This window comes from Calonectris borealis, chromosome 13 (genome assembly GCF_964195595.1).
Source record: "Calonectris borealis chromosome 13, bCalBor7.hap1.2, whole genome shotgun sequence".
Lineage (NCBI taxonomy): Eukaryota > Metazoa > Chordata > Aves > Procellariiformes > Procellariidae > Calonectris > Calonectris borealis.
Genome location: NC_134324.1, coordinates 9981139 through 10125317, shown reverse-complemented (window position 1 = coordinate 10125317; position 144179 = coordinate 9981139). Strand labels below are relative to the sequence as shown.

The 144179-nt window shown below is 41.3% G+C and overlaps 1 protein-coding gene across 17 annotated transcripts; it reads right to left on the bottom strand.

Moving 5' to 3' along the window:
- Positions 1–34915: 34915 nt before the first annotated feature.
- On the bottom strand, positions 34916–125113 carry KLHL13 (kelch like family member 13). Of its 17 annotated transcripts, XM_075162088.1 has the most exons (11): positions 113637–113667; positions 110102–110218; positions 106254–106312; positions 102679–102724; positions 97182–97253; positions 58163–58304; positions 54970–55102; positions 54520–54716; positions 46174–46969; positions 38500–38613; positions 34916–36470 (listed from the first exon to the last, which is right to left on the bottom strand). In XM_075162088.1, the coding sequence occupies exons 5-11, from the start codon at positions 97229–97231 to the stop codon at positions 35983–35985; spliced, it is 1920 nt and encodes a 639-aa protein (XP_075018189.1). In that variant the 5' UTR covers positions 97232–97253; positions 102679–102724; positions 106254–106312; positions 110102–110218; positions 113637–113667; the 3' UTR covers positions 34916–35982. The 17 variants fall into 17 exon arrangements, with proteins under 17 accessions (XP_075018189.1, XP_075018178.1, XP_075018179.1 ...); XM_075162077.1 differs by lacking the exons at positions 102679–102724; positions 110102–110218; positions 113637–113667 and adding exons at positions 114550–114637; positions 125010–125113; XM_075162078.1 differs by lacking the exon at positions 102679–102724.
- Between the last annotated feature and the right edge of the window lie 19066 nt (positions 125114–144179).

The window sequence follows — 144179 nt, the reverse complement described above, 5'->3', positions numbered from 1 at the left end:
AGTTACTCAGCTCGTCAAATTTGAAGGAGATTTTACACTGGACAAGCAAAATATCGTATAGGAGCCTTACCTCTGCTGATTCTGCAAAATTAGGCATTAAATTCTCCTTCAACTTTGTCCATAGGTGGGGATTTGCTCGGATTCATTTAGTCATCTTTGTTGCTTGCAGGATAGAGCAAGGAGCACCAGTTCATCTTTTTATAGATGTCACTGAGTTTATCGCCCCATGAAACTGCTCTCAGCAGGCAAGGCAAATGAAGCAAATATTATGTCTCCATTTGCTAAGAAATCAGATTCACACTAAAAAGTAATAAAACTATCATGATTTCTTTACTGGTTCCCTTTTTAATAGAAAAAAAGTTACTACAGTGAACTCTGTTCCTGATGAATGACAAACTTATTGGGAGAATAATGTGTCCGCTGATAAGATTTTAAGAAAAGGGACATGGCTTTTTTGTTAACTGATGCTTTTGAAAATGTCAGCCTTTTGCTCACTGCATTAATGAGTTTAGGTCCCCACCAAAAAGCAAACTTTAATCCAGCATAACACTCCAAACCTGGAGCAGAGCCAAAGACGCCTGCAATTACAGGACAGCAATATGCCTCTATCCTAGAGTTCCCGCACTGCAGTACATACAAAACATTTCAGACAGCATAATTCAGATAATATTTCAGATAGCATAATTAATAACAATTGTTTTAATTAACCCTTGTCAAACAACACAGAACAATGCACCGTAATACCAACACACCAAGGCTGGTGCAGATTTTTTAAGATTTGTTCAAGCAGGTTGTCATCAACAGCTCTGTCCTGGCAGGAAATTCAACGAGAAGAAGGTAACTGGAACATTTATGCAGAGACAAATGAGCTTGCAACCATTAAATGCAAATGTAGCAAAGAACTTACTAGAAGGGGCAACAGAGGTTCAAATTAGAATTAGCCCTTATTGCCAACTGAGAACAGTTCTTCAATGGTTTCTCTGTGCCTACTGAACATCTGTCTTCAGCCCTTCTCTAAATATATTCCATGTCATCTTGGGAGAAATATTAGAAAGGAAAAAAGACCTTCAGTACTTGTACTCTTTCTTGTGAAAGGGCTGCTACCACCTCCGCCCCCCTTCTTAGATCTGTTACACAAACTGGGTCTGCTGAGGGGTTTTGCATAGCAAAACTTCTTAAGATGATGATGCCAGAGCACGGAGCGCAGCAAGCGCACCCCTGGCCTTCACTTGGTAGAGCTAGAGAAAACAAGGTGCCTTCAGCTTTTGAAGTCTTCTTTTAAGCAAGTTGGTTCATCTGATCAGAGGCAGGCTGGCTACTCGGAAGTAGATTTTGTAGGAGATTATAATGGCAAAGAAATAAAATTTAAATACCCCATTTCAATTTAATTAATTGACTTGCAATTATTCAGCATAATTCATCTGCAGTTCTGCTAGGATGGGACAGGGTGTACATTGGCACACCAGAGACAGACACACATGGCCTCAGGAGGGCCCACACTGGCCCCAGTCAGCCCCAGCAACTGAACTGGGACCCAGTCCTGTCAGAACACAAACCTTGGAGAAATGCAAAAATCCTCATTGTGGCTCCTTTCCAGCATTTGAACACTGCAGGCCATTCACAAGGGGTGTGCATGGTCAGGTCGGGTCCTACAGCCCATCTCTGACCTCTGGCAATGCACCAAATCACTCCACTCACACAGATGAATGAGTCAAGCCAGGGGTTGCCATATGTGAAGATGATGTCTGAAGGTACCTTTGAACCAGAAAAGGTGTTACAATGCAAAAATACCATGTTCCGTTGCACACCATTGCCCCAGTCCCCTGCCAAGTCCTCGGATCACGGCTGCATTATCAGGCTCCAGCTGTACTTTGCTCTTTTCTAGCAGTGGCTCAATAGTTTGTGTTCCCTTCAAGGTGAGCTCTTCCTTCAATTTTAATTTGACCGTGTCGGCATGTTTTTGTGCTCACATTCAAGTGAAGCTAATTTTACATGGCAGTATGCCAGTTCAGGAAACCAATACGCAAATTCATAATTATTCATGCATAATTCAGGAATTATTTGCATACAGTAAACAGGCCATCATCCTGATGAAGTGTCAAATGATATAAAGTGCTAATGAAAGAAAGGAGAATAGACAAGAAGAGATCATGAGACCAAGAGAGAGAGAAAGTGGGAGTGGAAATATATCCTCTAATGAACTTTCGAAAGTGTCTCCAGGCTCTTGTGCATGTCAAGAAACACCCAAAACACCTTTAAGCACAGCCCCAGGAGCCATCCCCTCTCCCACATTTGTGTCCAGGACAGTACAAATATTCCCAGCGAGCAAAGATACGTTTTCAGTCTGGCTCAGGGTTTATCTGGGTATAAATTAGATCTTTCAAATGAAACCAGAAATTATTTCTTCCAAGACCTAGTAATTCAAAAGACTCATCATTGTCAGAGGTGAAGTGTTTCATTATTAAAGGGTTCCTCAGCTGTCTCAGGAGGGTACCTACACTCTTATTATGTATTATGTATGGTGAGAATATTCTAATCATTTCACTGCAAGAGCAAACATTTCCTAGCCTCATTCAAGTCTCTCTTTCGCTCTTATCCTGGGGTCTATGAGTGAGACAGTGTCCCCACCTCCAGCAGCTGCGAAAATACTCTATATTACTAGGAGTGCTTGTTAGCAACATGTTATTCACTGAGGAAAAAAGGGAGAAATGGATTCACACTCTGATACTCTGGCATTGGATTCATTGACATTGTTTTACAGTGAGTGTTACATCCAGTAGAGAAACCCAACTCTTACTATGCTATTCGCAAGGAAAAACAATCAAAGGTTTTCGCTGACAGTAAATTCTTCCTTTCTAAATACGCAGATGACATTATTATTACCTTGAGCTTTAAAATGTAAATATTTCAGAAAAGGGCTTTTAGCTTTCAAGATTCAGAATAAACATGCCTTGTTTTTCATGTGTTTTTATGTAGATAAATATCTCTACCAAACTGTAGGTCTAAGTAGTTTCAATATTCATCTTAATAAAAAACTCAGAGAAAAATGTTGAAAATTGTTGAGAAGTATGCTTTTTAAAGTCATTTTTCAGTGTTTAATTTCAAAAACTTAGTTTTTTAATTATAATTGCTAATGAAAAATTTGGCAGAGCAAGGAACAGTGCAAAAACAAATTAGAAAGCACAGTTCCTGACCTGATTTACAGTGTATGACCCTATTGCTGTGTGCACATTATAACTGGCATAAAATTAAATAGAAGTGATAATGTACTAGACCTGGTAGTAACTCCTGCTAGACTGAACAAAGTCCCACCAGACTGTTTTAGGCTTACGGGGGTTATTGGAGTTTCTAGCACTTTTCGTGCGTATTGGGTGGTTTATCATTGATTAGGTGTCGTAAAAGACCTGACTTTGCTATCCACTTCCATTGAAGTGGAAATCAGTAGTATCTACCCAGACTTGCTATAGATTTATTATACTTCCACTGAACTGAAAACATACCTATTATTAACGGAGGGGCAGTCGACATTGTCACTAAATACAGGTACCAAAACATTCATTATCTCTAAGCGTTTTGATTATATTACGGTTTGCTCATTTCTACTCTCACATCAAGAGCAGCAAGGCTGCATTCAGAGGACGAAAGGAGAGACAGGCTTTCTTTGTGTGCATTTTTGTTTGTTTGCTTGCTTTTTAAGCAGATAAGATGTTGCCTCTCTGCAAAACCTATTTACAATCAAGGCTTCAGTCTTGCTTTCTTCTCGTTTTTTTTTTTTCCCCCTGTGAATAGACTGTCAGGGGGAGCAGAGATTGGGAAATAAATACATTGGCTGCAGTAACTCTTGAGAAGAGCTGACGATCGGCGTGGCTCTCTCTTTTCTGCTGCTGTATGCATGATAAAAAGGATCTTTTCTGGTGAAGATACTCTAGGAGAAAATGCTCTAAACACGATGCACAGCGGAGAGAGAAGGAAGGAGACAAAGTCTGGAAAAGAAGGCAGGAGCACTTTGTGCCGTAAGAAAAGATTTAAGCTTGTCAGAACGAAAGACAGGCATTTTCAAAGTGCATAATTTCCAGAGAATTACATGGGGTGTGGGTGGCTTCAAGGCTATAGCTCCTGCTCTGCCACAGATAGGTTTCAAGGTCAGAGTCTAATTTTATCCTGTGATATAACAGTCTGTATTATGAAGCTGCTGAGGCATGCCTGAACGTCTGTTGCTCAAAGTGATCAGCGCCTCGGTTTCCTTGTTTCTCTGAAGCTGCGGACAGCACGAGAAGGGGGCAATTTGGGATCGCTCCGTGACTGTTCACACGTCGGCCTCGTGAAATGCACGAGTGACACCGTCGCAGCCACAAACACCGCTCCAAGCAGCAGCACAACCACCATTGGCGGCTTTTAAGATGAGCTGAAGGTGATGAAGGGGAAGGAATGAAGGCAGAAATTCCTGCGGTGGACACAAGTTATGGAAGATGCCATTTTTTTCCCCAGTTATCCCACAGAAGCCTCAGCTTGAAACTTAACCACTTGAGTGCAGGAACTAGAAGTGCAAGGCAGGGAGATATCATTAGCAGTGATTTTGTGCTCATGAATTCAAGAGTTAGTCTCAAATGAGCTTGACATCGCCCTGGGAGAAGCAATGGGGTGAAATTTGATTCCAAGCAAACTTAGCCAAAAAAAGAAAGCAAAGAAAAAGCAAATTAAATGCCAACGAGACAGACCTTGAGAAGCTGACAAGGATGAACACTTTCTGATGTCTGTTCCTCATAGAGGAAAGGAGGGTTTGATAGGACCACAGGGCTGGATGGTTGTGACTTCTGGAAATTGGTCCATCGGGGTTCCTGGGATGGGGTCCCTGAGATCAGGACAGGCAGAAATCTTCACGTAAGTGGTTCCTGCCTTGGAGCAAGCACAGGACAAAATGACTTTCTGCATTCCCTGCCAGCCCTGCTATTCAATCATTTCTTAATATCCATGAATTCCCTTTAATTTCTCTGTTGGCAGCTGCAATGCATCCCAAAGAGACACAAGGAGCCCTGTGAAAGAAACAGTTTTTTTGGTGCTTAGAAGGCTTTGTCTGATGCTCTGGAGTATCTCACAAGATAAATCATGTTATTGTTAGCGTGGTTTCTAACAATGCATTGGCAATTCCTTGGGAAATACTGGTCCTGTCAGCCCTCAGAATTTAAAAAAAAACAAACACAAAAATATCTTGATTCTGGGAGACTTACTGAACACCAGCAGAGAGATCAGCAAGGGGCTTGTGTTCATACACGTTATGGATAAACCTAACTGAAAAGAAACAATCAATAATCCCCTTTACTCATATAAAAATGACTGCTATCAGCACACGAGCTAGGAGAGCTGTGTGGAGCAATTAGAAAAAAAAAAAGAAAAAAAGAAGAAAAATAAGAAATAACTTCTCCCTTTGTTACTTTTCCTATAAATAACAGAGACACATGCCAAAAATTAACACAATTTTTTTCTTTTATTTTTTTCACAAAAATAAACCTACAGATCACAGGACTTTGCAGAAAATACTGGAAAGCTGAATACATTCCTGCAGCCCAGGGCCGCTGCTCTGCTCTGCAATTGTCAGACAGAAAATATCAGGTTGTGCTGTCACCACCACATTCCAGGGCCAGCTCAAAACATGGTTAAACAGAAAGGCAAATTCTGGAAGGGTGGTCCTTTCCCAGTGAAAAGCAGCTCATCGGGTGTGTGAGCACCCTCGGAGGGGTCTGCTCTGAGCACCCGTAGGCGCCTGCTCAGCCCTGTGCTCACAGCCTCCAGACACACACGGGTTTTTTTACACCTTGCAAGCCCTTTCTCTCCTGTGAGCTTACCTGTAGCAACAGTAAAGCGGTCTCCTAATGAGAAGCTCAGGGACAGATTTTTCCTTGCCTATGCAAGATCACTGCCAATTCCACCCACCAAAACTATGGACCGCCACTGGGATGGGGTCATGCCTGGAGCAGCGAGACAACGGAGAGCTGCAAATTGTAAAAGACAAATTAAGTCTCCATTGACAGTTCTGAGCACTAGCACAAAGAGAGCTTTTCCTCCCAGCGTAAGGCTTTGTAAGACTTTGCTAGATTGAAAAGAAAAACAACACATGGTGACAACGACCTTTGGGCAAAGGAAGAGCCAAGGATGAAGCTGTTACATCTGTAACGGCCGGAGAAGGTGCAGGATGATGCTGTGGGAGCACCAATGGTGCCAAGAGCTGCGTGGCCACCTCTCACTTCTGCAGCACGGAGGACAGAGATCAGCTCAGTTTTCTGGCTCTAGCCGAGCTGACACCAGCCACCAGGCCCCCAGGTTAGAGACCCAGGGCCATTGCAAACACTAAAGCATCTGGCAACTGTAAACCATAAATTCTCCTCTGAAACACTCTGTTAAAGCAAAAACTTCATTATCTTTCCAACATAGCCTACATTTATTTTGCCTTGTACCTCACCTTGTATTTAGCTGTATTAAAATCAGCTTATTCTACACCAGTCCAGTGCTGACTATAAATTATGCTGCTGATGATTATAAATTCTTCATGTTGTTATTTTCAAAGCAGGAAAGATTTGCAAGGTGGGAGAGTCTCTCCTATAATCCTTTTACCTTAATCAACCAAGCTTGTAAACTTATTATAAAGAAAACAATCAGAAAACCAGTATCAAATTTGTCTGACAAGGTTATCTTGCCCTCCTTTAATATTTTACTGGTTATGAAGTAGGATTTAAAATAAAGATGCCTTCAAGGTACCTTCATCTCTAGCAGATGGCAGAAGTCGCAAGGCAAGAGCTGTAATTGAGAAATCAATAGCAGGCTCATCATTTGCTGCCTCCTACATCAGTGCTGAAAAGAAAAAGAGGGGTGTCTGTTTGCTGATGTTGAGGTACCCGTTTTCCAGTTTGATGCTCCTTGCCCATGGCTTCCGCGGGGGATGGCCGCATCCCACTGCAGTTGTTTTGGAAATCTCCAAACTCCTCAGTTGTTTCCAGGACCGAAGCCAGGGGAAGATATGTCACTTTGCCTGCTAATAAGTCCCCAGTTGCTTTTCTTCAATGCCTTTGGAGCCAATTCATGAGGCTTGGCAGGGGAAGGGCACTCACGCTGGGACTGTGTCTTTTCCATCCCCCTGAGAAGTGACCAGGCTCAGCCCAGAATTTCCCTAACACTTGCGCTCCAAGAAATGCTCCATCTGCGTATGGGTTAGACCAATTTCAATTACATGCTTTCACATTATTTTTCTCTCCCAGATTCCCAGACTCATGCAGGACTTGCAGGACATGCTGCAGGGCTGGCTCATGATCTACACATTTAGAAGGAGCTGTATTCGTAAACCATAAGGATAAGGTCAAACCTGAATCCTCCAGGCCTGCTTCCTAAAGCATCAAATCCTTAGCAACAACATGGAAAGCTAAGGAATGAGTAGCACCTTGCCAAGCTTTTCAGCAAGAGCTGAGACCAGCTGGCCTGGCTCAAAAAAGATGCAGAAGCATGCGAAACACTGGCTGTGCTTTGGCTGCAGCGTTGCCCCCAGCCACAGGATCCTGTATCTCTTGCTTTTTGCTTTTTGCAACCAAGGCTGGAGGGGTGGGAAACCAGCCCCAGAAAAGAGGTACCAGCAAGCAAAGAGAGTATCATGTGGAAGGTAACAGGGCAAATGGTGCAGGGGTACAGGCAGCGTTCACTCAGGAGCAATTCTGGAAACATTCCACAGAGTAAATAAATGCCAGGGAAGAGCATTTTCCTTTAATGGTCCTTTCATTTCTCTTTTATTGCATCTGAAGTATGCAATAAAAGGAAACACATTTGAAGCCATAAACAGCCACAAAGAAACAGCCTGGCATCTCCTGAAATACTGTGCAGGGTTGGATCCATGCAATTTCAGGAGGGAGCAGGGTGTTGGTACAAAAGAGTAGTATTGATGGGCTCATGATAGGGGAAACCTCATCCTTCCCCGAGACGTGCATCTGAATGAAAATCCCACACTGTCTACTCCTCATCAGTTGTTCTGCTCCAGGACACTTGCCTGCAGGCTCCATGGTCATCACTTGGGACCACGATGCTACCTGGGGAGGCGGAGCTGGTGGATAGACACAGGGGTGCCTGCAGTGGGACAGCCCTGCAGCAGCACCACGTGTTGCAGGTCCCAGAGATGTGCCAAGAAGAGATGATCCAGGATAAGGCCTGTGTCACCGCACCGCAGCATAAGGAATCAAACCAGCAAAATTCCACCCCCATGAAGAGTAATAATGCAATAATTTCGGAGCATCCCTAACTGAAGTGCACCTCACTGGCAAAATCTTGGCCCTACATCTGAAATACCAAGGAAAATTGTTCGGGTTTTTTTTTTTTTTTTAGCAACTAATAAGGTACCAAAACCCCAGACTGTGCAGGATGCTACGGAGCCCATCTAAGGGGGTTAGGATACCTGCTCCAAGCAGTACCTGGAACAGAGCTGCAGGATGGGAGCACTCTGTGCTGCAGATACTACAGCACAGCACCCCTAAGGCTCAGTGGGATCAGAAAGCTCCAAAAGTGAAAAGGTTTCAGATGAGTGTCTCAGTTTCAGAAAGAGACCGTGCTGAGCTCACTAGCTACTTGCAAGAACCTCATTTATAGGAAAGACATAATAAGCAATTTCTCTGCCTATACATGTGGGTCACTGCTGCGTGTAAGGCATACCTGTTCTCTCCAGCTCAAGCAGATACACCTTCTGCAGAGATCATACACACTGCAGAGCTATAAAAGGCATTTGATTTTGGGAAATTAAAGCCTGGCTCTGCTGTGCTAATGAGCAGTCATTACTGGAAGATGCTAGCATCAAAGTCAAGGGAGACAGATCCTGGAGCAGGGTGAAAACACAAACGGGTGTCGGGGAGAACCCTTCAGAAGGGGGAGTGCTCTCACCCAAAGTATATCCTGAAAAGCAGCTAAAATGAAAGAAGTGACCAGAGAAGGTAATGAGGAAGTGGCTGAGCTGGAGATGGAGCAGTTACAACCCAGCGCTTCCAATTCCGTGGCTCAGCTCTGCCTCGAGCATGGAAGATGCTCTCTGGCTCCATGAAGGGGGAGCAGCTGCAGCCGGCTTGACTGAGTACGGGGATTTGATTGGGGTGTCCCTGGTGCTGTGAAGTTTGATCTTCTCCCTCCTTTCATCTGCACTGTCTCCTCAGCTAGTCTGTGTAGGTTCTTGCTGCCACATTTTCCCCTTCCAGCAGCACTTTCAACAACAGGTAAATACCTGTTACCAAAAATTCCTTCTCCTTCCTACCCTTTATGCCAGGGGCTAGGGAAATCACAAGAAAATCAACCTGCAGTGAGCCAAAATGGAGTTGAAAACCCTGGTGAGAGGCAGGGGCTCTGTGCCAGGTGCTCGGGTGGGATAGCCTCCAGCTCTTGCTCAAGCAAAGCAAGCGAGCAAGGGAAGGCAGGAGCAGGAGAGCCCTGCCCGGGGGGCAGGGAGGCAGCAGGAGGGGTGGAAGAGCATGGAGGGGGTTGAGGAGGAGGTGGGCACCTATACCAGGGATGGCTGTGGAGAGGGCAGGTTACTCACTGGGGCTTTCTTGGAAGAGCCCATCCACCCAGGTTATTCAATCCTACTGATTTTTGCTGTTAAAAGAGCTTCATAAATCCAAGAAGGGAGCGAATAACATAATTAGCAAGTAAATTACACATCACAACATGATGAAGAGTGAATAGGGGAGAGGTAACTCATTGAGATCTATCTACAAATAAGTCTCCCGTTGGAGCAGGCTACATAAACAATTTCTCAGAAACTTATTACATCTGCATGAGTCAGAATTGGCTTGAAAGCAGGAAAAAAAGGTAAAAGTTCAGTGAATCCTAGTTAGCAACACACATTAGATCAGCCTCAGAACTAGTATCATAACTACAGTGATATAAACAACGCTGGCTTTCCTATAAAGTGTGTAGAAAAATGTTATATAACATCTACTGCTGTTTTTAATTTAGCTGGTTGCTGTAAAATAATGCCAAAATGGGGGGGGGGGGGGGGGGGGAACCAACACCAAAAAACAAAACAACCCAAAAGACCAATTTCCAGTAACCAAGTGTCTGTAACCAAGGACATGAGAGGGTTTAATAATAATGTTTAGTGTAGACATGCATTATGCTATTGGTTGTCCAGCCAGCAACACCTAATTGAACGAAAATTATTCACTCTGCATATCTAATCAGAAGGCACAATCTCAAGGCTGTGATATAATCAGTCACTCAATGTCAGGCTTTTATATGAGAGACAGCTGATGACACTCACTTGTGCATGACACGGAGGAAATGCCAGTGCTGGAATCGCAGCTTTCATTTCCAGCAGATATTACTGTTTATGATAGCCTTGATCTTTTTGTCATAAATTTACAGATTCTACTGCTGTGCACAGATATCACACACTAAATCTATCAGAAAACATTACCCAGTATAGCTCTTGGCAACACCAACTCCGCTATGTCGACCAGCCAAAACAGGGCTCTAAATGAGGAGAACAACTTGGATCATATGTTTTGCTAATTATGCACAAGAAGACGACGTAAACAAGCTCCATTAAGATTATGATGCATGAGTTCATGTTTTTGCACAATTCACAAATTACCTATAACTGCTCTTCTCAGATAAATAATGTTGGAACAATAAAGCTGACATTTTGTGCTGAAGACTATGACTTTATTGTGGCTTTCAGAGAAATTACCCTTAGATTTACGGTCTTATTAACCCATGACCCTGAAAAATGTCTGATGAGACTTGTTTATCATCCTAGCCTGGTGGCTGAAAACAGTCCTTTTCTTGATCCAGATGACTCAGTGCAGAAGCAGTATGGCTCTGAACTGAATCCTTAACAAGGTGGTCTGAAAAAAAAACAGCCCCAACTGTGTACAAGCATGGATGTCCCTGTTTTGCCTAGGGGAAAAGCTGTCTCAGGAGGATGAACATGTAGGATATCTTTCCTTTTCTTATTAAAATTAACCTTATACAAAATGGGAATGCTAAAAAAGACAAAACATTTGTCCAGCAGTATCCCCGGATCACACCAAGCTTGTGATGCTCCTGCAGAGCAATGCATGGAGAGTCTGTGCGGTCGGGACAAAGACAGGGAGCTCCTGCAAGCAGCATCTCCATGTCCTGCACAGACACAGGTCCAAATGCATAAAGCCGTGGCCTCTCCCTTGGGGCTTAGATTACAATGAGCATGTTGCTTTGCGATATCATTCCTTTTTTAAAGCTCCCCATCGCCAGTGTTTCTGGCTTCACTCCTAACTGCATGCTTGTTTGGGGTTTTCTGTTGAAAAATGTCGGAAAGTGACTGCACTCAATTTCTCAGTGCCTTTGTATTTTTTAACAGTGCGTAATCAAATCAGGGCAGACTTGCGACTTTTTTAATTAAATGTATTATTATTTTGATACTATATTCTGGACTGTTAGATAACAGGAACACCTTTCTAACCCCATGTTACTCTGCAAATTGCTTTAATTTGTACGTACTAAGCACTGGCCAACTGTCCAACACTAGGAAGGATAAATTTGACATGAAGAGATTGCTTGTTTTTCTACCGTATCTCCTGGCAGAGCTAGAAGAAGGGAAGTACATCCCTGAGATGAGAGTAATAACACAGGACAAGTACATTGTTTCAGTCAGCACTGCAGACGGTTTTCTTGGAGGAGAGCAGTGGTCAGCAGGCTTCTTCCCTTGACTGGGCTTGTACATGTGCAGGAAGCCTTAACTAGCATTTGTTAGATTTGTAAATCCCTAAATGACCTTCATGTGTTTCCTTAAAATAGTTTTGAAGTGCTGCCAGGTTCACCAACCTTGCACCATTTCCAAATTGATACTGAGAGCCTTTTCTTAAATTGGGAGTGGGGAGCACCTTGTCCCAGCTGCTCTCTTCACACCTGAAGGGCTTTAAAAAGATAATTTGAGGATTTCTGCAGAAATCTCATCCATCTTCCAAAACTGGCCATCACAAGGGACTCAACTGCTGTAATACTGAGTGCCCAAGTATACTGGAAGACAGAGCAAAAGCCCAGATGGTCCCAACAAGACCTGGGTGTTAGCCCAAAACTAACCCACGCCTCCACGAGCTGCAGCTGCCGTCAAGTCAGAACAAGCGTGTGCTTTCCTATGGATGTGTTCAGGCATTTGACTTTCAAATTCAGCTCGCTCAGGGGCTCCTGCTCTATGTAAAACTGCTTCCAGACCCTGAACATAATGTTTGCTAGTGGCATCCCTGTCCTCCTTGACTATGACATTCATAGCCTTTAACTACAGGTATTTTAGAATTATATTAACGTCTCCTATATTATGTAAGGCAGATTAGAGTTCTGTTCCATTTAATCTTGCTCATCCATCATTTATTTAACTTTGCACATTGTCATTCAAAGCAAGTATTTTAAAATCAAGGCTCCATTAAACCTATTCAATTATCTGTTGTTCTGGGTAACTGTTATCACTGGGTGCAATAGCTTTTAATAACTGAAATAGAACACTATGAAAATAAAAATATGATTGTTAACCTTGGAGTATCCCCAGGCCCTCTTTTTAAAGCAGCTCAGGCATTAATAAATAAACTATTATTTAAAAAATACTATGAAAAGTTGTAGAAACAGACAACTAAGCAATGTCTTCCATCATTGATTTTGCTTTTTTAAGCAGGTAGGTCTTTTTTCCATGCAGCACACAGAATGGCTTTGATGTTTTATGTAATGCTGTCACTCTCTGAAAGGCAACTTGGAGTTCAGCATAAAATTCAGACTGCACAGAGAGTCTAACCTTGCAGCTCCTGCACTCCTATTTATGAAATGTTTTATATTTAAGAGTATTAATACTGCTTGAAAGCTATGTTCAGAAGAGACACAATTGTGGTGACTCAGTCTTAATAATTTTGTAATTAGATGTGGGTTTAGTAACTTCAAAGTAAGGGGAAATATTGGTCTATTTCCGTACTATTCCTACTCTATGTCATGCTTGTAAAATCTTCAAAGTGTTTAAAAAACCAGTCTGATTTCATACATAATTAGTTATGGAACTGATACTTCCAGACAGAAGCTTAAGACAATGGCAACCCACTTTCTAGCATTTGGCAAGGAACAAAACAAGGCAGAGACAACAGCAAGAATTAGCTGATACCAGAAATCACCTCCCTGCTTTCCAGAGTGGGAAAGCTTGGGATCAGACAAACCACGTGGGCTGCGCATCTTCAGGCTTCTCATTTTTGCCAGAAAGTTAGCAAGGAAATCTTTAGGACTGAAACATATGAAATGGTCAGAGATAGGTGGCTAGATCCAGAAACACGTTTCAAAGGGAGAGGTGCAGAAAAGTAACACGCTGTAAGGGGAGACGCTCTCAGCCCAACTCTCCAGAGGCCAAGAGTACAGCATCACACAAAGTAGCTAATAACAAGGCAGAATTGCAAGACTGACTGTGAAATTTCATGATGCTTAGATACAGTCGTTAGCTTTTGTCATGAATGAGTGGTTTGGAGGTTGCTTAAAGAATCACCATCAAAGGTATTTACAAAAAGTGATTTTAATAGAAATTTATAAAATCGCGACTTAACAGAATTCGATGGCAAGGTTCACTCTATTACTTATTACATGCGTGAAGTATACACAGGGAAAATTGTGTTCGAATTGAGGTGGAATGGTTTATACAGAGACCGAGGACAAAAAGGGTAAGGAGACCCTCCCGTTGAGCCACAACCCCCTTGCTTTCTAAACTCCTTCTCAGAGAGGAGTCTAGGTGCGGCTGGAGCTACCCCTAGTCTCAGACTTGGTCAACGGCTTATGTCTGAGGGATTAGATGTGTCTAGCAGCAATCTAAAATACATTCATAGTTTTAAGGTGGGTCATAAGATTTTAGCAGCACTTAATCATAGATTAATTTAACATTTACAAAGTGAGTTAGTAGGGTCTACTACAATCACTACAGTGACTTAATTACAGATTATGCTTACTATTGGTTTTCTAAATCAATTCACACACACGCGCACACAAGGGCCCAAAGCTAGATAAAGGTACCTGTTAAAAATTTCCCTTGAGTCTCGCGAAACACTCACGTTAAATGTCTTGGCATTTCTCAATAGGTGAAGGGTTGAGCCCTGAGGAGTGTCTTGGCCGAGGAGTGTTTCAGCCCAGGTCCCGACAGTCCCCCGAATATTGCAAACTCGAGAGTTTGCAAACTCTGAGAGGCGTCGCACTCAGGGAGATTCTGGGTGAGCCCACTGCGGTCCAGGAGAGCTCAAAGGGTCTCACCTAGGACCACTGTTTAGAGGTTCACAAGATGATTGGCTTTAGTCAGACGTCAAAATTCTTAAGATTTCAGCAATAACGGTACCATTCCACTTGAGTTACAACTCAGATCAGGGTGTCAGGGGATGGCGAATTATCACCACTTTCATCCCCGGCCTGGGCCAGGCAGCAGGAGTTGCTGGTACAGGCAGTTCCCCCACCTCAGCCATGCAAGAGTTCTGGGTATGGTCAAGGGACGCTTCACTGCCCCACTCATTACACAAAGGCGAAAATTTCTCAGGGGTTTCTGAGATCATAGAGTGGCCAGGAGAGGGGGAAGGAATGCACCACCACAGCTTTATCCGGGGAGAAGTGTTAATCCAGGCCTCCTTGTTATCCTTCCTTTTCCTAACGCTGGCCAATACCACATCACCCAAATAGCCCAAACCACTCTTCCATGGAGAGCAGTGCTTACACGGCACAGCCTACCACCACCTCTGGTGCAAGAATCAACGCAAACTGCTATTAAGGCATTTTTTTTCCTGTTGTTCCTCCATCACAGTGCAAGGAACCACAAAAACACCTTTGAAAAGATGTACATATGAGATTAGATGAATTACAGGCAATATGAACAAGAGACGTACGTGGGTATTGACTAACCTTCTCACTCAAAGTAATTATTGCAGGCTACAGCGAGGAAGCTGCAGTCTCCCAAATATCTTCAATCATATCTCTTTGGCCTCCAGCCAGATCAGCCTGCAAGAACCTTTTCTATCACATGATCCTCTAAAAACCAATTTGGTTTCATGATGGTTATGAATCTGTCCTCTGACTACCCTTATTATTTGCTTGCTTGCTTTGAGAAAACCCAGATTAGACAGCTTCAGATTTTTCCTTGCATTTGCAGTGTTTTGTTAATCACTCTATCGCTTTATCGATGTTCCCATATTGAACAATTACCTCCACCTGAAGAACACTTGCTAATTGTCAATACTTGGGAGGCTGGGCATTTGTGATAAATCTAATTAGGTGGACAGCATTTCTGTTGTTCTATCAGAATGTAATAATCAGCTGTAAGACAACAGGATAAAAACAAGTGGAAAGCAGAATAAAATGCCATGTGTTCTCATCCGTGAGAAATCACGCCAGAACAATAGCACATTCATTCCTTATAAGAAAACTACCTTGGTGGACTGGAGAAACACACTTGTCCTCACCTATCCAGAGCGTGGCAGCCAGTGAAATCTCCATGTGTGAGCTACTGCTCGGAGGTGGAGCGGTTGGGAATTCACAGCAGGAACCAGCTCCTTGGGGATTGCCAGCAGGCTGTGCTGAAATGGGACTTCTCAGAGCAAAGACATTATCAGCGATGACAGTCCTGTTCATGGTGGTCATTAAAGATCCTGGTCTATGAAGCAGCTGTGATGTTCAAGGAACATGCCAGGCTCACGTTCAAGGCAATAGCTGTCTTACAGAGGAAGATGTAGCGTCAAACCTCTCTAAAACTGCACTGTACTACCAGGGTTTTCTTTTCCTTTTTTTTAAACCTTGAAACAGTCAGCCTGAGAGTCAGAGAAAAGGTGGTGATATCAGAGGGACTAATACAGCTAAAGAGCAGAGAGCGCTGCAGACACGGCTCGCCTCTGCTCCGCATTGGGCTGGTAATTACTGCCCCAGGCCCCTGGGAAGGGAAGCAATAAGAAACGTGTTTCAGCTGCTGAAGAATCAAAATCTGAACAAAAAAAAAAAAAAAAAAAGTAATCAACAGTGCAATTTGCTTCTAATTCAGAAACTTTCGAGGTCTGCTGCTGTGAAATAGTTTATAATGAAGCAATTTCTACCACCATGCTGAAGAGGAGAGAGGTATGGGCCAGGAACAAATCGAAAGCCACTCCACCAGAATCAACCCTCTTGAAGAGCCATCAGTATTCCTGCTGAAGTGTCTTCAGTGCACGTGGCTTATCATTCATTACCCACACTGACGCCATCCTAACCAGCCCCGCACGCGTCAGTGTATCGCTGGCTCATCTCTGCTGTCTGTGCTGCGCTGGGCCTGGGGGCCCAGATGCCATTTGAGCTCCTCTGTGCAAGGAGATGTGCGGGTCACCGAGTATGAGATGCTCCCATTTGTCTCCCAGAAAAACTTCACATCTAGTTGAAGAAAAAGGGGTTTTACAACGTCAGCTGCTGAAGCCTATGTCTGCAAGCCTCTGTCCCATAGGGAGCACCAGCAAAGGCTCAGCTCGTGCAAAGGGTTTAGTCCACACAGGGGTGACAGCAGCTCCTGCACCAAGTCAGGAGGCCTTGTGGTGACCTGCCCATGGTCACCAAACCCTTGGAGACTTGCAGGACTTCCTCAGCTCAGCCAGGACCATCAGGGCACAGGGGCGAGCAGGGGCAGCGGCACAGCCAGCTGCCAAGACGGGCACCCAGGTCTGAGGCTGCCGGTCCTGCCCCAGCACGGGGAAGGCTCAGCTGGGGCAGCTTCTGAACCACAGCATCGTGAGGCAAGCGTAGCACTCACCCCAATGAGCTACCAATTACATCAACAAACTGCATTAATTTTAATGCTCTCCCATTTATGCCAGAGTCATTATGCTTTTGCACTCCATTTACCTGATGGTGTCCGCTGAGACAAACAGCGTCTTATTATTAAAACAGTAGCATCTCCATCCCCGCCATGAGCCCCAGGCTGGAGGACCAAAGCTCAGGCAGGAGCTCACTGAGACCCAGATGTAGTGGGAGGGGATGCAGGGGAGGGTGGACAGGCACCCTGCTCGCTGCTGCTGGATTTCCCCAAGGCAGGATCAGTGCTTGGCTGAGGGGAAGCGATGCTTTTGCATCCAAAAACATCCCAATCCCTCTGCAACCGCAAGGCAGCTGATGGATCTGAGCAGGATCCCAAGCAGCACCGTGCTGGGGCTGGGCACAGAGGCAGCCCTGGGCTTTCCCATGAGCCACCCAGCCCCTCTCATCGAAGCACACTCTGGTAGAGGATGTCTGCTCATCAGAAACTGCAGTTTTCACAGGAAAAAAAAACAGGTGGCATTTTTCACTCCTTCCCATTGAATTTTTAAACTGAAAATACCACAATTTTCAAAGAAGGCCAAAAAGAAAAAAAAAATATTACAAGACAGTGCATAAACAGAAATTAATAGAAGTATTTCCACAGAATTTTTAAGCATAAAAAAGCTTTTATAAATATCTATGGAAAAAATTACTGCTATTTTGGATCAGCTGTGGAGTCAGCATCGAGCAACAGATTTTGCTGAGCATCCGCTCCTCTAGAAACGCTTCCCAGGATAGAAAGCAAAACACCCAGACTTCTCAGTACACTCAATTTGCTAATTTTGACCAAACTGATCCCTTCATGTTTTAGAGGGAGCGGTCCCAAGGAAGACTAACAGCACTGCAGACACTTTGGTCACCAATCAGCCTTTCCCGAGGCTGCACCATGGTGTATATACGTACAGTATGTACAGTACATATGTACAGTACGTACAACACAGTGTACATACAATACAATGTATGTACAATATGGTGTACATGGCCTGATCAGGGTGTGCCAGAGCCTTTCCCTTGCCAAATACACATTTTTAACCATTTTAATGCTGATCCTCCCTGCAGCCCCTAACTGCAACACGGGCAAAGCATGGAGGTAGCGAGGAAGCCATTCACAAGGTGTTGGGGAGCACTAACGCTCCCCAAGAGCCCCGGTGGGAGCTGAGCTCCTCCTTGGAACAAACGACAGGAGTCAAACAGAGGGGGAGAAGTTTGGAGAACTTCTTCCAGCTGCCCAGAGGTGTTCAGCATTGCAGGCAGCTGCTCTGAACTGGGGCTATCCTCAAAGTAAATCCAACAGAGAGCACGGACAACAAGACCCTTGAGAGAGGGTGGAACAAACTGCACGGCCACGGCTGTTGACTAACGAAGGGCGGCTTATTATCTAACTAATGATCAATTAGTGTTAAAGCACAAGGCCCATCCCATTCCATCAGCCAGCGGCAGCACCATCTCCCTTCGGATCCCATGGCACCTGGGTGCACATGAAAAGGCCTTTCCTAGTGGGAATTACTAGCAAAAACAGCAACCTCTCCCATGCAGACAGAATAATAATTTTAAATAGTGGAACTATCGTGATTTGACCACATGTTTGGGTTTTTCTCCTCCTCTGGATAAAGCCCTTATATTATCATTTATTTATTAACGGAAGCCCTTATTGTAATTGGGATTAACCTCCTGCTTTGCACTGCTGGGAGCTGAACAGAGAGAGGGGACAGAGGTTCAGCACAGGGGACTCATGTCCAAAGGTACCCAGGATTTTGTGCAGGCTGGGCACTGGAAGCATTACCAAAATAGCACTACTGGTCACTGGGAGGAAAACGGCATCAGCAGTGTCCATGGATGGTGCTGGAGAGGTGCTGGCAGCCGCGTTTTCACCCCCAGGTTGGTGCTGCATCTTCTGGCTGAAGTGCTGCTCCCCCGAGTGGGGCATGACGCATCGGGATCAGCCAGCATTTGTCCTGAGCAGCTCCTCCAGGCTCGTCATCGCCCACACATTCACCCACATTTTCTGCCTCTACCACAATTGAAAACAACTGCACTGCTGAGACACGTCACCACATCATCCACATGCAGATGTGAACGCAGGGAAGAGAGCAACTTCCAAAACGACTGCAGATTTTGGGCATAAAAACAATTTTGGGGTAGAGTAAATCAGTATACAGAGACAAATCTCCCCCTCTACTGATGAAGTTTCTTTCCTGACACCATGCAGTATAGCAGAGCAGCATTCACTCTTAGTAATTCCAGTTAAATCAATGGAAATACCCGGAAAATAATTTAGTCCCAAGAGTTAGTTCATATTCAGCCAGATGGGACAAATGACAGTGTGGTTCCTCACTCGTTTGGTTGGTTTTTAACAAATCTATTGTCTGGACTTGAGTAATAATCTACTATCTGGACTCTCAGTAGAGTATTGATGCATTTTTGGTCCAACCCTAAATCTGCGCAAGACAGAAGGACCATTTTTACTGACTTTGGAAGGTGTTGGTCAGGGCTCACCTCCTGGAGGCTGTGCTGCCAGGCACAAGGCACAGGGAAGGGGCTTTGGTGCTTGTCTGCACGCCTGCCTGGACTGAAGCCAGCACCCACGGGCTCCAGCTATTGCTCTGCAGAGCAAGAGCTCCATTAAAAAACCAATTGATTAAGGATTATACAAGCATACTTTTATTTTTTTTATGTTTTAATTTAACTCTGTAAACTGTCGATGCTGCAGCAGAGCTCTGCAAGGCAGGATATTTGCAAGGCTATTTTAAAGATCTTAAAAATTAGGAAAATGAGTAAAAAAAAAAAAATTTCTAGCTGAAAACTTTAAAGCCAGTTCAGCAGCTAAACAATGCAAGGAAAACAAAAAATGTTTAAAAATAAAATTAGCAGGCCTTTAATACTACATTTATCAGACAAGCTAAATATAGCAGCTAATATAGCAGCATTAGACTAAAACACTGTCTTTAGCAGGCTTAAGTTTCGACAATTCATTTACTATTTAGCATCTACATGAAATCACTCAGCACCTTGATTTTTTGAAAAAAAGACAAATAGTAAATTTTTGTCTGTTTAAAGAAGCCCACATCATGGTGGGCTAAACATAGAAAAGGAGAGCGATACTGGAGAATGATGTAAAACCTAATTAAAGACCTTTGGCTGTCACAGAATTGAAAACCAATTAAAAACCTCTTTTTGCCTAGAAAAGTCCCAGAAGAAATTCCTAAATCTTAATTTGCTTCTGTCCTTATCTCCGTTGTGACAGGTCCCAAGCCTCCTCTGCCAAGCCAGGAAGATAAGAGAGAAGCGGGCAGCGGTGCACAGGGTCTGCCTCCCCCTCCGCAGGCAGAGCCAGCTGGACCGCGATCTTTAAATATGGAGCATGATCGGATGCTCCATTAGAGAAAGGGCTTTTAAAACCCTATTTAAAATTTGATATGCAAGACTCAATACCTTGCTGCTAAGTATAGCCCTCGCAGAAAATGATGCTCAGCCCAGGCCGTGCCTCAAACCCACCTACTCCTGCCAGCGGTTTCAGCTGCTCCCAGCTCGAGCCACTCTGGGTACATCAAGGAGGCAAACCGAAATTTTCAAGTTTATTAAAAAAAAAAAAAAGACATTATAAGAATCAGCACATTTCTGTCCTGCTGTTTGGGGGTAGTGCCTCAGCACTTTGCCAGACACTTGATACCATTTTGTTTTATTACTGCAGAGAATATCAAGGAGACAGGCTGGGAACACTCAGAAAGCCTTTTTACAGGTTTATATTTAATTTAAGAATCTAATCTAATTCCTTAGTAGCCTTTCCTTTTTGTTAAATTAACGCTTAATTCCTTCCTTGCTATTTGAATGAATTCATATCTGTGGTCAGCCAGAGAAGATGAAATTGGAAATTACAGTTCTGGGGGTGTCATGCTGCATATGAGTAATGAGAACTATGGTTTTTTTACATGGATTTTGACATTTATTAATTTTCTTCAACACCACTTTTTGTTCTGTATGACAGTCTCATTGCAACCTGGGGTTTGAGATTCACAACCACGGCAAGCACAGAGACCAGAGGTAACCAGAGGGCTCAGCTCTGCTCCCAGTTCCACCACTGGGAAGACGCAGCCTGCCCACCGTGTGCCCCCGAGCACAGCAGTTGTCCTCCCGAGCATCGCCACCACACGGATCAAAAATCCCAGGCCATCGAGACCCTCCGAAGCGTTGATCTGGGAGCTGGTGCCGTGCCAGAGGAGGAGCACCCGAGGGCAGAGAGGACGCGGTGCCAGGTGGGCCGGGGACCCGATGCACCCTTGGAGTGATACAGAAGCACCTTTTCTCCTGCACATCTTCCCCTTTTATTGAATGCTCCCTTACTCCTGTTACTGCACTCCTTTTCCCCCTCACTTTTTTAGACCTCTAACATATTCTGTATTTTCCTTCCCACCAAGCCAGACTCAATCTTCCCTACCTCTGCGGAGCCACGCAGCCGGGTCAGCTCCCCCCACCACGGGCAGCCGGTGACCCAGCTCACACCGACCCTCTCAGGAGCTCTAGGCTTCTCACCTGGAGGAGGGGAATTAAAATATTCTTAGCAAAACCCTACAAGGTGATGGATGACTGACCATTGCACTTTCCCCCTGGAGATCCCACAGGCATCGCTTGAGCTGGCAGCTTGCTGGGATTTTCTTGGTTTAGTGTGTACCCATGAGCTTCCCAAAGAGCAGCTTGGGCAGTGCAAGTCCTTTCATTATTTTTCCTACTGAAGCCCCAGGCTCCATCCAAGTCACCAGCTGCAGAGAAGCAGCCTGTTCAGACACAAGGAAATATTTACCAGCAATTATGTAAAGCCAACTTTCACCTTGAGAACATATTGACGTTATTTAAAACTTGTGCTCCTGCTGACTTTGCTCCCTTTGCTTGTGCACGTCATGATGGCGGCTGCAGCGGATTGCTGCCTTGAGTGTGCCATGCCAGCGGGGCTCAGTTTTCTTTTCGCTCCCAACCCCGGGGCCCTTGCTCCCCACAGACAGGGCTGGGTCCTCTCCCCTCCACCCTTTACGTCTGCAGCTCCCGAAACAACTTACGCTATTTGGTCGCTCAGCTCAAAACCCTCAAAAAGAGCCACTTTCTCCCATACGGGCACAACCTGCTGGGCCATGCTGGGCACGATCCTGCTGGAAACACCCCCTTTTGCACAGGTGCCTTCCCCACATCCAGGTTTTGCAGTGCAGGAAGGAGCCGTCGGGGACTGCTTCGCCAGCGCCCGCCAAAGCAATGCCCGCACGGCCTCAGTGCAGGGTAAATGGCCCCTGGGTTTCCTGCAAGCTGCTGCCCAGAGAATCATAGAATCCTTAAGGTTGGAAAAGACCTCTAAGATCATCGAGTCCAACCGTCAACCCAACACCACCATGCCCACTACACCATGTCCCCAAGCGCCTCATCTACACGTCTTTTAAATACCTCCAGGGATGGTGACTCCACCACTTCCCTGGGCAGCCTGTTCCAAGGCCTGACCACTCTTTCAGTAAAGAAATTTCTCCTGATGTCCAATCTAAACCTCCCTTGGCGCAACTTGAGGCCATTTCCTCTCGTCCTATCGCTGGTTACTTGGGAGAAGAGACCAACACCCACCTCGCTACAACCTCCTTTCAGGTAGTTGTAGAGCGCGATGAGGTCTCCCCTCAGCCTCCTCTTCTCCAGGCTAAACAACCCCAGTTTCTTCAGCTGCTCCTCACAAGACTTGTGCTCCAGGCCCTTCACCAGCTTCATTGCCCTTCTCTGGACACGCTCCAGCACCTCAATGTCCTTCTTGTAGCGAGGGGCCCAAAACTGAACACAGTATTCGAGGTGCGGCCTCACCAGTGCCGAGTACAGGGGCACGATCACCTCCCTGCTCCTGCTGGCCACACTGTTTCTGATACAGGCCAGGATGCCATTGGCCTTCTTGGCCACCTGGGCACACTGCTGGCTCATGTTCAGCCGGCTGTCAACCAGCACCCCCAGGTCCTTTTCCTCTGGGCAGCTTTCCAGCCACTCTTCCCCAAGCCTGCAGCGTTGCCTGGGGTTGTTGTGGCCGAAGTGCAGGACCCGGCACTTGGCCTTGTTGAACCTCATACAAGGGAAGGGAAACAAAGGGAAACTTCTCCCTTAGCAGGAGGGGACGGCAGCTGTAACACGGGGGGGCACAGGGGAAGATGAGCAGCAGGGCCCAAAGGCCACAGAGACATGTATCCCATCTGGAGCAGCTAAAAATCTCTGCAGAGAACCAGGTACCAAGCGGGGCTCTTCCCCTGCGCACAAGGAAGAGGGTTTTCTGCTCACGCAGAGGTTCACAGTCCCTGCCGCCGTTGGGGATACGGACGCAGGGCTCGCCCTGCACGGGGACCTCACTGCACATGCGAGCTCAGAGACACGGTGCCACTGCAAGGGTGCAGGCTGGGGCCCCTCCACACAGAGGCCAGGCAGCTGCAAGTATTTACTGCGCAGGTGCTGCTGTCTCAGAGCCCAATTACTGAGCCAGAGGCAGCGATGTGTTGGCCATCAGCAACTCTCTTGCTCACTCATAGGTGTTATGCAGAGAGATGAGTGATGAGAGCTGGAAAACCTACCTGCCCCAGGGGCCAGCTTTAATTGCAGCATCTTCCCCCCAGGACGGCGGCCTTGGAGGGCAAAGCCTTTCCTCCCTAGGGACCAGCTGTGATCCTGAGCTCTCACCCTCTGGCATGCTGGGCAACGTGCTCCAGGGCTCCGGTGGTCCTTTTGCTTTAGGTGGGTGCACTTATCATTGCTTAGCATTTGCAACCAGCCCTCAAGGATGATTTCCATGAACCAGGGCGACGAGTCATCTGATCAGTTTGCTTACCATGCCAGTGAGTTTTGCTGCTGCACTCCTTACATGAAAAAGGCAGGTTGGATTTAGGGAAGGCAGTTTTTATCCTGCTGGAGGAGAAAAGCCATCAGGAGATCCTTTAGTGCAGTTCGGCAGGAGCTCTGCGTGCCAGCTCTCATGCCATCAGACACTTAGTAAGAGGCAACTCCAACTGGGAATTAACCCATTTTGCAGTTACTGCTAGACCTCTGGGTTTAATTATTTTAAACAAAGTATTTTAATCCCCATTGCTGGTCTTTCCCAGAGACCTCCCAGCCTTCCAGCAGGTTCCTTTCTACAACAGCAACTTCTGGACCTTCCCTAAGGTAGGTTGGATCCAGAGCTCAAGGGGCCCCAGGCCATCAGACCCATCCAGGTATCCCAAGACCATCAGCCTCAAGGGCTTTTCTACATATAGAAATAGGCTTTATTTTTTTCCCCTCTCCCTCCATTGGTACAGCTAAAGTTTATTTTTCTTTATGCCAAACCTTTGTTCCTGAACAACAGACTGCCCTGAGAGAAGGATGGAGAGGGACTGTCTAGAGGTTTGTGTATTGTAAGGTCACAGCAGGCTTTCCCTGGCATAAGTCACCAATAGCATGGCTAGGCACACTAAATGACATAAAAGTCTAGAGTGAACAATAAATTTCAAAGTGATAGTTACCCTATTTGGAAAAAGCACTGGATTTACATTATCTAATCCTTTGCAAAATGTGTGTATATTAAATAGCAATATTTAATGTGACCACGTACCCTCTTGGTGGTCTCGTTAGTCTATCTTCCTGCTAAAAATACTCTTGGTTTATCTCTGGGAAATCAGTAATCCTCATTAGCAATTCATGGTTAGTCTTATCTCATACAACAGCACAGACTAATATACTAAAAAAAAAAAGTGTGGTTACTAAAAGAAACCAAAGTTACTTTTACTGAATAAGTAAACTGTAAAGCTTTCTTGTGTGCCTGCGGAATGTATTTTCTCTTATGTTGTCTGTGATTATATTACCAGAGTCCTCCTATTATGCAAACCTGGTAAATGAAGCACAAAAATATCAGACAATTTGAAAGGTCTGAATTGGACAAATGTTGCTGGCAAAATGGCTGGTGGGGCTGTATAGTTTCTAAGAACAAGCTGCCACTAAACTACCGCACCTCTTTCCAGTGTCTTAATGATGGAAAGCAAAAGTGGGAGCTTGTTGAGAAGTGGTAAAGCACTTCTAACAGGCAATGAGAAGGAGCAGGTCTGAAGCTGCCAGGTATTTGCCGCTGTAGTGCACATTTTTACAACCAAATGTTGATGTCTAAACCATCATCCACCATCTATGATGGAACAAGCACTAAAAATGGAAGAAAGAATATTTAGCTGCTATAGCCACTCAAGTTTTTTATTTAGCCATTCAAGGTGGTTTGATTTTTTGCCCCCTTTTTTTTTATTAAAAAAAATTCATCCCACTCCACCCTGACAGCTTGTTTACAATTTGTTTCTAGCCACAGACAGCTGACAGATGTGATGTGATTAGCAAGACAAGACAGCCTAAACACAGAGCAGGCAGCACAGCAGAAGACACACAGCGGGACTGCGAGCTACTTTGCACACTTCAACATACCTGCAAGTTTTAATCTGAAAGTAGAGATGGGCATTAACCCCTGCAATTCCTGGCAAGGTTAGGTTTCAAAACTGACTGCATTTAGGAGCTGACTCAGTTTGTGTTGAATTATAGAGAAAAAGTAGGTGGCTTTCTGTGGCTCGACTCTTTCAGACAAGAACATTTTCAGCTCAGTTCCACTATCGTTAGCAGAGTTACTAAAATAAGTATTGCAGTTCAGCTTGTGCACTGCTGACCTTCTCCTTGATGCCACCTCCGCAGTGCCATGGTAACAGGAGCCCGCGCCACAGGCACTGCAGAGTGCCACAACTGCTCTGACCTGCAGGAGCAGAGCTGCCTGTGGGGGAACACTCCCCTCCAATATTCTGAGTTGTCAGACGTGAAGTCATCTGTGTATTTTCCAAGCAAAGGGGTAGGGACCAGCAGGAAGAGGAAAAACACAGAAATCACCTAATAAACCCAGATGAGTATCTCTAGTGGTAGTAAATTCAGATACCTGGAGCCTCCCTTGCTAGGGTTTTGACATCGCATGCTTTGGCTTCTCAAAAAACCCCAGGTAGTACATCCAGAGAAGAAGCCACTTTGCAGTCTTTTGACTGGGCCCTTCCAAAACATCACTCTCCAGTTTTGAACGGCACACGAAGCTGTCCGATATTCATACCTCAGAGTAACGCATCTGAGAACGTGCTGTCCAGGGTCTGCAGACGAGGTCACAGGCCTGGTCAGACTGCTTCACTTACTAGTCTGGTTGAGTAATTTTACTGAAGACTGTCAAATCACATGGATAAAGTCTTCAGTTAGTGAGTAGACACCGGCCGCTGAGCAAGGGGCATACCACCTTCTGCAAGAGCAGCACAGGTACTTTCAGGGGCTGATGGTTCACATCACACAGCAGCAATGCGCAGCATTTTGGCAGAGGCATTAACCAACAGGGACGAGTATCTCTTGGCTCAGCCTGCAGCTGGCTGAGGTGCCACTGCATTTTTTTAAGCGGTTACTCATCTGGAAGATGGGGAAGCCCTCTCACCCTGCGTGTGGCAGTGCTATTTCAGCATGGCAACCCAGCCAGGTTGCAGCCACCTCCCACACTTTAGCAGGGATAGTTCAGAGCCAGGAGGAGCAGCCTGTACCACATTAGACATTTAATCTGTATCACACCAGGCTTTCAATTACTCCTGCAACGAGCCCAGTTACTTGCAGCAATTCAAGAACTGTTTTTGTAAAACAGCCAGTGCTTCTTCATGAGCTTCTCCTATGCCTTCCATGTGTGGTCAATACAGCTACTTGACAGTGTAGTCTTTGCTGTTGGCATCAAAAAAGCTCTGAACCTGACCCATCTTCTACCTTCAGGCAGATCACAAGATGCTAGGGCTTTTGAGGAAAAAAAAAAAAAAATCAATAAACAGTCAGAGAAAACAAGTACTTCAAACCTTAGATGATAACCAACATCAGAAGAGTGTGATAAATTATTTGTTCCCATTTCATGCATAAGGGAACACAGACTTTCCAGGTGGCTTAGAAAAGGAACAGGAAAGAGAAATGTCTTCTTTTAGCAAACAGGAGAATCAGGAAAATAAAGATGTATCACATCCTCCTACCAAGTCCCAGTCCCTGAACTCCGCTCATGGACAGCCAGGGCCAAGGATGTCCCTCCAAGACCCTCGTCCTGCTCTCCCCAACAGCTTGTTCCCGTAAGCTGAAGCACCACACTGTTGGGGGGTCACGTACCGCTGGAGAGTCACGATGCTCCTCTCAGGGCACTGCTTTTGCCCACCAGTAGCAACATTTGGGGTTTCTTCCAGCAGGTCCCTCCCTCCACTCTCAGTGAATATTGTGCCAGTAAGATTTAGTAATATAGAGGTGTCTTTTGCCTATCAGCTCTCATATTTGCATCTTACACATCAAGCATGCCTCTGCTTAATTTTAAGCCATTTCCAATGGCCGAGTGGTAAGATGATCACAGGGTTTAATGGCTTGATACCGCAAAGTCAGCTCTGTGTGGGGCATGAGGAGGAGAAGACTCAGAGCAGGGGTTTCTGTAAAAAGAAACTCCTGTAATTTTTAATTTGTTTGCTAACTGATAGGCTTATTTTGTACTGCTCAAAACAGTAACTGCTATTTCCCTTCAGCCAGTGGACTGTTGATGAAGCTGGAATTTGTCCCAGCGACCATACGGCACACGTCATCTCTATCAAGTTATCTAAATTCCAGAAAGTCCACATTTATAACTGTATAAAAATGAAATGTGATTCCTTAAGAAGTGCATTTTCCGGAGTAGCCCTAAGCTGCTAGATGCAGCTGTTTATTGAATGGCATGGTTTCTCATGCCACATGGTGTTAACAGAAGACTAAAAAAATTCATCTTAATTTCAAATAGACAACAAAACCGAGGAGTGACATGTAGAATGTGCGACATCTTTTAAAACTCCCAGATCTAATACCTGATCTAATGCAAATGCATATTTACAAATACGATGGGTTTTCTTTGGGGAGGCAGTAAGGAGGGGGAGAGAAAACAGTGCTTTTTTTCTCATCAGCATCGCTAAGTACAGGACATATGCTTGGTGACATAAGGAGGTCACAGTCACATTCCTAACTGCTTAGCCTCTGCATGCCCCAACTTGCCTAGAATAAGAAACAAAATGTGTGAGAAATATTTAAGCACTAAGCAGAAAATGGGGGGGGGAAAACCCCACCCTCTCCAAAATCAGTGGCTGACAAGTGCGGTCTCATCTAGGCATCATACAGTGACCTCTACACACAATGATTGCAGCTCAAGTCTGCCCTACACTTTGGAGAGCCAAGATTCAAATTATTCCTATGAACAATCAAGGATTAAAAAAAAAAAAATCCTTCTTCCATGCTGTCGGATGAAGATACTTTCAGGGCTCCGCTGTCTACACAGGAGCCACGCTATAAGCCTTGCTCGTCCCTGCTCCGACAGGCACAGCCAGCACCCTGCCTTCACGAACTCACACCCCTCCACTGACCTCCAGCTTCCCAGCGCCACGGGCTGGAGCCCCAGCTGGGGCAGAGGCGGCCGCGTGATGGCCCTCGGCTTTGGGTGGCCGCTCTCACTGCGGGGAGCGGACCCGTCCCGCAGGCAGGAGCACGGAAATGGGATTCGAGGCTTGCTGCCGCGGTGCAGATGAGCGTGTGCTGTTATTCCGCGGCATATGACAAAAGTCACAGCTCGGGGAGTAACACAAAGATGTTCGATTTTTTCCTTTCCCAGCACTGTGTCACTGCAGGCCAAATGGAAGTCTCCTGGGTTATTAAACAAGATAAATTTGACAGGACTGTAAATCATAAAATTGTCCCAAATTGCAGAGGTGCTGACAGCATACACTATAATCTGGTTGGCATCTGATGTTTCCTTTTCTTTGTTTCTTCTTGCCACAGGAAGAAACATCCCCTCCTTAAATCTCTACAGTGAAAAGCAGCAGCAGCAGCAGCAACGCCAAAAAACCAAAATGATGAACCAAAACCTGACATTTCATGTTGTCTTTGCCAGGTTCAAGTAAATGCAATAATGCTGTAATAGTTAGATACAGAAAATAGCTTTAAAAAAAAGGTTTTAAAAAACCCCAAAAGTATATCTTCTAATATTCTATATAATTTTTAAACATTCAGAATTGACTATAAAGAACACACCCTGACTTATGGGAACTAGGGCATCATTCGTGTGATTACAGCAGCGAAGTGAGACACTTGTTATATATAAGCACTTGAGACATCCCATATACACACCCAGTCAAATGTTAATAGTGTTGCATAACAACAGAAGCAATCTGTCTCTGTTTTGGGGACAGACCGGGGGATTTCCTCAATTGTCTTTATTTACAGCAACAATCCTTTCATTGTTAATACCCTGAACTCCCAACAAAACATGCCTAAGGGATAGCAACTCTCCCTCCCCCTTCTAGAAACGCGTTGACTTTTCTTTCTTAACCGCAATTAAGAAGCTGCTTTGATTTTCCATCCAAGTTCAGTTCTCCTGTCCCTGGTGCAGGTTCTTCAGTTACACAAGGTTGTTCCTTTGAAGCTGGGAGAGCATCGCTCTCAACGAGCCTTTGTGGGCAGAAAGGGAGCCTTGCAGGCAGGGGCTGAGTAAACCTCTCAAGCCAGTGCTCTACCCACCTATTAGCGAGGAATACACACTCTCTATAAAAAAGCTACAGAGGCACTATTTGCAAAAAAGTATCTGAGAGTAAAATATTCAAAACTGAAGTTAACAAGCACAGGCCAAAATAATCTGTATTTAAATGTCTGATCCAGGGCAGGTCTGCTCTCCAAAGCAAATTATTTTTTCAGATTTATTCCATTGTTAAGAAAAGGGATGACCCCTCTTTACCACACCTAACGATGCAGCACAGGAGCCTGTGCCCATTAGCAGGAGTTATATGACTTTGTAATATTTATTAACAGCTGCCAAAGGCTTGGATAAAAAATATGGAAAGATACACTGGCAGGCACTGCATAAGAAACATGGGGAGGGGACTCAGGTGATCAGTGGTGTATTTATTTCGGTGCATAAAACATGTTAAGGAAAATTATTTCTACACTTTAAGAAAAGGTTACAAGCAATGAAAAACAAATGGAAAAGAAACCAAGCAATTTTTTTTTTTTTACAATGATGTTGAACAAGGGAGGTAAAGGCAAAGTTGTTAATGCAACAGAGGCCATTTGGAACAATACTGGATATGGGGGACATGTCAAAATGGACCAATTTTAATTCTTTCCTTCATTAATTGATACTGTTCCATGAGTTAATGTTTAAAATTTGAAGTGTTCCTACAGGTCTTTTTCCCACGGCGGTGTGCAGACAGATGAGAGTAAACAAGCTTGCTCTCTACTGAGGTCTGGAAAGCCTGACCAAACCCTGACGCTCCCTCCTGCAGCTCCCATATGGGCACAGAAGAAAGGGCAGAAGCAATGGCCAAGAAAGAAGTATTGCATACCAAAGAGTTACAGTATTTACCCCCTTCCAGAGGACTCAGCAGCTCTGGTACACAATCCTTAAAAAGAGGATGAGGAGATTCTGGCAGTCTTTAGATGCCAGGGTAACTAAAATTTTAGGTTAACCTTAAGAGATTTACCTCCCGCACACAGATTTTTAGCTGGGTTTGAGAAAATTTGCTTGCAGGGCAGCAAGGGGCTGGCTCATTCCACAGCTCCACATAATCTTCAGCAGGCCAGAGCCACAACGTACTTTAGATGTAAGAATCAAAGCTCAGATTTATTTTGGAACTCAATCAACAGGCAGTATGGAAGACAGGAGAGGTGCTTTTACACTTACCCAGAGATAACAGACCCCAGCCAGTGCAGAATGCTGTGGTCTAAGAGAGAATACCTAATGCCCACACACTGACAGGCCAGCCAAGAGTCTAAGCAGGTAGGAACAACTGAGCTCTGGTTCACCTAAGCCAACTATAAATTATTTAAAAAAAAAAAAAAACCCAAAAAAAGAATCACTCCAGACAGTCTGTGGGTGCTCAATGTCCAAATGAACCTCTGAACCATGCCAAACTAAAAAAATGCTTTTTTTCCTGCCTAGAATTATAATTTTACTCTGCAAATTTAGTAGCTTTGTGTGTTTCCAGTCCCAAACACATTTTCATCTGAGATCTTTTCACGTTGCAAACTGAATTCTTCTAAACGCTTAGGGAACAGAGCCCCAAATAGAAAACTTTTTAATGAATATGTGGATAGCCTGACAGCACGTAGCTCAGAAAGAACCAACTGAACCTTTCACTCCCACTACAAATTCAGAGACGCATTACTCATTTCATGAATAAAAAGTGAAAAACCCAAACAGCAGCAATAAACACTCCCAAAAATGAGGGGAAAAAACAGCATTCAAGAGCCAAAATAATACCCAGAGGAGGAGGCAATCCCCATTCCAGATCATCCCTTCTGGAATGTCAACCATGCAGGGCTCCTGCTGTAGCACCACTCCCAGGTTATCTGGGCTGCATCTTCTACAAATCACCTGGTCATTAAATAACTCTGGAGGACTCCTGTGTATCACTGATGCTGGAATTCCTGACAAAAACTAGCCATGTTGTTTTACTGAGCAAGATAGGTTGTGGAACAAATCCCACCACATTTTCCCCAGAATAGGTAATCAGCAGGTCCAGAGCTGGACATCAAAAGGTAGAGCCTCCAGACTGAGAAAAGAAGTTCACTTAATGATGTGTAAAAGACTGGCAGCAAGAACATGCAAACCAGTGCCAGTCAGTAAAGTCATCCTAATTCCCTCGCTTGTTCCCAAAACTGTTATCACCTTTTCACAGCTGAATGGACCCTGCAATACTCATGGGACCAAAACCTTTATGATTAAGCAAAGTATACATAACTCTGCATTTTAAGACTTTTTCCTGACCACAAAGAACAATCATTCACATTTTAACTAAAACACAAAAGAAAAAAAAATCTGAGAAGCTACATGTGATGTGCAAGTAAAGAACACTTTCACAGAGCATGGAAAGCATAAAGTGCTATGTGAGAACTTGACTCACCCTTCAGATCTCTGGGTAACCTATCACTATGCACAGCCTAAAACACCAGGTAAGGTGCAAACCAGGAGGAAATGGGACACACGTTGCTCCTTCAACACACACATACCTTTTACTAGATTAAAATTGCTTATATATTTCCAACTATGCACAAGCAGAATTACAATTACCTTTACCAAAAGTATGTTACATACCAGCAGTGGGCTATTTTCTCCTTTGACATGAGGACCATGCCACTAGAAAAAACTTCAGCTTTATCGACTCTGATTAGGAGCAGAGGAAGTAACAAAGATGCCAGCTACAAAAAAGAAGAATTAATAACTAGCAACCAGCAGAGTCAGACACCAATGCAAAGATGAGGTAATTACCAGCTGGAGGGTAAATTAAGAAGTAACGACAATTCCAGTAGGTAGAGTGAACTTTGCAAAAAAAAGTGCTCTGATCTTTCCAGATCAGATAATCCCCAAATCTTTGGCTATAAACTTCTCCAGATGTTTGTATTGCACTTATTCCTGTGGCATCAAATTATTTTTTGATGTCTGACCAGCCCATCAGATTAAGACTGTAAGCCTTTGGGAAGAATTTTATTTATCTGTATGCAAACAGCCCTAATCCAAGATTTCCATTATTCCACTGAAAGAATCAGACTATTGGTTTGAGCTTCTGACTGTTACTAAAATGCTGTTCTTTGAAGATTCCCCCCCTCAGAAAGAGAATAGGCAATTTAAAAACAGCATTGCTATGAGAAACAACTCATTTTTGTCCTGGGAACAGGTTAAGACTCACAGTGATTCTTCAGCACAAGGGAACTCTAAGAGCAGCAAGTCAGGGCACCAGGCAGCTGCCTTCTGCTGCTCCGGTTCTCACCCCTTCATGACAACTCCATTATCCCAAGAATGCAAGACTGCAAATGCCCCAGGATAGGTTGGGTCCTGCCATGAATTGCTTTCCCTGGGCCAGACTCTCAGACTTTATACAACTTTCTAAGGAAAGGGGAACCACGGCAAACCGGACATCTGCAGATGATCAGCTCTTTGATGTGAACAGGGCAAAGAAACTTCAAATAACCTGGGGTTTCCCAGGTTTTCTTCCCCATTGTTGTTCTCCTATTTCAAAATGCAGCACAAGGGAAATGTCATCCCAGATGTCATTCAGAGTGCTGTGTTTCTTTGCAGGGATTTCAGCCGGGCCTTTTGACGAGTTGTATATGGAAGTGAGCACTTTTGGCATTTGCTGCTAATTGGGCACCAAAAAAAGCAAAGTCCAAATGAATTCTGAGATTGCAGTGTGGGTCTGCTATCATCAGGAGAGGGCAGCCAGCTCCAGCGGCTCTCCCTGCTAGCACACTAATGTAGTCTTATTCGCATTCAAGTCAAATATCTACTAATTGCTTTTTATCCAGACGCTTTTCTAATTCAGGTACTATAACTGCAAAAATGAAAGTATTCAAGATTTATGAAAAAAGACGGCTGCTTATCATCTGGACACTGATGGCTCTATTTACTATGACAGGCTTACTCTTCATAAAAGCAGCCTTACTGAAAATGGAGACTGAATATCTGCTATATCTATATGTGCACCTACAGCTGTGGATTCAGAGATGGAAAGGGGTTGTAATGCTATGGTTAAGAAAGATGTAATAAGCATCAAGTCATTTTACACTGCATTACAGAAGAAAATAGTTTGCAGTTTTTGGCAAATCTTTGATGTTTGCTTTTCAATCCTGGTGAGCAGATGTTAACTGATGTCATTATGAACACTAATCCAGAGGGAGATATAAGAAAAAACCTCAAAGATTAATTTGATTGAAGCACTACATTTAATCCACTATGCTATGTCCAACACTGATGACAAAATGACATTCAAAAAGAATTCTTCCACTTTAAGTAGAATAGATAATGAGTCACTAAAAAAATAAATCTCTACATTGTGGCTATATACCAGCTCCTGGGCTATTCTCAAGGCTTAGACACAAAACTTTAACATCCTGACTTCTAACTGTCTAGAACCCACCCTAAGCTGCTTCTGAATGGAGAATACCAGTGAAGATACCCACTTTTAAACAGTGCATCTTCTCATTCCCAGCATACAGACAGCAGGATATATTTACATGATCCAAAAGGAATTGCAACTACTTCAACTACTTCTTAGTTTAATAAATAAAATAAAATGGAATATGGATTTCAAGGGATTTAAACTCAAGCAGGCTCTAAAACGTGATCTCTGAGCTGGAAAAAAAAAAATTAGTAGCATGTGACTCTTAAGTGACTGACACATACTTAAACAACAGAGCAACATTTTCCCATCTGTGCTTTGCACAGCATCAGAAGAGTACTCTTAAGGTGATGAGTCAATTCATCTTGACTGGCTACTTTCTAAGAGTATCCACTGGTGCCACTATTGACACCTGTAACAACCTTGCACAGCTACGCAGAATTAAGATTATTATTTTTCTAAAGAAAACTATTGCTTTTGATTTTAACCAAAACAATTATAAAACCTAAAGCTTACACATACATTTTGGTAGTGATCATTACTAATAAACTGCATAAAGAATAAATATCAGTACTTCCAAAATTGACACCATAATAATACTGCTGCTTGATGCATCAATCAGGGACAAAATACAAATAGCATACTCCCAACAAAAGTCTGTTAAGCTTTACATGGTTATTGGTAATAGGTAGCACAATAAAATAAGCTAACTGATTTAAACAGTTTTCCCCAGATGCCCCTCTGACTGTGTTCATTAGCAAAACCCCTTGTAACATACGATGGGAAGTTCAGAACAAGCACGATGGTATTAGCCTTCTACAAGCATTCAGAGCTGCAATTTGTCAGCAGTGCACTGTATTTTGGAGCAGATAAAGACTTCTGTAAATTTGCATGGCTGCACACATAAGCAGTAGTTCTCCAAGGAAAAAAAAATTAAGACACACTGTTCTTTTGTCAGTCCTTAGCAACAAAATGAACACATCAGGCCAAAATAGTTTCTTAAAAGTAGGTCAAAAATACCCAATTCATGATCACTTCTGCATTGGTTTCCTAGCACATTAATCTACCCACACAGATATACGTAATGCGTATCCTGGAGACAGTGAGGCAGAGGAAGAAAACCAAATACATTAATGAGGTAGCTTAGACTGAATAACTGCAGTTAAAAGTTTTATTGAACAAAAGAAGGTAAAATGTGGTAGTCCAAGTTCACTGAGCAAAAGCAGCTCTCTCGCTGAAGCTGCACTTTGTGCTAAATAACCTTATTAACTGAGACTATACAGAGGACACATTATGCAAGTTATCTCAACAGCAAAGGAGAAAAGGTAGATTAAATTTGATCTGATGGAACGATTTGGTCAAATTCAGTGGCTTAAGTTAATGTTTCTAGCCCTTATCTACCTATATTCAGTACAGGCATACAACAGAATATACAACTGCACTGAATTCCCATTTGTTAATAGTGTGTGCTCCCATGCAAGTGGAAGCCAATTCCTGAAAAAACCCAAATTAAAAAACCCAAACATTTTAAATCTTTTGTTTGAAGCATCACTCAACCGACTCAGGAAAAACACTCGATATATGTCATAAAAAAACTCCCGGCCTCTAGAAGGTCCGCTTCCTGTATAGTGCTAATATTGTAAAATTATTTTATTTCTCTCCTCTGCCTAAGAAACTTCATATGCTCTCAAAGCACCCACAAAGTCAGGTGGGTAAACAGATATGTCAAAAATACTCTGTGAAAAGAGGGAGGTAGCTCAGGTCCCTTGGCAACCTTCTGTCATAGTTCACATTGATGTGGTCTACCTCCCCTTGTAATCGGCAGTCAAAAATGAAAGGAAAAAGGATTTCAACTATGAAATTTAGTGAAAGAATGTGTTCAATACAAAGTCTTCAAATTTGACTCATTGGGCTTCCAAATGTAAGCTATAAGGTACCTCACACCCAATACACAACATGAATAACGTACCTAGTTCATACATTTTATAGACAGTATCTTCTCATTTGTTAAACATTTGGCTCGGGTGAGTACATCTTTTTTTGTTAACCACTTGACAAACATTCTAGGCCAAACAAACAGCACAAATAATGTCAAAGTCTTTTTTTTCCAGTAATTGTACGAAATGCTGTAGGCTACGCCTAACAGAAACTACTGAAGAAAAATAATAGACTCCATGATGCAGTGCAAAGGTGTTACTACAACATCATAAGTCAAGGGATGTTTCTAAGGTGCTGAAAGAGGAGATTCTCTAGACGGTGACCCTGTATTGTCCTCCGGTGGGAAAACAGTAAGAGTGCAGGCTCGAATGCCACCAAGTGATTCTGGAAGGTCAAATACTTTATGCCACTCATCTTTTTCTGGATCATATTTCTGAACTATTTCCACCATACACCGATTATTCCAAGAATATCCTCCAACAACATAGATTTTATTTTCAAAGACAGCAACCCCAACATCACTTTGCCCACGTAACATGGCAGCAATTGGAGTCCACTGGTCTAGAGTTGGTGAGTAATATTCACAGCTTAGAACATCATCATAATCACTCGTTCCTCTAAAGTGATTTCCACCAATAACATATAGCTTGTCTCCTACAGTACACATGCAATGCAGACCTCTGACTGTTGTCATCGGAGCTTTCTGAGTCCATTTGTCTGTGTCAGGGTCAAAACACATAAGTTCCTTTTGGAAAGTATCATGGGTAATTCCCCCTAGAGAAATAAAACACATGTTAGAGCAGTGCTCAGCCTAATAAGCAATAAATAGCAGAAACATATATTTTCATGAATGAATTCATCCTTCCCTAAAACTTTTTCACATTTTATAGCTTAGATTACTATAACATATGTGCTCCATTTCAAATGACATTTTTAATGCACCTTGTTCCTTTAAATCTGAATATGGAAAGAAGCCATGTCTCATATAGTACTTCATTACATAAGATGATACCGGCAGATTAAAAGAACAAAAAATTGTTACCTATGCTTCATTTTGGCAAAATTATTTCTTTCCTTACATTTGTTCAGTGTGCTAGTTTTGTTTCTCACTGTCAAGAAAACAGGAATCCATTTGCCTTTCAAATTTTGATACTACGCTATTTTAAGTGGTCCTATCTCATAGCAAAATATTCTTCAGAAAACTTTTTTCATCAACTTGAACTGAAGAGAGAGAGGACACAGATTTCAAATATTCTTCTGTTAAGAGATGCCTATGGTTCTCTCTATATTCACCTTCTCCATGGCTCCCTGCAAAAGCAGTTGGAGAGGCTTCAGGGGAAATCACAGGACGATTTCCCATCAGTGGATGAAATGTCCCACCTTTCCGCAAGGTCACTAGGCAGGTCAGAAAGCAGTCACACCAATTTCAGACACTGTAGGCTTATTAGCTATGGTTTAAGACCATAAGGCAACTATATTTGAGGTGCTAAAAAATACGCAGAGAAAACACTGCTACTGAACAATCTCCTGCTGGGCTAACCATTCAACATTGAATTATCACGCTTGGCTTATTAGCGGGCAGAGATGGCACGGTGTCTACAGGAGTTATGCAAGAAAGTACTTAATTCTTCAGTTGGACAGTAAGAATTAAATACAGAAAAAATAGGACGACTGTCCAGCCCTGACACTTAATGACAGCCATAGCAGTGGCAGTGCTGGGGAGCCTGTCAGAGAGAAGAGGCTTTAATGACAAAGGAACCAATCTTCACATTTTCAACCCCAAAAGTATCTAGACTTACAGGGATATCTGAGAAGACAGGAAGAAAAGAAAAATCTGTGGGAAATACACGGCATCTACATGAAAAAAACACAGCAGGGAGCATATACATGTGCCACCTGCAGTAAAACAAGCAAAATGGGCAAAAGCATACAAATAGCAGCACAATTACTAGAAGCTAGCTTAATGGACTTGCTCATAGAAAAATAAGAAGCTGTACCTTATGGTAAATTTTGAAACAAATCCCTCCTAGTCTACTGGCACACGGCCCCCTGATTCTAAATACCCTGAGGATCAATCTGCTCCAGTGCATCTCCCCCCCAGTTCTTTACAGCTAAGCAACCTTGTCGCACCTCCTGCCCTGAATTTCAGCTTAATTCTTAGAGGACATCCCTTAAAAACGCAGTAGGAGAACATCTCTGTAGACATCATTGACAGACAGATTGAATCTTCTTTAAAAATTCAGCAGATACCAGATTTTTAGAAAACCTATTGCCCCCAGTTTGGAAAAAAACAGAATGAAACTCTAACCTCACTGACATATAGGACTGAGCATATTACAGATGAAAGACCAGCAAAAGTACAGATATCATTCGTATATTGTGATTAACATGAAAACTTATCCTTTCCATTAGCTCAATGAAGGCAGATGTTCTTCTTTAAAGTATTAGAATTTCCAATACTTTCCAAAATATATCAAATAGGATGTGTTTAATGGTTATTGCTATATAAATGTATATATGTGGTGTTGCCACAGAAAAATATATTCTGACAGTTAAAGTAATAACTGCTTTGGAATTCAGAAATGTAATTTACTACGTAAATGCATAATATTATCTAAAATAATCTTCTCGGACTCTGCAGTATATATGCTATTTGACTGGCTTCATATGAAATTGCATCACTGCTTATACCATGGCAAACCTACTGCAACCAGAGACTAATTTTTATTGTCTCCCACTGAAACAGGAAAAGTTAGATAAGTAATTGTTTCATAAAGATTACATGATCATAGGAATTATTTACCTGAAATATACATTAATCCCCCATACACGGTTCCAGCATGACCATAGTGGGGTTCATTCATTTTTGCGACATAGCTCCATTCGTTCATTCTGGGATTGTAACATTCCACAGTGGCTGTTTAAAACAAATGAGAATATTAAAATGTTGAAGCTAGCATGGCAGTTTGGTTTTGAGTACAGTCACAGTGGCAGTAATATAGTCATGAACAGAGGAAGTATCAATGAGAAACATTGTTCATCTGAGAAAGTGTCAAGGGAATTATTCAGTACTATGTCGAGAGACAATACAGGAAAACCTCAAGCTTCGTCCCAGATGAACAAAAAGGAAGAAACCCTCTTGCATTCTTGCCTTCCACTTGTCTCATTCCCATTCCTCCTTGACACACAACCTGCCCCAGCTCATGAACCCTGCCAGAGGTACAGCTGTGGGACGTCAGAGAAAATGGCAATGAAGCTGGGTGAATTCAGCTTTTCTACCCTTTCCTCTTGTACAACTCCCTTCAGAGTCTGCTGTAGAGAGAGAGGGAATAAACTCAAAACCTATCTCAAAGAGGATCAATACATCTGCAACCAGAACAGACCCACATCTTCAGCAACATCCCACCCACGCAGAAAATCAGGCTAGGTATTGGTATTTTCCATTGAAATGGTCCTATGCCCTCATAAGGGGGCAGTGACTATTGACTAATTTTCTATTGTCTTGCAATGTTTTATTAACATACAGCACAGCATATGCAAGTCACTAATTCAAACAGTTTACAAAAGCCAAGCTTTAAAAAAATACAAGATGAAACATCATTGAATCTCAAATGGAGAGAAGCAGTGCCTGTGTCGATACACAGCTCCATTTGTGCAGTTTTCTTTGTGAATTAGAATGTTAAAATGATCAAAGGATTTACCAAATCAGAAATCACAGAGGTTAGTACTAAGTTAAAAAGAAACCCAGAGCCCAGGTGTCCTTGCAGAAAGCATTTCTGAGAAAGAATCCTCTCTTCAAAGTGGGATGGAAGAGATGTGGGGTTGCAGGAAAAGGGCTATGCAATAAGCACAGAGAATAGAAATAGAAAACAGGTTTAATAATGGATCTGAGCAAGCTGTAGAGATTGGCAGCTTGAATAGTACAATATGACCAGAGGGGCAAGAGATTATGAAAAACCCTGTAATACAGTGACCTTACGATGCACAAAGCAATTATCAATAATTGTGTTATCTTAAAGACAAATTAAATCTCATTTTAAAGAATTAAAATTAAGAATTAGATTCTAATGCTTGTTATACAATGCTTAATCTCTGAAGAGAGATGTTTATGAACTATGCGTACAAAATTGAATGTCTTTGAAAGTGGCATTTTACTTGCTCTAGAACAAGCTTTTTATTCAATCAAGGGTAAAATCTGAGCCAGCTCTATGGAATCAGTGATGGTGACTTACAGTCCAGCATTAAACATCAACTAAAAGAGACAAAAAAAAATTTAAAAGCTGAGAAATTTGCCATTTTAAAGGCAGAAACTATTTAGTGTTAGCATAAGCCTGCAGAATTAGCAGTACTGGCCAGGCCAGTAAAGTACATCCATCGGTAACACTCATACAGTGACTATCTGGTACCTCACCCTAACTCCAAACCTGTCTTAAAAAAAAAAAAGTCCTTTGGAGCATTTTGGAAGAGTAAGGTATAGCTATGGTCTCAGACTACCACCAAAAAATCCCTAGTCATGGAAAAATTTAGCAGAGAGCATATTACAGTGACCTTCTGAATTATCGTTCAGCTGCTGTAAAATGCACAATCTCCTTATTGTTGTGAAACAGGACGGTATTTTGTAATTCCATGCAATTAGCATCTCAAGTAGACACATTCAAAATAGAAGCTTCCAATGCCAGTGTCAGGAATACTGTTTGACAACCAGTTCAGCATCATCTGAGGTTAAAAATAAAAATAATAAAAAATAAAAAACTATATTGCACATAAGAATTGCTAAATTGTTACAGCACACTGGATTTTCTTCAGCTTTTCCCCACCCCGGAGCTGAAATTTAAATTTAAGAAATACAGAAAAGTGCTGGTCCAGAACATTAAGTTCATGATACAAGGCAAAACACACTAAATTCCTGTTTCTTTCAAAACAAATTATATACATTGATTCGCAGGTATGAAATTATTAATTTCATATTCTGGAAACTGTTTAAAAATAGTAATGAAAGCCTGAAAAGCTTCTGGTTTTGCAAGAATGCCTTGCAGATGGACTCCCAGTTATGCCAGCCATCTCAGGCCTTTGTAAGATGGACAAAAAATAAAAAAACCCTGCAAAGTAACTGAAGTCAACTGTGTCTATACACTACTGTTGACATGCCAAATTTGTGATTTAAAAAACCTGCCCAATATGAGCAAGTTCCCAAGTTTACTCTAAGAGATCAGTCCTTCACTAACACTTTTCCTACAATCTAGCTTTCTTGTTACCGCATTTCCTACCTCAGCCATTTGAAATGAGCCTCGAGCTGCCTTTCACATTACACAAATGTACAGGTAGATAAAAGTCTGCATAAGGAAAGGTACAAAAAGACATTCAAGCATTCTTCTACAATGAAAATTTTTAAAGTCAGGCTTGATTTTTTTAAAATTTTTTTAATAAAGTCAAAAATCTCTTCTTAAAAAATTCTGGTGTTTTTCCCATTTGATATCCTGCAGACTTTGTATATCCATCAAGGACTTAACACAGCCATAAAAGCCAGTGAATGCTGGAGACAGCCTCTTGCCCAAATAAAGGTATAGGCACAAAGAACTGATTCCACAAATGACACCTAAAATTAAATTGATGAGTTGTGTTTCTGTGTACTGCCATCTTGACACCACATGCGGTATTTGCCCCATCCCCAGATAAACCCATGTTCTTTCTTCTATAAACGTATTCATCCATTCCAATATTCTTTTCTAAAAAGGAAAGCTCCTTTCTACTCCGCTCTCTTTAGCAATCAGAAGAAAACAAAGATGTGCAGAAATTTCAAGAACAGAGAAAAACAGATTTGACATGCAAGTAATTATAGCTGTCCCAGTTCTACCCTGACAGCAGACCCTTCCGACCTGCTGTTCACGGCTATGCTGCATCAAAATCATCATTCTACTTGCTTTCATAAAAATAAAGGCATTCTCTTTCCCATAGTACTTCCACTCTGTGCTGAGGTGAGGAACTTAAATTTCTAACACACTATAAGGACAGGAAGAGCAAAGTATGTGCAAAGCAATCGCAAAGCCAGCAGCAACCAGATTAACATGACAGTCAACGCTGGACAACGGTTTATCTCACTCTGCACTACGGATTGCATTTAAGAGAGAAACCACAGCCAAAAGATCACTTTAGCAAGAGAAAATAAAACGTGCAGAAATTGGTATACATTACTACCATCACTATCACCACGTTGTAAAGACAGTTATCAGAGAAAGGATGCTGTTGAATCCAAGATCCCTCACTTTGATGTGGCTTCAAAATTCTCTTGAACATTACCAGTAGAACTAAAGTACTGTTTGACAGTATTTCAGACAAATCATTCCATCTCAAATCTCAAATCTACCATGCTTTAAAACAAAACTAATTACTTCCCAGCTGAAAAAACCCTACTGTTCTGTTTGGTTGTTCTGCATAGCTGTTTCCCTGTTTCCTTGCAAGGTCATTCCACTTCTCTGTCTTAACAAGATCTCTCTCTGCACTGAAAAGGAAAAAAAAATATACAAAATTTCAGCTATTAAAGGTGCCCGTTAATTTAAGAGAGGCATCGGGGTGTTCTATACATCATCTCCAGACAGAGCATCACCCACAGAACACTCAAAAGAACTGCTACTTTACTGAACCTAAGTATATATTCTATGTAGCATGAGACTGATGGATTCATTCTCCCAACAGCATGAATGATTCAAATCAGGCTTTATTTATGTTTAACAGTGGAACTTCTGATCTGTTCATTACCATAATCCAGGGAAGACAGGCCTCATTTTAATAGAGTTAAGCAATCTCAAAAAGACACAAAGCTTTGGCAGTCCCAAGGGATGCTCAGTCTGCACTCATTTTATAGTGCCATCTGTGATGCTATTTGAGGAGTATACAGATATTTACCACTTCTCTGTCAGTAGCTTCTAATGAGTCTTGAGGTTTATTACGGCAGGACTTGCAACCGTGTGTGATGTCCCAAAATCCAGGATCTTCATTTTGTTATATTATTTCTATAACACAGCTTGTTGCTGTAGAACTCAAAACTGATTTGAACCCTTAATGAAACAGAGCTCTGAGTAATTTTGTCCCTAGGATAGCAAGGAGCCACTTCAAAATAAGGTCCTATGCAAGAGGTCCTCCAGTTGACACTTTGGTTTGATATTCACAGTACTACACAGACAGCAAACAGCCCAACATTTTATATATATATATATATTTTACAGACTTACAAGAGAAGTTTTTACATGAACAAGGAGTTGTTTGAATTGAGGGTTAAGCATCATAGAGGGCACCTGGAAAATAAACGCCTTCCCACTTGTTGGGCAGGGGGTCAAAAGAACACATAACTGTCCGGCCCTGGACTAGAAGTCTTCTCTTTCTGTCTTTATCGCAGCATGATGATGAAGGTATCAATCAATCTGTGGTTTAGTCACAACCCAATATCCCCTAAAATGCTTAGGAAAAGCCCATATATAAAAATCTCAAGCTCCGCTCAAGCCTATCAACAGCAGATCCTGAAGTATCTGGAAAGTACCTAACTGCACAAGTTTTCTAATACTTAAAGGCACATCACCAAACACCACAACTCTTTCAAAAAGAGCTACAAAAATCTACTTGTCTGAGAATAGAAAACAGTATCCAGTGCTCTGCACAACGGCACAGCTGCAAATTGCCGACGAGCTCTGCTTCATGAGTATCTCTGAACCACACCTGGTCTTCCCTTTGTCTCCTTTTCCAAAAAGTCTTGCCTTTTGCACACCTGCCTGCTCCAGACTGGTCTCCTCCTCGTGCCGGAGTGCTGTTCTCCCTGCCTTCTGGGAATATCTTTGGCAGGTGCCTGCTTTGACATTTAAAAAGAACCAACTAGAATTATGCACAATCCTTCCAGGAGCGGTGCATGCTTCTGCACAGCCCTAAGTTGTCACAAGGTTGAAAAATCTGAATTATAATTTCATAATTCAGTACGTTTCAAAGATACATTTACCATATTCCAATGCATGTACTACATACACGCAAATTCACCTGTCCTTACCAATGAACCAAACTTTTCTCAGTGGCATGCACTGTTAAAACAGTAGCTGTTTATTTCTGCTAAAGCACATACTACTAAGGTAGAAAGTGGTATTTACAAAGTCCTCAGAAGATTAAACATTTGAAAACTATTTTGGGAAGGCTTGATAGAGAGCCTTAAAAAAGTATAATTTTTATGCCAGTGAATGTCAGGAGAAAAAATAATAAAGAAATTCATTTTAGTAACTTTAATCCTTTAACCCTTTTCCATAAGAGCTGATCTTCTGGAAAGCTGAATTCAGGTTTTGGGAATTTTTCCTCTCTAACAATAGATTGAAATTAGTTTGAACCCAAGGGCAACTTCTTTAATACCTGTCCAACACACATTTGACCTTCTCTTCCATGAAAAGCTTGAGAGTTTCTCTCATCTGAAGAAAATGGGAAGTTTAAGCTGGATTTCATCTTTCAGCTGTCAAGGTTTATGAAAGAAACATGAAAAGTGACTTGCCTCACAATTAATAAGAAAAACTGAAGCCCCAAATCAAAGCATCAGACAGCTACAATATTTAGCATTTATAGAGTGCTCTTCCCGCAGAATGATCCAATGACTTTTTTCAGGTCTGTGTGGAAATCGTTGCAGCATTTTAATGATATCTTTACAGAAGAATTTTAGACAGGTGATAGATTTTGTATTTTAATTAAAGCTGTAGAAAAGTTGAGGTCAGCAGAACGATACTGCTTGATCTAATTTAAGAAAAACACTGAGCTTAAAGCCTGCTGCACACACAGATTGCACTGGCTTAGTGACAGTATTGTTTCATATTGATTTTGTTAGACTTGCAACTTTTTCACTGACATTCTTATAACCCTACTCTGTTTAGATGGTACAGTACACAAGGACAGCAATCTGATTATCCGCCATTAATTCATATCATTAGAAAATAGCTCAGTGAAAGTCAGATTTTCTGATACTCAAGACAAAGATCAATGCACGTTAGTTTGTACATTTGGTCTTTTACAGGGCATTAAGATTGCTTTTAGAACGTATTTTCAGGTACATAAAGTGACATTTAAGAAAAACTCTGAAAACCTCTGGATCTGCATCAGAAAATGGCTGTCCTGGTAAAACAAGTTATTGCAAAACAGTTTCCCATGTTTTCTGGAAACAGGAGGCAATTAAAAAATGTCTCATTTCATCGAACATTAGAATGGATTTTAAGCTTCTAGCAAAACCAGCCCAGTTTTGTGTAGCAGAAGCAATGTACTATATGTTTCCTAAGAAAGTCTGCAATATGATCATGAAACAAAGTGTCTATGTGAATGACTGAGATGCATTAATTAAAAAATCACAGATGCTGCAGCACAAATTAGGTTTTGTATTGTTTCAGTTAAACATGTTTCTCACTGCACGTAGAGCTATCAGTGCATCTCTAAAGAGCAAATCTTAGGAGCAAGAGGTACTGCCACAAAGACTTGACAAAACACAGTCAAGTATTGGGCTGAAAACAGCAAACAAAATAATGAAATGTTACATTTGGTTTAGATATAATATTATGCTAAAATTCCAAGCATAATCACTGTAACATTTCAATTTTAAAGCACAGACGAATTTACAGTTGAGTGTACACTCCCAGACTTGACTGCCAATGCTAACCACTATGGCTTTGGAAAATGCAGTGGATTAATACAGGCCATCCTCTACAGACTTTTGTTAAATTAAAGGTTACCATGTTTATTCTTATTTCCCTGAAATTGAATTTTTTTTTTCCTTTTTTGTCAAAAATGAATCATCATTTGCAAGGGGGGGGGAGAGGAGGCAACAGGACAGGTTCATTCATATAAATAAGATAACTGTGTAGTCACAAGATCACAGACAAAATATAGCATTTTTAGTAATTAGAAAGACCAGAATGTCAGGCAATCTGAATCTCACTGATCTGTGAAACAAACCACTCAGTCATTACCCTACCTTAAAAAAAAAAAGTCACCAAAAACCCCCAAAAAACAGACTAGCATTTCAAAATTACTATTCCAGAAAACTTGTGTTTTTTAAAATGCAACCTTCACTCAACAGTAAGTTTCAGTTAGAAAGTCATGTATCCCTTAAGAGTGAAAAGAGTAGGTTTGGTTTCTCAGCTTAAGTAATGTTTTTTTGTGTATAGTTGTGTTTATATATACACACACACTCTTATACAGGTAGACACACATGCTTACTTCACGTTTGATGATAAAGGTGAACACATTGCATATTATGCATCAATACACCAGATACGTGTATTTGGAAATTTTTTTGTGGAAGCCCTTCTAAAATTAACTGCTTATAGTATCCAGACAAATTCCTCTATGCATCTGCAGTATTTCAGAAAGAAGCTGCAGGCCAACAACTTCAACTTGTTTCCTCTCCACCCATTCACAGGGCAGCACAGTATTCCAAGGCAAGCAGCCATGCCTCAGGAGCAGCACTCACCTAGCTCACCCGCTGCATTTCGACCACCGACTGCGTACAAATGTCCTTTGAGGGCACTTAGGTGGAAGAAGGTGCGCTTCTCATTTAAAGACGCGACTTGCATCCACTTGTTGTAGCGAGGATCAAACCTAAAGACCGTGTCAACCGCCGTCTTTCCTTTCGTGTCGTAATTGCTCTGGCCCCCGACTACGTAAAGAAAGTTTCCGATCACGGCGATGCCGTGCTGGTACCTTGGTGCATCCATGGGAGCTAAGGATTTCCATTCGTGGGCCTTTTCATCGTACATCCGTAACTCCTTGCTGACAACCAGCTGCTGCCTCAGCACTCCCCCCAACGTCACCAAGTGAGTACTGTCCGATCGAATGGCAGTTCTCTCCGACTGCATAACCGGTTGCATGTATGGCATCATTTGGTAATTGCTGGCTTCCAGAAGCAAGTTTACACAGGTATTGTCAGTTCTCATGAAGTCCACTGTCTGAACATAGTTAATAAGATCCTGGGGCGTCATCAGTGGAAACCTGATGTTCTTCATTAGCTTTGCAGCGTACTCCATCCGAGGCTCCTCGTACCGTAGCCAGCGACAAGCCGCCTTGAAGAGTTCAAGTTCAGTGCAGTGCTTAAGGCTATTACTTGAAAGCACAAAGGCAAGACGTTCAAAGGGAAGTTTCACAAATTCACCAGTACTTAATAATGCAGGGAAGTTCTTCAGGATGAAATTATTAACATATTTATCCACTTCTGTGAGATTGTATGTGTTGGCAATTCGCCCAACCTCAACACAGTTTTCCAACGAAACCTATTAAGTAAACAGAAAGAGGAATCAAAACACTTTCTTAATTTGGTGTCTAAATGATAATGTAGAACTTAATGAATACTATAGAATCAGCAATATTTCATCATTTTGCAATGCTCAAGGTGATTTACACATGAACAAATAAATATTCAATGCAATATATATATTCATGACTGCAAGGGGAGACCCAATGCATTCCTTATTTTGAAGAAAGAAATGAGACAAGTAACGAGCAGATGGCATATATTAATTATGTCAAATACATTATACAATGATGATACATAGCAATTATACAGCACTTCATCTTTGAAAAGCTCTGCAAACATCTTTGTAAGAAAGAAATGTGGAAAATACAGTTACGGGAGAGGTGATCAGCCCAAGGTTACAGAGAATAATGCAAAAGTAGGTCTCGCTATTAGACATTTTCTAACATTATCAAAATTGTATTATCATAATGCAGCCAACGAGAATGGCACAGCTACTTCACCAATGCCACGTATTTCATATAACTTATTTACAGTGTTCAATCCCATGAATACATTCCTTAGAAACGAACAAAATTGCATCTTTAGTAAATCAAGGTGGTACTCTTAAGGAATATATTCAAAGTTAAATACACGTCATTGTCAAAAATAAGACAAAGGTAGTGATTTTTTTAAAATATATATATCTACACACATACACACACACTTTTTTAAAAAATAATGAATCTAGGAGGATTTCTCTTAGAAATACCCAGCACATGAAATGCTTTTGCAGTATGGATCATACCCTAATTTCATTCAATACTTGAGTGACCATATCTTGGTAGCCACATCTTTTACGTTGTTGCTGCATCTATCTTTCTTACATCTTTGGCTCCTAAATTTCTGAGGTCACTTGGGATCCAAGGCAGAGGGAGGAAGAAAGATGGGAGGGGTGGCACATAACTTAAAGCGGGTCTCCAGTGAACCAGGCCAATTCATTTCAGCAAGCTCCTCGGTATATATGCAAAGCAAGTCAATTTTCAGATGCTTCTTGCTGAGAATTGCAGCTTTTTTGCATTCAATCCTTATTCTAACCCAAGCTTCATTTACACATGCTTTCTCGTCTCTGTGCATGTCAGTCCTATTCAATGTCGACAATTTCCACAACTTTGTGATTCTCATTATATCTGTAATGCCAAAAGAATTTAAGCTTCTGAATCTCATGGTTATTTTTAAAAAGATTATATAAAGATGGAGGATTATGACCTAATTGCAGCCGAAGATTTAAAAAACCTTCAAATGACCTTCTGGTCATGACAGAGATTACAAGATTTTAATACTGTATAACTCAGTCTGATCATCGCCCTTTAATACTAGACAATTCAAAAGTCTAATGAGTATGGGAATAGGAGATTTTTTTTAATTCACTAGAAACTGATCTAACTTGCCCTAAAGTTAAGATCTGCAGTCACCAAAAGTCTTCATTCACACATCCTGAGACGCCTTCATACAGTGAAAGGTTCCAAATCTTGCTCTTCATCTCCAGGAACACTAATCCTGTAATCAGGTCCTATCTATAAGATGAAGGTGTGGCAGACTGTCAGGAGTCCTATTATAAAAATATCCATGCAATATATACGTGGAAATTATTTTTGTATTACAAGACAGACCACGTTGTTTATATCAAAATATAATCACATCAGCTAGCAATGACCTATAAAACATTCTCTGATGCTTAAGAAACATTTTTTCTTCTTTTGACTGTTTGAGTCAGTATCAAACTAATTTCTGTACATCTCCTTTTAGGATTTTTAATTTACATAAATTAATTGCATAATGGAAGTAACAGCATACCTCAAATTAAGTAAATGAAACAGGACATTCTTACTTCTAAATTTCTTTCAAGCTGTATAATAAAAATAAAGCAATGGAAAAATCATTCCTTAACAAACAGCTGACTTACAGTATGCCACAAATCTTAACTCTTCCTATACAGTTATTGTATTTAAAAATCACTTTGAAATACATTTACTGGTACCAAACTACAGAGATGCAGCAATTTCTCCGTATCAAGGTAAGCAGACAGAAAGCTATTATTGCATACAGAAAAGCATGCTTGAAGTCAAAAGATCAAAGCAAAAAAGGTACAGATTATGTACCATTGGTACATTGTGTTCAGGTTGCAATGACGCATTTAGACCTATTACAGAATGCATGCCAGTTATCAAGTGCCCAGCATGCATCCAGTTGATGTATCATCATAACTATGTTACACTGTAAATCTATGCAATTGAATATATTCCTGGAATACTTATTTGAGAAATTTATTGACACGTTACCCACTGTTAATGACAGATGAACATGACATCAACAGTTTCCAGTCACTCTCTAATTCTAAGTATAAGGAAAATTTACCTTATACTGCCTTAATTAATCCACTGGAATTGTATTGCACTCAGGGTTTTATTTCATATTATGACTGCAAGTACTCCCCATTATGCTTATGAAATTGTGCATTTTGTTTGGCTTACTAACAAATTCCACCACTCACCTCAAATCAGGGTACCACGTTAAATATTTTCTTAAAGGTTACTTTCCTTGCCAAAAGTACTACTACCAATTTTACTGTGCTCTAAGATAACAATCAATGTACCAGGCTAAATTATATTGCAAAGATTTCACAGTCATAAAAATGTATACTCTAGAGATTCTTAAGTCCTGAGCCAAAAAATAATCCTTCAACAGAATGAAATGCAATAGTTACTTCTAATGGTTACTTAAATATTCAAAACTGGATGGCATTAAAGTACAATAATGCTATTTAAACACTTAAGTACTTAAGTTACTCCAGTGTTGATTTTCAAAAAACCAGTCTGACTTATGCTATGGTACTTATGAGAGGTGTGGAAACTGCTCTCTATGGAAGGCAGTCCGTCAGGAGCTCATCAACAGAAGGAACTGCTACTTCCAGAAATCCCACTGAAGTGAATGGGAGGAATGGAAACATCAGACAAAAATACACGACTCATTGTACAGTGAATCCACTAACTAGTAAAGATACTCATGCAGAACCAGATAAAAGCCATAACTGGACAAACAGCTAAGCAACTTTGTAAGTCGTCAAAATTTTTAGATAAACACTATTTTACTTGGGCTTTAACTACTGCAGAGCTGGTCATTCACATTACTTATTGTAATTGCTCATTACAAAGCAGAAGTAAAAGTTCCAGAAAATACTAAAAAGCTTTTAAAAAAATAAAGGTCAAGCACAGCACAATGTTATTACAGTCTGGAAAACCAAATGCAAAAGCCAAAGTACTTTCAAAGAATTAAATCAACTGCTTTCCTGAGAAATTTTGAAGCAATCACCCAAGCTCTGGTAAAAAACTTAACTGACTATAAAATACTACAAAACAGGACACAGAGCAAAATGATCGCAAGTATAAGAACCCTGGAGAACAACTCACGAAAAATAACATGCACAGAAAATCAAGTCCTCAAGCCCAGTACCACAAAATACTTAGGCGTCCGACTTCTTGTTTCAACGACTGTTAGACACTGAAGTACTTAACATGGTGTTTCAAAGGGTCTAAGTTTAAAAGAGCTTACATTCCATCGAAATCCTCAATTTTTTTGTGGGTTCCCATATACAAAGGTCCAGAAATAACAGCCCAGAAATTTGACCAGCTCAGAAAACAGAATTAATCATACCCCCATGTTAGAAAAGATGGATTTTGGGTGGCTGGCAGAGTTGGCCCTAGCATTAGATCCCACACAACTGAGACCATCTTGCTCCATCCTCCATTAACCAAGTTCTTGTGATGAGACAGACTTCCAAATATTGAGACCTCTATATTTGACAATTTGCTAGTTGTTACAAACATGTAAAGCACAGAATTATAGAAGGAATAAAATTTTCTTATGCAGCTATATGAAAGGTACAACCATGACATTAATTTTCAGTGTTTTGGAATGTTTTCTTTAATTACAGTATAACATCCCCTTCCCCATTACACTGTGATTTTCCCCTCAGTGCTGTAGTTTACTTGGATAGGTTTCTCATCCTTCTCCATTTTGTACACTGCTGCTACTTTTGCAAAAAAAAACCCAACATTATCTTCTGTTCTCTAGCACTCACTACTCTGAAAACATTTCCATGGCATTTTTATTAATTTTAATTACATTATGGCTCAGATGTGAACCTGGGAGTAGTCCTAGTCTATCGTATAGCCATAAATATTTAAAACCAATACTAAAAGTAAGACTGAAAACATCTTAGGAAGTATTCCAGTGTTTCTCTGGAGTCTGTTCGGCTGCAGAGCAAAGATTATCACAGCAATGGGCTACTCGACAGGAGGGGTGTAAACACAGAACACATAAAAGAACACTTACAAGTCAGCTACAACATACACGATTCTTCGGAGGTCTCGCTATTTTTTACACAAAGTGTTACCTTAAGCTTATGTTTTTCTTTGTAAATATTTCCAATAACCTTTTATGAAGTAACACAGTTACATTATGTTTTACATAAACTGACTTCTATACCCTCTTTAATAATGGACTCCCTAGACAATGTAAAGACAATTAAGTATTCGTCTGGGAATGGTTACATGAGCTCTCAGATGCTGCTCTCAGCTAATTTCAGTAGAAATAAGATCAAGACTTGCTCAGAGAACTCATTTAAATTACAGAATTGCTACTTCAAGAATGGAGCGAAACTAGTATCATCTCTGTAAAGCTAAGATATGGTAATTAAAAAAGCAAAACCCACCAAGTTTGCTCACCAACTCTTGTTCCTGTTCAAACAAATTCCAAGAAGTTCCTTTAAAAATTCTTTATACACGGATGCTGAGAACATAACTAGGCTAACAGCACAAACTTTCTCTACAGTTATTCAACGAATGAGATGTCCCCTTAGACATCAATATACAGGAAAATATTTAAGAAAAGAGAATCAACAAAATTAAGAGAATGAATAGTCTTCCTGATTCTGAACCTCACCCCTTTCAAAACATAGCATCAAACAAGATGTTTCTTATTTGAACCAAAACAGTGACTGAGTGAACATCGTAAGTGAAGGAACCTTCAGAAAACAAGCATTTCAAACAATGAAAAAAATTCTTCCAAATAACACAATGTGAGATGAAAGAAGCTCTTTCCCTAAGAAAGGAAAATAAGCAAGCAGCTGCCCTACCTTGAAAGGGGAAAGGGCAACATGGTGTCCCTGGGGCTCACCTCCCAAAGGGAGGTCGCTCCAAATCCCTGATTCAAAAGAACACCAAGACCTTATTCCAAGTTGGCATTTATAGCAACATCAACCCTGGAGAGGCAGACTGCATCATTTTGGAAGGTAAAACAAACCTGAGCAACGTAAGATAGGTGGTGTAGGATTTAAGAGCATTGAGATTAATGAAACGTTATCACAACATTCTCAGAGAATTGGCCAGTTACAAAATATGCCAAAATTAAAAGCAAACCAGTAGCATTATAGAGCCTAAATGCTTCTAACACTTTCCTTATGAAACAGATTGCTGTTATTAGCAGCTTGGAGTCCTCTTGTTTGGATAAATCCCACTACATGTCTTCATAGGGAGGTCACATTTCTGAGCCTGTACTCTGAGGAGCAATGGGAATACCTGCTTCTTTATTTCTCATTACAGACTATCAGAAAGCTGAATTCCAAATAATATTGTAATTCATGTAGAACACACCAGTTTCCCTGTTACAGGTAAAGTGAGATTTCTAGTAAGGTATATAAGCAATTAACAGGAACATCAGAAAACCTCCAGGAAACATTAGAAATAATGCCAAAAGTGTCTCTCTAGGCAGAACTTCCTTGACAGCACAGCTCTTGCAGCTCTCTCATTCTGCAACCCCACAAAGTGGGTGCTCCTTATTGTTGGCAGGACAAAGAGTTTATTAATACAAGACAGCAGGGCAAGAACTAGGAAAGGTACTGAAGCATCATATATTGGCATTGCTTATATACTGTGCTTTGAGTGAGAAAACAGATAACTGCACCAATATTCTAAGACTGCATTGTTTTAACTATAGAAATAAAGTGAACATAACCAAAGCATACAAAATGCATGCAGTAAGTTGACTGTAATGCTAAAATGAGTGCAGTTATGCAGCGAGACCCTGAAACTTCTGATATCTGAGATTTAAGAAGTAAAGGATGTTCAAAAATGTTGAAAATGTTCAACATTTCAAATGTTCAAAAATGTTCAAAAGGATGTTTAAGAAGAAAAGGATGTTCAAAAAATAAAACCTCTGAAAGACAACCCAAGTATGTGAGTTATGCTTAATAAACAACAAGATTAAATAGAGGGGTATAAATCCAACGCTTTTAACAAAAGGTTGGAGCCAGATAAATGAAGGGAGTGTTTTCCTTACGTGCCTCTTTGCACCCAGGAAGACAGAAAAAGCTTACAAGAGGAGAAGCCGGTTACCACTTAACAAGCTGAATCCTTAACAGCTCTCTTGCTTTTGCAAATACAGAAGTTTGTTTTTAATACAGAGAAAATTGCAAAACTGTTTGACATTCAACTTGAAGGGAGCATGGCATTCTCCAAAGCCCAGCCTCAAAACAAAACAGGACACCAACTCTGAAAGAGGAAGGGAAGGAGGAGGAAAAAAAGGTTGTTATCACAGATCCCCCTCCCCCCAGAGTGAGTTCAGGACCCAAGATTTTAATCTCTATAATAAATAAAAATCAGCAGGGCAACTCTAAAGCATTGGAACTACAGTGTACTGCTTTGCAGGGCAAACTTATTTGTTCCAACTGCACAAAAGCAACCGTGCTACAAGCCACGTACGTATTATTCCTTTTACTAACCATTATTAATAGAAGAGGAGAGGGTTGCTACTTTGGGGCCTGTCCCCTGCTTACAAAAGCACTCATTTTGGTCATTGTTAAAAAATACTTTCCAGTAGGAGTAGGCATTCAAGGCCATTTTCAGTTCTAGCAAAATATGGCAATCAACGTAAAATCTTTGTAGCTATTTTTCTCACATAATCAACATTTCTGTAATGTCCCTATTAGTAATCCCTTTAGAGAATATATTATTCTAAAGGACGGTGACCAAGTTCACTGGTTTACAAAGAAGATGTAATGGTCTCTGATGATCACTACAATTATGGGCTTTATTCCTCAAAACAAAAAGGTTTCAAGAAAGTATGTTCACAGACAGCAACAGCAGCTCACTCTTCTATTATTTTTTTCAGTTTAACTCAGCAAGTAGATTTCTTATGGAAGGATATAGTCTATAAGGGCATGAACTAAGAAATCCAGTACGGAATCTGGGAATTATGATTACCATTGCTGCTGTCACCACTGCAATACGCTTAGGAATTAGAAGAATTTTAATGTGGTATAACATTAATATCAAACTCACACTGTACATAATACTCAGAAGAAAAAAGACTTTCAAGAAAATTACAAAGCAAACTTGTTCTCTGTGAATCCAAATTACGAATAATGGCAAGTTTTAGACTTAACTGACTATTACATAGTCATTGTTCTTATTAAAAAAAACCAAACCAAGGCCTTAATATTTGTAAATGTGAAACAATAGTAAGTCTTACCCCAGAGATAAGAAACACTTTACAGAAGTCCAAAACAGGTAAAATCTGCAAAAAACTGGCAGCTTCCAGAGTGTCCTGAAGGTTGTCCATGTTAAGGGAAAGTTTTGCAGTATAAATGAAATCAATGATCTTCTTTAGGCCTATTTTGTTCACACCATGAAGCTTAATGCACATTAAATCCTGTTCCTTCATTCCTCCTGAAAAAGACACGTAGGTAAGTTTATATGATCATTTTAATTGGGTCGAAATAATTTCACAAACTTATACAAAATTAAAGTATAATTTTAAAGTTCAATTTAAAAACCCATATGGAACACTAGAGAAAGTACAACGACATAGAGTTGTTTGCAGTCCTGGGCTGATTCACACACAACACTGAACATGTGTCTGAGTGCCCAAACAATGGCAATTTGGAGATAGCAGTATGCATTATTTTAACAAAAGCACCACCTGTGAACATAGCCTTGAAGTAATCACTTGCAGAAGCCATCATTGCTCTGTGAACAGGAAACACTTCGTCACCATCTCCTGGAACAAGCGTCACATCACAAAGCAAACCTTCCACTCGCAGTTGGTCAAAACCCTGCAAGAAGAGCATAATGCAAAGCATCCAGTTGATTTGGGAGGAGAGTAGGAATCTCGTTTTCCTTACTTACTTTTATATACATATGTACTGTAGTTCCAAAAAGTCACTAAGAAATAATTTGTCATCTTACAACCATTACCTCTAATATATTCAATGATAATTATTCATTGGAAAACAAGCAGAGTAATTATTATTTTCCAGAAATGGCTGAAGAATGCAAAGTACACGGGCCTTAGAAAGTAGCTTTATTCCACTAATCAAGAAGAGTTTGTTTTGTAAGCTTGCACTCCAGCAATTGTTTCAGGTAGGGACTGATATCTTTTTTGGACCTACCCTTCCTAAACACATATGTATTCTAGATATGTTACTGTTCCACACCAGTTTAAGTGCTTTGCAATCTAAGAGGCTGAAAGGAAAGCTGTCACCTGGTTCTATGATTAGCAAATTTATTACATAGCAAAAACTCCAAAATAAGCTCACATTATCTTTTCCGAATTACTTATAATGGCTAAATGTAATAAAAAAGAAAGTCAACTACAACAGCATCCTAGAGTAAGATTTTCCTCTAAAGATATGCCCAGTTGGGAATACTGGAGGATGGGTGGAACACTTGCCTCCTTCACGCACTGCAGAACAGAACCTCAAACATAAAACAATTTCCTTCAATTGGGCATGTTTGATGTTTTTCTAGTACTAACAAGAATGTAAATATCGCCTTTACAGATTTAACACTTACAGAAGTCTTGGCATCAGCCCGCATGGTTTAAAATTTAATATATCTTAAAGCAAAGCTGTATTTTTAAAACTACAAAGGTAAGTAGAAATGAACATTCAAATTTGTTGCACAGAAAAGAACAGAGTGCAAATGAAAAAAATACTATTAGCTCCAATAAATCAGAAGTCAAACACGGGATTATATAAAACTAACATATTTCAATGACTCAAACAACTTGCCTGTAGTTCCTACAAACAAGGCTTTACAACTATCAGTTATCCATTTGCTCAAATTTTGAAGAAAAAAATTGAATGAAGAGGAAGTAAGCTCTGAGCACTTTGCCCAGTGTTCAAATGAGGGACAGCTGTGCACAGACACCCAAGCCTTAGAAACTAAAACAAAAGAATCATTAGCTCCTCTGAATTTTTTTTTTTAAAAAAGAGTCAAATTTTTGTCCCAAAACTTAGGCAATCTATTTAGGCAGCTGTGTTGGGTTTGCATGGCATGGTTTTGGTAGCGGGGCAGGCTACAGGGGTGGCTTCTGCGAGAAGCTACTAGAAGCTTCCCCTATGTCCAATAGAGCCAATGCCAGTCGGCTCCAGGATGGACCCGCCGCTGGCCAAGGCCGAGCCCATCAGCTATGGCGGTAGTGCCTCCGGGATAACATATTCAAGAAGGTGGAAAAAAACCTGTGCAACCACCTGCAGCTGGAGAGAGGAGTGAGAACATGTGAGAGAAACAGCTCTGCAGACACCCAGGTCAGTGAAGAAGGAGGGGAGGAGGTGCTCCAGGCGCCAGAGCAGAGATTCCCCTGCAGCCCATGGCGAAGACCATGGTGAAGCAGGCTGTCCCCCTGTAGCCCACGGAGGTCCACGGTGGAGCAGATACCCACCTGCAGCCCCTGGAGGACCCCACACCAGAGCAGGGGGGTGCGCCCAAAGGAGGCTGTGACCCCTTGGAGAGCCCACGCTGGAGTAGGCTCCTGGCAGGACCTGTGGACCCGTGGAGAGAGGAGCCCAGGCTGGAGCAGGTTTGCTGGCAGGACTTGTGACCCCGTGGGGGACCCACGCTGGAGCAGCCTGTTCCTGAAGGACTGCACCCCGTGGAAGGGACCCACGTTGGAGAAGTTCATGAAGAACTGCAGCCTGTGGGAGGGACTCACATTGGAGAGGTTCGTGGAGGACTGTCTCCCGTGGGAGGGACCCCACGCTGGAGCAGGGGAAGAGTGTGAGGAGTCCTCCCCCCGAGGAGGAAGGAGCGGCAGAGACAACGTGTGATGAACTGACCACATTCCCGTCCCCCTGCGCCACTCGGGGGGAGGAGGTAGAGAATTTGGGAGTGAAGTTGAGCCCGGGAAGAAAGGAGGGGTGGGGGGAAGGTGTTTTTAAGATTTAGTTTTTATTTCTCATTACCCTAGTCTGATTTGATTGGTAATAAATTAAAATAATTTCCCCAAGTCAAGTCTGTTTTGCCTGTGACGGTGGTTGGTGAATGATCTCTCCCTGCCCTTATCTCGACCCACGAGTTTTTCATATTTTCTCTCCCCTGTCCAGCTGAGGAGGGGAGGGATAGAGCAGCTTTGGTGGGCACCTGGCGTCCAGCCAGGGTCAACCCACCACAACAGCAAATTGAAAAAATAAGCGGCAGTTCTCCAAGGAGTCATGCCATACAGAAGTCGTCTGCACGCCTGAGAAAGACTGCACTGAAAAGTAGCAAGAGCTATGCAAGCTGTAAGCTTGACTCTCCGGCATGTAAAAGCTCCAGCAGAAATGAGAAGATAAAATTACTTTACTTGTAAATTCTTAAAGCTTCAGAGAGGATAACGTTTTTATCCGTTCTACCATATGGTAGTGCCATACACTCAGAGCCAGCACAGGGCGTTACACCAAACCCAGCAGTGCTCTGCCATCTTAGGGACGTGAAGGAGGAGCATGGAGCTCTCCTCACTCACATCCCCAAGGCAGCTTTCACAGAGGAGATGGTACAAGTGTTTGCCTGACATAATTACATCACTATATTCAAGTGAGCTTCTTTGATACAGCTGTCACTTCATAGTTTAAACGATATTACCTCTTCGAAATTGAGAGCGGACAGGGATACAACCCAAGGAAAAGGCCAGGGTTTTTTTTTCCAAGCTGTTGCTAAAAGTCGACCCTTTACCTCACAGGAAAATAAGTTACAATGCTTGCTTGTGGGCATTGTCAGCACGGCACACTAACATGCATTTTTTTGAGGCTTTTTAGGAATTACTAGTCTGATAATATCTACTGAGTGAAGGCATTGTTTAGAGCAGCCAAAATTCTCAGTACAGATCAATACTGACACAAGAATATTTAAATTACCTGTAATACCACAGAACTGTGAGTATTGCTGGTGAAAAATCTTGTGGTCCCTGTCTTAGAAGACTGTAGATGGGCAGAGATGCCCATATCGCTGCTACCAAGAGATACTTTCATATGAGGATCCTCCTCTTCCACCAGAGATCTAAGAAGATTAGAACAAAGAAACCTTAAGACCAAACTCATTTTCACTCAGTGCTCTTGCGTATTAAAACCAGTCTCCTGGGATGAAACGTAACAGCATAGAGGCTATAGGTCAAAAATCAGCAGGTGACAGAATCAGTGCTTAGTGGTCCCCTTCAGCTAATCTAAGAAAGTGAAGCGTTAACAGTCTCTAAAACAGCGTAACTTCAAAAACTTAATTTTCTGCTAATAAATTTTTCCTTTTCCTTCCACCCCCACCTCCCTGATTAAGACACTTGCACACTGTTTTATTTCTACGTGTGCTTCCAGTGTTGTAGGATGCTTGCAGGGGTTTCATCCAGTTTTCAAAATCAAGTATCTTACCAGACTGCCAAGGAAAGCTAAGAGATTGAAACTAAGAGTAATATTAAAGTTCAGTAATTTCATTCTTATGGCTTGCATTACCTTGCTCAGGTATGAACATAATAATAGAAAATATACATAGTGGAGTTTCAAGCTGTAACTTTAAGCTACCTTTAGAAACACACAACTAGAGAGAACTCCTTTAGGACATGATATCCAGTATTTTGCTACTGCAGGCAACCACTTCATAATTTTAATTTAAGATTTGTTAGTGTGAAGTCAATACTTATGTTTTTAATTCCAAGTAATTACTGTCCAAATCTAGATAGGAAGGTCTAATTTTAGGTAGAAGTGTTAAAGAATTACTGCACTATTATTAGCCTTCCATTTTAATCTTGAGATGTAAATTAGGTTTACATAAAGAGATATGCATATGAGATTCTAACTACCCTAACCTGTAATTATTATAAAATGTAAATAAATTTCATCTCCAGAAATATTAACAATAACTAGTTCCTGTAATTTCCATGATCTAATGTACTACTTATTAGCATGCATAGAGGTGTAATGCATATATACACAATATTAATTAGCAAACATAAGCTGTAAATCCACAGATGAGGGCATCTTCATTACTAATAAAGACTTTATGTTTCAGAAAAGATTCATAGCAGTTTGACATAATTGCTGCAAATCTCAGATACAAAAAGTTTTTCAAATTTTAAATGTGCAGGTTAAAACATTGGCCTCCAAGCTAGTTTCAGAAATTACTTTAAATAAGTGACAAGAATGTGCTTAAAAATCCCATCCCCCTCGCCAAATTTTGACTGTGATCACTATGTAAGGACAAATCTGGAATTTGCAGATGAAAAATAATTTTCACAAATTTTCTTCCCCTAAAAAAATTTTATTTCTTTTTTAAAAAAATATTTACCCCTATCTTCCTTGGGTAAATGGACTGCAGAGCAGTTTCTGAAACTCACACATTACCCTGAGAGCACTCATGTGCCTTGTTCAAACCCATGCGTACATAAGGTCAGCTATGAAAACATATTCAAAACAAATTCACTATTCAACAGTGTACATGGGTTTGAAATAGTGAGATTTTATGCACACAGACATAACATTGTAGGAACAAGGGTACATCTAAATAGCTTTGACTTCTAATGTAGCAACCCAATACTCGAACATCTGAAAAACTTAATAAATGTGGATGTACTGCAGCATGCAAGAATTGTGTCGTTTTTGAAACAATTATCTCTATTTTATAAAATAAATCCAGAGTGTAATTTAAATAAAGTTTTACAGGGTGTGACTTAGAAAAGTGCTCTCCAAACTATCTTTGGCATCCAACAAATGCATACAACGATGTAACACAGCAGCAAAGCAGTTGCTAGCTCATGACCCAAAATATTTTTGTTCACTTTGTTCTAGGGTGTTTTGGGTTTTTGGCAGGGCAGTGTGGGGGGTGTGGTTTTTTGTTTGGTTGGTTTAGTTTTAATACAATCACATCAAGGAAAGCAAGGAAAGAGTCTAACATAATTTCAAAGGACACCCAGTCTCTAAATTTATACATGTCTTCCTAAGAAGAAATATAAAATAATGTGGAGAGACTTGTAAGCGTGGGTGGGAAAGAACTGCAGATTCAACTAGCATGAACCTGACTGTATTTGCTCTTGAAAGATCTTCCCTGAAAGATCTGACACGTCAGATCAGATAGCCATTATATGAAGGGGCTTTTAAAAGCCTTTTTCTAAACTCAGAAGAAAACAGAAGATGTACACAGCCGTGAAAATCATTAGGAAAAGAAACATACAAGTAAACCAACTTTCTTGGCTGTTCGGAGTGAGCTTTTTACCATGTTTGCCACATACACCATGCTACTTTATTTCCCAACAGCCAGGATACTTCATAAGTTTTACAAATGAAGGCAATGACCTTGACCATGATTCATTTATTCCAAGAACGGCAGTGATAATGGAAGCATTCTTCTGAACAGGCCACATCACATACAACTTCCCAAGCTTTGTCCTAAGAGGTCCTCTATAGCATGTGATGTCCTGCTACAACTGCACAGCCAACAGAGAGGATACAATATATTTCAAAATACTTGCAATACTTAAAAGTATGCATTTGACATGCCAAGTGTGGCTATAAGCCGTTATTTCCCCTACCTGATTTTAATGCATAATGGGCAGTTGTCTCATACCTATATCACACATATAAGCTCAGCAGCTCACAACTTGATGCTCTTCTGCAGAAGAGATTTTCACTATTTCTCTTCCACATTTGCTATTATGTATGTACAGGAACTTGTGTATGCGAATTAGACATTAAAAATTGCAAACTTCCACACTATAAAAATCCACCAGAAAATAAATGTTACAGTTTTAGTCTCAAACATTAACTTGACCGCTTGTGACTCCACAAGAATGAACTGATTTAAAGATAACCAAATTATATTATTCCTATACTGGTTTTTGCTTTATTTCTAAACAACTATGACAAATTAAAAAAAATTTTTAAATACACCACCTTTTTCACCTACAGCTTAACAGTGTAGGAAGGCAGGGTACCGCTCCCATCATGCAGAAAGTGACATTCAGGAGCTGGTTTTGGCAGAAGTTACAATGCAAGTCAGCATTAAGACCTGGCGTCAGCGCACTGATCCCCTGAATCCCAGCCTTGTGACATTCACCAAGAGGAAAAGAGCACTCCCAGAGCGACCAGAAATTATGAGTTTGTCCTTGGCTTTGTACCAGTTTCAACATTTATCTTCACGCAACAAGAGAAACCCATCTTTGAAAGACAAAGTGAAAATGTAACAGCTCTTACACACTGTGTTGATACCAATACACAAAGAAACAGCAAAACCCAAGCACTATATCATATCCAACGAGAGTAATTTCAAACTGCCCTGCCAAGAAATTTTAAACTATTCAGAATATAACTTCTGTTTGGGGGGGCTGTAAAGTCAATATTCAGAAATAACTCCCAGAAGAGACGGGTAACATGCTTTATATCCAACCAAATTCCCAACAAAAACACAGTAAGTACATCTGTCTTGTCTGGACACTTACCAAAGGCATTATTTACATTCATTAACATAGGTCTGCTAAGCACTATAAATAATTAGATACGACCAAATGTAAACATATCGATTTTTTACTTTATTGTAAGTACAGTATATCACAATTAAGCATACTACCAAAGAAGAAAGCTAATTCATTTTCTAATTAATTTTACTGTTCTGATCAATAGAAATCATTAAACAAGAAGTGCAGCCAGTAGCATTTTTAAGCAGGGTTAAAAAAAAAGTTGGAGGAGACAGCTAAAATGACAATAACATGTAGTGATAATTCACAAGTTGCTCTAAAGGTGAATATTAACACCACTTGCATTGCATGCACTTGGTGTGGAGGGGGTTGAACGTGATAGTGTTAAGAACAAGGGAATGGTGGGGTTTAATGTGAAATGAATATTAACATGGCAACAGGAAGGCAGAGGAGCCGCCCGAGTCTTTTGTAACCTCTGGGAAGCAGTGGCTCCCAGTTCAGAGAAAGGCACCGGCGGTTAATCAGTTGCTATCACAGAATAAGCTGTCACTCAGAATTTTCTTTCTAACCTTATGTTGATTCTTTCAAGTACAGCAGTTTTTTCCTAGCTAGAAAACCAAACGTGCTTTTCTCATGACTCTAAGTTAATCCTCCAAGTACTTCCAACCAGTATTTTTGTAGCAATGAAATATGGAGTGTGCATTATACGGATATTATTTATATATCTTAATTTCCTAACTTCCTGTCAATTTTGAAGGAATATAGTTTTGCTTTTTACCATTAAAAAAAGACATAAGTTTTCTTTCTGCAGATGATTGCCACTAGGTTTGCTTTCATTTATCTTCTCTCTAAAGGTACTATTTTTAATCTTATTCATCTACTAAAAGGTACCTGAACACCCTCTTTGACAATCTGTGCAATTAGCAATTACTTTAGAACTAGAAAGATGACCGTAAGCCAAATGTTGAGCTATGAAAAAAAAAAATACTACAATAGTTCAAGAGTCTTTCCAAGCTAATGTGAAGAAGCTACACTAAATTTTTGGGTTTGCGTTTGTGTTCTGGTTTTTTTTTTTTTCTTCCATAGTGCAGGCAAAGGAAAACCGCAGCTAAGCCCCACCCTAGTAGAGAAAAAGTTCAAATGGAACAATTCAGTAGTCTTATTTAATATTTCATTGATTTGAAAGATACAAGTTCAGTGGCTTTTAAGTACTAGTCAGGTATGTAATTCCCTAAATCTTGTCACAACACAGGACAAAATATAGTGGGGTAACAACAAGAACACCTGACTTCTGTTAATGAAAGGACAACTGGAAAGTGAAAATCTTCTCAACAAGTCTTCATGAGTTTCTAGGTTTAATTACTAGCACCTGCACGTAGAGAAGTGGCTTGAGTAAATACCTAGACTGGCCACAAACATTAGGGAGCTTAGTATTTCAGAAGAACACAAAATATGCAATTTGAAAACACACAGACTGACCAAAGTGTTTACAGGACTTCCATCCGTTGCTGCTCCCGATTCTGTATGCAATCTCTCTAGATTAAACGCAGTGAATCATGGAAACTGTGAACGGACTTTAAACAGAAATACGTATACAGCAGAAGAGCCACTAACCCCGTGACCAGGGACAGGATACGAGACCCTGTAGCTGGACCCAGAACATGAACCTTATTCACTCAATCCTTAGCCGAAGGCTTGCTGACAAACACAGCTGTCCACACCTCTAGCATAACTGGGATTTGTACCTTCCTTCAAAACATGCTTTAAGTAATGGAACTTTCCAGCAAATACTGACGAATATTTTTGAACTGGCTGGAGTTACAACATGATTCAGGGAGGCAAATTGCTTTCTAAAGCACTTAGCAAATATTAACCTGTTAAAACAGTTCAGAGGCATCCAGGTGACCCATGAAAGCAGGGATCTGTGGAAACTAAGACAAGGTTTACTGTTGACTAAAATATCCAAATACGGCATTGCCACTTTGTATAGCACTCAGTGGCAGGAATGAAATAAAACAATATTCTGTTATGATGTTTTCTTCAGAAATTAAACTCATTCTGATGCAACAGAAACAAGGCAACTATGAATATTATCGGGGATTTGTTCGTTTACATCAGTAAACCATTGACCTGTTTGAAATTGTCAGAGCATAGTGCAGTGTCTTTGAAAACAAAGTAAGGAGCTCAGCCTACAGCTACAGATATTTCAGAGTGCATGTTCTCCCATTTATTTAAAACCCACAGTCTTTACATAACTCAGCAAAAGCTTGCCAAAGCCATATTGGCCAGACAGTGAATTCTTAATTTGGTGAAGCTCAATAGCTTGTTTTTGAAAGGATTATAACCTTATTTTCTCTGTCAAATTACTGTCCAATGAACCATGACTGCAAGCGTTCTGGTCACTGGTAAATGGCATCTTCAGCAATCACTCCTGGCATGTGCCAGTACTCTGGTATTTATCAGCAAAGTAAGAACCAGATTCCAATTTCATATAAAGATATTATTACAAGACAAATCTCTACTATTTCATGATCTATCAAAAAAATCTGGTATATTACAGCTATGCATGTATTTTGCTAATGAACCTATTAATGAAAAGGCTAGTGAAATACAATGAATCTTTCATTTACTGTTAGATATAGAGTAATTCTTTACTTTGTATGCATAATCTGCCAAAAAGTATTTTAGTATGCTTAGTCTGCCAAAAAATAATTTAAGTATTGACCATCTTACTGTCTTCCCATTATGAACAGATGTTCCAGCTTCGTGAGTAATGAATTTAGGAATTCCCCAAATTACATGGCCACCTAGGAGCTCAATAAGCATAACTGATATGGCAGCATTGTATAAAAGAAAATCTCATAATGCTTCTATTAAGAAATTCAAATATTAATATAATGTAGATGAACAAATTACAGACTCATGGTATTTCACGTTTCTTCCATTCTGTATCTTCTACCCATACAATTTCAGAAAATCCTTTATTCTGACAAAGAAGTTACTTTTACACTTGTCCTCCTCTAAAATAACATCTCATCCTTTTATTACTATTTTTTCAACAGGAGTTTCTAACTTAATTCCTTTGTAGTATCAGTAACCCAGTAAAACTAGCCAGTTTTATAATTTGTTAATGGTTTCTTATACAGCAAAAGTTTCTATAGAAATGCAAGTTTACATTTTAAATTAGATACATAACTCCAGCTAGAAAAGAAAACAAGACAAAAGGTCATTTTTGTTCCGATAGGTTGACAGAGCAAGTTAACACCTCTCGCAAAAGACCAACCATCATGTTCAGCAAACTTCAGTTCTTGCTTTGGGGGCATACAGGTACTGACACAGGCTGCTGCTAAAGATCTGAAAGTAGGATGAACACAAGAACAGCCATAGAAGGCAGGACCAAAATGACCTGTGGTACACACAAAGCATTAGGAGTACCAATAATGGCTTTTTTTTCTTTCTTATTATGACCACTAGTTCCATGCCGTCAGCTTCAGATGTCACTGTTTGTACTGAGCAGTTTAAAGGCTGTATTTTTAATAGATGAACTAGAGGCGGATAACATAACTAGAAACACTTTGTATTTATCAGGTTACTGCATTGCTTAAAAATGCTGTTTTAATGCTGTTTACTTGAAAGGGGCCACCACAACCCAAGTTTGCAAACCTTTACCTCAATTGAATTAGCACTGCATTTTAACTACTGTGGGTGCGATTTTCAAAAGCAGCTACAGCAGCTAGTGCAGAATAATGCTCACCTTGGGCAATGCTCTGATGTTTATATTTTAATATCTCTTTTTTTACACGACCCTGTTTATAGATTAGGACAGCAGTATCAGCAGAACATTTAAACATTTGTTCAGTAACCTGATTTTGAGCTTTTCTAAATCTCCACTCCAGGAGAAAGGCATAAAATAAAGCTTACTGGTTTTTAAATTAAAAAACAAATAGATGTTCCTATATCCATTTTCCACCTTTCCTCTTAACTAAGGGTGTTCTGTAAAAGGAGAACATATAGCAGAGCAGAGCAAACCAGTGAGAAGTGGCATTTTACTTTCACAAGGCTCTAGCCAAGGGCAGCAGCAGAGGAGGATATAGGGCTTCCAAACCCCCAAACCCAAGAAGGACAAAGATCATTTCTGGACACATGCTGATGGGCAGCAAGCAGAGGCAGGCAGGTCTCCAACTTTAACTGCTGTTTGGACACAGTTACAGCATGAGATGCTCATTGCAATGACCAGCTTAAGAAGGTGTCCGAAGGGGAAATTAAGTACTGAAGCAATGTAGCCTGAGCTGCTCTGCAAGCACAATCACCAAAGGTAGCAAGGCCACGAGGGGAACAACAACATCCTCAAACCAACTTGAAGGACAGGGACACCGAACCTTGTTCCAACCGCCGTCAGGCTCAGGGTAACCTACTCAAGCTATTCTAGAGGCAAAGTTTTGGAAACCAGTGCATAAGTCAAGCCCTTAACCTTTCTCTTTTACTTTTTTGTGAAAATACAGTCAAGTCTCTTTGGATTTCAACACACAATCACCAGCTTGACAAAAAGTTTCTGCCCAAACACACAAGCCCATGATGTCAACAGCAGCAAAGCAAGCTACTAGAAACACTCAGATTGAAGACACGATTGCTGTTCCAAACACCAATGGATCTGGATGGAAAGGAGGACAACACAGAAACAAGGATATTCCCAACATCACTTGAACCTTTTTGTATCACTTCAAAGTAAGGCCACACTGTGACCAAAGCCAGCATAAAATTAGTCCCACAAAGCCATCAGAAGAGGACTGAGCAACATCATCAACTGTTTCGGTGTGATTTCCCAAGGATACACCCACAGAAAATAGTCTCCTCAAAATTCCTTCTTAAACAACTAAACTATCAGAGGTCTCAAGCTGTTTGCAGCATAATTACAGCCTGCTGGTTAATTCAAATTTGTTTTCCACAGAAACAAAGCAATATTTGGCTCAGTCACTGCTATAAAGCTTTTGTTCCTAACAGTATTTAGTCTCTCTGGGAGCCTTAGTATCACATCCACATTTATCTATTTGACAAAGGGTTTACATTCACTGAGCCATTGGTAGCTTAAATTTGCAGACTCAGATTGTTTAATGATGCTAAATTAGAAACAGTTCTCTAATGACTTTTTGCCAAAGTTGGTGTTAGTCTATTGATTCCTGCTATTAAAAACAGAGAAAGCAAAGCAAATACACATGCTTTGTAGCTTTTCTACAGAAGCAGAACTACTTTATTTCCTTGATGTTCAAAAAGGTAAAATACGACAGTCACTCAGAGGTTTCACCGTTTAGGTTGGACTGACACTGCACATCCTATTCTCTGCCCTTTATATTTCATCTTCAGTGTTCAAAAGGCCAGCCATAATTTTAGCTAGGCAGCTTAATACTTCCTGTGCATTACAAAACGCCTAAGAAAAACATTTTGCATGCACCAGCAGATTACAGTTCTACCTGATGCGTCTTTAAATTTAGTTTTCATACACATAGAAATTGTTCAGTTTACAGAATGGTTCCTTAGAGACAAAAACCTATATATGTCTAAGGTGGCATCTGCACATTCAAGATTTGGTCATAGAATATACATCCTACTGTATTCCTGTAACAGATTTAGGAACAACTCCCTTCCAGAGTGTGGCCTTTTTTTTCCCTATATATTGTACAGAATAATTTCGATAGCTTAAAAGCCAGCAAAAAAAGTAAACAAGATTCTGACATTAGGGTTTGGTAATTAACCCCTGCTCTTTCTGCTGCTTAGGTCTGCTCTACCATTCCTCTTGCTTTGTTACTTCTCACAGTTGTTTTAGCATTCCTTTGTTACAATCTCCTGGGAAGAATGTAGGGGGGCATGAATTACTTTAAATCGTAAAATATTTTCCTCCTACATGATAAAGACTTTAAATTTAAGCATGTCAGATAACAAGTGTGGGTAACTTGTCCATCCCATGAAAAAAACACATTTTTGCAACTTAGATGTTGCAACAATCTCAGTCACTGCTGGACAAAATATTACAGCAGTAATATAATGTGCGCTTCCACTTTAGAGTTGTAGCTACACATTATTACACTACAATTCCCACTACTGCCATTTAGAACAAGTGACTATTATTTTAAAACACCAATATTCACCAATTTCACTTCATGAAAATCCACAGGTATCCCCATCCAAACTTCAACAGAAAATACTACATAACGCTAGAAAAGCCAATGAGTAGAAAGTGATTGCACAAGATTTTTCCACAATAACAAGGAAATAATGGCAAAAATGACAAACTGGCAGAACTGACATTCTGGCAGAATAGGATGAGTAACATATTCAAGATAATTCAATAAGGATGCTTTAGCATGTCACAACATAATGCCAATATTGCAACATCACACTGTATAAGGAGAATATGATTTTGAAGACCTGTAAGCCACAGCATCACCTATAAAGGTCTGCCCAGAAAAATCACTAGCACTAGAAAACTTCATGACAACCAGGTTTGTTGTTTGGGGTTTTTTTTTCCGCCTTGTTTTTGCCAGTTTATTACTGCAATGAAATTTCACGTTTCGAACTTACAATAATCTACTGAAATACCTATTATTTAAAAAGCAAAAGTAAGATAAACAAGCACAAATGAGAACTCTATATACAAAATCGCTGCGATTAAAAGCAGTCTTCTATTTATAAGATATGAGCCCTTTCTACTCCCCACCCAATTCATCTGTTTGCAGGCATTGTCAGATTAGTTTCAAAAACTGATGTCAACCCGCACATTGACTTTCAACATGTTGAAATTTGAAGTATCTAGGAAGTAATTGCTTAAAATGGAAATGTTGCCAAAGACAGGCGAGTCTGTTTTGGTGTGAATATCCTGTAATCTGTCAAATGCTCAAGAGCCCAATAAAAGGGTTTATTTACTAAAAATGACCAACGAAGACTGTAGAGACACATAGGGTGTCTCACAGAAGAGAACTGCCTAATCCAGATGTCTGATGAATTACGCATACACACCTTTCCCATTTAAGCATATATCATTGTACAGAATAAATTCAAAGAGCTCATTGTAGATCAAATCAGAGATTTGAAAGAAGACACAAAAGTGTTAACCTGTATAACCTATATGAGCTGCTAAAACTAACATTGATTACTCCAGAGTATTAAGAATTTATTCTATTTTTCTGCACAGTAACTGATTTCCATGACTGCAAAGCATTTCCTATCGGACAAATTTCACAACCACATGACTCAGGATAGACGAGACTGCTGCAAACCCTTTGATAGCAATATATTTGGAATATTGCATTTGTTGATTTCTCCTAACATTAGTCAGTTATTTATGAACACATGCAGAGGATAGTTTCCATTTTAAATATCAACACACTGTTCCATGTAAAAGGAAAGAAGGCACTAAGTTTACAAATGGATTATTCTGCATTAAGATTTTTTTTTTTATTTTTTATTTTACTTATTTCTAACATGGCATGTTGGGGATGAAAAACACTTAACTGAACATTTAACTTTTCAGAAAACAGCTAACAAACATTCTCACATGACATAGGATTATAGAATAATTCTAATCCTATGTCATAGTATTTTTGAAAATAGTATTTTTGCATTATTGAATTATTTGTAGATGTCGATCATAGTACTTTAATCTCCAGAGTTTCCACAAACATTTCTTCCATTCATGTTAATGGAAGATGTGCACAATTTTGGAAAACAAGATAAATGACGCTGCTAGTGTGAGTAAGAAAGAATTCTCCTCTTAGTTCTTAATGTATGACATGACGTGGCCCATGAACAATAATTGGGACACATATTCCTTTACACCTCAAAGCTGTTATACATAACCAAATTCTGAACTGTTCCTCACCCTCTCTGAAGTAGTGCTTCAATTCTTAACTCCTGCTTTTGTCAGTCACTGGTTTTTGTTTGTTTTTAACGTGTGGCCATCAATACATAGCTACAATGCCAAGGAATACCATTTTTCCGACTCGGTATTATTCACTTTGTCCTTTCCTCCGATTCACTTGCTGAAACTGCTCGCCTGCCCACATAATATATGAAGTCACCCAGGTCTGTCCCCACATAGTCAACACAGCCGCAAATACGAGTACGATTTCACTAGCGGAGCATAAACTTGCTCTAACAGCTTTCACACTCATTTTGACATAATGAATCTATATCCTAAACCCCAACGCCACAAGTGTCATGAAAGAAAATGTAAAGCAGCTTGACAAAGGCATGCACACGCACACATAGCTGCACACTCCTAACTCGCGCACTGAGCCAGGCTGCATTACACCTACATATATTGGTCACATGCCAGTGCTTCAGTTCTAATACTATCTAATTTTCCTTACACAATGTCACTGCATCTCTCCATCAACCTGGGGGAAAGCTCAAGCTACTCTGGACCAGTTCCACCAGAAGCCAGGGGATGTCTGCATTTCCCTTCACAGGGACCCTTCGTCTTCTGTGTAACATGAAGAGTTACCTCTTGCACTCTGGATATCCCGAAAATATCCCTAACAAGTAACTGGTGGGAAACAAAACCACCAGGATTCACTGCTGCTCCTTCCCCGTTGCCAGGAAAGCAGTACCAGACCCAGCAAAACCAGCAGACTTCCCAGTAACACAACCACGTCCTCACCTACAAAGTCACCAGCTCAACTTCAGCAGGTCCTTTATTTCATGTACTACCCGGCCACCAGTTTCCCGCAGCAGAGGACTCTCTGGGACGAGCTCTTCGTACTCAGTTCCCCACCTCGGGAACTACCACAAACTTTTCAAGCAGAGACAGGAGCTAAACCGCCCCAGCTGCACAGCCTGCAGGACAGGTAACTGGTTTATGGTGGTACTTTGTACATCGATGCCTGCTTCATCCAAGAAGCCAAACGTGCTCGTAACCTCCAGTCTTGGCATTTCGATACAGGGAAACTAAGGGAGAGTTCAGGTACCGGGTACACAGACCAAATAAAACACTAATAAAATCTATGTGTCCTGACAATCAGATTAACCTCTAGATAAGTTACTTGTAAATCATAAGCAGGATGAAGCTTTCAAAGTTAAGGACAACTTTACTAGAAAAACCTGAAAAATTGGAATTTCATTTTAAGTATCCAAAAAAAGTTACCTTTAAGACCTCCCTACATTACATTCCAAATTACACTACAAACCTACTTTATAACATTAAGATGTCAAGTATTAAAGGGATTAAAAGCTCAATTATACCTTTGTATACTCTAGATCCAAAATATCAAGTATAGAAGTGTTCATCTGGAATTCAAGAGTTTTATGGTCATTTATTTTACATCAATATATGTTCCGTTTCACACACCACTTATTCCCGAATCTCAAAACATAAGCCTTTTGCCAGTATGCAGAGTACTACTTATGAAAGAAAACTTACAAATACGAACGTGAAAAACAGCAGATCACATAAAACAGTAGCAAATTTACTGTAATCTCTGCAATGAAGATAATCAATTCCATCACCTATTTTACTGGTCAACCTAAATTATGAGGTTTTTTTATCAGTTGATATATACTGCCTAATCAAATAAATGCCATTTTGTAATGTTTCTCATTCTTTATAATAAAATACAAATAACTTTAACGTTAGATTTAAGAGTCCTGCTAGTGTCAGGACTGTGTGCCAGTGAAGAAATGTCTCTATAAACATTGGGATAAACTGACTCATTATAAAAAGATGATTAAGGCTGCTGATCACATATTTCTCATGCTCCAGATAAGCTCAGCATCATATAGTTAAGCATGATCACTAAACCTGTTCACATACTTTCAACACACTGAGATAATCAGCTACACGATCCCCATCATAAAAGCCAGGGCATACACAGAGCTAGATTCGCAATTTAAAGGCAACACACAAAAGAAATGCTCGGTTTCAGCAGCAGATAGATCAGACTAGACTATTTCTGATTTTTCTTGCATTTAATAAGTACTGTAGTTTAAGAAACAAAAACATAACATAAAACACTAAAGACAGTGTTTCCCTGAAATAGGTTCAAAAGCCTCACAACTCTTTTTTTATCATTATACTTTCTTTGTATTCAGTTATATTTTTTAAAAAGTCATATTAAGTAGCAATTTATTGGAAACAGCTTATTTCTGGAGGCCTTAAACATATTTGATGCATTCGGTGAGTGAAAAGGCTGAAGCACTTCCATGAAAATTAATCTAAAATTGGAGCGTGCACAGCACAGGTTCTATACAGCCAGGTTAGCTCCTTGAACCCCAGCCTTTCTGACCGAGTACAATAGTGACCACACATACGGTGTTGTATTGTTTCAGCTCCACTGCTTATCAATGCAATTCCCAGCAACAACCGGAAAAAAAAAAAAAAAAGACATTTAGAGGATCTGTAAATACCTATTTCTTACAGCATGTCCCTACAGCAGCTGGAGTAAAAGCCTATCTACAAAAAGACAATACAAGCTTAAAAGTACTAATGTTGTAGATATTAGGCTGGAATACTATTGGAAAGTAATAGTCTTTACAGTAATTTCCAGATAGGGAAGTCATCTACACTGCTACTCGTGCATTTTAAAGCAACTCTTCCTCATTTTCAAGAGCTGCTTCCTTAAATAAAGGCAGAAGCAGTACCCTATGCTTAGTTTTATTCCACAGAAGGAAAAAAAAGCCACCTGTATATGCTAACACAGAACTCACAGCAACAAAAGGTGAACAAAAGCTCCATTAAGATTTGGCAAGACAAAGGCGTATTGTTTCCATGTGTATTGAAATACTCCTCTATGTGAAGCTACTTTACATGGATAAACTGCATAACTACAGAAGTATTCAGATACAAATTATTTATATTTATGTTTCAAGCTTTTATCGTAACTTTGTAAAAAGATATTCAATTTGTATTAAGGCTAAGACTTTCAAGAATAAAACAAGACCAAAGCAGGATGATTTCTTTTATACAAGAACTTACACGAACAAAAGTGCAGTACAATACAGCAGGTGATTCCATGTTTAAATTCCAAGTGTAATAGTTAGGAGGAGGAAATGTTAGCATATACACTACAAAGCCTGCCTCAAAGCTTAACTTGTCAATTCAAGATCAGCACTACAAATTAACAGCAACACGAACTTTTCAAATGAACATACACGATATTATTATGAACATGGCTTAATCTGCACAATTTCTCTACGTTTCAACAAAGAGGGAAAGACTCGACACAACATCCATCATGAGACATCCAGGATAAAATCTGGGGGGTCTACATAGAAAACAAGGTAAAATTCTGAGTGCCAATGTCATTTAATGTATAACAGGGTATTTTGCCAGGGTAGTCTCACAAAAGCAATCCCACCTTATTATCCTCATTTCTCTCACTTACATGTATGCTGGAGAAAGTGGCGATGACCTGGATGTTTTAAGCACAGGAACTGGGAATTTCCAGATAGCAGGAGAGCTCGTTTTCCATTTCAATGGCATGTTGTCACCACGGTACTACAATAACAGTAAACAGCGTTTCCATAACAGACTACCAACTAGGACTTCCATTCCACACACTACTGACACAGCAGTGGCTGCTGCTAAGAGCAAGGAAATGATTCTGCCAATGCCCTTAAACCGATGCTTCCAATCTGTAAAACAGGGCTGCAAGGCATCTCCTTTTAAATCCTGCTGTCCCCTAAAGCAATATGATGATTCTATCCTTCTAACTCAACAATAGTGCCACCTCGTTAGGGAAGCGCTGACTGCAGTATATGTTTAAAAAAAAAAGACTGCACTGTGCACACCAGCACAATGCAGCTTTATTTAATAAAAGCAGCTAATTTTTAAAGAACTGTTTCTGATGCCATTGTTCTACCTTAACAGGGACACTGCAGCACTGTACTATATTCTCTTCCTATTAACCTCATTTCTAACCAATGGAAGCAGAAAAAAAAAAATGGGTTTCATATGAAAATGAAACAACATACCTACTCAGAATACACTTGTCATCCTCTGAACATTCTTCTTTTGAGCTGCAACAATACAAATGGGATATAAATCTCAGCATAGCCTTAGGCCACGGCTAATAGAGATCAGTGACTAAATTCAGCAGCCTGTTTTCCTCCTGTGCAAGCTCTGACCAAACAATACAAGAATGCCATTATGGAAAAAGCCCATTGCAAAAATCAGTCCTTCTAATCCATAGCTAGGAAGACAAAATAAAGCACAAATCGCTGCAGGTTTCTGCATGCTCTTCTAATAGCTTCTGGTTCAGGATGCTCTCATTTTCCTATTCTCATTTCCAAGGAGGATGAGCAAAATCTCATGCATTTTACAACATGCTATGGGAACACAAATACCACTGTCTTCTGCAGTAGAGAAGCAGAGAGTAGCATGCTGTTAATAGCAGTCCTTGTAGGGACGCTATCAACAATCTAATTCTGAACGCCCCCCCCAGCAGCTCACAAATTGCCTGAAGAACTGACGAAGCAGACGGGCACGCAGGTGTCCATCAGGGACCACTCTGCAACTCTGTGCTCTGCTGGGTGACCTCCCGGGGCTGATGACAGCGGGGAGTTTAGAAGGCAAGCTATTAAAAAGGGAACGGAGAATTTAATAGCATATTGTGCATAAGCAGAGCAGGTTTCTAGGGAAAAATAAGGTAGAGCTTCAACTATATTGACTCGCTTACAAAAAAAAAAATTTAAAAAATCACTTTTAATCTATTACCACCGTAGACCAGAATAACACCGTTTAAGATGTTCATTCTACAGATTTCAGAATAGTCTTTGTACAGCATGACAATTTTTCTGTTCATCAGAACAGCTTAATCCTATCACAAAAAAGCCAACACCCTGTCACGCTACTCAGCAATAAAGAACAGAACCAGGAGCAGAATTTCTATAACTTTAAACATTTTAATAACATTTAATAACACTCTGATAGGTTTTTTTGTAATGGTGAAACCTACATTGTTAAGTCTATTTTTGGGATGAAATCACCAGGGAATAATTGCTGCTTGTGATCATTATTATTGAAAATATTTGCCCAAAATAGTTTTGGGCATTTGAAGCTGTTACCATAACCACAGGCAAGGAACTAAAATAACCCAGGATGATCAGAGCTGAGGACTAATTCAAAACTAGATGCACCTATTTGACAATTGAGGAGCTCTCTCCGACTTCTTTGAGGAAGTTCTAAATTACACATGAGCAGCATTAACGCAGGCAACAAATTTCACAGAAACTGCGACTTGAATTCCGAACAGACATTTGCTGTGTAGGACAACAGTGCTTATATGCTATAAATATTAAGAAACAGTAGCCCTGCAGAGAGCAAGTATGCAGTTTTAGCATAAAGAAGTCTTGCTTTTAGTAAAAGAATTCATGCATTTACATGCCATGCTTGTCTGCACGCATTGTAAATACTGCGTGCAACAGCCTCCTACATACACATACACCAGACTACCAGATCATGCCTTCTCTGCACTGAAGGCCTAAAAGATAAGTTGAAAGAGATGTTAGGTAGCAGCTATTATAACCACAAACAAAAATATCACTATTTTGAATTCATACACTTAATTTTGCTTTTGCATTTGCCATCATACAGAAACTGTCTGAAAATACAATAAGCAAGTGCTGTTACTCCCTTCCTCACGTTGAGTGCCCAGCCAGTGCAACCAACTGGTAACCGCTTTTGAAGTCTGTATCTCCCTGCTCTGCCAACCCCGCGGAGCTGATTACACATTTTATTTATTAACAGCAGCATTACTAATATAAAAGAATGAGGCTAAGGACAATCAGTGGGCCACTTTTTCAAAAGTAACTCTCAAAATACCCTTTCAACCAGTAAAATAAAAGCCAACTCAAGCCACAGAGTCATTCCCAAGCATTGACTGGTATTTAAGTCAATCGATGCACATCCAGAAAGCAGAGTTACTTCCCACTTCTGACCCCAACAAGATCATTCAGCATAGAGGGCAGCATTAGTGCTCAAGTACCTACTCTCCTTTGGGTGCTTCTATTCCCATTTATTTTTCATTTAATTTACAAGCAACCTAATTAAAACCTTTGCAGAAAACCCAGTAGCAGTAAACTTAACATTTTTTTTTAAAGTGTATGAATCCCAAGCACTGCCCAACTTCATCTCCTAATGTCCAGCACACACACAAACAGCCAAGGCACAAAATACAGAATTGAAGGAAGTACCAGTGCCAGGTACTCTAAAAATATGCTTTTCACTTGCAAAAGAAGAACCACATGAGAAATGAATCACCTATCTGCACATAAGGAGAAAAAAATAAATTAAATACCATTTTTGTCCTGACAGTCATGAATCGGTTGCGTATTCCCAGGGAAAAGATTACCTAAATGTATTCTATGCTTTACATAAACTATTCCTAAGACAACAGAAAAATCACAGTACATTATTCTGTTATTTTAATTAAGACTTCAAAATAACAATTTAGTCACACATTTAAAAATATGGGAAAAATAACCTGATCTCCTGGAGTGCATTGTGCCCACTGAATATACTACATTTTCTGTTCTCACATTACATTGCTTTGCCACTCGTCCCCAAATTAACTGGCACTGAAGGCCAAAAGCAGCACTACAGATCTGTGCAGAATCCTACTTGCCGAGGAAATAGCTATTCCTAGAGAAGTGCTACAAAAACACACCAAACTGGAGATCTGCTTTTCTTCAAGTTTACAACTCTTAAATGCTGAAGACCCACGATAACTACGCGGATTCAACAGCTCCCTGGGACCATGCAAGAGGCTGGTTTCCTGCATTTTTCTCACAAGCAAGTTCACATTCAAGATTAAAAGCATCTACCATTTATAACTTGTGTAAGGTTATATTCTACTTATTATCCGAGTCTCTTACATATCTTCTATTCTGTATATAAGAGATGAGAAAGAGGAAGTCTTTAGGTTTTAAGCAATCACTTCCACACCGGTATTTCCAAAGCTGCACTGAGCACCCTGACAGCAAAATAACTGACAGGGTATCAAGCACTTCTGCAGAAAACTCCTCCATAAAGTAACTGAACAGGTGGCATAAGAAGAAAAAAAAGAAAATAAAAAGACCAAAGGCAAGATCCGAAGCCGCCATTTTACAGACCGGAGTTGTTAGCTATTGATTGGGGCTGTACAGCAGTGCAGCTCCGATCCCACAAAAAGAAGGTACATAGAAGAGTGTTTAAAGGAGCAAGGCATTTCCTCCCCCTCCTCCTCCCCCCCCACCCCAAATCCTTCCTCACTATTGACCAACAAGGAGGATTTGGCCCCAAATGAGGGCAGCAGGCACACAGCACCGTACTGCACAAGCACATGAACAAACCACACAGAACCACCCCTTGCGAACATGCTGATCACAGCATCTTTCCCCCTGCAAGCTCTCCCTGATCTTCAGGGTAGGAATGCGGCTAAAACAGCTTCCCTTGCGATTCTCTTCTTTTTCTTGTGAGAGCCTCTTGCCTTTGTACAGCTTGAACACCAAGCTGCTACCACGTTGTTTTGTACATACCGACTGTCAATACATGTGCCTTTGCTGCCTTTTACCTTCATTATAAAACACAAGTTCTCCTCTTACAACCCAGTATGCTTAAATTTCTGGGGCGTGTATACTTCCAACAAAACTTTTAAACCATCTCTGCATTTCCCATAAGACTTCCCCTCATGGTTGTTCAAAGAAAAAGTCACAGGCAGAAAGATGTATCAGAGCCCAGTAGCATAAAACTATACTAGTCTGAAAATATTTATCCTTAGCCTTCAAATGCCAATGAATTCTAGAGTAAAAGTTAACTTCTAGACATGCCACTGGATTTTCATCAGTTTGCATAGATCGAGTTTAACTTCTATTTTCAGCCCTTAAACTGTCAAAAAAAAACCCCACCACCACGAAAAATATTTCCTCAGTCAAGTGATTTGCTGCAGTTAAAAGGTTTGCTGTTCCGCTCTAACAAGCTGCTTACCTCCCTCCTTTTATTCATCTACTAAGTATCGGAGGAACCGAAATCACTAGGTGGAAATAGGGTTATGATATATGGAAACATTCTCAAGCCTTGCAAACCCTTTCTAGTGTGACCTAAAGAGTCTTCTGCACTTCCAGAACCCCAGGCTTATTTTAGTCTTACAGAAAAATGTTCAAAGTTACAGCGACTGTGTGATTTACATCTCCCATTTTCATCTAGAAATGTAAACAGAACGGTCTAAATATGTGTCACAAATACTGTGTTTTCTAACATTATACTATTTTTCTACTGATAGAGTATTTGTTCATATAGAAAAGATGCCAACAACAAAAACAGGTTAAAATGGTGGTGTTAAGACCAGTAAACATCTTCAGACTTTTGAGATTTTTTCCCAACACCTATGTTGTAAAAATTCATTGATTCAAAGCCATGTTTTTTCCATTTTAAAATGGGTATGTTATTATATGATGAAACCTCTATTATATGATACTAGCGCTAACAAAGCTCGCTCCAAACTGAAGGCAGAAACTCAGTTTCACATTGGAATTGCTCTGGTCTTCTGCGTATCTTACAACTACCAACCCACTGAGCTGATGCATACTACTACGCAAGACCATTTTGATATAGAAGAAAATAAAACACAACGCCCAAAATCCAGTAAAATATTCACATCAAAGCCACGGAGCGCAAATGCAATAATCATTTCAACATCAAATCATTTCAGCGTTTTAAATATGGCTCTAAAGGCACAAGCCTAGAAACTGAATAGGAGCACATAAGGATGCGTAACACTTTTCTTCAGGTTCCCTAAAAAATTGACAGTGTGATAGTTTGTCTTCCTTATTTCAGCTCTTTCCCCTTCACATAGATGCTTCTCATGCCTCTACCTCTAGCTTTTCAATCTATTAAACTGCAGCTGTTCCAATTACTAGAAGAGAATAATTAAAAGATGGTGTTGACAGTACTGCCCTATACAAGTCAGTTAATTAATACAATTTCTTTGACTATATATCGTGAAAATATTCATACCAAAATTCATATAAAGGGAAAGCAAATCTCTGCCTAAAGAGGCATCCAAAGGAAACCAGTGCAGTTATGCCTGCAATCCCCTCACAGTGACACTGTAGCATTCCCCAAATATTGAAGTACAGAAAAAAATTCGCAATATGTACCTGGCAACACTTTTATTGAAACTACTACTTTTCTAGAAACCTCAGAGATCTATCTTACAAAGAAGAAGCCTTTCAATTAAATTAAGTAAATTAAGAAATAAGCTTTAAAATAGCTGAAGACAGTTCCAAGAATTACACGTGTACTTTTACTTACTATCCACTATGTTGTCTCAAAGAAATTTTTTTTTAACTGGGGGTGGGGAAAAGCCATCAGACACCAGATATAAGTTACAGCATCTTTTGGAAGCAATTGCACTGTAGACATCAAGATGCACATGGCCTCATAAATGGAACAGAGATGCTTACAAAAATAGTTACTATCAAATTCATTTAATTCTTTTAAATTGGGCTGACTGCTCAAGGAACAAGGAATAATCACAAATTGTAAACCACAAAGGAGTGAGATAAACTATGTTTGTAGCCAACCCCTCCTGCAGTCAAAATGCTGTAAGCAGTACGGGTTCCTGTCTCTATAGCAATATGTGTAGGGCTATTTTTAAAATAGGAAAAAAATCCCCAAATCTTTAAATATTAAGTTAAGCAGTCAGGGCATGTACCACATGTTTAACAAGAAGTACTGCAGTTTGCCATTCACCCACTCAGCATTTTTTCCTGTATAAATTAGGAAATTGCTGCAGTAACATTTTAGGATGCATGATTTCAGTGAAAATTATTTTTATATATAAATATACATATGCATACTATATATATGCATGTCTTCGTGTATATAGCATGTGTATATATATACACACACGCTATATATATGCACTGTATGTATATAAACACACACCCACCTTTTTTTATATATATATGACAATTATATATTACCCTGCATCTGACACAGCACTTCCCCTTCCCTCCCAGACACCTCAGTTAGGAAAGATTCGAGTTCTCACATGAGTTTCAGACTACCAAAATGTATGTTCTTCAACAAACCAAAAAGGTAGTAGCAGCTGGCTGACTCAGAAGTAATCACGTTGAGTAATGAGTTTCTCCATTACGTACATTCTTCAAAAACCCACAGCCCTGGTCCTTGCAAGTATCATTCATTATCAAGAAAAATATCTTGATAGCCTAAGTATGAAATTTCTGAAATTATTCAGCAACAGTAAACAGTTAAAAAACCCACGCCATTTCCTATCAGGTCACAATCAGATATTATAAAAACAATTTTAAAAAACATAACTTAGGCTAAATCTTAAGTCAGCTTCCCAGAAACTCGCAGGAAAAGGGGGACACACAAGAAACAAACAAACCAACCTAATCCCTGTAGTATTCATACTTCTAATATTTAGAAGGGTTAATTTATTAAAATATTAAATTCAGTTTTAGATATATTTTGTAACTACACAGAGTCTCAGAAATATCTCAAATCTATTCCTAACACAGTAAGTGTGTGTTTCTGGACATGAAAATAGTTTTTATTTTATGCCATTTTATGCATTTTCTTGTATATATTCTTGAAGAGGGCTTTGCTTTAAGATTGAGGTAAGGTTTCTAGCACTAGACTTCTAGGTGCACTGTTAACTTAATGACAAGCTACAGGTTATAATATGGAAAAAAAAAAAAAAATTCAGCTTTGCTTGGGCAAACTACTCTTACATAAAAGGCATTAGGTAAAATAAGGTCTTAAAACACTTAGTAGGAGGTAAAACCAAAGTGAGTTAATGAAGGTTTCCAACTTTTGATCTAAGCCCATGTACTCTGCTGACAAGAAGAAATGCTTTTGAACTAAAACCATTTTATTCAGAGAACTGTGCTCATCTTCCCCAGGTGATTATATTTAATAAAGCACCACAGAATTCTAAATGCGCAGCCATAGCAGCCAGTCTGACCCTACTGAAAGTAAATGGTCTGAAGCAACAGTTATTTTTATTAGGTCAAACTGTGAACTACAAAGAATTTATTTCTAAACAACTTCCCCACAGCTGTTATGGACAGTTGGCTGCGCAATTTATTTCAGTAAAGTATGCCTAAACACATTTACACATCTGACTCATATGATGCAAATATATTAAACAATTTGGTAATTAAAAGAAGGCTAGGATTGAGCACCAGCCACTAACAACTTCAGTATCTCCTGCGCCACAGACAGCAAACTGCAAATTACATTAGTCATGTGTTGATTAAAGTATTTGGAAAATATTCTTAAAATAAAAGTTTACAGGCTTTTTCTTTCATTCTTCCATTATTTACATGGAATCTGTTAGTCATTTTGCATTCCCTAAACCTTACTGTCTTTATCCACTGGCGCGAGTTTTTGTGGTCCTGCACACCTCCGCAGAGCAGTCCCTACTGAAAAGAGCAGGCATGGGGAGGCAAGAACAAAGCACATTGATCACTGCTCTTATTGTGTGTTTCTGTAATGACTCAATTTCTTTAAAAGACAAAAAGATTTTTCTGAGCACAGGAATTCCCACTGCTTTGTCACCTTTGATGGATCTAGTCTACTAACCCACAATCCACAAAATTTCCAATGTGGGCAGTCTGACGTCTTTATCTAAAGGCGAGTCCCTCGGGGAAGATTGACAGAGAACGAGATTGAAGAGGTTTTGAGAAAGATGCTGATGCTTCAAGTCGAGGTTGTCAGAAATTGCTGTGTGCAACCTGGGAGCCAACAAACAGCAGGAATGCGTCTTCTAGGAGAAGACTTGAAGCTGCTGCACCATGCTGCCCAGGGTCACTGCACTGCTGCTGGCTGGATTCCTTTAAGGAGTCACAAAAAATTTGACACTTACATAGATTCAATCAATTTAATTATCTGCCACCAGTTAGTCTTAAGCATGTTAGATACAAGTTTTTATGAAATAGCAACTTGAACTTAAAGTTCAGCTTGCCTTCACACACAAAGGCATGTGAAAGGCTTACCCAGCAAAAAAGTTCAGTTTCCAGTTTATTGCTAATGTTAGTATTTCCACCATTCAGTTTAAAAAAAAAGGACAATTTCTCTACACTAGAAAAGGAGTTTCAAGTCCGCAGATCATTCCAACTAAATGCCATGAGAACAGGTGGAATTAGTACCAAAGCTGGAACAGCTGAATGGGCCACGTGGGACAAAGGGAGTCCTGTACTAAACCCCCATACTTTACATCTCTTCAATTTTTTTTTTTGCCCATAAGCCAGAGGCAATCATCAGGAACCAACTCCTCCTGTCTGACAAAGGTAGTCCAAAGACTCCTTCCCAAAAGACAACATGGGGGAACTCCCCGGTTGGTTTGCTCAGGATCCTCCCTTCCTCAGCAAATCAAGCCGGTGATAACCTCCACACTACCTGTTCCCAAAAGGAAAGCAAAACCCAGTAACTGGGTCTCTTGTTTTGATGTTCTTCCATTCCCAACAGCAGCAGTGAAAATTGACAAAAATGGATACTTTTCTGGGGTTCTTTCCCCCCCTGGGAGGGGGCAAGGACCAAAGACACTGAAGATGTGTGTTTACAGCTCAAGGAAGATTTACACCTCAGTATCTGCAGTCCTAAGTGCATGAACAGCTTTAATTGCAAGATTTCTGCAGAGTTGGATACTTCCTCTTCAGAAGATATCTAGTCATCTTCTATGGCAAAAAGAGGTTTTCTGTAAATTCCCACTGTTGAGTGTTGTTATACAAAGGACCCAAAAGGCACAGCCTTTAACATTCAGCCGAATGGGGCGTAGGGAGGGTGTACAATCAACGAGTATGTTCATGCCACAGAATTAGCACAATCTTAGTTGTTGTTAACACTAAAAAGAGACTTTCAAAATGTATACCTTGCTTACATTTAGATTTTTCCAGAAGATAAAAAAAGAATGTTCACAAAAATGACACTTCATATTAAACAGTTCCGTTTCTCTGAAATACATCGTTATATTCTATTTCTAATTTGCCAAATGTCAAAATTCCTGTGTAATAATTACATTATAGAAAGAAAGTTACAAACTGCTTTCTTCTCTAGCATTTATGAGAATATAAATGTAAAGAAAACTGTACATTTCCTAGCCAAAGTTTCAAAAGATGCAAGTTATTTACTTCATTCAAGTTTGTTATGGTGGGCAAACGTAAAGCTATGAATTCATTTCCAAAGCTGATTTAAAGTGACAGTTTTAAGATATTCACTTAGTGGACTGGAACAACTTTGCAGTTACAACACCCCCATCAGTGACAACGTAACTATCTGGATAATTTAGGATCAAATCAGGACATACTGCTTCGCATAAAAAAATTGCACATAGCAGGAAAAGTCTGAGCACAAGCTGTTTTTAGAAAGGCCCGTAGAAGAGTGCTCATCTTATCTGGATTTTTAGAAACTATGAAATATTTAAACCAAATAGTTTAAAGTCTCCTGATTATAAACCTTTATTTCATAAAATTTTTAGGACTATTTTATAACACAGAGGACTGCCACACTGAACTTCAAACATCTGACTCCTAATGAAAATTGAGGTTCAGTGCTTTCAGAAACGTCCATGTAGTGGGTTATACAGGTCCCACCGCGCTACCGTACACTCTAGGCAGTTTTCTACATCTTTATAGTGTTGTATATGTGACTGTATCACTTCACCCTGGCAAACCGTCCTTCGGAAACATAGAACTGAAAAAAATTGGTGAAGCTCTAGGAAGGAGAGGACTGCATGGAGGTGGGTCGAAGGGCTCAGCCCAGGTGACAGCTACCAACAGCAGAGCTGCACCACTTCCCTTCCACCCACCCTCAGTCAGCTAAGAAAAAAAGGGTCCAACAATTTCGCAAATAACACTAGACTTCTATGCAAAACAGTCACATCGCTCTCATCTGTGCTGCTCTAGTGAATCACAGCAGGCTCAGGAGAGACCGCATTACAGAAAAAAAAAAAAAATCAATAGATGAGCATGGTGTAGCGGTCCTTGGGGTGAAACAGCATTGCACAGCTGTGATGCACAAAAGGACTGTACAAAAAGTCAGCTAAACAAGAAATACCTTCTGCAGCTGCAGTCATCTACTTTTCTACAGCTGAAAAATCTCTTTTTGATGCATACATATACAACACCAAACAACTGTGATAACTTTGAGCTGGGACAAGCTTCCTCTGAAATGAGTTTAAAATAAAACAGCTGTAATTCAGGTGTTTGCCTGCCAGAGGGAGCTGAAGGAAAGAAAAAAAAAAATCCCATATATCTCAATGCTTCAAAAGTTTTGGTTCTGTCCTACACCAATTAATTTAACTGTTCAGACAAAAAAAGGTTTTAATGCAAAATCAACTCCAGCTGTGTCTGGCACAGGGCAGTCACAGCCTCATCCCACACAGGGCACCCCTGCACCAACACCCCCGCTACTAAAACCTTGCCAATTATGCCCGATACAGTCGCTCTACGAATAAGTCTCCCTGGATCTTTGAAAGGAAACAATACCTACTTTTAAGGTATATTTAAATACTTTTTGATCCACACCATAGTGGAGATGACTGACCCAGAGATAGGCTTCTCCAATAAGGAAAGCATCACGAGGTGGTATCTAATGCCTTATTCCATCAACTTGTCATTAAATGCATGGCAACACTGCGCAAAGACTAAGTTTCCAGTTTGCCAGAACGAAATACATACTATGCTGAAAACAGATTTTCATTTAAATGCTTATCGGTCTTTTTTGCACACTCTTTCCACTTACTGCTTCTAACACTTAACATTGGTACACCTGTAAATCTGCAGGTGGTTAGAGTTGCTACAGCATAAAACTATAATTTATAAATTACCATCTTAATTATTTATTCTTGCATAGCACCAGCTAACCTGAAGAGCTTAAAACAGGCAGGAATTGGTCTCATTTTGCAAACTGGTAAAGCAAGATATCTAAACAATGTGTTCATGGGAAACCAGGATTCTGTAAAACAGCTCAGGAAATAATTCCACTGCACACACGTGCTGGGTTTGGCGGGGATAGAGTTAATTTTCTTTATAGTAGCTAGTATGGGGCTATGTTTTGGATTTGTGCTGGAAACAGTGTTGATAACAGTTAGTTCCTGCTGAGCAACGCCTACACAGAGTCAAGGCCTTTTCTGCTCCTCACCCCACCCCATCAGCGAGGAGGCTGGGGGGGCACAAGGAGTTGGGAGGGGACACAGCGGGGACAGCTGACCCCAACTGACTGAAGGGATATTCCATACCATATGACGTCATGCTCAGCATATAAAGCTGGGGGAAGAAGAAGGAAGGGGGGGACTTTCGGAGTGATGGCGTTTGTCTTCCCAAGTCACCGTTACGTGTGATGGAGCCCTGCGTTCCTGGAGGTGGCTGAACACCTGCCTGTCGATGGGAAGTGGTGAATGAATTCCTTTTTTTGCTTTGCTTGTGCGCGCGGCTTTTGCTTTACCTATTAAACTGTCTTTATCTCAACCCATGAGTTTTCTCACTTTTTACTCTTCTGAATCTCTTCCCCATCCCTCTGGGGAGAGAGCGAGCTGCTGGGTGGTGCTTAGTTGCTGACTAGGGTTAAACTATGACAACACATGATGGACAACCCCTTCTTTCCATCCTGCACTTCAGTTAAACTACTTCCAACTTCAAAAACTTTAGATATAAAAGCCAGCATGAATCCCACCAGAGTTTTCACATTTTGAAGAAGAGCAGAATGAGTATGCCTTTAAATAGCTCCCTTAAATATTTAAGAGCTAAACTGATTCAACTTTCCTTAGATCAAAATTTGATCAACAGCTTTAAAATACGCTTAGTAGCATCCTGTGTATGTCTTACAATCAAAACACTTTTAGGAAAATCAGTTATGCCACCTTCTGGTGTCCATAAGAACTGCTCTACAAGACAAATACTCATTTTCATAAATTCCCATTTTAAATGGGAAAAAAGGCAGCATAACCAGAAAACTTACTTCATATAAGACACTGACGCAAAATATGGCTTTTTTTTAAGCTTTGATTGATTCGTACAACATCATTAGCTTGGACTAGCTTGTGCCCAGCCTTGAAATTCCTAAGCCAGTATTACCTGCTGACAAAGGCAGCATCATTTCCCCATGTTACCTGGTTTGAGATATGAGCTATTCTGCTCTTTGCCCCATCTCACCAGCTATAGCAATGGAACTGGAAAAGGCAGAGAGAGAAAAGAATGAGCAAACTTGTGAAATGGCTTCTGCACAAGGAACAACTTGTAGATTGGACTTAACAGCATGGAAGGCAGATAGGCGAGAAGAAATACATTAAGGGTCTATAGTGTCACAAAAAGCACGGTAAAGGTGAACAGGGAGTCATTCACCAGCTCTCCAACACAATAAAGAGAAGGCTTCAAATGAAACTAGCAGATGTCTGGTGAAAAAAACAGAGGAAACTTCATGTAATATGCTTCATCTATCACACCATCAGCTTTTCAGTAACCATTTCTTCTCATGACAGATTCACAGAAGCAACTGTGAAAAGTCATAAAAAAAAGTGGTTTGTACTGAGAGGCTCTGCTTGAGTCACACACAAGGCCAGCAATCAAACTTCTTCACTTTACCTCCCACTACCAAAGCATCATTAATACTATAGTAGGACAGTAATACTATAGTAGGACAAACGTATGGATATGTAAGAACAACTATAAACACCCTTCCTTCTGTATTATACCCAGATCTATGCAATATAATCTGTACTGCTAAGCACACAAGGAAGGATGAATTTAAGCTATGACTCCATTTCAAGAAATTTTTGATTGCTTCCAAGCTAAGCCTTCAATATAAAACTTTCCTAGACATCAAAGTTCCACAGATAATTTCTCAGGCAGAGAAATCTTCAGTAAAGGAAGAAAGACGGTATGGAATTAGGTACAAAATAACATTAAAAAAGAGTATGTGGATAACTGACTCCAAGTGTGTCAAGTCTGAAGCTCCACTGTTTCTTACAAGACATGCATATCTACCGATTCTCCAAGCTTAGTCAAACTTTGACCTACAAATTCAGTATTTCTGGCCATAATTTTCCACTGTAACTTTGAACAACACAAGTTTAATTACATGAATTTAAAATGTAATTAGGAAGTTTGGTGTAGGTATCAGACAAACCCAAGACCATGCTCAGGTACTTATATGCGCAAGTAGCAGAACCAACATAAGACACAGCTGAAATACAGGGACATCTATAAGCAACCCCACTTGCTCATGACACCTTCCCACAAGCCTTTCCATATTCTTTCAGCTATATATATTCAGCTCTTTGCACTATGTGTCTCATTGTATAATCATTTTCTGATCTCTAAACAACGCAAATCTTAGAGCTTTGCTCTAACGTGTTCTTACAATTAAGGTTTTTTTATTCATTCTTAAATTCAGCATTTTGGTTTCTGGAGATGCTGTAATTATCATTTTGGCCACACAAGGCAGAATGATAATATGCAGAAGATCAACCACACATCATGAGAAGTACAAAACATTACTTTCATCACAAATAACATCAGAAGTCACACTGCAACACCACTTTATTCGCTTGAAAGATTTTCCAAGAACGTCAGAAATAACTAATGTAACACCAAAGTTGTACAATAATACCTCAGAAGAATCATGATATTACTATCATGCCTCAGACGAGGCATAATATGACTGTGGCCACCTGAACAAAGTCTTGCTGCATATTGCACAAAGTATTGCCTGGAAAATGCAATGCTATCATCCCACATAATGAAATGTTAAAATAATCAAATTTAAAAAAAAAAAAAAAAAGTCAAGCACTGACATCAGTCATGCCTGAGCTGTTCCTGCCTGCCCATCTATTTACAGACACTTATAACTGCCACTGAATAGATTTTTGCAGTTTAGCAAACCTTAAACTGAAAACAGTGTTGGTGTCTGGCGATTCAAAGGCAATCTCAGATTAACTCAGTATTTTCATGACACTAAAATCCTTGAAAGCTGAAGCTCTTTAGGCCTTTGAAAAGCATATACTAGAAACATGAAAAGGCAAGATTAATTCTGGGGGCACCTGGGAAATCTCTGCCAAGCCAGCCATACGCTACTCCAAATCCAAAAGCACAGGATACAGCAGTCGGATTAGGAAGGGAGGAAGGCAGGGCAATAAGCCAGATATTTATTCAGTAGGGTCAGCACTGAACTTGAAGCGAAATGCAGTTGGTGGCTTGAGATAAGATGAACATTTGCCACAAGAGCCTCTGTAAACACTGAAATAAAAACTGCCCAGTGAAAAATAAACCTATACAGGGAAACCAACAGTTACAGCAACTACTGGACCACAGGAGTTTTACATAAACACTATTACAGAAAAGTGTTCTTTCTTTAGTGCTTCTCATCAAATTTCTGCAAACTTATGTTCTCGCTCATATCCTGAATCAAGCAACAACATGCACAGACATACCTTTTTCTGTTTGATTCTTTAACTGAAGTAGAAACATAAGTAAACTACCACCAACTTGCTGAATAAAAAGCAGCTGCTGGGGAGAAATTTTTTTTTTTTTTTAAAAACATGACAACATTTTCCTGGGTCTTGAAATGCACTTTCAGAGATTTGGGGGGGGAACAATGGCAGAACCCAATTTAAGCACAAAAAACTGATTTATTAAAAAGAAAAGACCTCTTTGAAGACTACCAGGGATGTTAACCCTTTCTTGAATGTAAGTATTTAAGAAGTTGTTCAGGATTCTTAGCCATTGTATCAAGCACCTCAATGTAAAATAACTGAATTCTAGTATTTGCAGATAAGCAACCTATTTAAGATTATCTTTTATCAACACCCCAGAACAATGCACAAGGCATGGTGTGACTAAGCTTTTACTTCATTGCTGTAATCTGATGAAAGCATACAGAATCTAAAGGGCACATATTCCATTTGGAAAAAGTAAAATTAAGTACAATTATTGAGCCTTAGCTTTCAGTTGTTGAATGCACATAATAAATTCTTTTTAACAGCAAATTCCAGTAATGTGATTCAGTTCGTTTACCCTCCTTCTCCCTCCCTTTTCTCCTAAGTTCTGCATTGTAAATGGTCTTATAACCCAGCACGTTAACTGTCCAGAGAACAAGGCCAGTCCTGTTCTTAAACAACACTCCTCATTACTCCTAAATCATGCATAGCAGACAGATGGCTAGTCTAACTTCAGATCAAGCCAGCATGCATCACGTAATTACTCCTCATCAGCCAACGTCTTTGTCACACCCCACTAAATAGCAGCAATGAAAAGGATGTCCGGTTTACAATGACAGACCAGTGATGTCCTGGCAAAGCCCCTGAGCAAAACCCAAGACAGACTACTATGTATTTGACTATATGGGCCCAGCTCTAATTATCTGAAAACAGAACTGAACAGTCACATTGGTGCTCTAATTACTGGGGAGACAGAACAAGAGAGGAGAAAATCTCACTGTGAGAGTAAAGAGGAACCCAGACAACAGCCAAAGATGCTGCTCTAGCCAGGAGAGAACAGCTTTACAAAGCCTGCAAACCCCTCTGCTTTAGTTCTCATGTTCTGCTTTACTCCCACATTGCTCTGACTCACTCAAGTCACATCGATCCACATTGAAGCAACTGCAAAGACGGCTTTGCTATCCTTCTCCAGCTGGGTACTGGGAACTTGCTGACTTGTTGATACACGGCCTCTGCTCTTGGGACAACAGAAGTCAATTGAGAGCGTCTGAAGATTTAACACATTCACTTCAAGTTAAGTTTCCTTCCAGATCCTTGGCTACACCTCCACCTACCTGGTTGTCAGCTTTGATTCAACTAGCCTGTAATAGGTGAGCTGGAGCAGAAGAATTAAACTAGAAGTCTGGAATTTGGAACAGGGCAGTTGCGTGCTGAAAACGTTTGGAATCCAACGTGATGGAGCTGGATGTGATGACATAGCTTGGGAAGATGGAAGGAGATTAGCAAGATGCTCAGGTTTCAGAGATGTCATAGGAAGGTCAGGCATAAATATACACACAATATTGTAACGAGGCAGAACAGTAGCAGTTATAGCTGAAGGTTTTCTGTGACGGACATACTTCTAGATTTTAACAGTGCACTGTTATCTTCGGTTGTTAAATTTACTATTCCCTGCAGGAATCATACTGATATCTGGATTTCAGATTTCAGTGGGCCTCTATTTATGAGATTGGTAGTCACCAGGCTGTAGAAGAATACAGTGTCTGAAAAATTGAGTTGTTTTGCTCAACAGCCTTCACTGGTCCTGCAGGATACTTCTATAATACCTCTGAAGATCATGTGAAAACTTAATAGTTGCTTCAACTTTCACTGTCCAGGGCAGGACACTACTGCAAATATGACCTAGCACTTCTCATTTGTACAAGATGTCCTTAACAACATTAGCAAGCTTGAAGTGCAGCTCATTAAAACAAATCAGTTTCAGATGCAAAAACCTACTGATCTCCCCATACAGCAAACACCCAAGCCAGACTGGGTATCCTGTTTTTCCAGCATAGCCTCCACCACTGTGCAATTACTTTTTAAGATATTCCTGATTTTGCATCCAAGTGAACTAAAACCTGAATCACAGACACATCCCAGATGTCCAGAGACAACGGAATCATCAGAAATGTATTGCCAAGCTGCACACATGAACATACACACGCAGAACACCTCTAGCATTAAAAAAATGGAATATATAAGTGGGGTTTTTTTGGATTGGTTGGGTTTTATAATGCAAGTTTTTTTGGTGTTCAGCTGTGGGGGTTTTTTCCCTTCAAGTAAGGCACAAATATACACATCCTTCAGTTGTTTTGGGGGTTTTTTTGTGTGTTTTTAAATGTAGGAAGTACCAACAAACTATTTAGCAGCCACAAAGAAAGGTATACATCCCTTTTCAAAATTAGGTGAATTCTTTTCTTATCAGCAAAATGAAATAAAACCAATCAGATGTACCCACAGAAAAGTTTTATGTTTTCTTCCCCTTCCCTTTATGAATAAAGAACAATGTAATTCTTCCATATTTGGAAGAATTGGGACTATATGGGAGGACATTGGTTATAGCTGAATGTTAGCACCAAAAGTATTTTTTGGGAGTAAGGAATTTAAAGATAGCATTTTTGATTTTCAAGCTGACAACTTTTATTTCAGAAGTGTTTATTTAGATGATCAGCTGCTAGCTAAGGCAGATTAAGCTGCATATTCAAACAATTCATTTTTTAAACAACAGGAGTTATTTAAGTTTTTGAATGTTTCACAGAATCATAGAATAGTTTGGGTTGGAAGAGACCTTTAAAGGTCATCTAGTCCAACCCCCCTGCCATGAACAGGGATGTCTTCAACTAGATCAGGTTGCTCAGAGCCCTGTCCAACCTGACCTTGAATGTTCCCAGGGATGGGGCATCTACCACCTCTCTGGGCAACCTGTGCCAGTGTTTCACCACCCTCATTGTAAAAAATTTCTTCCTTGTATCTGGTCTGAATCTACCCTCTTTTAGTTTAAACCATTCCCCCTTGTCCTGTCCCAACAGGCCCTGCTAAAAAGTCTGTCCCCATCTTTCTTATAAGCCCCCTTTAAGTACTGAAAGGCTGCAGCAAGGTCTCCCCGAAGCCTTCTCTTCTCCAGGCTGAACAACCCCCAACTCTCTCAGCCTTTCTTCATCGGAGAGGCGTTCCATCCCCCTGATCATTTTTGTGGCCTCCTCTGGACCCGCTCCAACAGGTCCATGTCTGTCTGGTGCTGAGGGCTCCAGAGCTGGACGCAGGACTGCAGGTGGGGCCTCACCAGAGTGGAGTAGAGGGGCAGAATCCCCTCCCTCGACCTGCTGGCCACGTTGCTTGTGATGCAGCCCAGGATATGGTTGGCCTTCTGGGCTGCAAGCGCACATGGCCGGCTGATACCCAGCTTTTCATCCACCAGTACCCCCAAGTCCTTCTTGGCAGGGCTGCTCTCCATCCCTTCATCCCCCAGCCTGTATTAATACCAGGGGTTGCCCCGACCCAGGTGCAGGACCTTGCACTTGGCCTTGTTGAACCTCATGAGGTTCACACAGGCCCACTTCTCGAGCTTGTCCAGGTCCCTCTGGATGGCATCCCGTCCCTCAGGTGTGTCAACTGCACCACTCAGCTGGGTGTCATCTGCAAACAGACTGAAGGTGCACTCGATCCCACTGTCTATGGCATTGATGAAGATATTAAACAGCACCGGTCCCGATACGGACCCCTGCGGGACACCACTCGTAACCGATCTCTGTCTGGACATTGAGCCGTTGACCACTACCCTCTGGATGCGTTCGTCCAACCAATTCCTCACCCACTGGACAGTCCACCCATCAAATCCATACCTCTCCAGTTTAGAGAGAAGGATGTTGTGGGGGACTGTGTCAAAGGCGTTAGAGAGGTCCAGACAGACAACATCCATAGCCCTTCCCATGTCCACTGATGTAGTCAACTCCATTGTAGAAGGCCACTAGGTTGGTCAGGCAGGACTTGACCTTGGTGAAGCCTTACTGGCTGTCTCGAATCACCTCCCTGTCCTCCATGTGGCTTAGCATAGCTTCCAGGAGGATCTGTTCCATGAACTTCCCAGGCACAGAGGTGAGACTGACTGGCCTGTAGTTCCCCAGGTCTTCCTTTTTTCCCTTTTTAAAAATGGGGGTTATGTTTCCCCTTTTCCAGTCAGCAGGAACTTCACCGGACTGCCACAACTTCTCAAATACGATGGATAGTGGCTTAGCAACTTCACCTGCTGGCTCCTTCAGGATCCGCGGATGGATCTCATTGGGTCCCATGGACTTGTGCACTTTCAGATTCCTTAGGTGGTCTCGAACCTGATCTTCTCCTACAGTGGGTGGCTCTTCATTCTCCCAGTCCCCGTCTTTGCCTTCTGCGGCTTGGGTGGTGAGGCTCAAGCACTTGCTGATGAAGACTGAGGCAAAAAAGTTATTGAGTACCTCCGCCTTCTCCATATCCCGGGTAACCAGGTCTCCCATTTCATTCTGGAGAGGGCCCACGTTTTCCCTAGTCTTCCTTTTATCCCCGACATACCTATAGAAGCTTTTCTTGTTGCCCTTGACGTCCCTGGCCAGATTTAATTCTATCAGAGCTTTAGCTTTCCTAACCTGATCCCTGGCCGTTCGGACAATTTCTCTGTATTCCTCCCAGGCTACCTGTCCTTGCTTCCACCCTCTATAGGCTTCCTTTTTGTGTTTGAGGGTGTCCAGGAGCTCCTTGTTCATCCATGCAGGCCTCCTGGCATTTTTGCCCGATTTCCTCTTTGTTGGGATGCATCGCTCCTGAGCTTGGAGGAGGTGATCCTTGAATATTAACCAGCTTTCTTGGGCCCCTCTTCCCTCCAGGGCTTTGTCCCATGGCACTCTACTAAGCAGATCCCTGAAGAGGCCAAAGTCTCCTCTCCTGAAGTCCAGGGTAGTGAGCTTGCTATGTGCCCTCCTCAGTGCCCTAAGGATCTTGAACTCCACCATTTCATGGTCACTGCAGCCAACGCTGCCCTTGAGCTTCACATCCTCCACCAGCCCCTCCTTGTTGGTGAGAATAAGGTCCAGCATAGCACCTCTCCTCGTTGGCTCCTCTACCACTTGGAGAAGGAAGTTATCATCGACGCATTCCAGGAACCTCCTGAATTGCTTACACCCTGCCGTGTTGTCCTTCCAACAGATAATTGGGGTGGTTGAAGTTCCCCATGAGGACCAGGGTTTGTGAACGTGAGGCTGCTCCTGTCTGTCTATAGAGGGCCTCGTCTGCTCGGTCTTCCTGGTCAGGTGGCCTGTAGCAGACCCCCACCGTAATGTCATCTGCCCCTGCCCTCCCTTTAATCCTGACCCATAAGCTCTCAGTCAGCTCCTCATCCATCCCCAGGTGGAGCTCCATGCACTCCAGCTGGTCATTGACATAGAGAGCAACACCCCCTCCTCGTCTCCCCTGCCTGTCCTTCCTAAAGAGTCTGTATCCCTCTATGTTCTGTGCATTATCAATTTAAGAACTATGCCAGTCTGTACCCAAAAGTGATACACCCAGTTTAAATATAGAGTCTCAATGGATAAATTATATGCAGAAAAACAAATCCCATACTCCCTCAAAGGGAGAATGCTATACACGCTATTTGAGTAGATTATTTTAGATTTAGGACTCTAAGCCACCTTACCATAAGCATAAAGTCACTTTGGATAAAGCCCCTCTTTTTAACTTGATGCATTCAAATAAACACCAAACTGAGCAGGGAAACAATTATTCCTAACACTACTCCCACCACTTGCCATCAAGAGAACAGTTATAACCCATACACATCCACCCAAGTGACAGAAGACAGAAATGGAAACAAAAGGGAAAATGACAATCAGCATGAGATTACATTACACTGCTAACACATGTCACCAGTTGGAGAACTTTCCAGAGTTTTATCTTTTCAGCAAAACCAGCTCACGCAGTATTGAGCACAGCACAAACCAGCCAGATTTTCCAAGCAGCTAGCCCAGTTTGCAGGCTTACCCATCCCATTAAAAGCAGTAGCCTCGCTTCTTTCAGGGAGAAAATAAACTATTTTAGATCCACACCTTTTTGCTGCTCACATCAAGATCAAGTTGCAAACATTTCATGTGTCAAAGGCACTGTATTACAAAAAATATACTAAAACTACATTTGGACAGATGTTAGGATCCAGAAGCCATGTATAGGGGGAGTTTAATTGCAATTAACCTGGAAACGTACCTGTACAAAACCAAAAACCAGCTTTTAAATATTGCAAGAGGGTGTTACTACTTTGAACCACCGTTCCTTTCCTCATGCAAAAACACTTTTTAACAGTTAAATGCTACCAATTTATTCATCAAGCCTGCACATAAATTTCTAGTCATACAAGAGCAACTTTTGCTTTTTTATCAAATACTCCATCATCACAAAGAAAACATTATTTTTACCTAGCCAATATTGAAAAAAACTCCAGATATTTTATTTAAATGCAAGTCAACACTAAAGCTGTGAGTTTTTACTTTGTTAATCCTTAAGTCATTTGGAGTGGTTGGTTAAAAAAAAAAAGTAATTCAGAAAGCTAAAAGCATTTATTGGAGAAACAAACTTTTGACTATATGGGAGATGAGGTTAATTGATCCAATAGATCCCTGTCATGTCCTCAGAAAAAAAAAAATCGAAGAGGTTAATTCTTCCACTGAGGTTAAATTATTTCCTCCTAAACAAGCACAAACACTGTCATACAGACCATACTGAGACCAGATGTGACCAACACAAGCGTCCAATAAATAAGATAGAAACTTGTCATTTCCTCAAAAAAAATCCACTGGATTTTTTCCAGTTCTTTATTTTCTAACTTTAGGTCTTATATGAATACATTCAAAAAGCTTTATAGGAAAATGCCAACATTCCCATTTCAAATGAAAACATACTTGTTCCAAAATATTCAAGTGTACGTGCCTAAGAATGAAGGATGTAAATGCATGGACCTCATGAGAAGGAGAGAAAATACAGGTAATGTCACTGCTACGGGCAGAGAGAGGCACGACTGCTAAATAAAATCAAGTACAACAGACTAACTAGAGGGAAACAGGATGGAGTAAAGAGGTACTGTTTGGGATTACTAGAGACTGGAAGCTTTTGAAGATGGAGAGAACACATACATCGTAACCCTGCTCTAAGGAAAGCTTTTATAATTTTTTTCTTCAAGTTTCACAGCATTATTCATTAAACAGCCATTCTTCGTGCTAAGCAGAAATGTGACTGACCAAAACACTGCTAAAAGGCTGTATGCATTCACTGAGTGACAGCAGTATACAAGAATTTCACTCAAAACTTGAGACTGAATATGCTCAAATACGCATCCAGCAGACAAAAGGCACTTGTGTGCCTGTTTTGGGAAGAAAAAAAAAAAAAAGGGCAGAAAATCTGTTGCTTCTAACCCAAGATCAAACATGTAGTGAAAAATCCCCCCTGGAAGCTGAGAGCCGCATGCTGATGAGTTTGATCATTCCTCAAGAATGATTTAGCTACTGCCAAAACATAACTTCAATAATTTAAACTGTTGTCCCACGAATTACCTGTTTAGACTGAGATCAAAGCACACAAGATCAGTCAATGAAACTACAGAAACAGCTCTATTAGATTTCTTTAGTCTAAACTTGCTAAAAAATAAGGTTGCTTAATGTCAATGCAGCCTTTTGAACAGAAATAATTGAGCAGTTATTCTTAAGAAGAATGCTCAAAACAGTTTTAAATATATTAATCTAGTTGAATGAAAGGTTTAAATGTCATTAACAATCAAAATGAAGTCTTAAATGGCATTAACAGAAAATTGCTAGTCATGAACGATGCCATTTGATGCAGCAATATTTTCAACCACCCACAAGTGAAAACAAATCCTACCAACAGTGTTTCCCTACTGAAACACCCTTATTCATGCTGCTGTATTTCTTACAGCAGTACAGAAAAGCACCCAATAGATCCCTGTCACATCCTCAGAAGAAAAATCAAATCAAAACTAACATTCTTGGCACTATGAAGCTCCTTTACAAAGAAACTTCTGTACCAGCAGCTATTTCATTATAAACTTAAGGCATCTAAGCTTACATTTTCTTTTTCATTAAAGCTTACGTTTTCTTTTTCATGAAAGCATAAAGTTCCTAAATCAACTACAAAAAGTATGAAAACTAACAAAGATACAGCATACATCTTAAAAGATTTTCTACAGAAAGATACTGCACTAGAAACATACTGATTTGTCTAGTTTCTTTGAAAGAATGAAACCAGTCACTCCAACAAATTAATTGGATCAGACAAAACTACCATTACAAGTATGCAAAGTACAGCACAAGATAAAACTGTAAACAATTTTATAGCCTCCTGAAATCAGGTTTAGTTAGTTAAAACATAAGTTCCTTTATTAAGGACTTTATTTCAAGAATGGAGGACACTGAAATAAGGTTGCTGGAATTTCTTCTGGGACAAGGTGATCATCTCTACTCCTGCCCTAAATCTGTGGGTTTTCTTTCTAAAAAAAGAATAAGCACAAAAAGATTAAATAGGAGGTAGAATGTAATCAAGACAGACAGAATGGCTGATTTCAGTATATTTTAAGACAGAAATCCCTTTCCAGCGATATCAAGAATGTTTTTAGCACACTGAAAGGTTTGGTAAGTAACTGTTATTGCCTCCTTGTTCTAAAATTGGTCTTTGGATACCTAAAAGCAGATGCAAGGGCAGCTGGATCAACTAAATCGGCAAAATCCACAGAAATCTTGGATTAGAGAACCATTAAGATTAAGCTGGGTTTTTTTCTGCTTTGTTTGAAAATCACAGTGCATTATTTGAGGAACAAATTTGCTTAAAACTTACTAACTAGGTCCTTTCATTTCTTAAAGTCATTTGCTAATTAGCTCTTCCAGAATTCCTCAGGTTTCCAGATGGGGAAAAAAGGCTTCCAGGCTGCCATCCTGAAAAAACCCCACTGACATCTCTGCGGGAATTCAGGCACTTGGAACATACCTGTCATGAAGCACTGCCGACACCTCCCCTCTGCGCACAGAGTGATCCATGCCGCCCAGGTTAGTAACTCCCCTGTTGACCAAAGGAGATAAAATGTAATATGTAATTTTAGATGATATAGCCACACTGAAGTGTGCTTAACATGGTGGAACACATGAAGTTGCAGCAAACAGCTGCCAAAGATCTGAGGAGTCCATCTTTTGTTCTTGATAAGAAAAATTAGGGTTTTTGTTTGAAGAAATAAAAATGAGTCGCAGAAAGCCACAAAGCAGATGAGCCACATTTAAAATCTATTCAGGCACAACAGTATCTGCGTGCTGTCCACCTCCATACTACTTTTTGAGGTTTTTACAGAAATATGTCAAAGCTATCAACAGCAGAAGAAAGAAGAGTGACTCAAGAATAAATCCCATCAACTGAAAAAAACGATGTTAAAAAAAGAAAAAAAAATTGTGGCAATATAAAGAGTGCCAATCTTAATGAAAAGCCTTTATCCCAATCCTCCCCAAACCTAGTGCACACAAACTCTTTCTGCATGAATTTACCATCTACTGCTCAGCGGTGTTGCCTGTATTTCTGCTACTCCCTTGACTACCATAAACTTCAATTAGTCTTCTTTTGGCTTGCAAAGACAGGATCTAATCTAGGATGCTAATTTCTAATTAACTTGTCTTGTATTCATGTGCGCTTTATGAACACAAGGAGAACATCTAGGAGGAAATATAATCATAGTATTGTGTTTCAATGCAAGGACTAAAGCTTTGGTGCACCAAAGCTTCGCTGCTCCTCAACTGTTAAAAGTCTGAACAGAAGTGATAGCAGACTTGGGCCTAATTTGAAGCACAAACAGCAAATGAAATGAGAATCTTATTTAAGTACTCATCTTTGTTCAACTTAGAGAAAAGGTTGAGAAGGTTCTAATCACAGGTTTCCGATACCTAAAATGTAGTTGTAGAGAAGATGGAGGTACTCCCTTCGCAAGGATGCACTTGTTTTTTCCTTTTTTTTTTTCCATTAAAAATCTGTCTTGAAAATGTGTTACGAACTCAATTACTTTCCAATGAAAATCAACGTTAAGTCACTTTTGTCACCACAAAGCATTCCAGACAATGAAAATATTCTGTGTTAAAAAAACATAAAAATCACTGAACTTTACTAGTTGTTCTCTTTGCCAACAAAGCATTAAGAATGAAAATGAAATTCGAGAGTTGAACTAAGTCTTCAGACATTTCAATATTATGTAGCCTTGGGTAAATGTGACAATATTTATATCAAAATAATCTTTTCATTTCTTCTTTTCTACCTACGTACTACTACAAGTCTTTGGACAGATCGACATTTATGCTTTTCATCTTGCCTGCAGTACTACATCATTAGGGATGTGCAATTTTGCCTGACTGGTAATTTGTTTGCTAGGGGGGAGTAAAGAAAGAGGGTTTTGTTTGCAGGATCTTTTCCCTTGGCAAGAGATTGAAGATATAGGAAACATGAAGGGTGCTGTTTCTCTAAAGAACTTGCACATTCAGGCTAGCAAGAGCCTTAAACAAATGCAGTTACATTGATAAATTACTTTTATCAATTTATGTCATCAAATCAATTAGGATAAACTGTGAAAAAAGTCATCTTTCACAAGTGTATGCTGCCTGTATAAAGAATTACTGTCAAATACATAACAATTTTTTCCAGACCCATTTCTCCAACATCTTCAAGATGCAATCTTTTCTCCCTTGTTTTCTACTCAGGTAAAATCCATCTTTCACAAAATTAAATTATTCTGGTTTCAGAAAAACTCCACATTTCTTAAACCTTTGAAATTTCTGAAATGTCTTCCTGCCTTATCCCTTCAACCACGTTAATTTACTACAGCACATCCATCCAATGTTCCTGCTTCTCTCACCACATCGAGCATGAAAAGCTGCTTTCTAATGCCCTTCAGGGCTCAGCTTTGCTGTTCTTACAACATTTGCTCCCCTTAATTAGATCAACCTTTGGCAACCCATCTAACAAGCACCTCTGTGTTTTCTTTCATGTGACCCCTTACGCACAAAGGTGCCTTAAAAAAAAAAGCAGCGGTAAGTTCTCCTTCAAAATAACCACCAAGTCGGCAATGACACATGGCACTTGCCCTTGGTTGGAGCGCTGAGACATTGCAACTATTTCTTCTTAGTCACTCGGTTTGATTTTCTATAGAGCCCCGTCTGCACCTGCTCTCTTTTTGCACTCCGAGTTACAAGCATTTTGGATGAAAGATATTTTGTTTTACCTTTGTATACCAGCATTGCTTGTCAGGTGAGTATTCAAATAATAAATTACCTAAGGAGAGTTTCTGAAAACTAGATATTGAGCTGTACGTTTCACTGCAGTTTCACATACACACAAAATTAAGTAAAAGCATAGGCTCATTAAATTGAAAAGAAAAAAGATCTAAACTTGTTGCAGAATCAGTCGTTCATCTAGATGAAGTAAAAAATGAGCAATCTGCTTCATAGGAAAGTTCATACTTTTCTTCAATTTTTAAATTTTTATTTTTTTAATTTAAAACACGAGACTGCATCCAGTAAGGTAGACTGCCTGTAAGCCCCTGCAGCAAGAACCAGGAGCTCAAGACTGACATAGCACAGGTAAGCATTACAAGTGCAAGCAAGCAGCAATTGTTAAGGTAGCACTTTGCCTTTTGCAAACCCAGTACAAAAAGCTGATTATCTCTGCTCAAAAGCCATCAAAACGAAACATGACAGGAGAAGCAAGCTGATTGCTGAGAACTCTGCTAGCACGGTAACAGCAGAGACTCAGGCCTTTCCATCAGAGGCTATTCTGATCCAGCTGCAAACACCCAGATACAACATCTGTTGAGTCAGCATTGCTTAGGAGCAAGTGTTAAAGAGGGCATCAGACAAACATTTTAAAAAAGATTCCCCATGGATTTTTCTCTTTAATTGAAAAGACACTACGACAGTGTTCCTTACTATGTTTTTAAAAAAAATAAATCAACATACATTTTCCAAAGCTATTCAGTTTTGGCTCCTTGGTAAAAACAAAAGTTGTGTGAAACTGTCCAAAGTCTAAAATTTAAGGAAGCGTCTGTTACTAAAAAAAAAAAAACCCCACACTTCATATAGGACTTCATTAAAATTCAGCAGTAGGCATATGCTGGATCAGTTCAGACTTCCTGAAATGCCATTTACAAGCACTGTAATTTCAGGTAAGCCGCATATACTAAAAAGGAAGTGAGACTGTTTAATAGAACAGGATCCACTACACTGAACTCCATAATACAAAACCATATTTAAAATCAGTGCAAGTAATTCTTGTTTTATGTAAACCATTGTACTGCAAAACTAGCTTGTACAGCACACAACAGAGCATTATTAAAGCAATGTAAACATCTGGCTTGTGAAAAATACACTCTAACATGCAGAATGCGAGCTGGCAATGGAAATACAACCAATCTGCAGAGTGTAAAGCTCCAGAAGATCTACTGCCTTGCCCTCATCATCCTAAAACATGTCCCAAAATTGTTCGGAAGGGTGCCTGCACCAAATCAGAATACAAACTGTTTCACTACATAGCTACAGCAACCTTTAATAAGACATTGTACAGACAGCAAAATAAGCCTCTAGAGCCATTACATGGGGAAAGAAAAACCTTTATACAAGTCTTAATGCAATCAAACCTATAATCTCAAAACCATTCAGCAATTTCAAGCTCTGCATAGCATTTGCAGGAGCACAATCATGCTTCTGTGCTCCCGAGCTAAAACAGGATTATTTCATTGCCTAAGTACTCCGGCATCTCTGCCCTAACGGATCTTGGCTCTCAAGTCAATCCGTGTTTTGACAGTTATGGGCTTCCTAATTTGAACTCTAAGAGTGACAAGTCTGACAATACCAGAGTCATTGTTAAATTTCAAAGCAAATACAGAGTGGCATTTTATATAAAGATTTATGTAACTAAAGTTTAAAAACAAACCTGTCTGCTTATACGCTCGTTAAGTGACACGCAGGATAAAAGCTGCACTTAAAAAAGCTCGGAGCACTCAAACTTCAATCCACTAGTTTGTGATTTGTGGGGCCACAAGTCATCATCAGAGGTCCCTCCTCTCTTTGTACATTATTTCTACAGTTTATCTGAAGCAAATCAACTACTCTTTCCACACCAATGACCTTGAAGATGACACTGCCTCCAACCTATACCCCTGTGTCTAGACTAACCCCTCAGCCTATCTGCTAAGGGTTTGGGGCTGACAGCCTCATCAAGAGCAGAGACAGACAGCTCTTTCCCACCAATACTTCACATCCAGTAGACCCCACAGACACGGCTCTCCAGACTGTAGTGGACGGGGCACCTCTTTGCACATCCACCATTTCAGGCCGTATTTCAGGTTTTGGACAGTAAGTTGTGAAGAATAAGGCTGGTGAGTCCCATGCACCTAACACGCATTACAGGTGGCAGAAGGGTTCTCCCTTGCCCCCTTCCCTTCTTCAATGCCCTTATTTTACTGCCTGCAAAGTTAGCTTTTACCTGAAGATTTCCAAGGATGAAAAAACTACCTTGTTACACGACATAACATCTTTCCCAAGAATGGGGCAGGGACCTGAAACCCACCCGTTCCCACAAGCAGCTGCACGTGACACCAGGTCAGGGCACTGTGCAAGGACAGTCTCAACCCACTGCAATGAAAGTAAAGTAGCAGAAAGCAGAATTTTTTACAACACTGAGATGCGTCTGTTAAAGCATTGTTTTAAACAAAATATTCTTTTGAATTTTAAGTTAGCTGATCAACTGTTTCATGCCTGGATTTGCACAATGAATGTAAACTCTCACATAATCATGGCAAGATTAATCAAAATTTTATCAAGCTTATTAGTTGGCCCAAAAATATTCAATTGATTTGATGTAAAAGCATTCTTAAAATGTTTAAGTCCTTACAGATTTACCACATCTTCAGTGTTCAGTAAAGGACTTGCATTTCACCTGCATTTTTCATCCCTCATAAACCCTTTCTCCAATATAAGTCACTTATGGCTACAACTTCAGCATATTAAAGCTCATTCATCACCACCTACACTTAATAAATCCATGCTGGTGAAACTGATTCCACCACCAGAAGTTTGATTAGATGAGCACTGCATTTAAAAAAAAAAAAAAAAGCACACAAAAGCAATCCAGCAAATACAAGTAAAAGATAAACCTGTATTATCTCCGGTAAGACAACAGGACTCATGACATTTGGATCCCACTTTCTCCTCAGTCGCAGTGAAAAAAATCCTGGTAAGAAACCAGCTGCTGACTGTCAGTTATTTTAAGAGCATAAAGCTTTATGTGGTTACTAAGATCAGGGAAGGCCAATGGAACATATTAGTCCATTCACGAGGAAACTGAATAGCTTAGATACAGCATGTCCCTTCGGTGTCCAACTTGTCACATACGCCCCTAATCTACTGATTACCAAGGGCACAGCTCAAGTACCTATTACTATTGTACAAATTAGACTTACTCAGACACGGGCAGATGTCAAGTAGAACAAGGCACCCTCATTCAGCCTGTCAGGGAAAAAAATCAGCATAGGGAATGGGTGTGCATCTCCGTGTTTTGGTTGAAGTACATTATTTCCACAGTTTTAAGTTAAATATTATCCAATATACTTACGAATTAATATTTAAGTTTATAAATGTAGGAGTCAATACTACTAGGTGAAAAAGCTTTATTGTACATTCTCACTTTATTAACAAAGCCACGTTTTAACTTAATGGACTAAGTTGCAGTATATTTTAAACCCTTTAAAGCTTGCTACTTGAGTAAAAGTGAAACATTTTTCCACTTTAACCAGAAATCCTGTACATTTAAAACTGCGCAGTAATAAACCATGATAAAAACTATAACAGGTAAACAGCAATTTCAATTATCCGTCCCATAAACTTTATATAACTGTATAAATACCACTCACAGAAAGAGATATTACAGCACAGAGGTTAAAGCCAAGGTTATGATCACGTAGAACTGGGAAAAGAAACCAGTTCCTGCACCTCCACCCTGCAACAAGGACTAAACTATTCAATTCACAAGCTGTCCCATTATATCTTACCCATATTCACCGTTGCAATATCCCGTAAGAACTAACAGAACTAGCCAGATAGATATTACCTGTTATTGCAGCTACTAATGCTGACACAGAGGAGTCTTAATGTAGGCAAATCCAGAAACACTGTTCACGGTGGGTGTCATTGGCTGTAAGCCTTATCCGCTCTCTTAAGTATCTGAGCACAACCTGTCCCAGCCATATGCTGAAGACCGTGAAAAGCTGACTGCTATGCAACTAAAAGGTCCTTAACAGCAACCATCTGTACAAATTAAGTGCTAGCTCCACAAAATAACTGTTACGTATTTTTCACAGAGCCTTTTCTGAAAATTACCAGACTAAAATATAGTCAACATCTGTAAATACACTCAAAGAAAAATGTATGTATTATCATTAACTGTGGCATCACTATGAAAATATTTTAAGGTATGTAGACTGATACTTAGAACATTTATACCTAAACTATATTTCTTGTAAAAAAAAAAAGAACAATCAAGTTCCAATTTTATTAAGCTAATAACAAAGATATCTTATTAAAAAAATAATGAAGTTATTTCTCAACTGCAAATTTTTCTAAGCTTTCCAAATTTTTCCAAGAGTGATACCCAGCTGGCAAGTAAATACAACTGTACTTGTCTAACACACTGTACCTGTCTAAATCACATCAAACTTATGCAAGCCTGTACATACCAGACATTCACACGACTTCTACTTCCTTCATGCACCCTTATACCTTCTAGAAAGCTACAGCAAGAGTTTAAAGAACTTTTTTTTTTAAAGAGTAAAGATTTTTAGTTATGAAAAAGCTCCTTTGCCCTAAGGAAGCAGCCTAGAAAGTTGAAACAAAAGAATCTGAACCAGACCAAGTCTTTGGTGATAACCCCTCACCTCATTGCTAACAGCAGAAATCTCTGTTGTTGAGTTTGGAGAATTTAAACAGGGACACTTTTAAGAACGAAGCAAGCATAAGGAAGTAGTAGACCCCCTGAGCAAGTCCTACCTGACTTACTCAGGGTCAGAGGTGGGACTGCCAAAAGATGACAGGGGCAGACCAGAGCAGTTCAAGGAGCTGCTGTGCCCACGAGATCTAATCCAGGGACTCTGCTTGAGCCCTGACCAAAATCTGAAAACAAGGAGAACAACGTGGGCCACGACCAAGGAATCAAATACTCCACTATAGTTATCCGTAAAAGGCATCACAGAACATAATATTTTTATTTAAAATATTAATTATTATTCTTAAAAGTTATATTATTAAATAATATTCCATATTATCACTACTACTCAGCCAACTGTGACAAAGCCTTCATGGACTTTGGCCACAAGAGAGTCATCTCAATGTCACAGAGTAAATCAAATCAACACTGTATTTCCTGGATAAGTCAGCTGGATCAGCACAAGGATTTCTCCTGCTGCTTCATAAAGAATCCAGCACCTGGCCAGGACACCGTTACAAAGAAATGATCCCGCAGCCTTCCTGAACTGGCAAGCAGAGCCTGGAAGAAGCCAAGGAAAAGATGACTACAAGCCAATATTATCTTGAAGCAGATTTTCTCTTGACTGAAAGCAGTACCAGCCACTATTTGCAGATGCCGAACCTCATCCCAGAATAAGGAAATTAAGCATTAATGACAATTTTTTTGAAGTAGTTATTAAACTACAAATCACAAAACCATATCTATGAAAATATGCAAAGGGTTCCAGGACGAGGGAAGCCTAAAAACCATTTAAAAACCTTTTTCTTAGATCTAGGTAACAAAAAAAGGCAAATCCCATGTAAGAATCCAAACTGGTTCCTACCTAGGAGTTTAAGCAATTACTAGTCTATTATAATAAAAGGATATTTTTCAATTTAAAAAATCAAAATTTTCAGAGTAGCATCAACACTACAAATGCAATAGAATTTAGAAATTGAGGTGCCTGAGGTGACAGCAGTTCTTCTAACTCAAGCTCTTTAGTGCCAAGAAAAGCACTGAAGTTGTCCACAAAGGTACCGTTCTCCTAAATAATTATCATTAGAACAAAGCAGTAGCTCCAGAGTATCAAAACTTATGCTGTAAAAGAAAGCACTCAAGACCACATTACTCATATTATACTTAAAACAAACAAAAAAAAGCACAAAGACTATCATGGAAAATCCTAAAATAACATGCTGCTTTAATTCTCAACTGTTACTGGAAATTTGGCAAAAAAAGGAAACACTGGGACTAATCGCCCCAAAGGAAAGAGCTGGCTGATGAGTCTACAGCACTAGAAACATAGCGTATTTATGGAGTCCAGCTGACAAATAAGACATTGCATCACTTAATTGTGATCATAAAAGTGACCTTGTTTCCACAAAAGTAAATCCTTTAAGTACTTATTTAGGTACAGTTATATTCTGACATAGAGGTTCTTCCTTTCCTGTAATATTTTGGGAGCGCAGTTTAACTGCATGCTCCCAGAATATTGTTGTCTTCCAGCAGACAGGAACTGAAACTTTCAGGAAAGCTTCTATTGACTGCTACTATTCCCATCTTCTTTATGGCAAATATATCAGACTTCCAATCAAAATTAGACAAGGACAATAAAGTGTTAATAACCTGTCATGTAGAATAGGTAGCACCCGTAAGCTTGACAGAACAGCTTCTGTAAGTACCACGTTAACCCTACTGAAGGTTACCCACCCCATGTCAGGGGTTTTTACTGATGTCTAGAACACATTCAGCAGTCAACAGTAAAAGCCTTTGGTAAACTGCTCACTGAAGAAAAGTTAAGCGTCATGGTTAATCATTTATGAAACCATATGTATTCTATTGCTCTGTCTTCCAGCTCTTTATTTCAACAATCAGCTTTGTCTGTGGTTTCCATGAAGGGCTCTATGTTCACAGCTTTCCAGAACCAAGTGAAACTGTTAGGCAAATGGCACAGATAGAATCTAAGTTAGGGAAAAAAAATAGTAATTGCCACATTAGCATTTTGGGCTTTTTAGAAAACACACATCAGTTACTCACAAAGTGTCTCTCCACATCATCTCTGATAAGCAGAAATATCTCCTCTGTCCTTCACGCACCTGTAGTCAAACAGAAAAGAATTGAAGCAGAGTCACAGACAGACATCCCGCAATAGCATCTGCCTCTCAGATCCCATGGATTTTCACAAAACAAATCAAGATTCGTTCTAAACATTCACACACAATATGACTTTTCCCCCCTTTCACTAACTTTCTCCAGTAAAATTACAGAGATAAAGGAGCACAAAAGAAAGAAAACTGCTTCTTGTTTGCATGTATTACACTGCTCTTTGCTGTGGAAGCAAGGATGAATTATGAAAACTAATCAAGTGAAGAGAGAGAGCACATGCCCTAGATTTTTCAAATAATCTCTTGGTTTAACCCAGTTGTTCCTGAGCCTGCCTATCCCATGAACAATTTACTAAAATGGAAGCTGTGACTCATTAAAGCCACCTTTTATTTTAAGAGGGAGAGAAACAGCTCAAATTATTTATGTGCAGAAGAGGCCAAAGTTTTAATGAGTTCCATTTTTAAGATCTAATATAGTTGATCAAAAACTCCTTGTTCAATTTTTTTTATGTCTCAAGAGCATGATATCTTACAGCCATTAACCAAAATGAAAGACTACAGACTATATTCAAGTTTGTGAACTCGTGATTCTACTTGAAGGGACAGTAAAAAAGTTGTAACATTTCAATTTGCTGACATCATTTAGCAGTAAGCGTTGCAAAATATAAACTATGCAATACCCCTGAAAAAAGCCACACTTCGGATTTTTGGTCTTTTATATATTTTACATTGATAAACATAAGTGAATGATAAAAAATTAGTAGCTGTATGAATTAGATATTTCTTTAAAGCAATTTACTATTAATTCACAGCCCAAAGCAGAGATTTCTATTTCTTAATTAATACTTTTAACATACAAAAGTAAATTAGTATTTTTAGATATGGTCACAAAACAGTAAATCTATGTAACAGATTTGAAGTAACAGGCCAGTTTTTATATAACAGAAAACAGAAACTTCTGCAAATCTTCTCCCCTCCAATTGCTCTGTACCATTATGAATAAAATTCTGACTTCAGAGAGTAGGTCACAAGCAAAGCTAATTCAGAAGCCTGTCTAAAATTTTATTTTGTTCAAGCAGACTTAGACATTTAGTGGAAGGAAATCGCACACAACATTTGTAAGCATGAATTATAAATTCAGTGTGTGCTTTGCAATACTTTAAACGTGCCATAACGGAGACAGCATCAAACAGAATTGCTTAACAGCATCTAACTTGCCCACTCCCTCCCACTGATGCTAGAGCAGCTGGTAAAATAAGGTGGTTCTTAACTCCTGGTGTTGCTGCACCTCGGGACATCCTCTTGTTTCAAATAAACTTCAGGTTTACCTCTATTAAAGAAGTCTGCTGAGTAAACAGGATATGTTTTATCTATCCTCCATCATAAAACGAACATGTTCAAGAAGTACCATGTACATCTGAACTGCTTTCCTACCACCATACTCGGTTATTTGCAAAGTCCTACGTGATGTGCAGTGTGGTTAATGTAATTAGGATGGATGCTGCAGTCTCACTCCTTGTTTTACCATCCTGTGGGCATTGCACAGGCTTCTCTGATGGGGCAAATACACTACACAACGGTATGAAGGGATGAAAAGACAGGTGGCCCCCAACTTCGCAAAACTCTAAGATTGGGATTAAATTAACTCTAAGAAATAAATTAAGTTGGCAACCTCTTGGCCAAGCATACATTACAGATGGGTTTGTGTATATAGTTAAGCATCTTCTTTCCATACACCTGCTTGGTGAGGTCAAAACCATGCTCCTTTGATATGGTCTTTAACAGGGTTGCTTATCTGTACGTATCAACTACACTGCTCACTCCAGATTGCTTAAAGATTGGGAAGAGAACCTGACCTTTCATTATTAACTACAAATAAAAGTAACTTTTTTAATCCTTCCGTTTTACATAATTTCCCTAAACAGGTCACAGTAAGTCAACTTAGCTGCAATTTTGTTAAAGTTTTTGGAGAAATAAGTGTTAATAAAAAGCACACAGTAAATTTGTGCTGTACCCAACAAAACTAGACCTGAACTCCTGAAAAGATCAGTTCCACCTTCTTCCAAAGATGTTTAACACATGAGACTGACCAAACTATTTACATACAGTCAGTACTACTTCTAATAACTTTAACCTTGTTGCCCAGTTTCAAATAAAAAGCTATTAGAGTGACTTCAAAAATGAAATCCCTTCTGTCTGTATATCTCCTCCCCTCACCTGGAGGTTTCTCTGGGGTGAGGTTTTAGCAGAACAGCTTATGTTATCCACTCACAGTACTCTGCTTATGAAAGAAAGCTGAGCCAATTATACTGCAAGGTGAAAGCCAAATTTTTCTTTTTTTAAAATATGGGGCTTTTTTTTTTTTAAAATCACTGCTGATGGGACAAAAGAAACTACCTCTCTGGAGCTGCATGGGTGGCTTGCAGTAGAAAATCATAAGAAATGCTACAGGTAAAACGAATAGTGCAGGATGGGCAAGCTGACCCACACAAGTTCTAAAACTGGCCACTGACAGGTTTTCTTCCAATAAAGTACAAAATTCAGCAAGTGCATGAGGAATGTTTACCAAGTCTCATTACCACAGAAATTCAGATAATTCAAATTCCATGTTAAAAATAAAATTTTTCATACTCAGAAAAGTTTTTGTTAACTTTCAACTTTAACGATAGAGCTGCTATCAACTTTTCCATCCTCACCATTGATTCTACACGCCCAACACACAAATATGAGAGACTCACACCTCTGCTTACAACTTTACAGCTACTCACTATGTCCACAGAAAGGACAAATCTGATCACCAGCACCAACCTGCCTCCCCCTGCCAGGAGCTGGGGGCTGAATTTCTGACTGCTGTGCAAGTTCCTCAGATCTCTTTGGTTTGTGGTGTTTGCTCTTGTTGCTGCTGTTATATTCATCTTCTATCAGAAAGCTCTAGATTTTTCAGAGTTAACAGATGATGCACATGGCTTATGTAGGTTACTTGTACAGTCAGCTCTTCAGAAACAACAGCAAATTAGTGACACAAGACATGGCAAAGAGCGTACAATAAAGTGTGCGGGGCACAGTCTAGGAAGCCATTAAATGAACAAGCCCTCAGTGGCAAACATATGAGCAGACAGTGAACGTGAAAAATACACTCATCGGATCAGAGGACCGACCTCAGCAAACACGTCATTTCTACAGAAGGCAAGCTGTTTTCAAATGATGCTCAGAAATCACAAAGACGAAGATGCTGTGATTTAGCCTGACCTACAATGTTAACGCAGTCCTTTCTCTAGCAGAGTAGCCAACGAAAATTAAAACCATAACAAAACAGAACTGCTGAAAAACAGACTGTTGACTAAATCCACAGGGAGCAAGAGGCTAAATTCTAGCCTAGGAACATTAATGAAGCACACGGTTCCACATTACACTTAGTCTGACCTAACTACCACTTGCCTACCTTGTGCTGAACCTAACACACCAACCAGCTGCATAATTCAACAGAAAACGGCAGTCAGAGGGCAAGCAGTGCCCAGCATCGCCAACGCTGCCTCCCATCAGACAAGCAAGGTGTCTCACTCATCCCACTCACCCCATGGCAGCCGAACACCCCCGGCACCCACTGAGCAACCGTGCAAAGAGCAGAAGAAAGCTGCAAGCCCCTTTTAGCAGCAGCTGATTAAATGTGACATTGAACTATACTCTTAAAAGAACTGCTTTAATCTATAAATAAGAAGTAATAAGAAGAGACTCTCTCTCTGAATGCAGAGAAGTATATGCCTAAAAAGGCATTTTTACCATAAAAGTAGGATGCAGAATAGCCTGATGTAGGCATCTTCAGCTTGAACTTTGTGCACGTTTCTGGACCTTAGCATAGCCTCCCATTTTTTATAATAGGCATCAGAGTTGCATTACCTGAGAGCAGCATTAACATATATCAAGTATCACCTGATAATCAATGATTAACAAGTAGAAGCATTACTATTTTCCACCTACAAACTAGAAATACATAAGTATTTAAACATTTTCAATAAAAACAAGTCCATGCACAAAAGAAACCCCGTATCTTAGACTACAGAAGATACAACTGAAGCTACCAATTTGCTTCAGTCAGCCAAGGTACTGCATTTTGAAAAACACAGTGTCACAGAGGAAGCCAATAAGCTGTTGAAATACAACTCTAGGTAGCAGAACAGATCTTATCCTAATGGAAATTTAGTAATTGTATTAAGTGAAGAAGTTTTAATCATCAAAAGCAATGCTACCATGCTCGTTACATAATGTCCTTTGTTAATGTACTTCAAAAATACATTCAATAAAAATTTTATTAACCTATTTTAGGAAGACAAAGTAAACTAAGCTTCAGCATGTTCACACAAACTTAGAAGTCTTCAGTAATATTTTATATATTAAAAAAAAGCTTCTCATTAGTATAGCATTTCATTCACACCGCAAGAGAAAACAGTTCTCTGAAGAAGATCAACCCATTAATACGCTGCTTATAAATCACATCCAAGTAAAATATCTACAGTTTATAATGGCACCATAGGCAGCAGGGAGATGCTATGCCATATTGGATGCCCCTATGTTATGCTCTCAAAATCAGAAGCTTCAGCAATTACAGCACAGAACAATCCAACCCCAGGGAATGGGCTTTTCTCCAATTAGGCTGAGCCCTAACGAGACACAGCAATCCTAGCCTGGGACCAAAGGAGAGGGGGACAAGGAGGCAGCTGCAGATGACACACCACAGTGACCAGGAGTTTCAGGTGACAGCACAGGGAGGGGACAAGGAGGCAGCAGGGACCAGTGTCCCAAAACACCGGACAGCACAAGTGAGACAAGCCACCTCCCAGAGCCATGCAGACCTGACAGGGTAGTAACTGTCCTGGGTTCACATCAGCTTTGTGGCTTGGACAGCAGCACTGCTCTGTCTCTTCTGCCCTTGGCCCAAACTTCTGCACCATCTCTTCATCCACAGCTGCAGCTCCAAACATCGTTCACAGCTGTGCATGGCACCCAGATGGTCTGGCAGTGGCAGTTGCCTAAAATGCTGTTGTCCTCCTACTGCTGTCACTACACCCACAACCCGGAGCAGGTCCCTACCGATGATGATGCCCATACTCCTGTCTGTGGGTGTCCAAACTACAAAGCAAGCATCTTCCATGCCACTCCTCTACTAAAGGCAATGTGGGCTTCTGCCTCCATGGTTATGACTGGAGGAAGGTTTTCAGTCATTATCTCTCAAGAGCCCTGAAACTACAGCTATGACTCTTAGCCTACATGGATTGCTGCCGTTTGCCAGGAGCTCAGTTCTGGGCAGTGTATGCCACAGATTTAGAGGTATCAACTAAATGCTGCTCTGGAAGGGTTAATGAAAAGGCCAGTTCACACCAGACTGAAAACAAGTGATAACAACAGGAGGTGAAATCCTGTGAAGCTTCCTAGTAAAACAATGCACACTTCAGTAGACTAAAATCTTCCAGTCTTCAAAAGTGACTTTTGGATAGCCAGCATACATTATCTGACAATAAAAACAAAAAAGCTCAGAACATTAAAGCCCACTTTCCAATTTTCTGCTGTAAAACCTTTTGGTACCCCTCTCCTATATCACACAGCAGAGTATCAGAGCCACCTGCTTCACTGAGAAACTAAATCCATGGTATTTCCTTAAGCTACCAATCCAGTATCCATGCGACAAGCCACCTTGGAATCACTTTCCACTAAACTATGAGCCTTCCTACCTGCTGTTAGTTTCATCAGCCACATCCTTTACCTGCAGGCTTCATCTAAACCACATCCTTGGAAAAAACAATATCTACATATGCAAATAAAGGCCTGGGAAAAATACTTCTGGACCAAGTTAGTCAGCATGATTTCAAACACCAATCACCATCAGCAAGCTTACTAATTCTGGAGTGCTGTTCACAGGTGAAGGTGGAAGCCAAGGGAACACCAGGCTGCAGATCAACTTAAAGGCATTAGTTTTCCTTTGTTTTCTAACAGCTGTTTTGAGCAAACCTTAAAAAGACACAACCACTGAACTGATAACTCAGGAAACACTAGGTCATGAGGCTATCCAGAGCACAACATAACACACACCACTCACTGGCTATCATAAGCCAAACAAATGACATGAGGGTTGAATAAGATGCGTTTCACATGTTAGTAATTTAGCTTATTACTTAGTAGCATGTGGACATTTTCTAACACTACAGGATTAGCAGCAAAGATGAGATTTGGATTTCTAATGCTACTTGTCCTAGAAATGGATATTAAGAACCTCCCAAGGACGAGGACCTTGAACACCAGTACAACAACAGTCCAGCTCTTTTGGCCCCCGTTATTACCCCAAAAAAAGAGCCAGAAGAGAAGCCACACAACTTTTAGATAACTCATTGGAAGGGAATAAAAAACCCAAGATCATTCTAGATGTCTCAACTTGTACCAAGAATCATTTCCATCCTTAAAATTCCTCTTAACTACACTGTACGTGCATGATTACTCTCTGACATTACATACATTTGTTCTCAATTCCACAAGAAATCACGAGGTTTTGGTCAGAGCAAACCTGTGAACAGTGAAGTTCCCTGGCTTACCTTTCAAACAGCGAAGCTTGCTAAATAGGACAGTTTAAAAATGAATGAATGTTTTACCTCTGAGCAGCACAGCTTAAAACTGTTAGCACAGTCTATCCACAATCAGAAAAAGTAAACTGAAGCTTTAGCCACATTCTGGTAAGATTTCAAAGCCATTTAAAAATCTGCAAATATATACATTTGTCTTTTTCAGCTAAGCTGAACAAACTTCTCAAAAAGCTGAAAGCAATCAGTCTTAACAGTGTCCCCTTGTGCTGCATACACTATTTCGTACAAAGAACTGAACAGCTTCCTGTGTCTTTATCAATTGTTCTAATAAATGACCTAAGGCTACATAATTTGATCCACAACAATTTAACAATTATAGTATTTTCATCAAAGGAGAGTTCTGAGATTTCAAGATATTAACGTTGCCTAACAATTCAAGTATATCAACCAGCTTTTGAAAGCCCTGGGTAAAACACTCCCACGGAAGAATTAAACATAACATGGTCAGAGAGTTCTACAAAAGAAAATGAAATATTTTTCATTTGAACATTTGCATGTTAAGCATTTAAACTGCTGTGAAGAGTTTCGATACAAGAGTTTGCAAGAGCTGTTCATTTCCAATTGACTATATCCAAATCATGATATTTAACAATACAAAAGCCTTCTAATTTCTGTCCCAGCAAAGGCTGACAAATAGCATCAACAGCATCTGCTGAAAATTTACACTTTACAAGCATGCTACTCACCCACACAGTCTCTCATAAGTCATCTATTTTGTACTGGGAAAATTCATCAGAATAATTTTCAATGCATCAATTTAAGGATGCCTACTGCAACATCTGGAAAAGGCTATATAAAGAATACAGAGCATGCACATACATAAATATTTATTTTTGTATCCTTCAAACTAGAAAGTTTCAGGCTACCAGCAACACAAAAATATCTGAATATTTTGATCAACAGTCAAGAATATCTTTAAAGGTGCCTGCTTTCTTGGATACATGAACCATTTAATCAACATCTAGTAAACGCTAAGTTTCATACAAGGAAAGCACCACTCAGAAGTCAGATAAGAAAGGTCAGACCGAAGACCTATTTAGCCAAGCTACCTGTCTAACGGCAGCTGATTCAGGAGCAGCGAGAACAAAATGACACTGCACTCTGACAGCTTCCCTCAGGCAGCATTTTAGGGACCTCCTCCCACAAACTGCATCCAGAATGCAGTCTTTACCACTCCCCAATTCACTTTTTCCTTCCGCTAATTTGTCTAATCGCATTTCAAACTAATTTGCATTCAAGATATCCTATGACAATGGAGTCTCGATATAATTATACACTAGATAACAATGGAGTCTCACAATATAATTACACATTACAGGAAAGCATCCTTCAGCTATCACCTTAATAATTTCATAACACACCACCCTAGTAGCCTTCCCACCTCCAGCGTCATACTGGCTGCAGAGACTTCCCCAGTATTGTTTCCCAAAGAGCGCTCCCCTACTGAGCCACCCTGACTTACTGTACTGCCTCTTCACTCCACGAAAAGCTGGGAGCACATCCACATTGAACTACACAATGTGTTGCCTAGTTATGTTAATTGAACAGGAACAGTTTCACTGGGGTTTAGCCATTAAAAAAAAATTATTATTTGCATACACAAAGCATCTCAACTTTCTTACTGTTCATGGCAGGATCCCAGGGCTATGTTTCGCCATTCCCAAGTAGTCCAGGTTAATTTTGACATCTAGAACAAGGTTCAGGAAGAGAAAAAAAATTGTCACACACGTTTGTACACTATTATTCACTGTAGATGTTATTTTAAAGAACTGCAGGGTACAGCATCTCCAACAGAGTTAACTATTGGCTTCTGCAGCTCTTTGAGCTCTATCTCCCCTGCGAGTGGAAAATTGGATAGCCCCACTTCTTGCCTGGAGGGAAAGTTCACTACAAGTCTGCGGCGTCCTGCTCTTTTCCATGTATACAGAGTATTTCATACACAATTCTGCAAGGCCACAGCTTCAAATAAAAATCAATTTCAACAACAGTGCAGAAGAAAAAAAGGTAGAGCTAATTTTTGCTTTTAAGCTAGTCAGTCTCTCTGTATATCTCGGAAGCAGAGCTACCATTTTACGTAAATCACTAAATGCATACAAGTCACAGAACTCCTAACAGAAGTAATACCTTGCATCATGATACTAAGCCAAGCATGCTTTTCACAAATTGACCCCACAGTTGCTATCACAGCAGGAAGCTATCTGGCTGGGTTTGCAAAAGAAGCACCAGTTACAACGGAGTTGAAATAGCACAAAGTTACAGCGAAAGGTTTCACAGCCATTTGGAAGTCATCTTACTGGCCAGGATGAACAACTGGAGAGCAGGATTTGGGAGGAGACACTGCTTTTCTTTTAATGCTGAAAAGATGTCCAATTGAAAAGGAAAAAAGCAGGCAGTTACCCCAAAATGTGAAGAGCAGTTAGCACTATTTTCATTTGCAATGGAAGTCATTTTTTTTATTCATTTTAACATAAAGCAGAGTGAGGAAACACTGGCAACAACGTTGCTGGCTTTCGCGTGCTCTGCGTTTCCTCAGAAAAGAAAAAAATTGAAACATTGCACTTGGCAACTTGTATTCTCACATTCAGTTAGCACCAATAAGTGAGGGTCACTTCTATAATTCAATGAATGAACAATATTTTTTCAATTACAAGCCCTTGCCAACTCAAAGTTATTCACCCAGTTAAAACAATACTAACAATAAAATCACATAGGAAACCACAAGTTAACCAATAGTAACAGATAAGAAGCACTATGGGACATTCAAACTTCTTAACCAAAACAAAGGAGTTACCTGAAGATTAGAGAGGCTACTGCAGTCTTATTTCATGAAGCTTTCTTCCTTTTGATACTCCTCCTTGAAATGATTCAAATTATTTTGCTTTTTATATATGCTCATCTATGCATGGCAGCCATCAGAAAGACCCATGTTCCAGAATTAAAATATTTGTGTGTCAGGAATGACACACACAATTCATCAGGAAGCCTCTTACATAGGTCGTTTTGGTGAAGAAAGCCAGAAAGACAAGACATTAGAAAGTAGTTTCTGGTGGCCAGAAGCCCTCTAAAACCAGGAGTAAGATCCAGGCTTCCCACCATCCCCTATCAGGGCATTTTGCATAACCTGCGTCTCTGCAAAGCCGTGTCAGGCTACTCCATGGCACACACAAGCTTACAGTGGAGGGCCTTATGAAAGGCCCTCAGTAATGAAAATCTCGAACAATGTCAGACTTGTTAGACACATCTGGGATGGCACTGAAACAATAAAGTCAATACAAAGATAGCGTTTTTTCCTCCAACCCACTCATTTTTTCCTCCTCTCATTTCTTTTTCCCCCATTATTTATTCTTGACTCCATGTTCGGGACTGTAAAGTGTTGCCATGCAACCTCTTCTCTTGCACATTCACATTTTCCAGCCCGACTCCCTCCTGCCATTAATTTTACTAATGGATAAACAATCTGAACTAGTAATGGGAGCTGGTTATAACCATAGTGTGGACTTTTCTGTACAGACGTGGGGAAGACAGGACACTGTCGCACAGCAACCCCACACCACATGCCACGGCACCCGCCAGCCTGGCAGCACTGTCGGAAGAGTGCTAGCACTACTGCCATCCCCTGCATCCCCAAAAACCATCTCTAAATTTAACTACTACTTCTTTCATTCCACACCAGCAGATCACTACAGCCTAACCAGAATATAAACTCATTCCCTACGAGGATGATGAACTGGGACTCTCTTACTTCACCCGTAATCGCAGGGTTATTTGCAGGGGAGAAGCCACATTTCTGCCTGTTGAACAGCCTTTTAGCTTGTGAACCTCTGCCCTGGGTTTGGATCTCCTCTTCTAGATACAGCTGTGCCGTGGAAGAACTCAGCACCCTCAGCTGCTTGTCCCTGCTCTCTGACAGAAGGCTACCAGCTGAGCTACTCTTAAGTACTTTCTAACCTATTTACTCAGGATCAACTGATACAAAGAGTGATTATTTAGGCTGTTTAAACCACTCCGGCTTATTTTGGTTGGCGTTCTGCAGAAGAGCTCACATAACTGTCTAAGCTGCCAGAGGTAAGGTTTACAGCCCCCCTTATTTTCTCCTCTACAGATCGGGAATGATGGACAACAAACCTAGCATAAACCAGACAAGAAACCCCTGCCAGCATCCCAAAAGAAACTAGGGCTGTTGGCACACTCGGCATCACCCAAGGAATGAATTTTAAGAAAAGGGCAAGTCTTGCTTACATCTGCTCAGCCCTTTCCAGGGAAGTAAGTTCACCTAGCTCCCAGAGCTCCACAAGCGGGGACAGCCACATGAGCACCAATGGTAACACGGCATGCAAGCCTCTGCCCTTGAAGGAAGGCAAGAGATGCTGGTAAAATCCATCAAATTGCCTCAAGGCTACAAGTTTTGAAAGAGAAAAATGCTATCACCACAGGCTAAAATTAGACTACATACTTACTAAGATGTTGCCAACAATGTTAAACATTTTTTTTTATTCCATTGTACCCACCCCACCCACAAACCCCAGAAAAATAACAGGTGGAAAAAAGACTACAGTAGCATAACAAGATTTGGGAACAGAAACTGCCTTTTTGTTCTGAGCACGTGAAGCACTATCATACCAAGGTCTTGGTCCAGCACTGTGGCTCTTAGATGCCATCAGATATAGATCAGCAAGAGCATTAAGAAAAAAAATTAAAATTAAGGAATTGTGATAGGAAAACAAAGCCTCAGAGTCTCTATCTTCTTGCTAAAAGGAGATGCTAGGGTAGTTGTAGCATGGTCCATTTAGAGCCTCACTGCAAACTCCTCCACGTATTCAACCTTACATTAAGATAAGCTACTAAACCATTCCTGAAAAAGATCAGCCTACTTGCAAAGATACGGGCCAGGCCTTCTCGTAGCAAGTGATACCACCATCACTAAGATAACTGGTTGCGTTAATGACACTTCCACCAGCTCCAAGATATCTGATAACATGATCATCTCATTACTGCTCTCCTTTAAATAACAAAACTCCCTGTTTGGACATTAAGGACAAAATTTTCAGTCTCAGGCAGAAAATATGGTACCAAGTCTCACTGGGATTACAAAACTCCCCACACTAGCCCTTCTACCATTAAAGATGTCAGTGTTTTATATTGCCCAAGTCTAATGAAGATTAGAGAGTGAATACTTACGCATTTACCGTTACTCCTCCGTGACAAATGTGAGCAGCCACAAGAGACTGGTCTGATTTGCATAGCCACCGAAGGAGCAAAGAAAGGCACCTTGAGCAATCTAGTAAATTCAGATTCAATATTGCTGAATTACCTAGATTTGTCCTTTGATTCTTTTGTAGCTCAAGTGTTTAACTCATAATTTCCAGTTTGAATGTGTAAGCTTGCAAAGTCTTTAGTTTATATAAAATGTATCTCATAGGGCGTATACCCTGATGGAAATACTTTAATTGCATTGTATAAAAACAAGCTTAGAAAAGAAAACACAAAGGCCCAGCTTAAATTTCTAGATGCAACAACATCACTGCTAAATTACAAATTCGACGTTAACGAGAACAAAACTGGTTACATTCTGTTCCTGTTAAAAGTTTCCAACATAAACAGGCAAAATATAGTTGTTAATAAGTGACAGCAATACAACCACATATGTATTTTGTAACTTCTAGTTGCTACTACTTAAAAAGTTACTCACCAGCAGTGAGTGGAAAGATGATCCGGGAGGAGAGGCAGGGCGATAAACTATTAATACAAGTCTCCTACAACTCTGGCACCGTGGCAGATAATCAGCTTCCAAAAAAATATGTATATACAGAATACATGCCAACGTCTGTAGGATTCTAGTGCCACTCACGGCTTTCTTTAAATAACGGATGTACTACTCACTTCCTCTGCTTTATTCAAAATCTGTGGGCAGCCATAAACCTGCCCAGAACCATGCCTGTTTCGTAACACTGAAGCTACTTGAGAGTCAGGGACTGAGAAGCCAAAAGTTGACAAGGCAGAAGAGCAACCCATTTCTTCCTCGGCTTCCTTCAAGAGCCAGATAACATCTGTGAGCGGGATGCAGTGTTTTGATTCCTCCAGAGCTGAAACAAGGGCTTTCCGCCTAACTTACTGTAGTGCAGAATTCATGCTTTCATGTAAAGATTTTACTGAAAGCATGAATTTATGTGGATCATTCAGCTCCTACAGAGGTGAAAAGCTAGCTGGGGAACAGCAGTCCCAGGAACAGCTCTTTAAAGGCATCTGGAAACATGACTAGTTTGAAGTGGGAGCACTGCCCCGGTCCTGCCGCATTGAGTTTGATGCTCCATCCCCAGCATCTGCTGGGAGAAGCAGAGCTGCTTTCCCTCCACTCACCTCCAGCTGTAACAGTCCTGCTTCTACCTGTGAGAGCAATAGCAAGGTGTAGCCACAGGGTGAGTTAGCAAACTGATAAAAACATTACTGAGTGGATTAGTTTCCCATGAGATAAGCAGCATGAAAGAAATCGCCCTGCAATCACACAAGCGTTGGCTCTGCCAAGGGAGCTGCAGCAGGAGATCAGGGCACAAGGCAGGGCCACCCAGAGATGCATCAGATGAGGTACCTGCAGCACCAAACTGCCTCCAAAGCCTCTAGCATCAGATTTTGCCCTTTGGGGTGAATCTTCTGGTTAATTTTCAATCCATAACAGGTTTATGAAGAAGTTTAAAATTTAAAAGAAATGTTTCGCATTTATTTCTTACAGAATTATTTAAATACATAGAAAATATACTACAACAATGTATTACAGAAATAGAGCTTCAACTTTAGAGAGCTGGGTTTTGTGCCAGTACAGTAAAAACCTGCTGGATATTTCAGATCATCATCTTAACATGCCGGATATTTCACAGTAGCATTATCAGATAAGGTCAGTTATTCAAAAGAATCAAAGTTCCCACGACGCTAAATGAAATGCATATGGAATATATTCAACTTGAAACTAGAACAGACCACTCGCATGGAGATCGCAAAAAACAATCAGGAAAAAGGAACTGGGTTGAAATTCACATGTTTATCCTTGCTTTCTTCAACCTACAGGATTCTCTCTAATATTTCATTATTATCACTCATACACCTCAAAAATTCTGCTTTGTTTTTTTCATGACATGAAACCTCACCTTCCCTGTAACAACAGTTTGCACTTGACCAGATGGAGGTGTAATCAAGCTCGTTTACAACATACCATGGTTTTCATTTGTCATGTTGCTAAATCCTGGTCTGCAATTTCTGCACAATACAGACTAATAAAATTGGCCCTCTCCGTTTATTTTTCTCACCAAGAATAAAGGAACAAAGTTCTTCCCTTGCTTCTGTGCAAAGATGGAAATTTACATTCGTAACGGGACTAACACGTTGAGATGCTGAGCACTGCAATATCTATTAAAACATTTACTTTTAAGTCCTCAGAGCTAGGACAGGCACTCAAATCATCCCATCCCTGGTTTGAACCATGAGACCTGTGCAACACGTTCCCACATGCTTTGTGCCGACAGTTTTTCTTCTAGCAAAGTGGAACAGATTAGACAGGACCTCTGTCCTAAAGCAGCTTATACCTCCCACCTTCAGGCAAATAAAGAGACTTCCCAGAAGCAGGACAAACAAGTACACACGACAGCAGGCAGAAGGAGCCAAAGCAAAGTGTCTGACATCATGGGTAAATAGTCCTGCTGCTTCGACTACTGACAACCAGTTCCGCTTCTGATCCCATCCACACCTGCAGAAAAAAACATCAGCAGTTTTGCCCTCTTGATGGTCTTCCATGTGCACCACTGTCTGGGCACCCCCCCGAGCAGGGTCCCTTGGAAAGGAACAGCAGAACGCACAACCTGACAGTTCAAGTAGGCATGGGGCACCTGGTAAGACTGATGCTCTTTAATATGGCAATGGAAAAAGGTTTTAAGTTTTCCCCAAAATTTAAGCAACTACCAGTCCAGGCAAAAGCTCCGAGAACTTCTTTGAAAGCAAAACTTCTGTTCACAATCTATTTTCATTTCTACTTTCACCTGTACATAAGCTTTCTCATATTTTAAATATTTCATATTAAAGAAACCAAGTAGAATAGCTTTAAAAACAGAGAGTGTGTTGGCATTGCCAAACAAATCTCTCACATTTCACAACTATAGAACACAGCCAGGCAGCTGCATCTATCACAAAGAAGAAGTTAAAACAAAAGGCCCACGAAATCATATGACCAGTGTCATTAGTATTTACAACAAAGCACTGTTTCCACAAAAGGAAATAAAATGACATATTTCCCACAGCAAGTCTAAAGCAAAAATGTTGACAACACAAATCAGTAGCTGGTGCATTCTTCAAAAAATTAGTACACCTGATTCACTTAAAAACTGCTTCTCAAAATAGGCATGGAAGACATCAAATTCTTTATAGGACACTGAATATGGGAAATCTTTTGAATTTTCTTACCGTTAGTCTTCTGAAACACACAGGCCAATTAAAGGAGTCAGACTTAAATGTCGTCCCAGCTTGCAAGCTCCTCTTGGGTTCAAACAGATCCCTTCCTACCTCACAATCCAAAAGATAACTTCAAGAAATCCACTTCTGAAACGCTCCTGTCACCAACACCAAGTCACACATTGCAATTCCCTGTATCTCCCATCTCAATGCACTTACAGCTTAGTTCCCTTGTCAGATCCTTCTGACACAGGACACAGGCTATCCACACTATATGGCATAGGCGCGCTTTCACCCCGAAACGCTTACTACTGTATAAAACCCTTAGAGACAAAGTTTTATGAAAATAATTCAGATTAAACCAGCAAATTTATCAATTACCCTGAATGCCCACTGAAAGCACGCCTTTTCTTCCAGAGACAACTATCTAACATTGCTTAATTACTTCCTAGTTTTTTTAAAGACACATTGCTTAAGGGATAGCAAATACACTAAGAAAAGTTTCTTCCACACTTCCACTGTTTTTAGTTTATCCATAAAGCTCTAATCTCCCAATTTTAAGAAATCTGCTGCATCACAAATAGTTAAAAAGAAAACCATAAAAATGTTTCCATCCAGTATTCTGACAATGCAATACAGCTGTGAGAATTAAAAAAAGCTGAAAGTAGAGAACCTTGAAAGGAAAGCAGAACATATGTTGCCCCATCTATTTAAGCTTTTACCTCCCACTCACACCCATATATGCTATGCCAGATCTGTGATAAAGGCATCTATCCCTGTGAACCTAGCCCGAGGCCATCGAAGTCAACTTTCATAAGCTATTAAGAGTCATTAGAAAAGTTTTGTACTATTGATACAGTGAAACAGCCAAACACTCTCTCTCTGAGGCTGCTAGCTCTTAAAACAAATGCTTCATAATAGTTCAATTTTTGCTATAGTGCAGTTGCTCAGAAAGTTTTGCCAGCACAGATATATCAACTAAGAGAGTAACTAAAAAAAAGCCATATACTAAGCATCACAGCTACTTCAGCAATATAACAACCATGAAAAAGCAGAGCATTTTTGACAGCTTTACTTGTGGTGTTTGTGGAGGTGATATAATAGTGCTAGCAGAAACACTCCTAGCAGAACACATTGCAAATTCATTTGGAGTCTCTACCAACATCTTTCTTTGTAGTGTGAACTAATTACCCCTTTCTAATAGCTGGACTACGCTAAGAACATATAGCCCTTGAGGTAACATCATTGGAACTTTTAACTCAGACAACAGAGGTTATGCCTTTAGATCCAGACATGGGCTTGATCGCCACTGTCAAAGAAACATATACAAGTATCATGTTACACTGAGATACACCCAACGTGAGACAGTTTGATGATTTCTATTTTTTAAGGAAATCCAACGTGTTTCTCAGCTTGTTGCAAAACAAAAGCAAAAAAAAAAAAACACCACACTTAAGGTTACTAGAATTTAGGGGGGAAAAAAGCAAGGCTTTACTTTGTACGCTCAATCCCACAGTGCTTCTAGCCAGTTCCCGTGGCAGCACAAGAGCCCTTTCTGCAGCAGCTACATTTCACTTCCCCTCTGAGCCCCCTTAGAGCTTAATGAAGGATTCATCATCAATCTCACACACACTGCCTCTGTAGCAATATCAGCTGAACACACTCCCTCTCTGCTTCACCCCACTCAGCCCTGCTTTGAGCGAGCCAAATCCTCACTGGCTGTTTGAGATGATCCCAGAGCCCATCATCTCCCCACAGACATGCTGTCCTATCATTTGTGGGACCGCACGGCTAACTGGATGAGGGAGTCTGTGCATGATCCTTTTTTTCTAGCTGGGTAAGTTTGCTGATCTGCTTCATGCCTGGCATCACCAAAAGCTGTGCCAGTGACACCACAAGTTGCAGAATTCCCCAAGCCACCATTACTGCTACAGATTAGGTACAGATGAACTATGGCCTCAGATGACTTTCAGTTTAGTGAATCTTTTACAGAAGAGCAGAAGAAACTCTTTAAAATTAAAAAGAAAAATGCTAGCTGGGGCAAAGTCACTTTCATTCATTTTTGACACCCGGTGTCAAGCCAAGGCTCACTAGAAACAGTCTTGCTTCTTTGAAGCAGAGCAGCATGTTAATTTGTGCTGGCAGCTCACTAGAATTTTTTGAACTTCAGAAGTAAAGGAAAATGTTTAGAAGCACAATTTTGAAAATCATAGAATCAAAGAGATCACAAGGAGTGCATTCAGGATAGCATTTAATCCTAGTTATTATCCAAACTTTTTTTTTTTTTTTTTTTTTTTTTACTATCAACACTCTGCAGCGTATTCTAGTATTAAATGAAATTGCAGAACAGGCTTTACCATGAAATCAGAGAAGTGGGGAGAGTGCCCTGAAGGTTCTTCATTAGCATTATCTCTATGTGTAGCTCACTGGGGAAAGAATAAGGAAGACTCTTCTGTCACATTCTATTCAAATGTATGAGCCATATTTAAATGGGTAAGGGAGATATTTCTGATGCAGACTTCACAGCAGGTCCAAGTCAGCATTAGTTTCATTAACACTCAGAACATCCAAGCTAAAGAGCCCTTTGCCATACAAAACCGAAAAAGATGTGCACCTTGCATCTCCTGAATTATATAAGGGACCCAAGCCAAGACTCCAAGGGCTCTCAAGTTAATATCGCACTTTTCATACGGAGGCAAAAAGTCCTGAACAGTACCTAGTAAAAACAGACTTGACCTAAATTTTACGTGAACAGGGAAAAGAGGAAACCGGCAAGTTAATTACAGCCTACAGTTACATCCCCACTTCTAATGGCTGCGTCTCAGAACTAATCCCCAAAACTCCTTCCTGCACCCAGACCTCAACCAGCCTATTTAAAGACCAGGGAACAATAAACACTGATGAGCAGAAAGGGTCGGGAGAAGGAAGAAAACGATTACAATGACTGCAAAACAATGCCTGGAAAAGGAGAGTTGAAGACACTCTTCCAGAGAGGCACAAAGCACACCAGCCCGGGCGCGAAGCAAACCGCCAGCTGTGACCCCCAGCCGGGTCAGTCCCGCTTTGTTCCCCGCCATCCCCACCCAGGACCCCCGTCCTGCAAGACCCCTGTGCCTGCCCTCGCTGACCTCCTCCTCCCCAACCACTGTACACCCCCGAGGCACGGCACACTTTTGCTCTGCCCCTTGCATACGCTGCACCCCTCCTTCTTCCCCCCCGCAGGGCACTCCCGACTGCAAAGAGGGCACCCCCTCTTTTCCTCCCTCGCAAACCGGGTCCCCCCCATTGCAACACGCTGGCCCTCCCCTTGCAGGGAGGTTCCCCTCCGCCAAGTGCAGCCGGGACCCCCCCGTCCCCTCCTGCACGCAGGGACCCCCTCGCTGCACGCAGGGCACCCCCCGTCGCAAACAGCGCTCCCTCCCTCCCGTCCTCAGGGCAGCACCCCGGCAGAAAGCGAGCCCCCTCCCTGCCGCCCCGGCCCCGCACTGCTCAGAGGGCGGCCCCGCTCCCCGCTCCGCCGGCCCGCGACCCCCGGCCGCACAGGCCCCGCAGGACACAGGGCCCCCGGCCCCACCGGGACCCCGAGCGGGGCAGAACCAGAGAGCGTCCCCGCGCACCCCTCTCACCTGCGGGCTGCGGCTGCCCGCCCGGCCCCGGCCGCGGGCCCCGCTCCGGAGCGTTCCCAAAGTCCCGAGCGCGGCCCGGGAGCGCGGCCCCGCTCCCCGCGCCCGCCCGCCGCCGCCTGGCCCCGCCTCCCGGCACCACGCGTCACCGCCCGCGCCAACATGGCGGGCCGCTGGGACTGTGCGCATGCGCCCAGGGGCAGCGGCGAGGGCGGGGGGCAGCGCGCGGCAGGTGGGGCTAGGTGAGTGGGCGTGTCTGGGGCGGGGAGGGGCGGTGAAATGGGCGTGGTTAGAGGAAAGGGGCGTGGTCTCTATGCCCGCGAGGCGGTGAGGGGGGCGAGATGAGTGGATGGGTGGATGGAGGGATGGGGGGATGGATGGGGGGATGGGGGGATGGATGGGGGGATGGAGGGATGGGGGGATGGAGAGATGGATGGGGGGATGGAGGGATGGAGGGATGGGGGGATGGAGGGGTGGGGGGATGGAAGGATGGAGGGGGGGATGGGGGGATGGGGGGATGGAGGGATGGAGGGATGGAGGGATGGAGGGATGAATGGGGGGATGGGGGGATGGGGGGATGGAGGGAGAGGCTGGGGTGCACAGGGGCAGGAGCTCTGCCAGCGGGGGCTGTCTCCAGGGACAGCAAGAAGCAGCAACAGTCCTTGGTGACTTAGCAAGTGCAAGTGATAGATGTACAAAAACCTCTCCTAGTGTTCCCCAGGGGATTAATTTGGGACCAGCATCATCTCCAAGTGAAAGGCCAACCCCAAGTTGCTCTTCTGACCATAGCGTTTGCTACTGGAAAGCTCAGAATTGCTTCACCTGCTCCTGTAATGCTGCGGGAAGGTAACCCTCAAGTTTCTTCACAGTCGTCTTCTCTCTTTCATGTGGCTGCAGCTCTGATTCGGGAACTGTTGTTCTTCTGCCGTTCTGCCTGTATTGTTTCCTGTAAACACACCTTTAATTACTGAACTCCTAACATTCAGCAAATTTTTGACTGTGGGTAATCTTAGAGCAAATAATGCCTTAGTTAAACCCAGTCAACCCTAATGAAGTTATAGGAATTTCAGCAATGCAATTCAGGGCAGAACTTGATGCAAAACTAATTTTGAAACCATAGGTAGCCTTCCAGCCAATCTGTAACCATCTCCTCATAGCACTTCGGCTTGGTAAATGCCCTTGGCTTGAAAGATGCCCGCTTTAACCCTAAAAGAGTTAAACAACCTTTGAGACCATACCACACCATTTGAGAGTTGCATATCTCCAACACTGCTTGCTTTTAAAGCTGTCTTTTATCTAGAAATTTTTAAAACTGGCTTATCAATGTCAGTGCATCATCTATCTCAGAGCAAAAGAGATTCTGGTTAAGTAACTCTCTAACAGATTTTGCTATGGGCAGTTTCAGGTTCACTTCTGTTCTCTTTCACATCATTAACAGCAACTGAAGCAAATTCAGGCACAGAGAACCAACCCATCACTACACCCAAGCTGACAAGAAATTCAGTATGTCATTTGCAGAAGAAAGTATTTTTTGTGTATATTTTTCCTACTTCTGTCCTTGAAAATGACCTCTTGCATGAGCCAGCACCAATCTCAACTTATCTGTACAAAACTTTGGGAGGAACGCATCTCTGCTGAGAAGAGACATGGACATGGTGACACGCTGGATATTTCACAAATGTTCCCAAAAGAGTAAGTCGAGTCTTGGAATGTGCTCACTCACAATGTTTTACAAAAAAAGCAGGTTGTAATAGTGAGTTCTTCACCTTTTTACTTGTTTATTTCCATTAGAAAGAAAGTGAAATTTGCCATTTAAATAGACTGTAGCTACAAACACATGCCCCTCTAGATATAATGTTCTTGTAGCTCTTTTTACTCCCAAGACAAGATAATGTCTCTAATGCACAGTTAATATGGGCTCTTGTCCAAGTTTCAAACCGACCCCACGCTTCTAACCACATAGAAACTTTCTGACCCTCTTTGCTTTCTTACGTGGCAGAAGGTGGTTTTTTTACAGCCCAGGTTCCATCTCATTTCGCAGTTGAATATACCCACTTTTTTTGCTAAGGACTTGGCAAACGAATCAAGTGCTAATAGTGCTCTTCTAATGGTTCCACCTTGAAAACCAGGCGAGTTTTCCGAGGCTTTACCTGGGGGCTCTCAGCACCAAAACCCATAGACGTGCCTCTGGCAGCCCCCAGCAGATGACAGCCCAGCTGGGCGGGGGAAAGCTGGAAAGCTCTGTTCAGCAGACCTAGGCTTTGTCACTAAGGATTTCTTATTGAAAATACGTGTACAAATGTTATTCTGTCATTAATAAAATTGTTCTAAGCATACTTTTCTACAAAGCTTTGATGTCTGTTATGTATTTCTCTGCAAGAAATCCACCTTAAATTTGCTTGCAGACTCTCTGATAGGCATCTCACAGTATCAACACGACATAAGACAAATATACAAAATTACTAATATAAAGCAATTTATAAGGTAAGTTCTTTATACATAACTTTACCACAAGACTGTAATCAAAAACATTTCCTATTAAGGTCTACTTATAGCATAGTTCTTGTCAAAACATAAATAAATAAATATTTATGCCCACAAATCTGACATTTGGTAACTATTCTGAACACAATTTTCTGAGGCAATATATGTTCTCAGCATCTAACAGCAGTATAAAGAATGAACAAAATTACCAGTTTAGACAGACCATGTTTAGAATCACCTCGCAATCATTTTGCATTGATATTACAGATTATATCTAGAGACCAATATCCACTAAGCAACAGTATTTCCTGTTCAGAAATTTTACCACTTCATTTTATCTAAAAAGAAAAGATAACGCATACCCACCACCACCTAAGCTAGAAACAATTCACCCTGAACATTTGCCGTAAATTATAACAGAATCTATTATGAAGCCAAGCACAGAACTTGGGTAGAAGAGGAACTAAGCTCTATTAAGCTTCAATTGCTTGTGACGAGGTAGATTCGCGATTTGCAGTTCTGCAGGTATTCACTGGTGAACTTAATTTGAGCGTGTGCGGAGTTGCAGTGGGAGTACCCGTAAATGTGTACTTACAGCAGCATTTCTCCAGCTGTTTCGACTTGCATCGCCTGCCAAAGTGAACTGTACCATCCATGACCCCTTCCCCAAGTGCAATGCTGAAGATGGAGATGCATCAATCTGTTTCCAGCTCTTGAAGCGAGCTCATGTGCTGCATGAGCACTTTTTATTTCCTCTTATCTTTTGCATGCTGCAGTTTAGAAAACAGTTACTTTCTGGTTTTGTACTTTCTCTATACTGAAAATGTTCTGTGTTGGATAGATGTGCATATTCATGCCAGAATAACAGCCTCACAAGATTAAAATCATTCTAAAATGAGAGGCGAGGTGCATATTTGTCAAGCAGTAAGCACTGAAAATATTTTGTGATAAAAAATCATAAATTTAAAGTATTTTTAAAACCTTTGACTTTCCCCCTCACCCACAGCTATAGACAGCTTGATTCCAGCCACACACAGTGCATTTCCAAAGTTCCCTGACTACTCTGGTCCCTGCTAATGCAAAACAAATCCTACGGAGCCGGTTTTTCCAAGTCATTTTATTAACCTGGAGTAAAAAGTAACATCTGCTGAGTGCAGGCAGCCGGTTCACGGCTGTTCCCGCAGGCTGGCATCCCGTCCCGAAGGCCGGGATGTAGAGACGGAAGCTGCTCGGCAGCCGACCATCTGGACCGGCTCCGTGAGTATTACTCTAACCTCCGGGAGGGAGAAAGGGATTTGAGCAGCAATAAATCATGTTTGCTGAGGCAGGTGGAGCCTCATAAAAAAATCTTTTCAGAGCAAAGCGTACCTACATCCTAGTCTTTCTATTGGAAATTTCCCCAAGGAAATAAAAATCCCTAGAGGGAGGTTCACTGTCCCAGCAGTGCTCTACCACGTTGTCCTACTCCATTTCCGCTTCCAGCAGCACCCAGGAGGCACCAGCCACTTTCCAGGAACACCAGCAAGGAAAGCCTCTCCCGTTTCCCAGATATTTCCTGCAAGGAAACACGGCCCCACGGCCTCCCTCCCTGTCCAGAGCTGCAAGCACCAAACACCCGTGGTGCCCACAGTGGACAACGCCAGCTTCCAGCCTCATGCTTTAGAGCAGAGAAACAGGTATTACCTTCCTCGCCATCCCAGCGCTGGGAGGACGAGAGCCAGCTGAACCTCACCGAGCCATGCGAGACAGCTGCAGGCAGCCCTCAAAAGAAAATGACACTAAAAGTATATCAAAGCTTGGTGAAAAAGATATTTGAAATGTCTCTCCCTGCAGAGTCAGTGCTTTTACATTACAAACCTACCAGATATCAGAGTTTTTCCCTGTGCTTGGAAGAGAAAATAACTGCCTGGTACGTGCTGGCACACATTAGCATTTTAAATTACAATTATAATACAGATAGACCCTGCGTGTGCTGCAAGTCTTGATTTTCAACCTTTTTTCACCATCCACAGTCATTTCCACAAATGTAAAAACCATTTGTGTAAAAGGGTAAACCACCAACCTAACGACTAATTTTTGTTGATACCACTTCTAATGTCTCGTCTCTCTTTGCCCTCTGTATAGTCTCCCACCATGGAAATGACAATTACCGGGGCAGCAGAGAATCACAGGCTGTTTTGACAGCCTGCCCATCTCTTCCAGGCAAAAACGCAGCAGAACAGGGAAGAAATCAGCTTAAACATCACTGCTGTTCTCAGAGAATGTAAATGGAGCATCTCACTCGAGAGATGCGGTCAAAATATTAAAATATGTAGGAAGGGGGAATTGTTTTGGCCACAAAGCATTAAAATTCATCATATGTGGGGGAAAAAAGCAAAAAACATTCAGTGTACAATTGATCCAAACCTTAGGAGTTTGGGAAGATAAATGAAATGTGAAAGCAGTGGAAGGAAAGATGGGGAAATCAAAGAAGACTATTGCAGGGAGAACAGTCCGTAATGAACATTCAGGCAGAAAGGAGGCCATTCAGTGCAAGCGGAGGTTTAAGTGCCTCAGGAATTTGGAGAGGTTGCAAAATTTAACATAGCAGCTACAAAGACAGTATCTGACCTAAATATGCCACTTATATCCTTACATTGTCCCATGCTACAATAACCTCTATAGTTTCAGAACATAAAGGACTAAAATAAAAGTAACACTGACATTTTAATCCTATTTTTTATACTCATACATGGTAAGAGTGCTGATCGAGTTATTCCTTTTAAGAAATACCAGTAAATCTTACCTGCTATATCATGGCAGCTTTGTATAAATGGGTGAAGTGAGGATCAGACAGTCCATCACTCCCTTTCATCGCCAGAGGTCCATTTCCCAGAGTATAAGGTATCATGGTGGACACACAAAAATGTTTTACCCACTTTGTCTTGTAAATTCTTGTATGATTGTAACATTTACATTTGTAACAGGGACTTCCTCATCTTCATTTGACTAAATTGTTTTGGAAGCCTTCCTTGGGCACAGAAGCACTGACAAATAACAACCTTCACCAGCTGCAGTCTGCCAGTCCCAGCCCCAAGTCTTCCCTTACCTCGAAGGATTTCACGCAAAGAAAATAAATAGCAGTGGAACTGGTCATTTCCTCCAAACTCATTTTGGAGTTGATCATGTTTTTCCTCCAGCTAATCTCAACGAAGCAGAATTTTAGATTTGGAGGAATAGCTATTTTTAAAATAGATTTCTTTATGCTATAGAATATTACAATAAAATATCACTGTCAAACGACCAGTGAGTACTTCTCCTTAGTGGTGGCAGAGAGCCATTTGGGGTGCGGGCGAAGGCTGCAGGTTGTGCCCGAGAACTCGGAGCAGGACTCAGCCAAGCCATTTCTTTGGTAATTCAGGTGTTCTTCCACAAACAGCCTTCATTTGTAAGTCATACAGGAATTTTCTTGTAAAGTCTTCTCTTGCTTGTTCTCTTTGAGAGAGTGGGGGAGTAGGGCACTTAATATTTATAAATGCTTTCTCCCACTCTTTATAAAGAGGAGTGGGGCAACTTCATATTTTAGTTATACTATTTCTCTAAATTACTCTTTACTTAATTTCTTATACATGTTTTGAGACAGTCAGGAGAGAGGTGGGAATTTGAAGTTTGAGTCATAGATTTTCAGAAAGTCCAAAGTCTCAGTTATCTGTTTTTTTTTAAGCTACCTTTGTATCTTCATCTCTTTTCCAAGGTTTGGCTTTTTTCCTAGCTTTTACTATCTTGGAAAAAAATAGCCAAATGTAATTCTTTTCCACTGTTAGGCAATAAGTGAAGTAGTGCAAGTAAGAAAATGCTTCCAACAAATGTCAGAGGAAAAAAGCAAAATACAATACTCAGCTTCAACTCTACACATTTGTAAATGCACTGCAATAGGGCTTTTAATATCATTCCCATCAACCTCTCTTTTTTTTTTTTAAAATGTCTATAGAGTAGAATGTACCAGCATTGAGCTTTGATGTGCTAGCATGGGGATGCTTTATGATTCATGAAATAATTACGTTCTCATTTACCATATACAAGTTCCAACAGCCAACAGAAATGCTCGGTTAATCAATGTCTTCTGCAAGTCCTCACTGTTCTTCTAGTTTGAGCAATAACTGCAACACCACTTTTTTCACAGGATTACTAGTCACTGCAAATAACTACTTCCACCTCTGTAGACTCTATATTCTCCAGGCTAAGCAGTTTATTATTGCACGCTTATGTGCTTTTGTTCCCCGCTGGCAAATGGTACTAACTCCTCTCGTATGACTGCAGGTCAGCTTTAAGAACATGACAGGTATTTTAAAAAAATTTAGAATTTTTTTTTTTCTCAAACTTCAGTAAAATCACCTTGCTTTTGACTCCTAAAACTGGTGATACAGGTCTTTCTTATCACAAAGAGGAAACGGGGAGCACAACACTCCTCATCTTGCCAGGAATGCAGCAGGATAAAGAAGATCACTTTCATCTTCCTTCCCGTTCCCACAGGTGGGGATGGACAAGGAACAAATGCCAGCAGAGGAAACTGCTCCAGCCAACACAGTTCAACCAGGATGCAGGAAAAGTGGCCTGTGCCAGATGATATATATAATTCCCCCTGGAGCAATAGGGAGAGCAGTGGCTTTTGATGAGGCAATGCAGCACTGCACTGCTCTTTTGCCCAAGGTACATGGCATAATCCATACGCTAGCTTGCTATCTGGGCGTTTCTTTCCATGTAGAAGAAAACAGTGCACCTCTGTTTCTTTAGCACTAAGGGTAGAAAATTTAGAACTCGAACAACTCCTGTATGTCTTAATTAATTATCATTTATCACTACGATATCAAAACAAGATCAAACTTCTGTCATATATAATTTTTAGTATCATGAGAACATTATTAAAAGCCAGATTTTGCTTGTCTTTTGCAAACACTCATGTGGATTTTGGGAGCACTGCTCATGTGAAAGTCATAAGATCTGACCGAAGCTGGTTATGACACAAGCTAGCTATGTCCTGGCAGAAGAGCTACCTCTTACCTCCCCTGACATCACAAAAGCAGTGCAAGCAACTGTATATTCCTGTTCTCCAAAATGAAAGCTGCTAAGCGGGCTTTCTGCAGCAATCAATAGTTCCTATATCCAAGCAATCCGTCTTTAAGTTCACTTCCAATTAAAGATCACAATGAATGTAAAATAAATTATTGATTGCTGTCAGGAAATACATTAACAAATCTGTCTCCAAGCAAGAACAGCTCAATGGTTCCAAGTGGAGCAAATTTAGTAACTGTCAGTGATGTGGAAGCACTCCATTCATCAGCTGAGCTCACCCGGTAGTAAAGCATCTCAGGACCCTCTGAGCTACTCCTCAACCTGGTCAGGGGAACAATGTGGGCCTATCCAGTGGACATTTCCAAAAGCAATACTTCAAAAAGAAGTTTCAAGTTGCCACAGTAGCAGTGCCTCATCATGATATTCCTGAAAGCAAGGGAGCGCATGTTAAACTCATGTGCTCTCCTGCCCTGAGGCAGATTTAGGCACATCTACTAGGGCTAAACTGCACTGCAGGAGCAACAGTGAAGGGTTTATTTGCTAAGTTATTTCTTCAGAGATAAACAAATCATTGTGATATGTGCTTGCAGCACTGCGATACTGCAGCGTGCACCGAATCAGCAGAATATAATGAAACCAGCTCTCTCATTACAGGGTATTTTACTGCAAAAGCTGTACGGGTATAAATCCTCAGTTTTGAGTTGTGACTGCACTAAAAGTCCATGCCCTTATCTTTCTGTCCAGCACAGGGATATTGACTGTGGAGGGAAAAAATAGAAGCCGTTCAGTCTAATACTTTAGCAACAGGGGAACTTTTCAGCCACTTGCATACTGAATTGGTAAGACCAAGATCTGTAAGACCAGAGAGGACAGAGGCAAATTTTACAGACCCTCACTGAGCCTGCATAAATGGCACAACGAAGGTAAAACTCACAAACAAAAATAACAACACAACACACATCAGAAGAGAAACAACCTGAGCTCCTTGCAAGGTTCACAGCCCAGCTCCTGAACAGACTGATCGCTATGCAAGATCTGCCCGGGGGTGTCTGCTCTGACCACCGAGATTTACTCTCTTTATGAGCTTTCTAACATAGGCTTCATTTAGTGAGGCATGTTTGGCCGTAAACAACAGCAATCAGGCTGTAGTATCATGGTTTCACCAGTTCTAGTTGATCTCTCATATAGTGCATTGCCACGTAGAGATTGCAGGATCAAAAGCTCTTGCGTATACAAGCTCTGTATCCGTCGATAGGTCATCCTAAATTTTGTGTATGAGAAAGAGGGGGCACAGCAAAGAGGGTCAATGCTGATAGAAATCTTGATCACCACTGGCCCTCCTCACTGTGCCCCAGAGCTTGTAAGACCCTGCTTGTTTTGTTGCCGGGGGGGGGAGATATTATTTTAATTTTAAAATTTGATTCTCTGTGTTTTTACAGAAGTTCTCAGCGTGCAATCCTCCCTTCAATGAGACAAAATTAATTGGCATAAAGTGGGGGTTGGAAATTACAGGTCGTCAGTATTGGCAGGGAAATTATAGGTGCTCAGCAGCACAATAAATACTGGAGGTGAACCCGGCCAATTGTTTTTGAAACTCCTTATTTACTGCTGGCCCCAGCTGCAGGGTTGTGATGGCTGTAAACATCGCTCCTGAATAATGGGACGGGGATCACACAGAACATCTGTCCACAGGGTACAGAGGCAAACCCATACACAAAACAGTGAAACACAGCATCAAAAGTAAAATAAATATGTAGGATATCTGGTTCAGTGGAGCTGCGCTTCATTTGGTTCAACAAATCATTGAAAATAATTTCCATTAAACTATACCGCAAGCATTTTCAAAATATCCTTGAAAGGCTCCTGGAGATAGTTGCAAGCGCCTGATGAGCAAGCACAGCTAGTGCTCCTCTTTGTGCCATTAAAACCAGCGGCGCAGAAGCGAGCCCTGATTGTCTTTTCTCCAGTGTTTTGTTATCTGGGCTCCGTGACAGTGTTTTTTATGTGACGATTGGAGCCTGCACAGCTGGGGGTTCTGGGGGCTTTCTGAGACAGATACTGCGTTTTCTTTCAGACACCCAGGATGTCTGCTCTCCAGCAATCCCTTCAGCGCCAGGGAGGGATCCTTGGGGAAGCTCTAATCCAGGTGGCTGGGCAGAGGGGGGAGAAGAAAAGTGTTTTTACATTTCCCCTCAGGAGCGGGCTGTGCCTTGCAGGCAGCCCTGTCCAGCCCATGCTTAAAGATGCAGCTGATGGTCTTTTGCCGTTCCACGGCCGAGCACGATCCCTTGATGTCACGGGTGCCCTCCCGAGGACGCTGGGTGTACTGGGTCACACCCATTTAACGCCAAACCTCTGCCTCCCCCCCCCGCCCTGGCACTCCTGCCGCTGCCCGGCGGAGGGGCTCTTGCTGTTCCTTTCCACCCCCACGCCCTGGGCACGCCAGCCACAGTCGGTTTTCCTCGCGTGGGCAGATGTGCACCCGGGGGGGGCCATGGGCTTTTCAGGAGAAAAAAAAAGACATTGAGGTACTTCCAGTGATATTTTTGTCATCAACAGACTTACCATTAAAAACACACATTTCTGACAGCAGAGACTTTCACTGGTCCCACCACATCATCGTCAAGGAAGCCTGAAAGAGAAATTACTGCTCCTGCCTCACCGCATCCTTCATACTCGCCCATGGCCCTGCTGATGCTTAGAAATGCAGGCAGGTGTCCTGGATGCTGTCTGCTTTTTATTATGCAGCTCCTGAGGGGTAGTGAGGAATCGCACTTTAATACACTGCATCTGAATTTTAACTGAATTGTAGCCTGCAGCTGAGTGGAAAGACATTAAAATCAAACTTCAGTGTTTCACTGTATAGTTGATGTTCCACCGCACCTCTGAAATAATTGGTCATCTCTCTCTATATATATATTATCCCTTTCTTCACCCATGGGTCTGCGAGCCCCTGCCAGCAGCCTGGTACAACTTCCCAGCCAGGTCACAGAGACATGGACCATGTCCCAGTGACACCCGCTCAAACCATTGCCTGATGCTGACAGTGCTGGACCACACATATTTTCTATGTAAACTATATTTTAATGAGGACTGCTGTAAGGACAAAGTTTTACAGATCTGAGTATAAAGAGGGATTGTGACAGCGTAACCTGAATCTAAAAGAAAGACACCTCTCTGAGGGGGTTGTCTAAATGAACAGCAACCTCTAGGTGGGAGGTTTTAGGCACTTCAGCTCACTGTTTTTGTTTCAGAAGAGAAGGGCCAATAATGTGCCTGGTTTTTTTCTAGCTAAAGAAGTCTAAGAAATCATCTCTCCCTCAGAAAGTTTTTTCATGGAGCCACAGCCCTTCGCTCCCTTCTTGGTGCCGCAGATGGGAGGCAGCCTCCGGGCTGGCACCTCCGAAGTAGCCGGGGAGCGTGGACCACAGACAGACGTATATACACACTGTGGTTGCAGAAATATCCTGCAGAAATCAAACAAAAAAATAAATATTATATATGCTGAAATGCATAATAAATAAATAGCACAGACTAATTCAAAAAACATATGAGTCACTGTGCATTTTGTAGCTCCCCAAATCAATTGCTCTTTGAATATGATTCAGTGGCAGCTGCAAATTTATTTTATTTGAATATATGTTGGCCCACTTAGTTCATCCTGCCTGGGTTTTGCAGCATGACTCCATCCTGGTGCTGCAAAATACAAAGTAGGTATCAGAAACAAAAAGGTATTAGATACACTCAACCCCATGCCTGGAGTTTTTGGCCACACAGCACCCCAGATACAAGAGCAACCGGGATGCCTGGTCCCCGGAGCATCCCTGACAGCTTGCCGATGCATGAGAGGTGCCGGTGGTGGTGACTGTGGTGGTCAGTGGAGGCTCTGTCCCCTCCTGAGCAGCAATTTAATATAACCTCCTTCTGCTACAGCAACTGCACCCGCTTTGCTTCTTTTCTAGGCATGATTAGTTCTCACCACGAGTGCTATTGTTCTCAGTTATTCTACGTGTAGCATGAACATGGAAAATGTGCAGAGGAGGGTTGTAAAAATTGCTGGTTTAGCTGGAACTCAACAAAAGAATGAGAAAAACCACAATCAGACACACGGAGCAGCTATAAATGGACACACCCTTGCAAGAGTGGAGATCCAATAAATATTTTAATATACCGATCTCTGAAATCAAAATGCTAAAAATAGTCTCTAGCTTTTGTTTTTCAAAAGGAGAGTATCCTGTTGCCAGAAGAGATTCCTCTAGTATTTGAGAGGAGAGGTTCACATCATGCTTCCCAGCTGATGTGAACCTGCTTCTCACCAGGAGCAACAGCAGACATTTGGGTTTTGCAGAAGCTGCTTCCCACAAGGCATAATTGCAGTCTCTGCACCACGTCCCTCCCTGCTCCGTCCCCGTCCCCATGAGCCGCAGTGGGAGGAGAGGGCCTCTCTCCTGCACTCCCAGCCGCTTGCCGGGGCAGGCGAGAAGGAGGAGGAAGGACTCTGGCAGCTCTGCTCGCTGCAGAGGCAGTGCCTGGAAGGAACTGTCACGTTTTCCCTATGGAAAAGGTTGATTTTTTTTCCCAAAGCTGTGAAACCATCTGCAGAGCAGGAATGTCCCCCTCTGGCCAGCCCTTGTTTATGTTACTTGTCCATATGAAATTGTGAGCGCGGTGCAGTTCAGCTGCCTGTGTCGCATCCCGTGCAGCACATCGCTGCTGCTCCATGGGGACTGACCTTTTTTTTTTCCAGACAGTTTAACTGCCCATCGTCATCAGTTAACCCCAGGGCACTTCTTCTCCACTTGCATTTGAAGATGTGGCTGCTATTTCAGACATGAAGTGGGGTTGTATGTGCAAAAGTGAGTTGGTTTTTCCAGCTCTATCAATGTCACAAAAGAAACCACCGCAGCTCCAGGAATGCCACTGCTAAGCATTTTCTAGCCATTTTTCTGTTTTTCCTGTTTTTTCAGGCGGGGTCTTGCTTTAAAAAAAGTCGTAACAGTATAAGAAACAACTTTACATTAAAGAGCAAAACTTCCTTAGTACGTACCGCTTCATCGTTGGAAGAGGAATCATTTTCCCGGCTTAGCTCTAGGGATCCTATCCAGCAATCTCCACAAAGATATTTCATAATTCACTTTGTATATTTTATGAGTCATTTAACGTGCATGGGAGAGATGAACAAACAAGGGTCCACACGCCAATTCCTTGAAATGGCTGTGATGTAGAACATAAATATTACTTGTGTAAAAGGAAAAAATAATACTCCTAAGAAATGAAAGGCCACTGAGGAGCCTTGCACCACAGCAGCGCCAGCTGCCATGGTGGCTCTGCTCCTCGAGGTGGTGAGGAGGGATTTAAGCCTTTCTGCCACTTCCAGGCAGTGGCATTGCGGTAGAAATTGCTCACCCTCCTGGGGCAGTGTCTGGAGGCTGGCCCGAGCTCACTCCCCCACCTCTTGGTGCTCAGCGATGGCAGGACGAGGCTCGGACGTGGTCCTGCCTCACCCCAGCTCCGTGGAGGGGCCCCAGCACAGAGCGTCTCCAAGGTCAGGGTAGGAATGTCATGAAGGGAAATCGGGGGCAGCCGAGCTCCTCCCCGGGAGCCCCAAGATAAAACAGGCAGCATTTTATAAATCTTTAATAACAGTAGAGCAGCATTTAATTGTAGCAATTAATATGGAGGGTAACAGATGCACAAAGCAAAAATGCAAAGGCACCAGTCACTGTAGAGCAAACTGAGGCATTTGTGTTAATCACCCCGAAGGGCTCCCACCGCCCGCTCCGTTCAGGGAGCAGAGGACGAGTGACCCTCCAGGCTCCCCCTACCCACAGGAGCCATTTTGGACCTTGGGGGACCCCAGTCAACTGAGCTGTGCTATTCTGGGGACACATGCCAGTGTCCTGCATGTTGCCTTTGGCCCTTGCGAGCATTTGCAAGCTGCAGGAGTAACAACTGCCACTAAAATTCAGCCAAGAAAAGCATCCCCACAAAAGAGGTGTTACCATCTGCACTTGAGTACTGGAGAACTGCAGAAAGCTGCCCTCTGCAATACTGTATCTTACTGGAAAAGTCGTAAAGTAAGAAATGAAAAGAGACCAAGAATCATGATGGGGAGAAAACATGGCTAGCTGGGGAAAGGAAATCTTTAGGAAGAGATACTCAAAATGCAGCTGATAGAGGTCAACTGCTGTCCTGTGACAGCTTCTGGAGGCTATTGAGCAATGGGATCTACAACAAAAAGCACTGAAGGTCAGAAAAGAGATGTTGAAATTCCAGGCAAGGAAACATGTGGAGAGAAAATGCAGGTTGATTATATGCACACAGAGTTAATGCCCAGTGCAGCGCAGACCACTGCCTCGACCAGTGAACTCCTCCAAAGGGAGATGCGGGTCTGAGAAAAGGTGAGCAGAGACGGTTTCCACCAAGATCTGTTTACCTGCCGCTGCTGACTAATTATTGAGAAACTTTACAGACTGCACTGAGGCCCCCACCAGCATCATTCTTGCTGCTGCTGCTTCTGTAGTAGCCTTGACCTGTAAAAGGACACTTAAAATTATTTCTACAAAAGCTTTTTATTTTCTATGCCACAGCTTCAGCTTTTGGGGTAATGCTCTCAAATAGGAATTCCTTGCATTTTTTTAAAGAAAATGGAGATAAAGTGCATAGTCCAACAAATAGGATAGACATGGCCAACAGAAGCAGGGAGAAGGCTATAGGAGGGGAACGCAGGCAGAAACATGGGTGCACTGTGTCAGCCTCGAGCTTCTGCTCTGAAATACGCCTTGGCCTCACTGAAACGTCTGCTGCTACCTCTGTCCCGCTCGTCTCGGGCACGGTTACACCAATGGCCACAGGCATTAACGTGCTCCCTCACTGCAGCCGTCCAGCAGCGCTGAGCTGCATCCATACTGGGTTTTTGCATCAATTTGAAGTGCTTTGTGTGACTCTTACGTCCTCGCAACTCTCCGTTCAAAGCAGCTGCCCCGCTTCGAGGAGGATGGGGCATCGCTGGGGCTGGGCTCTGCCTGCTTTGGGGTCTGCCTGGGGCTCACGGGGAGCTGCAGGGAGGAGCGGTCCCTTTTCATTCTCCCATCAGCCTTGGACTGAGATTCATTTGAACGTACACATACCATCACAGAATGTAATTGTGTTTACAAGCGTGAATGAATCGCATCAGTTTCGCTTATTATTTCAAGGCGGTTTTGCTTGCTTAATGGTCCGTAGTCATTGTCTCTGCTGTAGAAGAGACAAAGCTATTGCTCTGTTCTCAGTCACAGCTATTTCTGTCTTGTAATAACACTCCTCAGGATACAAGGAAAGGTATGAAACCGATAGTGTAAAATTAGGACAAAGACACAACCTCCAGGGCCTTTCGGCTCAAAAGCTGTCACTAACGTTACCACCTTGCTTTTGTTTTCTCTGCTGGATTGCTCCCCTGCAATCTCTGAGGTAGATGCTCTTTAATTCTGTTTATTTAAGCTTAATTCAAAGCAAAAGGAGTCCGTGTCTTTGGGGAGATCAGTCCCACATTCAGCACTAGACTTGCTGACACCTCCAAGAGGCCAGTAACAATAAATCTTTTAAGAGCCTCTAAACGCTGGGAAAATCAGAGGTAGCTGTTGCCAGCACTGGTCAGATAACACCCCAGCTCTGCCATTCACCGCAGCTCTCGCTGTGTGCGGCCGCTCTGGGTTGAACATGTCCGAGCCTCCTGGTTGGTGTGAAGCCACTCACTGGGGAGAGATTCCCAAGGGAGCAAAGGGAAAATAGACCGTGGAAATCCAGCCACATCTAAGCACTTGGCAGGTACTTATTGTGCCTTTTTAAATGCTTCCTCTAACTTTAAAATCACAGCTTGTCTTTTCAGGCGTTTGTTGAGATACTACTTTGCTGCCCCTGGGATGTTTTTCCTTTAATTATTCCCTAAGGAGAAACTGGCTGACAAAAATAAGTACCTAGTGATTCTTTGGAAATCAGATGTGGATGTTATGCCCTTAAATCTTTGCTGCCAAAATATATATGTTTGTAGCATATATATAGTTCCTTGTGCCTACTTGTATTCAGATGATTTTTCTAGTTGTTTCCCATGCTATTAAGCCTGTCTGCTAAAGTTTCACAAACAGAACATCAGAGGTCCCCACTCCTTCAAAAAAATTTCTGTACTTAAAAATGACACATGTAACCAGATGTGCCACAGTGTGTTACATGCATTCAGTGCTATTTTTATCCCTCTCTGTTTTCTTCAATGATTAAAGCTTTTATCGTGTTACCTGGCATTTTGAAATGGCTGCTGAGTTCGACACCCCAGTTCAGTGCTCCATTCCACATTCATCTCTCCCTGATTGCAGGGAGATGCTGCCCTAAATGGTCTGGGCAGATGGAGCTGTGCTTTGAGCAGAGCCGCAACGCTGCCTTCTCTGGGTTTTGTTTTGAGAGGTGTCTCCTCTGGATGGGTATGAGCTGTCTGGGGTGTTCTTCCAGGTCTCCTTGGGCCTGAAGGAAGCCAGTTCAGGCCAGGAGATGTTACAGGGATGTTCCCAGCCTGCTTTCACATCATGTCTGCCCACCAGTTGTGGCCCCAACATCACTCACCATTGGTGTGTGCTGGCCAAACAGCTCCACAACTGCCAGCCAGGAAAGTGAATCTCAGCTCTTTCCCCTCCTCTTTTCCCTATAATTTTTTCTTTCAGAACACATGCAAAGGGTGATTGAAATTGTACATGGTTTCAAAAATATTTCAGTTACTTGATAAGGGTATCAGAAAAATGTCAGTTTAAAAAAAAAAAACCAGCTATTATATAAGGTTTTTAGAAAAACACATTAAAAAAAAGCTGTCAATATTTCAAACCGCAATGCTTGCGACCGAGAAGCAAGGAGCGGAGCTGTGCCTGCGCGTGCCCCCGTGCACTGCCCCGTGTCCGCAAGGAGCACGCCCGGGGCTGTCGTGCCGGGGCAGACGCGCCGCTCCTGAAGCCGCCTGCACCTACGTGGTTTCTCCCATGGGCTCAGAGCTGCTGCCTCAGCACCCGGCTGCAGGAGGGGGGGTGCATTGGATCTAGATAACAAATATGCCTTGTTCAACAAACATTTGACTAGAAATGCAGACAGCATAATCAAGATACCCATCTACTTCAGAAAAGGCTTCTGAGGAGTTAAGTTACACCCTTGCTACGTCATATATCCAATTATAATTCAGCTACCCCCCCTGGGAATTAGCATAGAAACTAATCACTATGTAAACTGCAGAATGTGTGGGAAATTGTCTTCTATCAGCAGCAGTGTTACCCCTGGGAATGGGAGGGTTCAGGCACCAGTATGCAAGGTCCTCCCTGCAGCAATGCCACCTGCTGCTCTTGGCTGCTGGGTGTTGTGGGGCTTGGGGAGAGCAGCTCGGCCCAGGGTTTTCCCTGCCCCAAGCCCTGTGGGGTGGACACTGCAGACCCCTGACATGGCTGTGGTCTAAGGCCAGGTCTGCTCCTTGCTGTGGGTGGGAAAAATGGTGTAAGGGCTGGTGGTGGCGCCTGAGAGCCTCTCTGGAGCCTTGCAGCTGGTGGTGGAAGGATGGCCATGGGGGCCAAATTGGGAGGGGTTGACTCGCTCCTGGCACACACTGGCCACCCACGAAGGGCAGGTTCATTCATCCTGAGCATTGCCGGGGCATCTGTAATCCCCACGGCAAGCGCTGGAGCAAGCTGTTGCTCTGTAGATAAAGATGAATCACTCCCCTCCAGAGCAACAGCTTCCAACCACCAGAAAGGCAGGATTTTTTTTTTTTTTATAATGTTGATTTTTTTTCTTGATCTTAAAAGGTGCGATCGAGAGAGCACAAAACAAATCTACGCACATGTGAGAAGATGGTGCAACTTCGCTCTGAGCAAGCCCTGGGAAGCCACTGCATCTGCGCGTTGCCAGCAGGACTCCCTTCCCATCCAAACTATTCGATGATTCTATGATTCTATGACTCAGCTCCGGATTTTCTAGTTGAACTTTCTCAGAAGATAATGCGGTATCTACTGGAACCTTTTTGTTGTGCTGAAACACTTCTTTCCCACCAAGAAATGAAATATTTCATTTTGAGCCAGCAATTCGAGGTCTGATGCCTGCCATCCTGCAGTATCAAATCAAAACCTGAGCCACCATCGTGTCAAGAGAAAGGTGGTCCTGACCCTGACCCCAGCCAGGGGCTGCCTCCCATGAGGATGGTGCAGGCAGGAGGCCCTGAAATGCCTCTCCACGAGTGGGAGCAGGTATGTGACACTGAGCAAACACCCAGCCGTATCTATGGAGCAAGGATATACTTTTAGAGCGGCTGATGGCTGAGGAGGTGCCTGGCATCCCGGGAGAGGTTGGGAGTTGAGTCCTTACATGATGCTTCCCTGGGCATCGTGGCAGGGCAGGCAGTCCCAGCACAGTACTGAAATGTTTTGGCATTTCCCAGTTTACTCTTTTGTTTCTTTAATTTTCCGTTTAACAAAGGCATGATACGTACACAGTGACCTGATCCAGGGCACAATAATATATCAAGCTGCTGGCCTTTCCCCAGGCCTCTCCTCATCACTGCTGACCTTTGCTGAACAAAGAGCTGCCCGAGCATCGTGTCCTGAGACAGCTCTTGGCTCCCACGAGGCTGCTCAGGCTGAAGTTACAAACTGGGGCTTGAGCCTTGCTGATGGATGGTGCAGCCCAGGGTATGGTGGCAGCAGAGACGGACTGGTGTCAGCTCTCCAGGACATTTCAAAGGACATTTCAAAGGATATTTGGAAGAGGGTACGGGTACACTTGTACACTGTTACGTTACAGAAAGTCTGTGGGTCATGTTCCTTGATTTCTGAAGTCACTCTGCAGAGTTGCCTTTGTCTTTTCTACAGCCAGGTATAATTTGTGGTTTCTTATTGCTGGTGTCGGCCCACAGCAAATAAGCAGCAAAAGTCACATTAGCATTTTCCCACAATAGTCTCCTTGCGAGCCAGGACTGTGGTGTTATCTGCATCGGAGCAGCAGTCAGTCCCTGAGCCAGAGCCATGATGTTCCCTTTGATTAGGACCGTGGTGCTGTAACAGGAGTGCCTGTGCTCAGCACGGCGCAGCGCAGCACCACTGCACCGCAGAGCCCTGGGGTGGGCATCCAGGCACGGTTCCGTCCCAGAGTACTTCAGTTAGTGGGCTCAAGGCAAATATTGCCATAGTTTTACATTCCTGACTGGTTTTGTGTCGGTGTACATCAGCATAAAAAATTGGATGAGTCCTCAGGTGGAAGAAATACGGTTATTCTTTAGATCTAATGAATGGGCAGAAGTACAGAGATCATTCCTGGCTGAGGAGTAAATCAAATGTAAGTAGCTGAGATGACACCGGAGTTTAAATTTCAGTATGCTGAGGGCCAGATGCATCCACCAAAAGTTAGAACATTGTGTTTCCTAACAAGCTGCTCTTCCTAGCACCCGCCTGAGTTAAACGCTTCAAAACGCAGACTGAGCTACGCTTTCTGCTGTATCCCTGAGACCACGGCTCTGTGATAGCCACCCCCTGTGAAAGTCTCTTGCTTGGCCAACACCTATGCAGAAGAGAACAAGTCATTTCTTCATGTGAGTGTGCAGAGTTTGGTGTGCTGTGCTGGGTGTTTGCATGGGCTTTACGC

Coding starts and splice junctions, on each gene's coding strand:
- KLHL13 (XM_075162077.1), bottom strand. CDS start 114,579: ATGAACAGTAAGAAAGTTGAGATGCTTTGT. Junction 58,305..97,181: donor TCGGCAGTGCTTCATGACAG/GTATGTTCCAAG, acceptor TAATCTTCTTAG/ATCTCTGGTGGAAGAGGAGG. Junction 46,970..54,519: donor AAGTGTTTCTTATCTCTGGG/GTAAGACTTACT, acceptor TTTACTTAATAG/GTTTCGTTGGAAAACTGTGT.